The 144,179-nt window shown below is 40.6% G+C and overlaps 3 protein-coding genes across 7 annotated transcripts; 1 reads left to right on the forward strand and 2 right to left on the reverse strand.

The window, feature by feature from the left end:
- Positions 1 to 207: 207 nt before the first annotated feature.
- On the reverse strand, positions 208 to 26,741 carry LOC120541499 (ceroid-lipofuscinosis neuronal protein 6-like). Of its 4 annotated transcripts, none has more exons than XM_039773199.1 (8): positions 26,544 to 26,741; positions 6,106 to 6,382; positions 5,277 to 5,391; positions 3,253 to 3,351; positions 2,755 to 2,943; positions 2,614 to 2,669; positions 2,140 to 2,262; positions 208 to 2,052 (listed from the first exon to the last, which is right to left on the reverse strand). In XM_039773199.1, the coding sequence occupies exons 2-8, from the start codon at positions 6,165 to 6,167 to the stop codon at positions 1,782 to 1,784; spliced, it is 915 nt and encodes a 304-aa protein (XP_039629133.1). In that variant the 5' UTR covers positions 6,168 to 6,382; positions 26,544 to 26,741; the 3' UTR covers positions 208 to 1,781. The 4 variants fall into 4 exon arrangements, with proteins under 4 accessions (XP_039629133.1, XP_039629134.1, XP_039629131.1 ...); XM_039773200.1 differs by having other exon boundaries at positions 3,280 to 3,351; positions 5,277 to 5,394; XM_039773197.1 differs by having other exon boundaries at positions 5,277 to 5,394; positions 26,544 to 26,740.
- A 100-nt stretch (positions 26,742 to 26,841) lies between these two features.
- Positions 26,842 to 35,772, forward strand: fem1b (fem-1 homolog b). The gene is made up of 2 exons (XM_039773196.1): positions 26,842 to 27,308; positions 32,881 to 35,772. The coding sequence occupies exons 1-2, from the start codon at positions 27,061 to 27,063 to the stop codon at positions 34,514 to 34,516; spliced, it is 1,884 nt and encodes a 627-aa protein (XP_039629130.1). The 5' UTR covers positions 26,842 to 27,060; the 3' UTR covers positions 34,517 to 35,772.
- Positions 35,773 to 41,670: 5,898 nt separating this feature from the next.
- LOC120541500 (integrin alpha-11-like) lies at positions 41,671 to 112,147 on the reverse strand. 2 transcript variants are annotated; one of them, XM_039773202.1, is made up of 30 exons: positions 111,958 to 112,147; positions 107,109 to 107,220; positions 80,134 to 80,243; positions 75,996 to 76,087; positions 75,301 to 75,415; positions 74,326 to 74,453; positions 73,219 to 73,367; positions 72,411 to 72,555; positions 71,678 to 71,843; positions 69,034 to 69,104; positions 64,932 to 65,076; positions 64,298 to 64,446; positions 62,973 to 63,116; positions 62,656 to 62,856; positions 57,737 to 57,867; positions 57,444 to 57,610; positions 57,079 to 57,221; positions 50,089 to 50,199; positions 49,757 to 49,842; positions 49,215 to 49,419; positions 48,909 to 49,007; positions 48,684 to 48,760; positions 48,481 to 48,570; positions 48,221 to 48,311; positions 48,003 to 48,116; positions 44,025 to 44,108; positions 43,629 to 43,739; positions 43,048 to 43,143; positions 42,548 to 42,661; positions 41,671 to 42,277 (listed from the first exon to the last, which is right to left on the reverse strand). In XM_039773202.1, the coding sequence occupies exons 1-30, from the start codon at positions 112,007 to 112,009 to the stop codon at positions 42,194 to 42,196; spliced, it is 3,582 nt and encodes a 1,193-aa protein (XP_039629136.1). In that variant the 5' UTR covers positions 112,010 to 112,147; the 3' UTR covers positions 41,671 to 42,193. The 2 variants fall into 2 exon arrangements, 1 of the variants encoding a protein (XP_039629136.1); XR_005636013.1 differs by having other exon boundaries at positions 42,187 to 42,277; positions 42,370 to 42,661; positions 111,958 to 112,123.
- Between the last annotated feature and the right edge of the window lie 32,032 nt (positions 112,148 to 144,179).

The raw sequence follows: 144,179 nt of genomic DNA on the forward strand, positions 1-144,179 counted from the left end.
ACCTACATCCCCAAGATGTGATACTTAAACTGGAATGTTGTTAGTGACTGTGATTGCATAGCTGAACATGTCCTGCCTGTGACGGCTCGCCACCCTGCCCATGCTTGTTTCCAATGTTGTGCCCAGTGCTGCCAGGATAGTCTCTGGCTTTGCATGGCCATGTAGTTGGACTTGGTAGATGGACAGACAGACAGTACCCACAGGACAAAAGGATGGAATAAAAATAATCCTTTATAACAATACTGCAATAAAAGAATAAAAACTGATACAGTGCATAGATTCATAAAGAAACAAAAATGGTATGAGGACAGAGCATGTGCATAATGAAATTATTTATCAATTTACATTAATAAAAGGGTCAGTTAAATAAACAAACAACAGTAAGCACTTGAGACACAAGATCAAAATATTGCATATTACTTACATACAATCTGGAACAGAAAAGTGTAAAGATGAAGAAAGAGGACTGGTGGCTTTGTAGAAGTGTTAGCTATTAACTAAAAGACCTCTTCAGATTGTCACGAGCCCTTCACTGAGGCAGTTCCACTTCATCTCTCTTTTAAGATATGATTGTCTTGAAATTAAAATGAAATGTGATAACCAGATAAAAAGCTGCACAATTCCATTCTCTTAGACAACACTGCTTGTACAACCTTCAAAGTAAAAGAGAGATTCCAATAGCATGTGATTAGAATCTCCTGCTTTGGCTGCCGAGTGTCATTTTTATCTCAACATCCACCGTCTAATCTTGATATTAAAAATTAACAAGGATTCTAAACTCTGGGCAGGTATCAGGGCCAAGGAATACAATTAGGCCCACCTAAAAATAATGGGAGAATATTTTATTGGCTAAAAGATAAGAAGGATACAAGGCACTAAAGTATTTCTTAGGGACTCACCATAGCAGACAAAGAAGACGCTGGTTATCATTCTTCTCGTATGGTAGCATCAGGACACTATTTTGGCACACAGGCTCCATCCATTCTTTCTCTCATCATTAGGGCCCTCACTTGCGGAGATGGAGGATTAGAGTGAATTCTACCAACCAGTACGTGGCAGGATAATCGACCCTCTACAGGTCATGGGACAGCAGTGACTTCTAGCATCTTACTCTTTTCATCCCCATTACAGATATAGCACAGCATGGGCACCAATACCCTTTCAGACTGCCGATGCTGTTAGTATTCTGGTGAATGAGTGTTTTTGTTTTTGGAGTACACTTTAAATCTCATTTAGGGTATCCAGTCTCCTCTGGAAGCATGAGATATGACATAACTGGAGTCATATGAAGGTTAATGGGAATGAAAGAAGTCATTCAGCAGTACTGAAACCATTCCAGGAGGAATGTCATGAAACTCAGAACACACACACACACAAATGATCACTCTGATAAAATTCCTGAGTGTTGCCAGCCAAAGCACAGGAAGAAAAAGGGAGAGTGGTACATACGTGACAGGATTTACACCACTAAATTGCTCCAGGGGCTGCAGACAGCAGATTGTTGGTTTATTTTAAAGATTTCCTCCTTAAAATGCTTATGACAAAAATACATGATTACTTTTACCAAGGATAGTGAGAATTGTTTCAAAAATGACTAAACAGATGTGTGTGAATCGCAAATGCTTCTCTCCAGAACTGTGCCACTTACTGTAGTTCAAGTACCAAATTTAACATCTCCTCCCATATTCCACCTGCACATCAGACTACAGACTGACACTTCTTTTCTTACAGGCACGTATCCAGCAAGACAGGAATATTTTTGTATCTCTCTCTCTGTGAAGCTACATCCTGCCCTTTATGTGCAAAGTGAAAAAAGCCCACGGCTCAGGGACATAGATCACACCGGGGTACTTCTTTCGTAAAACTTTGTCATTCCATAAACAGATGACCCACACAGCAATGAGAGCCAGAGTGATGGCAAAGGTGCTGAGTAGAAAAAGACCATTGCTATCCAGGACAAAGCCTTTACGCTTCTGATGCATTACTGTTGCCATCATGGCAAAGAACGTGAAAATGTACAGGATGAAAATCTGGCCCTCAGTTACCAGGTACCTATAAAAGAATGACAAAAGCAGCATTAGAGAAGTCGTGTTGCCATTGAGAGATTAACCGGCCTATGACAAAACCCAAATTCCTCACCAGTAGTACAGGCCACTGGGGCCAACAAGCAGCCAGGCAGACAGGGGCATCTTCCTCTCTTCCTTTAGGTGTGTGAAACATCCAGTGAAATAGAGAAAGAAGATCAAAAAAAAGGGGATATACCTACAAACGGAAAGTTCACAAGTGACACTTAATGTCAACACAACAAATCATCCCAAAGTTCCAACTAGTATGAGAAATGGGGTTTGAGATCTTAAGAGAAGAGGAACAGGGAAAGATACCCCCAATTCAAGATCTATAGAAATGAGGGCGAGAATTACTATGATTCTGTTCACAGCCGGGCCTCAACCCCAGAGCTACAATACACTGACATTCCCCAAGGACTCTGTAGGTTATATATGGTGGCGAGACAATCCAGCTGTAAGAGGCCCAAAGAAATTTCACTCAATTACCATTATTGAAGGAAGCACAAACTGCCAATTTCTGATTGTGACTTTAACCAGCAGTACTCACCACATAGAGTGTCCAAGGCATTCATCATAGTAGTAAAGCAATTCAAAAGAGTCAATCTACAAGACGAAAATAGAAACCAATCATTCCAAATGAAACTTCACGTTATCTCAAGCCACCTAGTTTCTTTGCAAGCTTGCTTACCAGGGTTGCAGGTTTTAGATCTTTGATAATGGGGTTTTCTCTAACACTGAGGTGCAGTTGATAGCCACTGAGGATCAGGCGGTGATTGACTGAGTCACCGACCAAATGAATACTGGCTCCCATCACAAATGTGATAATGCAGACGTATACAGCGGAACGAGGCAACGTCTTAGGTGATCTTTCAATAAGCTGCAGATATCAGAGGCCAATGACAAAGGAACAAAAGTAAGCTAACAAACAACGGAAAGCAAATAAAGATACAAAACACATTTTGAGCAGAATAACCATATAGTAATGTAACCAAAAAAGTTACAAAGTAGAAATAGAGGGGATGCGATTTCATACTGCTATATAGTCCAGTGTGGCACTGATTTTTGCCAAGGCAAGCAGGCAAAGATAAAGCAGTGTAAAAGGATACAACAGAGTAACCTGCTTAAAGAATGCAGACAGAAAATGAATAGCTGACCACCTGTAGCAGACCAACCCCTAGAAACCAACCTTAAGAAGAAGAAAAGGAGTAATCACATTGTAGGCCATATGAAAATAATCACCAGCACTCGGCTTGTTTAGTGGGAACCACTCCAGGGGGAGGATAATCTGTAAGAAAAAAAAGTAAATGGTCATTTTGAATGATTACATCTTCCCTTCCCTCCTTACACCTTCCAGAAGTTTTTGTTAAGCTTTAGTTTTTGTTTTTCGCCACTCTAATTTCAAACTACATCATGTGACAGGCCTCCATTCCAAATACTGTATACTATATATACAGTATATCCTATATATATATATATATATATATATATATATATATATATATATATATATATATATATATATATATATATATATATATATATATATACACACACACACACACACACAGTATATATATCAATCAGAATGTTTGTGTGGTCCCTATACAATCCTACAGCCTTGACCAATCTGGACTAAATTTTGAATAGTTGGACCATATGAACAAGACAGACCTTTTTGGAACACAAAATCTTGACCCTGAGGATCCCAATGTCTTGATTTTTTTACCCCTGCCTGCTATAGCTGGCACACCAGTGCCACCTGCTTGCTTAAAGCGAGTGAAACATTTGAACAGATCCAGAGCCTAAAATTTCTTACCCTGCCAATGCCATGTGCTGCTACTGTAATATAAAAAGGAGTATTTTGCACTTTTGCAGGGGGTGTTGGGTGAGGCTTGATCATGAATGGAAGTGCAGCACAACAAAAAGGAGAATCAAAGGGTTGTTTGTTTAACTGTTACTTTGTCGGCTTTTATTCATAATTTAAGCAGTACGAACTGCTCACCTTGAACTAAGAGGACAAGTCAGACATGAGTGTTTATGATTACAACCCAGCAAGAAGTTGCTGCAATTCTGGAATCCAATTGGACCAAAAAGAACAAATTCTCAACTCATAAGAGCAAAGACATTGAAAGAGAGTCAGTGTGGATGACAGATGGGCCACCTAGCAATAACAGGGTCACCTTTATAAAAGCCACATAAACATTTGCTTTCTTTCCTTAACCCATTCCACAAATATATATGGGCAACATCGGGTACTCCAGCTACAATTACAATCAAAGAGTTACTCTTGATTTCAGGTAAACTTATTAAAATATGTCAGTAACTTTCAACATGCATGGTTCTGCTCACATAACCTACTTATTCTACTTTTAGGGTCATAGGAAACTAAATCTTATTCAGGGAGCATCAAGCACAAGGCAGAGACCAATTCTAGATGATGGTATTTTTTTTTTAATTTACAGATGATGCTTCCATTTTCTTAGTTATTGTTTTTATCTATAGTTTGAGAACACTCATAATTCTGATATAATTTAGGGAGCAAAGAGCTGAGCAGACATGCTTACAAGCAACTAAGACTGCTAAAGCATATCAGCTTCTTCAGTGTCATTTTCACCCCTGTGCAGCAGTTAAATAACCAAAAAAGTAAACAGAAACAAGGCTACAACACTTTACCATGCAATCATTGTTGTGTATAAAGAACAAGAATATTCACTACATTTCTATAAAAGTGAAAAATCCTGTTGAGGATTTCAAAATTTACAAAATAAAGGTAGAAGGTGGGAAAGAACATAACAAATTAGCACATAAAAACCTACCACAACCAGGGCTCTGCCAGGAATGAGTCTGAAAACCACTGGCTTACTCCATGAACACATTAGTTTTGCCTTGTGCTATATACAGTATTTGTACCTTGTATGTTTAGATATTTTATAAAGTGTAAAGTTTAGGGAGCAGTGGTTTGAATAGTGTATAAACAGTTATTGTTATATATTGCTTTTTTAAACAGAATCCCAGCAGCACATCTCATAATATATCAAGTCTTATTTTATATTGCACTCTACACACTCAAGGCTATGCACAAACTGTCGCACTGTTCTCTTAACTTCCGGGCTCAGGCAGGATAGAAGACTTGTTCAGAGTCGCACAGTGCATGTGCAGTGAAATCCCTGGCACAATCCTTAAACATGACATTGAACCGATAAGACTCACCATCACAATTGGACGACCAAAATCCAGGACCCAGTTCTGGAGAGTGAAATAGAACCAGAGATCCAAATGGAACTGAGGTTTCTTGCTTGAAGACTCCGATTCAAAGGAGCTGTGCCTGCTAAGAGATGAAAGCAGTTTGCATGGAGGGTTGTTTGACAAGACTATACCTTGAAGACTAAATGGTGGAAACATCTGAACATTGCAGTTGCATCCTTCTCTAGGAGTATTCGTGTGCTTGTGCATGTCTAGTCTGCACTGCTGTTTTTCTAGAAGCATATGCATGTGTCTACAGGTTAAATTTCCTTTCTGGAATATACATGAACTTGAATATGCACTTAGTCTACATTAATTAATTTTTGCAGGAATATATATGCAAGAATATGCACTTGCATATGTGTGTGTGTGAGAGAGACACGAGACAGAGACAGAGATAAAGGCTGCTCCTAGACTGCAATATGCTTCTGCATCTCAGCTCAGGTTACCAACTAAGAACTGCTGGAGTGTCAGAAGCTCTAATTATTGGAGGCAGAAGGCGGGCGTCAAATGGGCACCTTGCTTCTCTGGTGTGTAATCTGAAGAGTATTGATATTATTACAGTGCTCTTGTGATTGCTGTAGATAAGGGGTGTTTAATTTCAACAGAATTGAAGCACGGTGCCCTTTCCCCTGCCCGTTTCACATTGTAACATTAAAAACGTTTCTATTTTAAGCTCTAAACACTCATTCCAGGAATCTCACAAACACAGAAGAACAACATACAAATCCTACTTTTATCATGTAACTATAGTTTACATTTCTAATGAAGGCAATATGACAAGAGAATGACATACCTTGGATGCAGAAGTGGGGGCTGGAGGCCAGGTCCATGGCGTTTTCGGAGAGGAGCATGCATCTCAAAGTGTTGGTCCTCCGCTGTGCAGACCCTCCCTCCTCACACACTAGTGCTAACCAAGCACATGTGGAACGTTTCCTTCTCAGGCTATAGACATTCAGCTGCACGATACAGAATGCTCCGACTGAGGACTTCTATGCTTACAGAGAATCACAGTGTGGAGGGTGGCAGCTCAGTTTAGCTGGCTTTCTTCTTTGCTGTCCAGGCTCACAGTGCTGTTGAAACAGAAGAGCAGTGTGCTTTTAAAGAAAGTCCACGGTGATATGTGATCTTCTGTCTTTTTAGCACTAAAGATCTCAGGTGGGAAGTGGAAGCAGCGGCACGCAGCTGTTGGGTAAGCCTTTGTCTCAGGGCACACATATGAAAATTCAACCTAGTTTCTAGGATTATCTAAGGATTTATCTTGAGAAAAGATGCAAATCACACATGGTACACAACAAAATCAAATGTGATTATTTTTGTTTTATTTCCAAACATCAAATAAGTTCTCTTTTGAAACGTGCACGTGTGTGAGAAGCAAATGGCATTCTTGTTAAAGAGCTTTCTTTTTTCAAGGGCGAACAAGCAGAAAACCTGCAGCTTTACTTCTTATTGACATTTTCTGCCTTAAAGAACCACTTCAGCGGTTAATGAGTTCATAAAAAAAATAAAAAATATTACAGCTCCACCACATATCATAAAAAGGCCAAGGACAGCATGGGGGGGGTGTCAGATAAGACAAGGTCACATTTAGCAACTTATGAAAGTGGCACCCATTGATTCTATTGGAATGAATAACTGGAGAATACCACAAATGGGAACACACTGAGACACTGAGGGAGGAATACGGTGTAATAAAAGCCTAACAAATAAAATCACTCCAGGATCAACAAAGCTTCAGTGTTCTGTTGTAAGTCAGCCACTTTCTAACCCGCTTTGTCTTGAACAGGGCCACAATGTTCAGGGGGCAGGATGGAGCCCATCCCAGCTAGAATAGGGTACAAGGCAGGAACAAACCCTGGACAGGGCTCCAGTCCATCGAAGGGCAAACACAAACATGGGCCAATTTAGTATTGCCAATTCACCTGATGTTTGTGATTTTTTGTTTTTTATTTATTTTCTTATTTCATGAGGACAATTTGGACATATGGAGAGACAACTGGTATTGAAGAAGAAAGGCATTACAAAGAATTTTGTTTTATAGAAATTAGGAAGAATCACATAACATGGATAAGTGGCCTATCCCTGCCCCTGCACAGCTTTTGGCAGAAAGGCTTCAGAAAACAATAAAATAAAAGGAATTCCTGATCGACACCAAAAGGATATTCAACCAATTAGAAAAACGTAGTCATGAAAGAAAGAAAAAAAAAAAAAAAAAAAACTATAAAAATTTGTTCTTTTCAGGCTGCCGTACATCCAACAACTTACTAACCTTCCACAATGGCTTTGTACTCCTAATTCCAAACATATTCCTACCAGGGATCATTTGCATAGGTGCTTCACAGTCATTAAATGTACAAAAGTATTATGTTGAGCCTCTTTAGCCTCGACATGTTTATGCCTTAATATATTTTATTTGAATGAATACTGTACCCCAACCCAAGGGTGGTTTCTGCCTTATGCCAAATGCTGCTACCTGCATCAACCCTGCATTTGAACTAAAGAGGTCTGAAATGGATGGAGGGACCTTTTGTACCAGGAACTTTATTAGGTCAATCAGCGCTGCACTAAACACAGAACCCATGACACATTCATTGTCACAAGCATTTTACTGCCGGGAGAACGTCACACAAACACAATGGTGACATACAGGGTTACAATATAAAGTCTTGTGGGTCCAAGTCATATACAGCTATTGCTTTTAGACACGGAGTAGGAGCCTATGGCTCAAACAGGCAGACACCAATTAGACAGAGAAAACCCCTAGTGAAATGGGGGTACACTCATAAAGCAATTACAAGAAAACTGGGTCCTGCACTCAGTGTGTTTATGGCCGCTTTAATAATCTGGTTTTTCACATGACCCCAAATTCGAAAATGCCATGTAAACCATTAGTCCGATTAGAGAAAATGGACTATTGGTCTCCAGGAAACCAGGTTAACATCCATAAATTTCTTCCATGACTAAACCAGTTATATAACAACGCAAACCCATAACCGGGATACAGTTACGGATTTTGTAGATTGCACACAGGCTTTCAGAAGCCACAGGTAAAGCCTCCACAAGATATATTTCTTGAGGCAGGTGTTCAAGGGATACCGTTATGTCAGAGCCTGGTTAAAATAATCTGTCTCCATATTTCAGAAGTCCCTAAATGTATGTTGATGAACAGAACATACTGTGCTAAACTTAGCAGTAGGGTAACATTGAAAGTAATGCATGTTATGTAATCCAATTAGTTTTTAAAGTAACAAGTAACCTAATGCAATACTTATCTTATTGAAGTAAAAACAGTTGTGTTATTAATATAGCACTATCACTGGGTGCAAGGTAAGAAACAAATGTACCAGTATGGCACTACTTTGCAGATCTCAATTGCAGTCAAGCAGAAAAGCGTGTGCTGTGTGCAATCTGGTAACAGAAACACTTTAATGAAGTGTCAGTTTAGCTTTCCTCCAGCGATTTGCTTCACATATTCTGAAGCAGTGTGATCAGGTGAAACAGCGGCCAGTGTTCATAATGTAAATAATTGGTAGCTCGGTTTGAGGATGTAAAGAGAGGATGGAGATTATTTACTTCAGATGATAAGAAGGACTAAACATATTCATAAAACACAACTATCACAGGTTTCATGCTTGTTTGTGAATTCACAGCGGCCAAGAATGACATTTAACTTTTTTTTTTTTCACAGTGTAGCCTCCTTAGCGTTTGTTTACTTCAGGAATAAGCCAAAAGTGTTCATTTATATTTTCCAATAAGAAAAAATGTTGTTGTGTGTAATAGATATTACATATTACAGGAAACCTAAAGCCTCATGGGAGTCAACATTTAAATTAAAGACAGGTCTCTTGGCCAATGAATGAGGGGAAAAGCTGGTCTTCAATTCAAAAAGTCCTTCCCATGAGGCATTAGGTTTCCTATTCATGTGTGCACTGATAATTCCACAAATAAGTATTTAATAATATTTTAGACAAACGAATGCATTTTGCACATTTTGAGCATACAACTAGGAAAAAAAAAACACATGTAGATCAAGCAACTTAAGTAACTCAAGATTTTTTCTTCCCCATTTTTCCATTGACTTGTTTCACATCATTTGCTTTAGTACAACCCTGGTCACTATTGCCTTCTATTATGTTATAAAACTTCTTCATGAAAACACAACATTGCAATTTTTTTGGCCACAACTACAAAGTACATGGGGTAAATAACATATACAAAAGTTTATATTATTTTTAGATGGAGATTAATTAAAAACAAAATCTTCAGAAAATGTCAAGAACTTCAATGGAGAGTGACCACCACCTGAATTCCAAATAGCTACAACCTGCATACGAAGCAGACTTCCATGGGAGCAACGGATTTAAGTTAAAAATGAATTCACCATGGTGTACCAATACCACACATCTTGATAATATAGAATGCCAAGAATCCATCCATTTCACATCTTGCGTATCTAATTTAGGATGATGGGGGTCCACTGCCTATCTTGGAAATAATGGGTGTATAGCAGGAAGTGACCTTGGATGGGCTGCCAGTCATCAAAGGACACATTTACTCATACTGGCTCAGTTTAAAATCACCGATTAAGCTAATACATGGGTGGACAGCAGGTCCCAAGAAGAACCTAAATAGAAAAATGTGCCAAGTCTTAACAGACAATGAGAAAGTGGGATTTGACTCTGCACATCAGATCCATCAGTCAATCTTTATTTTATATACTGTATACCTATTCTTAGAATGCACCATCAAGAGACACTTTAGATAGAAAGCAAGAATACATTTCAAAAGACAGGAAATCCAAGACCTGACAAACTGTCAATACAAACTCTGTGAAGCCGCAGTAATCAAGAATACAGCATTGTGCCACTCTTGGCTGAATGCATCAAACAGTTTAAGACAATTCTACAAAGCACATTCTGGTTATTACCTACAATCTAACTATTACATGAAAACAGATCTTCCTATGTTAATTTGGAAAAAACAGCACTTACCTTAAGAGTCTAACCTCCTTGGCACAATTCTACTTTCAATTACTAGTGGCAAGTATTTCATTAATAATAAACTAGATAGGCAGTGTGATATAGTGTCAAGATCATTGGATATTAAACCCTAAAGTTTCCAATTAAATCCTCATGTCTGGCTCACTGTGTGACGTTCAGAAGTCACTGTAGATCGAGGTCTCCAACCTTTTTTCCCCTGAGAGCTACTTTTACAAAATGAAAATGGCCAAGAGCTACTCATGTTTTCTAATGTTTATTCTCATAGCTTATTTGAACCCAAACAAACTGAATAAGCTTGTTTTGCCTGAACATTTACAAAATGTTGGTGTCCACAACTCACATTTTACATTAAAACATCACAAAAAATATTTAGTTCACCTGCAAGTGCATTTTGTATGTCTGTATGCATTTTCTAGTGTATCTCACACTATTAAATTAAAGCAGGAATGCTGTCAAAACAAAACAATGCAATTAAAAACACACAGATATTACCGATTCATTTGTCATTTTTTACATGTCACTGTTTGACTTCCCAAGAGTATTCACATGTCCAGTTGCTGGTGTGATGTGTTTTTTAGTTAGTCAGGCGACTGGCACTGCATGGAGTCAACAAGAGAGGTGTATAGTGGAGTGTAGCCACTTAGGTTCATTTTTATGGAGTCATTTAAATGTTCATCTGTCAGTCTTGTTCTGAACTTTGATTTCATGACATTCATGTCAGAAAAGGCCGACTCACATAGGTATGTAGACCCCAAACAAAGCAGACATTTTTGGAGCTGCCTGGTTAAGATTATTATAGTTATCTGGCTTAACTAAGCTCCAGAAATGCTGAGAATGCTGTTGAGACTTTCACTGCACATTATTTTGAAGGTTTACTAATATACTAGCCGAAGCCCACCGGTGTAAGTATAGGAACAGAAAACGGTGAGAAAGGAATTCAGTATAACAAAAGCTTAGGAAACCACGGTCGCAGTATAAGGAGCGAAACCAATGCCAATGGTCAAGAGAGTACCTTCCTGTAGCAGGCTACGGAAAACATAGACATATATAGATAGACACCGCATTCACTGTGTTGTCCATTCGACACGATAAGTCAGCGCGTACGCACTATTGCAAGTGGTAAAAGTGGCATTTAAACGAATACAGGTAAACGTGGAAACCGGGTTTTCTGATGAAAAAACAATAACTTTTTAAACAGTATCGTTTACATACAACAGATTTTGGCGAATCGTTGACATGCAATTATTTATATCCATTTATACACTAAATGCATGCGTATCCCATGGTCTTAGAGTTGGTGAGCAGGGCTCTGTGAGTTGGCGGGCGTGGCTCTCTGTCTTGCGTGCGGTGTAAAGTCAACGTGGCTCAGAAGCGCATGTGGACTTTTGCACAGACGAAAGCGACTGAGGCTGTGTTTGGTGAGTTGTTGCATGCCTCGAGAGCGACGCTGGACTCGGGAGGACAGTTACAGTTGGTGTACGTGGCTCTGCTGTGCGTATCCCATGACGCGGTAGAGAGTTAGAGTTGGCGGGCGGGGCTCTGTTGAGCATATCCCATGGTCTTGGAGTTGGCGGGCGGGGCTCTGTCTTGCTTGCGCTCTGTCTTGCGTGCCCTTAGTGAATTATATATATATAGATAACATATAAAATCCAATATCTATCTGTCTGTCTGTATGTCTGTCTGCTTTTCATGAGAGAACTACTTAACAGATTTAGATCGGGTTTTTTTCTATAATTTGCTTGAACATTCCAGTTGATTTTGCAACCGCTCTCATTTCGCTATGTATCGTAGTTTGCTTGCGGTACCGATTTATTTGCGTAAAACCGAGAAAAAGGTGGTGGGCCGAGGAGAGGGGCCTTCCTCACTCACTAACCAGCTTCGGGACGTGTTCCTTAACTCCGCTTAGCTAGCAAATGAGAGAACAATTGAATTCAACTTTGTTTGATATTTAAAATAAAGTGTTACTTATGTCTTGATGAGTTAGAGTCTGGATATTCTCTTAAGTGTATGCCACATTGAAAAGATAGATTGCAATTCAGAATGTGGATCATGATATGATTTTTTGGAAAGATCGCCCACCCCTAATTTGACTAATCAAGTTTTCAAATTTATGAAGGATTCATTAACCCTTTGGCGAGCTATTTGGAAAGGGGTTGCAAGCTACTGGTAGCTCATGAGCGACATGTTGGAAACCCCTGCTGTAGATGTATGTTTTATATATATTGTTACGTTTGGGTCACAGATTTGCACAGAAACACAGGAGGTTGTAGAAAACAGGAACTTTATTCAGACACTGCAAACAAATATTTGTCTCTTTTTTCAAAAGTGCTCCATGACAAGTCAGAGATGACAGTTCTGCCAGGAGCAGAAACTGTCAGGGAGAGAGAGAGAGAGAGAGAGAGAGAGAGAAGCAAAACAATCAATTCCAAAACTGACAGGTGCTGTACATGCTTTTAAGTATGCAGAGTACCGCGCGAGAGGTTTGTCACGTGACAGAGTGCAAATAAGGTAAGGAGCAATGTGAAGGTAGTCTGTCAATGTTTTCAGGGGTTTTCCCAGGAGCGTCTGTAATCTCTAGGGGTGCAATCAGCCCCCCAGCTCACAATATATATCATACCAGGGGGCTTTGCCCCTGCTTGCTTCGCTGGATTACCCAGAAATGTGCAAACTGATAGGGAGGATGTAAAAATGTAAAAATCCCAGGCACACAATGCCTAGGCTGGTATCTGAACTTAGGAATATGGAGCTGTAAGCCATGTGTGGAAGTGGAAAATGATGTTTTAAATGTAGAAAGAAAGAAAGACAATCTGTTTAGGGGGTTGAAATACAACACTGGCACCTCTTAATTCTAAACAATTAAATTTGACTTTTACTGATTATATACCAAACATGTGCTTCTCCCTTGTCGCTCATCTAACTTTTAGTCAACACATGTTAATAGTAAGGCATGCCTTGTCTATTTTTTGAATACTGCAGAATTAATTGAAGTTTCCTAATATGCTATAATATAAAAATTATTGTCCATTTATGTGCAGTACTTAATTGCCAGACTATTAAAATTTGTTTGCTTACTACTCAGCTACAAAAAAAATTGCCTGGAATGAAATAATAACTAGGAAGTATGGGCCTTTAACTCCAATTCTTAAATCATTACATTAGTGTCTTGTTAACTTTAGACCCGATTTAAAATCCCCTTTTAGCATTTAAAGTCATAAACTTCACCCTGTTATCTTACAGAATTATTAACATCTATACTCCAGAAAATACACTATAACCATAAAGTGCTCATGAGAAGTACTCACTCCGACCTAGTAGGGTCAAATACGTAGCATTAGCCCTCTTAAAAGGGAAATAAAATACAGTCTATGCATCATATTCATCACTTTTTAGGTTTAATATGTTTGCCATGTTAATGCACACTATATTAACAGCTTGGTGATATGAATTATTATATATGTGAGTCGTCATTTAGCTGATTTGGCTGTATTCCCTTACTTGATAAAGGGTGGCCCCAAGATATCTCATTATGTATATACAAATATTCCAAAATACAAAAATAATCGAAATCTTAAGTACTTCTGGTCCCGGGCATTTTGGATTACGGATACTGAACCTGTAGTAATGAACAGTGGCCATCTGTTACTAAGCCTTTTCGATTCTCTTTCTCTTCTCGGTGCTTTGCAGCGGTGCTTGCCATCACTGCAACTTTGCCCTGCTGAGCTTGGGACATCAGCGTGGATGGCAGACGTTAACTCCACTAAATGACAGATCTAATAGTAGGCCTTGGCTGTATTTCATCAAAATCATGAACATTAGCCATTTAATTATTTGAACAGATGTCCAAGTTTATTGTCATGTGTACAGAGTATTAGTAGGAGATTAAAGAACTTCATGTAAAAAATTGTCTAAACATATGTGCATATAATTTCTTTCACTGCCCCTCACTGTACATTGCCATGGAAAATATAAGCTTATATCTGATTTTTCAGTATTATTATGTATGTTTCCCAATGACTTTTACTGGGTCTTCAACCAATGCCTTATACTCAATAAAAGAAATAAAACAGTGAACAAATAGTACAAAAGTTTAATATTTAGTCTTTTTACTGCATTTATGAAAGTAAAGCAACATGCAACATCTGCATAAAAATGAATGCACCCTTTAGATTCAATAGCTGCTTATTTCAATGGTTCTCAAACTTTGTCTTGAAGACCCCCTATGGTTGCAAGTTTTTATTCCAACCAGTTTCACAATCTGTGGGTCATATTACTTTACCTCTGATTGATCTCATTTTATTAGAGTGTGTTTTTTTCTATTATACCAAATTCAGAAAAGCCCAGCAGTGATTTTTACAATTATAAGACATTTAAAAACATTTATATTTTTATAATAGGTTTAATATGCTTAACTCTGTTTTATTGTTTTCATATTAAACTTGCCCTTTTCTGTGTAGTTTGCTTCCTTAATTGTATCTTAATAACAACAACAAGCACAGCAGACACCTGAGTAACCAACACTGAATGCTGAAAGGCTGCCACCACTTTAGTAGTGAACCCCCTAATGTGTTTATTAGTAAATAAAGGATTCAATTTCCAGAATATTTGAAAAAGCAGAAGGACAATCATAATTATGATGAAAATCTTAAAAATCAAGCTAAAAATCTATACATTATCCATATAGATAAATAAATATAAACGATTGGTACATTCTAATAAACATTAACCAACTGCAATTTCTACATTGACTCCAAAACACAGAAAGTGGGAAGCAACACCTTGCTTAATTAGGCCAGGAGCCGAATTAAAAATTAATGTTGAATGGAACAAAAACCTGTAGACACATGGGGTTCCAAGGACTGACCCTGAGAACCACTGGCTTAAACCTACTTTTGTGACAGTAACTCTGACCAGATGCTTCATATGGTTATTGATCAGCCTCTCAATGAGCTGGGAAAGGTTTTTGGCCTACTCTTGCTTTAATTTTTTATTTTTTTTATTTTCTTGTGTTAAATCCTTCATGTCCCCTTTTTACGTCCTCGAACTGAGCCACCAATGATTTGTGGTATGAACACTGGCCACTGCGCCACCAAATCACACTGTTTCAACATACAGTATCCATAGCACAGAGCTGGATGAAAACTCGGCTGACACTTTATTAATGGGCTTCTGCTACCAGATTGCACGTAGCACATTCTTTTTTGCTTGGCTGTGCAACTGAGCCGTGCAAAGGAGCAGCATACCAGTAGATGTGCTTCTTGCCTTTACGCCAGTGCTGCTGGGATGATGATGATGATAATAACGCAGCTATTTTTAGTAAAATATAATAGTTATTAGGTTAGCATTACTTTAAAAAGTAAACTGGACTACGTAATGTGCATTGTTTTTAACACGTTACCCTAACACTGCTCCCAAGATTGTGCTGCTGAGTTTAGCACTACACGGTCAGCTCATCAACATAATATTTCAGAAATCACTATATTTAAGACAGATTTTTTTTCAGCTAGTAGAAGAAATAAATCAATCACCTGAGCACTTGCCTCAGGAAGTGTATCTTGTGGTCGCTTCTACAGAAGGCTGCTGAATAATACATAGCCCCGGACAGGGTGTAGGTAAAACAAAAAAGTAATAAATATTCAAGCGCACAATTTAATTAAAACATTCCCTAAATTTAGATAATGTGTGTATTTTTGATTAAACCTGGGAGATGGAATATCGAATACATGTACAGGCACAGAGTGCAACAGACATGTAGAGACAACAAAATCCTTAACTGTAACCTGGTTAAGGGTTTACATAGCCACAAAACTAGGCTACTCGCATAGAAACCTACATGTGTTAACCTGGTTTCTCTAATTGGAACAAGGGTTTATATGTAGGCGTGTGCGATATACATCGTTTACAATTATACCTTAACTGTTGTTTTAACGATGTGCGAGATTAAATTATTGAGTATGTAACTTGCTTTGCAAAAAAAAAAAAAACAAACAAACACAGAGTTCATTTGCTAATGCAACAGTATAGACCACTGCACGTGCGCAAAGCGAGTTGCGTAGGCGTGCAAGTCCAGCAAGCCACAAGTTAGCGTCGCTCGCTGCCTCAAAATGTATGAACAAACAGCGCCAGATGATAAAACAGCTTCGCCATCTACATCGTCAGAGTTAATTGCCAGACGTGGTTCATTCTCACTCGCATGGCAGTGGTTTGGTTTTGAAAAGACTGATGTTGCTCAAAAGATGGCAATCTGCAAACTATGTGGTAAATCGGTTGCCGTTAAAGACAGCTCGACAACTAACTTGTTTCACCATTTGCGAACTAACCACCACACAGAATACGAAGAATACGAAAAGCTTAAGGAGTCAACTGTCCAGCACAAGTCTAAAGTAACCAAGGTACAAGCACAAAAACACACTCAGCAAACTTTAGCAGACTCATTCTGCAAAAAAGTGCCTTACGACAAGAAAAGCAACAGATGGCGTGACATAAACACCGTCACCAATTACATCGCAAAAGAAATGGTGCCAATTCAAGTGGTTGAGAGAGATGGTTTTAAACAACTTTTGAATACTTTAGATCCAAGGTACACACTGCCTGGCTATTTCAGTCAAACAGCTCTGCCTAAGTTGTATGATTCGTGTCGCCTGATGCATAAACTGCAAAAGTTTTCATATTTCGCCACAATAACGGATTTATGGTCAAGCTGAACATCCGAGCCATACCTCTCCCTGATGGTGCATTTCATTGACGAAAACTGGCAACTGCAAAGCTTCTGTTTGCAAACATCCTACTTCCCAGAAGATCACACTGGCGACATCATTGCGCAAGGTCTGAAAGATGCGCTGGCATCATGGTCACTGCGAGAAGACCGCATGGTTTGCATGACAATAGACAGCGGGGCTAACGTTGTCAGTGCACTACGGATTAATAACTGGAAGAGGCTACCTTGTTTTGGGCATAGGCTTCATATTGCGATTGGTGAGTAATTTGGGGTTCCTCTATAAAATGCAGTTTAGGTTAAATTGACCTTATTTATTATGACGTTTAAAAATACAAAACTACCTGATAAGTAAAGCTGTAGATGACAAAAATATAATTCAATATAATTTCAAATAATACATTACATTATACAATAAAAATATAAGAATGTTGTAATGCAATTATTTTAAATAGTACACTTTGAATGTTATGTTAAATTTTATATTTAATGTTTTCCAGAGAGGAGCATGCGGGATCCAAGGACAGACAGAGCCATAGAAGTTTGCAAAAAGGTGGTCAGAGCTTTTTCCAGTAGCTGGAAAAAGAAGAAGGCACTTATTTTTTGATGAACAAGAGCAGCTCAAACTTCCAATGCATAAACTTATCACGGAGTCACCAACAAGATGGGGCTCAAGACAGCGCATGATAGAGAGATTTATTGAACAAGAAAAAGTCATTAGTCATGTTTTGACTGCAGACAAAAAGCACCGGCATCTTGTCCCAATATGGCAAGATGTTGATGTGCTGGAGGCAGTAAGTAAAGCACTAGGCCCTCTTCTGGAGTTCACAGATGCTCTTTCAGGTGAGCAACTTGTAACAGTTTCCTACGTAAAACCTGTACTGGCCTTATTCAACTCTGATGTCCTGGAGGTGAAGTCTGATGACACAGACCTAACCAAAAAGATCAAACAAGCCATTCTAGAGTATCTGAATTCCAAATACACAGAGGACTGTGTAGACAAGCTGTTGGGTTTGGCATCCACACTTGACCCACGGTTCAAAAATCGCTTTAATAATGATGACAGGATCGAAGCCATTACGATGGCAGCTGCGAGAGAACTTATGGCTGTGGCGACAGAGGAAGACAGCCCTACCTCAGGACCCTCAACTGCTTCAGCTGACCCGATGGCTGCAGAAACTGGATCAGGTGATGACACAAGGGTGGGAGCAAAAAGAAAAAAAAAAGTCTTTTGGCAGCTGTTTCAAAAAAGCACAGGAATTCAGAGAAGATGAGTCTCTGCCCACTGCCATTGAAAAAGAGATCAAGAGCTACTTAATGATACCCGAAGTGGACAGTGAGGTAAATCCACTTGAGTGGTGGAAAACACAAGAAGTAAATTTCCCCAGATTGGGGAAACTAGCAAAAAAGTACCTGTGCATTCCTGCCTCAAGCAGTGCTTTTGAGAGGACTTTCAGCACCGGAGGAAATGTTGTAACATGTATCCGTGCTGTTTTGAAGCCAGATGCTGTGGAAAGGCTGGTGTTCCTGTCACACAACTTGAAGTTTCTTCAGTAGAATTTTACAGTTCTCATAACTTTCTCAAAACTCATAACTTTGTGCAATATTGGACAAAGGAAGTTAGTAATTTCTTTAACAGTGTTAGTTTGTGAAAAACTTGTTTACACATGCTACTTCTGCAGTATTCAATGGATGTTTAGATGTTTACAGTATAGTACAGTATGTTAGATTTGTGTTCTTGCTTGCATGCCACACATGTTCAGTTCATGGCCTGTAATTGTGATGTTCAGGTATTTTATTCCCTGTACATTTATACCTTGTTTACATGAATAGTAGGTGCTCACATCTTAATAGTTTAGTTGGTCTCAGTGCAAATGTTTGTGTACATCCTGTAGGCCACTGTTCAGTTATGTACTATAATATATACTGTAATAGGTTGACTGGTGAATTTAATGTTTTCGTTTTATTTCATCTACCCCATCCATTATCGTAACTGCTTAATCCCAACTGGGGTTGTGGGGATAGGGGGGATGGGCAGAGCCAGTCCCGGGAACAACAGGCGCAGGCAGGAGCCAACCCTGGGCGGGCGCCAACACACCGCAGGTGCACACACTCACACAATTACAGGGTAAATTTAGACTCGCCAATCAGCCTACCCTACACACTTTTGGACTGTGGGAGGAAACCGGAGCCCCCGGCAAAAACCCACGCGAACACGGGGAGAGCGCATGAACTCCACACAGAAAGGACCCGGGTGTTTTACTTGAGTTTTAAATAAATACAGTAAATAAGACATGTTTTCCTTAACTGTTTCATTAAGCTACAATTAATTTTCTATTACCAAGACCAAGCTAGATAAGTCTTAATAAGACTTGCAAACACATTTAAATGATGCAGAATATCTTGGAATTATCATTATCGTCAAAGTTCCAGAAAATATCGAGATATTTTTTTTTTCCCCAATATCGCACAACCCTATTTACATGACATTTTAGAACCCAGCCTTTTGTGAGTAACTGGGTTATCTGAGCACATGTAAACAGACTGAATGTTATGCTATTATGAGAGGTACTTTAACTATACTACACTGAAAGTGAATACAGCACACTGAGCTTATGAATGGGAAGTGAATAACCTGTACGGAATGAAATTACACAAACATTGGGTCTCAAGTAACGTAAGCCAATAACTCAGAAATGTTTATCCGCCTCATATACTGCTATTACAAACAGGAACTGTGAGGTCATATAAGGCCACCACATACATGGGAGCTCTGTTAAATGAGGCTACCAGCCACCCCCATGAGCCTACTACATACAATACAAATGTCAATCCACCACATAAGTTTCTTATGTACAGGAACAGCTGTCTGTTTACAAATGGACTATTCCACAAGGCTACGACCATCACTTAGCAAATAGCACCAATATGGCTTCATTTTTTTTGTTTGCCTGTAAGCACACTGGTCGAGTTCTGTAACCTCTGAAACACATTCTTAGAGTTCAAAAATCTCATTTGACTCTTTTTCAAACATACTTTTTTAACAGTATTTTCTAAATCAAAGTCTTGTCTTCATTGCTTTTGAAATGAAAATGCTGTATAATGTTTGTCAGTTCTCACACGACTATAGGTTCATCTTGTTTCTGATTAATCTCCAGATACAATCCAAAACCTTATCGCTACAGTTAATGTAGCTATTTTAACACTAAAGGTGCTAATGGCAACTATACTTGTAATACTATATAATCATTTATGCAGTTGAAAAGACAGGCACCTAGAGGTGACATATACAGTAAATGTCTTTCAAAAGCAAAAGGAAGGGCTGCATACATACATGGGGTCCAAATAGCAGCAGGACATTACACAAAGACACATAAAGGTCTAGTTCTATAAAGCACTACATTCCAATATGATAGGGTGATCATATATCCCCTTTTACCAGGACATGTTTTCTTTTTGGGACCTAAAGAAAATGCAGCCAGTCATCATTTCTAAATAGCCTAAAATGTCTGGAATCTGATGATGCTTTCATGACATTTTCATTAAGCTGACCTGTGTTCTGTATGTATTTGCACTACTTTGACCCTTCTATACAAAGCAGAGTTGATCAATTGCTCCTACATGCAACGATTGGTCAAACTGACTATAGAGGAACTCTATGCATCAGACCATTTACTGAACCTGCTTAATCAAATTTTACAGTACCATGAAGGGCAACTAGATGATGTGTTGAGCTTGCACTCAGCATAATTTAGTACTAAATACTAAAATACTAGCAGAATTTCACTAAAAAAAGACTCAATCAGTGATAGGTAAAAAGGCAGATCACAAAAAACGATTATTTTCAGCTCCTGCTTTTTTTCTAAGCTTTACAGTAATTTAGTTGCACTGCTCCTTTACGCAAAGTGTTATGGTAGTTGTGCCAGTGTGCCTCTTTTTCCTTCTTCTTTTATTACAAACTTCCTGCTGTGTAAACAAAGGCCAGCGAGTAGAAGCTTATTATATCAGTGAATGAGAGGTGATCGGTATATTAATAAACAGAGAAGTGCAACTAGGCAAATGGCAAGAAAAGCTACTTTAATGAATTCGGACCTTTTTATTTGGTCCTTTTAATTTAAAGGACAATTCCTGAGTTTACACAGTGAGCTGGTTTAAAATTCAGCAGCTTACACTTTTAATTGGAAAAAGAAAAAATACAGATGAATTGGAATTGCTGCTTAGTAAACAACAGGCTTTTTTTAAAGATTTGTACTGCGCTTATTATTTGTTGCTATGTGTCTTATAGAATATGCTTTGGTAAGAAACAAGTACAGTACACCCCCAAAATTCGCGGGGATTACGTTTGTAGAGCACCCGCGAATTGTGAAAAACCGTGACTTTTGGATGTGGTTAAAAAATGCCTTTTAAATGCCTATTTTTATAGTTTCAACCCGAAATACAGTATGTCCCCAAAGCACTTTAATTTCGTTGCAAACTCAGCTTAATACATTACCCAAAAAATTACCCTAATACATTACCTAAAAACAGAATGTAAAGGTAAACCTGTCTACTGTACAGTACTGCTATGTCTCCCGCAGTGCTAGAATGTAAAATACCGATGTTACCGCTATACGTACTGTAATTCATGCAAGCGCATGTTCTTTGGTATGGGCTGTCATTTTCTTTGTTATAAGCAGAGTAAAAACATAATAATTTAATTTAGTTAAAATACAGTAAAATATACGGGTACTCACCAATGATGAATGATATTGATGATGATGATGATGACATGATGAAGTAGCTGTGCAGTACAATTCACAGGATTTAAAACTCATCGGGTGGCGTCTCTCCTTCAGGCGCTTCAGGAGTCGTCGTATCTTTCTACAGGTCTTCTTCTGGTGGGGTTTCGTGCTGGCTTTTCTTTATATGTTTCAGGAACATTGTGATAGGAAGTTGCTACATTGTCTCCTGTAACGAACTGCTGGTACAATTTCCGTGCTTTCTTACGGATGATGTTACCGTCCAAGGGGATTTCTTCCTGCACAGTGCCAAGGTAGGTTCCATCCTGACGATATTTTTATTCCTTACGGTCATTACCTTTTTGTCACTATCACAGAAACTTACAGATAATGGTACTCCAGATCACTGCTTTTTATGTAGCATATGGTATTTTCATTAATGCCATAGTGACGCGCTACTGCAGCATAACTTTTTAGTTCCCGGTGCAAATCCAGTAGTTCAACCTTCTCCTGGAGTGTTTTAAACTTCTTCTGGCACTTAGGCTCAGTTCCAGAAGCCTTAGAAGGTGCAGAGCGATTCGACGACATTGTGTGCGTTTAATGATAACAAAACAATAACAAAATGGAAAACACGAGGACACTCAGCTGGAGACGTGTCACAAAGCACCAGTCAATCATCAGCAAGGAGAAATGAACAATGCTCTCAGATTGGTTACTTTCACCATCCCAAACCGCGGTGGTAAACCCACTCACCAGAAGACGCATCACATGGTAGCAGTCAATCAGCAGCAAGGAGAAATGAATAACGTTCTTGGATTGGATACTTTCACCATCCCAACCCGCATTTCCCTTAGCGGTTGCTTCCTGTTCTCTCTACAGCACAGTATTGCCACTAAAAAAGCCATAAAAAATTGTGAAGGATATTTGCACTTTTCGCTAACAATTAATAGTTAGGTTCTAAGGAAAAAACGCGAACGACTTGAGTCTGCGAACCCTGAACCGCGACTTTGCGGGGGTCTACTGTACTACATAATTAAAATGTGAATCCATACTTTATAATTACACCTCAAGAATTAATGAAAACACCTTTTTTTTTTATTATTAAGCCTTGTTTCAGATAGGTACATTACAGAAAAAAACTAAACAATATGACAGCTTGTAATTATGAGAAGCATTTTCTTTAATGCCATATACATTTTAGAAAAATACTTTTGTACATATTTTCTTAGTTAAAGAATGTATTTTAAGGAAATTTTTATTTATTTTAGTATTTTATTGTCTCTGAAAAATAAGCCTACAGAATTTCATTTTGTTACTACAAATGAACAGTTAACACCTGTGGTCTATAGTTTAATTATTAAAAAACAATTTAATATAGGACATAAGACTTCTGTTTTTCTTGATATGCAGGAGATTACTATAAAAAAAATTTTAAAGTGATAAAGAACTAAAAAAAAATTAATTGGAATTGGCCAATCAAGTACTGAAAATGGTGATTAGTATAAACCTGATCAGAGCATCCCTAACTTATATGGAACCATTTCTAGCAATATGGAGTTGGCTAAATGGTCTCAACAAGCAGCACACCATGCCTCAATCAAGAAAAAAATCCAGAAAACCTGAGAAAGAAGGTTACTGAAATATATCACTTGGAAAAGCGTTACAAATCAATCTCCAAAACCCTAAGACTCTTGGCAAATAACCTTGAGATCCATCATCTCCAAATGGAGAAAACTTGCAACAGTGGTAAATCTGCAAGGGATGGCCAGCCTAACTACTTTAACAATGCATAGAAAACTCATCTGGGAAGTCACAGAAAAACCCAGATGTACATCTAAGGAACTGCAGGTGTCTTTCAGCTCAGTTAATGTCAGTGTTCATGATACCATCATTAAAGACCGTGAGCATAAATGGTATCCATGTCAGAGTTGTAAGGCAAAAACCACTGCCAAACAAGAGGAACATAAAGCTTACCTCTAACATTTGCCAAAAATACCTTGATGGCTCCCAAAACGTTTGTGATAACATTCTGTGGACTGATGAGTCAGAATTTGATTTTTTGGAAGGCATGGGGCCCATTTCATCTTCCTTAAAGCTAACACAGTTTTCCACAATTAAAATATCATGCCCACAGTCAAACATGGTGATGGTAGTACAATAGTGTGGGGAACTTTGCTGCTTCAGTGCCTGAGCGACTTAACATAATTGAAGGAAGCACAAATTCCTCTCTATACCAGAAAGTACTGAAGAAGAATATCTGGTCATCAGTCCGTGATCTAAAGCTCTAGAACAGCTGGGTAATGCAGCAAGGTAATGATCCAATGCACAAGAACATGCCCACCTCTGAATGGCTGGGACAAACACAAACTAAAGGCTTTGGCGTGGCCTAGTCAAAGTCCTGACTTGAACCCATTGAGATGTTGTGGTAGCACCTTAAATGGGCAGTTCCTAGTCGAAAACACTCCAATGTGACTGAATAAAAACAATTTAGTCGAAAAGAATGTGCCAAAATCTCTCCACAGCGTTGGCAAAGATTGGTCTCCTATTACCTGAAGTGTCTGAATGCACTGGTTGATGCTAAAGTAGGCACAACCAAGTATTAAGTTTAGGGGGGAAAATTACATTGTGTGGAAACTAGAGGGCACTGTCGCTCCTCAAACCTAACAGGACAGACAATGAAGACACAAGTTAAAAGCACAATGATGTGTTTTCTTGCGAGGAAACCCTTCACAATGCTTTCCACTACTATAGCCACAAGTAAGTAGGCACACCAATGATTCTCTCCATCTCTTTTTCTCCTCCACTCCTCCCAGCAAGCTATGACTCTGGTTCCCCGACTGTGTTTGAGGTAATTCTCAATTTATTTACTGATCAAAAAGATTTGTGTCACGAATAAGCAAAAGGTGTGGAAATCAGGATATAGCAAATACATTTTCATAACACTGTATTTGTCTTAGCAAAAAAAGTACTAGTGACTTAAAAGTGCTTATTTACTCTACAAAGTAAAAGGGAGTGGGCTCAGCAGCTATTTTGTGAGACCAGGTAAAAAACAGGATGCTGTAATTGCAGCTGATGTTGTCAGGCCTCAGTGAAAAGCCAAATGATGACAATGGCTTATGTATTGGATAAAGGGGGTAATCTCTGTTTGTTTCATAAAATTTCAAGGTTCTTTATTATACCTGATAAATTTCTGAAATAGGTGAGGATTTATCCTAGGTTAAGATTAATGCACCTGCCTTTATTTTATCCTCAAATGTTACAAATTTTGATGTGTTAAAAAATAGGACTTTATTTTTGTTATTTAATTTTTTTGCTGTTTTCGCCAATCCACCTAACCTGCATGTCTTTGGACTGTGGGAGGAAACCGGAGTACCCGGTGGAAACCCATGCAGACACGGGGAGAACATGCAAACTCCACGCAGGGAGGACCCGGGAAGCGAACCTGGGTCTCCCAACTGCGAGGCAGCAGCGCTACCACTGCGCCACTGTGCCGCCCGAAAGAGAAACAGCAAGCATGCAAATATTTTAAAAATTAGTAAGAAGTTGAACTTGATAGTTTTGTTTCACCCTACAACATGAGGGACCACGCAACATGCTAGGAAGGGGTCTGGTCCTGTAAAACAGGGAGTCATCGACAAGCAGAATCCAAGTAAAAGAAGTGACTAAGCCTAGACATGGGGTACACAATGCCTTCACACAGAAGAGCCCAGTCCAATGAGGTAACTGCACACAGACCAATGACATTGGTCATAAGCTATGCTGGGGGCCACAGCTGTGACCTTATTACAGTCAAACATGTGAGATCACTGCACACTAATCCAGGGGCACAGTACTGACAGACCATTTAATGTCAGCATGCTGTCATTTAAAGACACTACATTTGACATGGGATCCAATTCAGAACATACAGATTGGAAATACAATTAAATCACAGATTTCATCTGGCTTTCTACATGCAAAAGTGAGTCCTAAGTCTACGTGTTCTGTTAAACCAATTGCAAACCTCATAAGCATAAAACTTTTTTTTCTTCCCCTTCATCTTTTCCAATTTCTATGTGGGTTGATTTGCCTGCTCAACCTTCTCCCGAGTGAGACCCTTTTCTTTCAGATCTTCTTTTACTATATCCATCCACCTCCACTTCTGCTTCTCACTTCCATCACTCTTTTGCCCAAATATTTACTGTCTCTAACGACCACGTACAGTATCTACACCACTTCCACCTGCACTTTCTTTGATATCTCTCCGACCTTTTTTGCACCTCTTATTGTCTCATTTTTTATTCTGTTCTTCCTCTACAAATTCATCTCAATATTCTCACTCCTGACACATCCAGTTGCTTCTCCTGCGCTCCCTATACTGCCTATGTCTCAGGTGAAAAAAACCCATTACGGGTCTCACTACTGTCTTAAAAACATTACCTTTTAAATAGGCCTCAATTCTTCGATCACACAATACTCCTGACATTCGCTTCCATCTACACTCTGTTGGGGATGTAGGCATCCCAATTCCTAAATCAAAATCTAGACCCCAAGAGGTCAAACCAGCAGAATAAGGTACAGGTCCCGACCCCGGATAAACAGGGATGATTACTGTTATGAAGAGCAACTGACTGTAAAACTTTAGCCAAAATCTTAATGATGGAATCAATCCAGTCACTTTCGGAAAACGGAATGGATCGAAAACACGCGGCGGTGAAATGCAGACTTGTCTCTGTTTCGACAGACAATCCACTGTGGTGACTTTGACTCGTTCTTGCGGTATTTTTGGCGAACATATACATTCAGACTCAACAAAAGGACTCACGAAGCAGGGTCCCGCATCTCTCCACTCCGATGGTCTTCAGCAGTCCGTCCCTATAACTACGTTTTCCGTGTGCTCCAAACACACGCTTCCCCTCACATAATGATCTGGCTTTCCTTAAGCAAAAGATATGCACAATTTAGAATAGTATCTGCTCTTGTTTGGGGGGAAAAAGCAATGAAAGTAAACCCTCAGCAGACAAGGAGCGCGACTACCTACCACACATCCAAAAACGCTTCACTTTAAATCACATAAAAAGTAACTGACACACGGAATCCGGAACTATTCGAATCGGCTTATGTTCACGCCCGCGAGTACTGGCGGCGGACCTGGGAAGCATCCGGTTTGTGTATCCGCCTCAGAGAACCAGCGATCTTTTGGAATTGTTGCATTGTACCGGGGCTGCGTTATCGTCCGCTCGGGAACAACTCGGCAGTAGGGTCCAGGCAGACAGAGAGTGAACCCGTGGCCGTCATTACGCAGCCCGGGAACTGGCACCAGAGTGAATGGCCTGCCGGGAATGGAGGCGATGGCCGGCTACGTGTACAAGGCGGCGAGCGAAGGCCGCGTCCTGACGCTAGCTGCATTGCTGCTTAACTACGGAGAGACAGAGACCCGATACCTTCTCAGCTTTGTCAGCCAACACGGGGGCCAGCGCTCCACGCCGCTCATCATCGCGGCACGCAACGGACATGCGAAAGTCGTGCGTCTCTTACTGGAGCACTACCGGGTGGACACGGAGCAAACGGGAACGGTGCGCTTCGACGGGTAAGCGGGGTCATGTCACGGTTATTTGTGTCGTTGTGTTCTCGTCCCAAGTCATGTCACAGTTATCCCTTTGAGAGGTCTTAACGAGGCAACGATTGCATTTTTACATCTCGTCAAGTTCAGTATTTTGCTTCACGAAATAAAGAGAAGCGTTCAGAGTGAAACTGTTTCCACTGTACAAGCGAGAGTGTATGGCGACGTTGTAAGGACGAAAAGAGTCAATCGAATCGCCTAACATCATAAATCGGGGTGTACAGGTATTATCACTGTCAGTGGAGTCGCTATAAAGCGTAAAGATTTCTACGTGTGAACGTTCATGTCGTAGGAGTAGGATTGGTACACTGGATCAGTCAATTACCTGTAAAGAACAACAACAACATTTATTTCCGTAGCACATTCTCATACACCGAATTTGGCTCAGAATGCTTTGCAAGACGTCAAAGAAATAAGTTACAAGAAAAGAAAAACAAATTAAATTAGGCAAGAATAATAACGAATAAATAATAAAATGTAAATCGGCTCAGGCTTATGTAACATACATATATAATTAGTAGAAAAGTAGAGTCTAAAATTATAATATTGTGTTCCATGACTCTAAAGATGAGTCTGATGATAAAGTCAGATGGCCAAGAGGACAGTAGAACGGCAGGGAAAGGCATTTGATCAGAATGGCATTTTGTAATATACATTGCCAGTGGTATTGGGAGAGGATGACTTTGTGTGAACTATGACACATAGCCTGTGATTATCCCAACATGCTGTTTGATTTGATATATGTGTATGAGTTGTGCAAAACACCAAGGGAATTCAATACTCAGGTTCTTTGATCCAACATCCATGTTCAATGCGTGTGAAATTCCAGGGGGATGGGGAGTGCTGAGGGATTCACCACTCCAACTACTACTCCGTTTTTCTGGCTGCAATAATATTCATGGAATCTATGGTTTGAGCAAAACATTTTCACTTTTGCCCGCGGCAAGCAAAAAAGCTACAACTGGCACAGACTATCTGGCTTCTTAACCTACAATATCGTCTTAGGCCGGGTTTAAACTTCACGAGACGAGACGCATGCTCCAGCGGACGCTCCTGCTACGCAAGCGTTTTACTGATTATACTTACGTGTGTACTTTACGTAAATCTGGAGGAATCCACCATGTGGCAGTGCGAGATATTTTCACGGTGAGAATAGGTTCGGCTTCCCTGTGTTGCGAATTGCCTGGAACACCCATTAAATTCCGATGACACCTCACCGCAATATCTCTAAAAAATGGATGTTTAATGGTTAAATCCATCAATGCAGGGATGTGCCCATTCCAGCAAGCATTGGACACGAGGCAGAAACAATCCCTGGACGGGGCCTCAGCTTATCAAAAGGTGAATACAAGCACTCATATACACTAGCGTGATTTTAGTGTCACCAAATCCCCAAATATGCATATCTTTGGAAGGAAACCGGAACACCGTGTGGAAACCCTGCAGGAAAACTTGCAGATTCCAAGCAGGGAATACTAGCGATGTGACTCCCTGCGAGACAGCTGTGCTACCGCTCTACCACCGTGTCCCCCCCATGTGTGTAATTATTAACAGTATTCATTATTTAAACGAAAATAACGATTTATCTGTAAAATGTAACATACATATTTAAATGCATTTCATCATGAAAGTGATATCAAGTATACATCTAAAGATTCTAAATTTGCAGAGAGTTGGAATATCATACATTTAATGTGTTCTGTGCGGTGATCTATTGCTGCTTGCCGATGCTGTCAGGTCAGGAGGAAGCTCAAGAAGCTCATAGCGATTAAAAACTGGGATGACGTTTAAGACAGTATGCATTAATGATAAAGTAAACTACGAGGTTAAAGTAGACATTTCGAGATTAAAGCCGTTTTCACCATATACTTAATTTTTTTCTCTGTGGCTCAAATACAGCGCTGTGCATTATGTTGCTATTGTGAAGTTGCAAAAAAAAAAAAGATGGTATGTGAGACTTTTAAAATGTATCGTGTCATTACGATCGGGAATATACAATGCTTGAATATAAAAGCAACCATGAATGCATCTGTATGTCGGCATTTTGCTTCAACACATCGAACCATTCATCAAACATCGAAGCACGTACATTGATCCCATAGGATCCACATAGAGGCTTTCTGTCGCATGTAGATAGTAAACAGAGACTCTGATGTCACATTCCAACTTTTATCACACTGCGCCCCCGACTTTTTGCTGGTACTGCAACTCGTGCACGTGTTGTGTTAATTTCTGAGGACCTGCTCAGAGGACGTGTCAGATGAACGCTGGGAACACGTGGCAGCCATGATGCATAGGGGTTTTGAGCGTGAAGTATAAATGAGCCCTTAGCCACCTTGGCATTAACCCTGAGTGTGAGTCGGGCTTGGAATTCTATGTAATTACTGTTTAGTCTGAGTTTAACTTGGGGTGACATGTAATGATCAGCTTTGTTGTGTTATGCCCAAATAACTCTCGGGACAGTGTTCTGTTCCAGTCTATTGGATAAAATAACATAAGTTAACCCATCAATGTTCACAAGTTGTCAAGTGGGGCAGTGCCTTCAACCAAATCACAATGCTGTGTAAACAAAAAGTTGTAAAGCCAGAACCTAATAATCGGCCGAATGTATTTTTTTCTAGCTTTTCTTTAGTCGTTTATCTTGGTTGTTGATACATTTTCCACATTGGCTTTTGAGCACACTTTTTGTGCTATAGTGTCTTTTACTTGTTGATGGTTTAAGTTTTTTTTTCTGTATTACAGTGTCCTTTTGAAATCACTAGATGGTAGGTGGGTTGGCACATGCTCATGTTGACTGCATATGGTAATGTCATTCAAGAAAGTCCTTGCAGTCTCTCTCTAATAAGGCCACCTAACTAGCTGATTTTTGGGATAAATGATCTGCTATCATCTTATTAATTTTACCTTTCACTCTGTCAACTATGAAACCTTGGTACCACATCTGGTACTTTAAGAAAATTGTACTACTTTTACTTTCCTGTGAGGTAAGTTTTTTCAATATGAAAAAAGTATGCTATGTAGTATTAAGCACTTTGTATACATATATTTTCTTGTTAACATTGTGGTTTTCTGACATGTAGATACCTCTTATGAAAATTATTTTTCATTTATACTGTCTTTTCTAGTTTATTAGATTTTGACTCAATATTTGCCATTGAAATGTGTCACATAACTGTGTTGGTGGTACTTGTAATGCTACAGATATGAGGTTATAAATTTCCAATTAATTTTTCTATACCTAATCCATCTGTGGACACTCTACCTATTGATTCTCTTTAGTGTAAATAGCCTTTTATTCTAGTAGGTTCTAATGTTAGAATTCTTTTTTGGTTTTTGAATTTGTTTTGCCTTCAACTCCTCTAACATTTTGCCCTTTGAATGTGGTTGTCTGTTTAGTTTTTTTTTTTTTTTTAATCTCCTGGTTTTAACTCTGGTATTTCTAGCAATGAGTTTAATCAAGCATCTCCTGGTCTTATTCATTCTCGCAATACTCCTTATGTCTCTTAATACACCTGAGGAAGGAAGTACAAGGTACAATTGGATATCGCACAAGCTTTTCTGCGTGCACTTAGCCCACTTATCACTTAAATATTGTGAAGCAATATTTAGCATGCACTACAAAAATCAAGGCATCCTAATGGTCCAACCTCTAATACTTGAAGCTGAAATAGAAAAGAAGTGATAGGGCTACACAATTCTTACAAGTATCATTTTATACAGTATATCCTATTAGCATGGAGCAGTAACAGAGCAGTAAGACACTGCTGTGGCCTTCCTATTCAGCTTTCAACATCAGCAACTACTTCTTGTGTTCAGGTTATCCTCCAATATTCCAAAGATTTGTTGGTAAAGTTTGGTGATTATAAATGAAGCTCCCACCACTGTACATTACTTTTCCATTGATTTTCAGTCATTTCCTTCATTTATATAAGCTCAGCAGGTCAGGGGCCATTTCATAACATGCCAGTAACCCTCAACCATGTAGTTTGTTTTAGTCTATCTGGTCTGCAACTTATCCCAACAAAAAATAAGGGAAAGCTTCTGTGTGTGAGAGAGTTGGGAACCACTGAATTTTGAGCTATAAACAGTGCTTACAATGCAGGCAGAAGTAGAGGAGTAAAAGGGTGTTTTAGGCTGCAGAAGCTAAAGTCTGTATGGTTTGTCTGTCGGAAGTCTCGTGTTTGTCACAGCATGACTGAAGGGGGAAAAGCAAAAAGACAACTCGAGACTGTGGCTGAACTCTCCATACATTGAAAATGTCATACCACAACTAGTGCTTTAAGGCAGCGCATCAATTGATTTTTATGTGGTATACTTGCTATATTTTAGAACTTTGAAACTGTGCTCAGAGATCATTTGTATTCTTCTAATTTACTGTACGTCACTAGTTGTGTAATCTGACATCCTTAAGACAACAAGGCCCAGCAAGCTGTGGTCTCTAAGTTTGCCACTATTCGTTTAATGTTGCATAATATGCCACCGGCCTTGTCTCAGTGAGTGTGTGCTTGTGTGGGCCTTGTATCTAGTGCTTCATGGATAAACTCCAGCCTCCTGTAACCATGAGTTCAGAATGTTATATTCTGTTAACTTTCGCAGCTAGATTGCACAAATTTATGTGGTATGAGTTAAGAACTAGTGTGTTTTGCTTGCATAAAGCAAATGTGATAAATTTATTTGAATAACCCAACTCTGTTCACATCTCAAACCCTTCTCAAATAGAAGCTAAGCATCTTCCTTACAGTACAGATAATGCGATTCTACAGAAGTTTACTTTGCTACTCCAAAAATATGTTTGTGATATTTCACAAAGATATTGCCAGGTGCTGTCAGTGAGGAAAAGGTAAAGCAAACCTGTAGCAAGACCCTAAATTTTACCCCTTAACACATGCAGGATAAAATGCATTCCAAAGTCGTGAGTTGTCAGGTGATTGCAAGCGAAATGTGTGTTTAAAGTGCTGCTCACTGATCACTGCAGGGAATAGAACTTGCCAAATAATGCAGAAGTTATTGTGAAATAAAATAATACCATTTCTTTTGAGAGGCAGGAATAAGCTTGTATAAGAATCATGTCCCACCAAAATAGAAAGCAGCATTCTGGTGAAAACTGTAACCAAAGGAGCTCCATTGTATTTTTTATCATGCTGTCATTTTGAAGTATTTTGGTTTCCTGGCCTATAAACAACTTTTACTTTTAAGAGGCAAACTTCATCCTGTTAAAATTACATCAGCTTAGTTTTATGTTATTGAAAACGCATGCTATATACATAACTTCTTAAATTTGTTTTTTAAAAATATTAATAATGCAGTAGAGTTATATACTGGCTTCATGGGGTGATTTGCTCATTTAGAGGCTTTTGTGCTGAGCCGACTTGCTGCCTTGTCTGCTTGGGCAAAATCTTTTGAGAGATGGAGGGGATGCTGCTGGTGACACCAGGTCCTTCCAGTGTCAGCTGCTACACACTGTAGCTTATTTATGTATTTTTTTTATTGAACATGGTTGATTTTGCCCAGTGTAACTTTAGTATGTTTTCCTTTTCAGATATGTAATTGATGGAGCCACTGCTCTCTGGTGTGCAGCTGGGGCTGGACATTTTGAAGTTGTTCGCTTGCTGGTTAGCCATCACGCCAATGTGAACCACACCACAGTGACCAACTCTACACCCCTTAGAGCTGCTTGTTTTGATGGAAGGCTTGATATTGTCAAGTACTTGGTGGAGAATCACGCTAACATTGGCATCGCCAATAAGTATGACAACACATGCCTTATGATTGCAGCCTACAAAGGCCATACTGATGTGGTGAAATACCTGCTGGAGCAGAATGCAGACCCCAATGCAAAAGCCCACTGTGGTGCCACTGCTCTACATTTTGCAGCAGAGGCTGGCCACTTGGAAATAGTGAAAGAACTTGTAAAATGGAAGGCTGCCATGGTGGTCAATGGCCATGGAATGACTCCACTGAAGGTGGCAGCAGAGAGTTGTAAAGCCGATGTGGTGGAACTCCTCCTTTCCCATGTTGACTGCGATCGCAGGAGCAGAGTTGAAGCCTTAGAACTGCTGGGTGCCTCTTTTGCCAACGACAGAGAAAATTATGACATCTTAAAGACATATCATTACTTGTACTTGGCAATGTTGGAGAGATACAGGGACAGTACTAACATCATAGATAAGGATGTCCTGCCTCCCATTGAAGCCTACGGTGGCCGTACAGAGTGCCGGACACCCAGGGAACTGGAGGCTATTCGACACGACAGGGACGCCCTTCACATGGAGGGGCTTATTGTTCGGGAGCGCATTTTGGGGTCAGACAATATTGATGTTTCTCATCCTATTATTTATCGGGGGGCAGTTTATGCAGATAACATGGAGTTTGAGCAATGCATCAAACTGTGGCTGCATGCTTTGCAGTTACGGCAGAAAGGAAACAGAAATACGCACAAGGATCTGCTTCGTTTTGCTCAGGTTTTTTCACAGATGATTCACCTGAAGGAGCCAGTCAAGGCCAGGGATATTGAGAATGTGCTGCAGTGTAGCGTTTTGGAGATCGAAAGGGGCATGGCACGCATCAAAAGTGCTCCAGATGCTGAACTGCATTCAGCCATGGAAAATTATGAAGCCAATGTCTTTACCTTTCTCTATCTTGTTTGCATCTCCACCAAAACACAGTGCACTGACGAGGAACGAAGTCGGATTAACAAGCAGATCTACAAGTTGATCCAATTGGATCCACGCTCCCGAGAGGGATCCACACTGCTTCACCTCGCCATTAACGCCAACACCCCAGTAGATGATTTTCACACAAATGATGTATGCAGCTTCCCTAATGCCATGGTCACAAAACTGCTCATTGACTGCGGTGCTCAGGTCAATGCTGTGGACAATGAGGGCAACAGTCCTCTCCACGTCATTGTGCAATACAACCGGCCCATCAGCGACTTCCTCACCCTGCACGCCATTATCATTAGTCTGGTAGAGGCTGGTGCCCATACAGACATGACCAATAAGCAAAGGAAGACGCCTCTGGACAAAAGCACTACCGGAGTGGCCGAGATCCTCCTGAAGACACACATGAAGATGAGTCTCAAGTGCCTGGCGGCCCGAGCAGTGCGCTTGTACAGAATCAACTACCAGAACCAGATCCCCCAAACGCTGGAAGAATTCGTAGAATTTCATTAGTTGACTTCACATGGCTAAAAACTCGAGCAGCAGAGGAACTTTTAACTTTGGATGAAAGTGTTTTACTTTCCAAAAATTTGCACACCAGGTGGAGATAAACCAAAAAAGACATTTTTACTTTCACAAAATAAGTCATATGTGATGTCTGCAGCCTCTCCTCCGAGGTTTTGGGCAAGTCTGTGAGTGCTTGTTTGTTTGAATGTAACGATTTATTTTGCTTGTATCTACTGAGGTGCGCCCCTTTTCCAGGAGACCCCAGCATTCAGCTGCAGTTTGTTTTTAGTTAATAATGGTGACCTGTCCATGCATCAGGAGGTGCCAGCCCTTTATCTGAGCTACATCCAGCAGGCTTTGGAGGTCTTGCACACTGGAGCCTCACTGCGATTAAAGCTGCTGAGTTTGGCAATGGCTGTACTGTAAATACTAACCACAGATGGTTCAATAAACAGATTCTTCCAGGTCTAGGGCCACTGCCAGACCTGACGCCCACTCTCCAGCCTACTTGATGTCATTGCTGGCACTGTGGACATTTGGAAAGTTCTGCTTTGCAGCAGTTGGATGGCAGTGGTGATAGGGTAGGTGGGGGTGGCGGGTGGTTAGAAAAGGAGTTGGTTAGGTTTGGGAATAAACTGGGTGGCAGACATTGTTCATACTGTTAGATGTGCCATTGGTAAGGTGCTGCTGCTCCTATACACCCTTTGCTGTCTGTTGCTGGAGATGCTACAGCACATTTTCCTCATAAAAAATAAATTTTGGTAAAGGTTTACTTAAAGTGAGGGTTTCCATTCCGCTGCCTTGACTGGGTGCTGAAGTTATCATGTAACCTATTGTGTCTCATTTATGTTTACAAATTTTAATCCACTTTTTCAAACGCTTTTAGCAGTTCTTACCCAGGATACTTTTTTAGACATTACTAATTCTAAATAATTTGGGGCTTGAGGCTCAGATGTACAGAAGAGCTATTTTTATAAGTTTTGTAAAAGTTTATTTTTATGTTATGAAGAAAGAGAGGTGGATAAGCTGGCTGCTAAATTGGGCTGCATGTTGGGGCTGGAGAACACAGGTGGCCAGTGTGACAAGAGTGAGCTGGGTGACGCAGATGGTGAGGCAGCTGGTGAGCTCATGTCTTTTATGGCGCCTGGGGAGACCGAGGGAGCAGTTTTCTGGTGTAATGTCACTTTATATTAAATAGGGATGTAAATGATTTGTCAGTTTAATTGATTGTCGGCCATGAGCGTCTGTCACCATAAAATCAAGAAACAGAAAATCATATTTTTGTGTCCTTTTTTTAACATTATGATTAGTGGACCATCAAATGTTATTACACTGACTTGTGTGGGTTTGATAGATGATCTAATAAGTTAAGGTGCAGTGTGGGACTGATCCTAAATTCACTATGGCTACCACTGGAAAACCCTGGAATGAGAATTAATGATTGAGAGTTAAATCTGTCTGATGCCTCCTCACTTGTGTCCATGACATGTCCAAAGCATGCTGAAGAAACAGTGCTTTTTCTTTTAGGTGTGGTTGTGTATTAGAAGATGGACCATCTGTGCCGAACCAGTGGACCTTCTTATACACATTTAAAAAATATTGCCAAGCAATCCATACCTTGGATGCTAATAATTGTCTACTCATTGATTAAAATAAAGTAGCAGGAGTTTGGATTGTCCATGTGCAGCTGAAGAGGCAAAGCTCCGCTTGGACTTTTCACAATACTGGAACAACAAAAGTATTCAAGTTGGTTCATTTTATGAATTCTTTTAGTTTGAGTGAAACACCAATTATAAAGCAAATCATATATTTAATCTGAAGCATTAACAGCTTTATCCATCCATCCAGCCAGCTATTCATATTTTTATACTTATTAAGCCTGTCTTAGCAGTGTTGGGTTCAAAGCAGGAATAAACACTGGATTGGAAGCCCTTCCTTCTTTTTGCACGCACGCTCATGTTCATGTACATAAGGTCAGTTTAAACTTGTTTGTTAAAAGAGAAATTTGGTGTTAGTCAGGTAATTTTTTCACATTTGTGGTATATATTAATCTGCCACTTGAAATTGTTTTAAAGTAAAGTTTATTTTTTAAATGTTAAAAGTACTTCATTTGTTCTTGCAGTTTACAGTGGGGCTGATTAGACTTCAAACATGATTAAAGTCTTGAATTTAACAAATATATCCATTTTTCAAGCTAAGAATGTTAATCAGATATTATTTTGAGATGGCATAAGTATTATAAATCGGTGTATCAGTGTCACATTAGACAGATATAATCAAAGTAAACAAACTGTTTATGAGATTCGTACTTTTTAAAGAAAACTGGCTCTGCACCTCATCTTGCCGATTTTTCTCTTCCCTCTGCAGCATTCTGTGAAAGACAAGAAGCAAGAGCACCTGACACACACACACCACTGGACAATCCCATTCACGCTCACCTTGAATCCCCATTTCAAATGATCTGAGTTTGCATTGGAACACTCTGCCAAGTCTGGGAGAACATGCAGACCTCACATGGGCAACGACTGGGCATTAAATTCAAACCCATGACACTAATCGATCCATGAAGCAGCAGCACCACTAACGATTGTTGTACCTTCCCACCCTATGTAAAAGCTTCTCATCTATACAGTATTCGGTTTGTTAGTAAACAACATTTCCTTTGTTAATATTAATATTCTACGGCTGGATATCTCGGCCTGCCTAACTTGCAGCTGCAGTGAAATGACTCACCTGAAATATGTTTGGCCTCAATACTATTCAATCTGGAAGGCATTTTCCTCTTTGGCTGCAAGTAGTTGTCCATGGAGAAATCAACACTGTAAATGGGTCTGCTTTCAGTAGGTCTTCCATTCGAGTGTTCACATCCAACCTATGCACTATTAGCTGTAATTTTAAGGTATTGTGACCATAAGGAAATCAATGGAAACTTTAAATGCCTCGTTTTTTAAGTTTTTGTTTACAACCTGGATATGTGAATTTTTGAACTATGCACTCAAATGAAAACATTTTCTAAACTGCATCAGACACGTGTTTGATTTCATGCTGGCCAGTTTCCTTATTTATGTCTAAATTGCTGGTGGCTGTGAGCAGACGAACAAACAGGAAATGTATCCCTACCTCAAGAGAACTAGTTCCATGAATATGTGATAAAACAATTATTTCTAGTTTCCTTTCCTGAGCACAAGGATGCCTCTTAAACACAGAAGGCATGTTTTTTTAAATAAACACCTTTGCTGCTTCAAAGTTAACATAATCAGCAAGTTTTAAGGCTTTTTCATTCACCTATAGACCCCTGTATACTAAAGCTCCATTGTAAGCTTCAAGAATAGACAAAAGTATTTTTACGGTTAACAAAAAATGCTCCACTTTAGAACACAATTTTATGTGGCAAATTATTAAAAACTGCGATTGTGAAGAAATAACTTTGACTTTAGAAATACCAAATTTATCCTGTAAGCCAGTACACATCTCTTAATTAAATAATGTAAAATAAAATGACGAGCAAAGCTGAAGGTTGTCTGTTCATCCCTGCCACATTTGTGCCAGTCTTTCTGTGTGGTGGGAGAGGATGATGACGACCCTCCACATTGTGTTTCATTCCTGCAGGAACTGGTTGAATAGAAACTGTAAAGATGATGAAGCAGTGATTGCGTTTAAAAATGGCGCTAGAATTCCACTTTCGTAGCTAAAAACATCAAACCTCCTTACTGTGAAAACCCAATACAAAAGAGGAATCTGGTGGTTAATTGTTACTCACTGTTATATTTTACGCAGTAATAAACGGCTGTCATTTACATCCCTATTGTTAAACTATGTGCGAGTGTGCAACAGGCATTTTTTTATGTATCTTTTTTGTTTAGTATTTTATTCTGATGTAAATCAATAAAACAACATACCAGATTTTTTTAAATAAATATAATTTTAACAAAGGTCTTCAGAAGTTGGTGATTTTGCTGAGCTTCGTTAGTCTAGTTACAGCAATTTTGAGGATTGAAGTTAGGAGATACCTCAGGTATGCACTCGGGGGTCTCATGACAGTGTGAGGGGCAGTCCAGGGTTTGGTGAATCTCGGTGACAGTGCTCCATATTTAACCAGCATATCAATCACAATGCACTTGCTCGACTGAAATATGAATTAGTCTGAGTGAGACACGGATTGTTACGACACCACAGGCCAAATGAAGCCCTTGGGCGGTTTGTCTAAAGCAAGGGTGTCAAACTTGTGTCTGGAGGGCTATAGAGGATGCAAGGTTTTATTCTAGCAACTTTCTCCACCTTTAACCAATTACTAATGGTAGTGAAATATACTGTATTGTCTTGATTTTAATGTTTTCAATTCTTTAACAATCAGCCAAAAAGTAATGAATTGCAATGTGAGCCTAAAGATGACTGGGCTAATCTCAAATTCATTTGCAGCAGTGTCTTTCATAAACTATTTGTCTCAATAAGATATCTGAAAAAAAAAACAAAAAGGGTCGGAGAAATACTGATCTGCTCTGGTCGACAATATATTTGAATGGTGGTGTCAGAAAAATGGAAATTAGTGCTCATGTTTATCAAGTATCTCAGAATATACTACTAGGAAATGCACTAAACATCTTAACAGGATAAGAATTTGTCTCAGAGTAGGACATGAGAAGGAGTCATAAGGCATCCTACACCCGCTCCAAGCGAGGAGTAGGAGGACACGTTAAAGAATGAATAATGCCATGGTTTTATGGCACCCCTTGTAGTTTTCTAAAACTTGTGCTTCACCACAAAGATAATAATCGGAGATGAAGAAGGAAAACATGATAAGGTAGGATGCTGTGCTAACTTAATTGTATGTAATTGTTTACGTTTCGCAGCATCGTCTTATCTTATCATACAGTATAATACGCTACCGTGGCTGTCTGTCTGTCTGCCCAGGATTTTAAATCACCTGTAGCGCACAAACCGTTTGACCTATTGACCTGAAATTTGGTACACATATACAACGTGACCTCTACTGTCTGCTTTCGGGTGATGATTTTTATTACTTTTTTATTTTTATTTTGTTTTATTTTATTGTAGTATCAACTCTCGACCAGCAGGGCGGTTATGCAGCACATGTGTACAGGTGCCGTTCTCATCCCTACCAAGTTCGCCATCGCTTCCCCTACCTCTTCATATCTTAAGACTTCAATCTGCCTCAAGAATGATTTAAGTGCCAGCTTACGTGAAAAGTTAAGGAAAACATACTAATTGCAACATAAAAAATAACTTAAATCAGTTTTAACACAAAAAGATGCCAACGAAAGAAGAGAAGAAGCGGGCCACTAGGGTAGAGAAAAGAAGATCTGCTCAGGAAGCAGCAAGCACATCAACCTCTGAGCAAATGAATGCTAAACGTACAGAGAAAAGAGTATGAAAACTATAAGTCAAGTGTATTCACTGCACGTTATTGCATAGTCCGCCGTTACTGGTGTATAATAAAATACTAAAGGTCTGTGTGTGTGTGTCCCTACAAGCAATCTGATTGGTCAGCCTAGCTTTGGTGATGCTCTCAATAGAGGAAGTGCAAGTGTGAGAAACGTAAGAAGTAGTAAAGGCATAGTAGGCATGCTGAGAATCACCTTCGAAGTTGGGAAGTATACAAGTGGCCCGGGGATGGGAAAGACGAGAAATGACAGGAACATGCACGAGAGTGGAAGCACCGGTCAAGAGAGGTTCAGACCCGCAAGGAAAGCTGCTGAAGGTGATTTTTAAATTCTATTACGTATTGGCTGGTAACATAACTAATGAACACTATTGTAACAAACACTGAGGTTGAAAGACCGAGGCATGCACTCTGAATGAGACTTAAGCCCGATAAATAGAACATTTATTTAATAATACATGATCCACAGCCACACTTTTAGAAGAAACACCATTCTGCTTTTAGGGCCATGCGAAGTGATTTGTAAAGTAACAGCGGAATAGCGGTAACTATTCCAGTGTCCCCAGCCATCTTCAGAGTTGTGTGTCGTGCCTTCCTCCATGATCGCCTCTTGTCTTCTGTGAGGCTCTATTTATCCAATGCCCCGGGAGTCTCCGTCTGCCTTCTTTAGTTTGTAGGGTACATCGCGAATGCTCCAGGGCTTCATGGAATGCAGAGCTCCGTGTACCTGTGTGACATTTTGCTGTCAATCACCCATCCTGCCTCACTTATCTTCAGGGTAACGTTGGCTATGCAGTACAGTTTGCATTCATGACCACCGGTGTGTGGATAGTGTGTTATTGCTTGTGATTCACATATGCATGCTCATCCACACTTGCGGCAGTGATCTTTATGGGCATGCCTATGTACATGAATGTAGCTTAGTTTCATGTTACCTCACATGGAATGGCAGATGAATCTTATAAACCTCACATATTGTAAAGGCGTTCAAAGTTTGGTGCAATATTTTAAAAAATGCTTGGTTGTGACATACCCAAATCATTGCTATTGCAGAGCTCACAAGCCCCCCTAAATCTAGGTGAAGTCAAGGGTAGTTTCCTAAATTAAAAAAAAAACTGATAAAAAGCTTTTATTTCTGCACTTAACAGTAGGGCCTAATTTGCATGACCCTGAGATTTTTGACCCAGTTAGGATTGTTTTCCTAATCTGAGATGCTTGATAAATATGGGCACAGTTTTGGAAAATTCTGGAGTGGCAGAATGAGAACAATGACAAGCCATTGAATTAAATAATGGGTTTCTTTAAGAGCTAAATAGGAAATCATTTGGAATGAAAATGGTGATCGTCAAATACTGTTTGAGAACCTTGAGTTAGACCTGATGGCTTACTTTGTATCTATTTACAAGAAGAAGATCAATTTTCTAAAAAAAACAGGCAGTCGTGATTATGGCACATGCATTCTGTTAAATTAGCAGCAGTAACTCTTTACTAATGAAGAACGTGGCTGCAATGAAGACCTGCAGCCACTGTGGCCCTCAAGGATCCGAGTTTGACAGATCTGTGCAAAGACAATGATTGGCCGACAGGAATGTTCTCCAATCACAACAGTCCCACAAACCCCTCCTGTGTTTCAAAGTGTCTGTGGTGTTACTTACTGACACAGAGTGTGTTCTTCGCTTGGCCGCTACACAGCCACGTGTCTCAGAAGTACATATACTGGGGTTGGTGTTGCTGCATCAGGTAACAAAGCACGCAGATATTTAGTGCACATTAGTTTATTTCCAACTCTCCATTCTGTTACTGACCACTTAGTGACCAGTACTGTTTTCCTGTGCACACTGGTTAATTGTAAACTTTCATTTATACAGTGATCTAGTTCAATCATTGTGGGTGGCTACACAGCCACACTGCCCAGTTTCAAGACATTCGACCTCCTTGCTCTCTGAGTTTTAATGCTTCATCACTTTCCATTACTAGTCAGGTAACTATCTGGAAAAAATCAGCTACTTTGCAGTTTTTCTTCCTCAACTTTCAAGTTGCAAAAGTCCTGATACTTTGATTAAAAATAAAGGGAACAGAGGGCAGTAAAGATGTCCGTTGGACTCCTGCAGTTGTGATACTTGTTCTCCAGGTGGCAGCAGAACTGCACAAAAGTGCCAGGAGTCACCTGTTCTTGAGATGACATCTGTTCTGCCATGGTCATGGCTGCAAAATAAATATTGTAAACAGTCCCGCACCAGCTCTCCTTCACAGGCATGGTGCCAGTGACCAAAGAGTGGCCGTTAGCTTTCCTCCACTACTTTCCCATTTGGCTCTGCTTCCTCCTCTTCTTTTTTCTTGTGACGAGTACTTTGGAAAAAGCCAAGCTGTGGAAAAGAACACAGTGATTAGAAATCTAACCAAGCAGGCATGATGGTATTAACAGACCCCCAAATATATTGACTTTAGTTCCCTCCACCTGAGTCAACTAGAGGGACGTGCCCAGCATGCTCTCCCCCCAAATGTTCCATGTACTTCTCCTGCTGTTCTTTTGTCAATGGCCAAGAAGAAGAAAAAAGCTATTTATATCCCTTCAGCCCTTCCCTGGTGCCTGTCCACTACCCCAAAATCTTCAAGAACCTTCTGCAGATCCAGACCTTCCACAAAGCGAGAATCAGCAGAGCCAGCAGTAGCAGACCACCCAGTGTACTCCCCAATATGATCCAGAAAGGAATTCTATAGTCTTCCTCTTTTGTGATTAGGAGAATGACCTGAAAAAAAAAACAAGAGTGGTCAGTGAGATTATGCATCTAACAACTGCAACTGTACTCTTGAGTTCCGGGAAGAACAAAACTTTGAAAAGGCTACATTAGAATTGGTGGTCACCAACAGGGTATTCATGGTTTCAAATCTCAAAAGTGGTCATGACCTACCCGGCACTGATCTAATTCGGTGGGCTCCCCAAAGAGCCTCTTTGCAAGCTGCTGTGCAGTATGCCCACAGTGGCAGCTCAGGGGCTGAAGGTGCAGCATTTGCTAACACTCACAGCGAAAGGCAGCTAAGAAAGTCACCATCGTCTAGTGACCAGCAGGTGGCAGCACACTGCCTCTCTCAGTCCTTGTAAACTTCGTCTGTGTAAATTAGAGGAGGCACTTACATTGCGTGCGAGACGCTCATCTCTTAGGAAGAAAGGACTGGATCCATCCAGCATGAGTCTTGCTGTTGTGACAAGTGCCAGTGATTTGAATCGGACCTGTTGACAACAAACAAGAGAGGGTCTGTAAGAAAAGAGCCAGATAGCCTGCTAAAGCAGCCATATGAAAACTAGAAGAACCCGTTTAACAGCACGATGGTACAGCGGTTAGCTCTGCAGCCTTACAGAGCTTGATGAAATGCCACACCCGGCTGATGTCTCTGTGAGTCCGCATGTTCTCTACACGTCAGCACGGCTGTCACTCCAGCCTCTCAGATATCCCCCCACATTTCCCCAAAGATGTGCAGGTTAGTGTAACTGGTGATTCTAAACCTGTCCACTTTCTTTTCCCCACCTTGCACCCTGTGCTGCATGGGACAGGCACGTAATACTATATTTCTACTTTATGTTTGAATCACAGTAACTCACGGGGGCATGTCTGATTGTGGCACCGCAAAGGCTACCCAGTAATGCCTCGCGCGGGGTGCCACTTTCCAAATGTAGTGTGCGTATGTGGGTGTGCACGTCTGTCCTCTCATACTCACCGATTTCAGAGTATCTATCCTTAAGATTCCTCGTACGAGAACGGTTAATTCCTCATTGGGATGAAGACTCAGTGAACATTTCACCGTGGTTGTGCCAGAGTTGCTGTAATTCTGGTAGAAGAAGAAGAAAAGATATGATGTCCGCAAAGTGTTGAATATATTAAACCGTGGACAAGCGATTCCTCACTGTAGCTTTGGGAAAGTACAAGAAACTGCCGCTAGTGGTGCTCATAACGTGACAGGACCCTTTATGCTAACAATATCTGCTTAATGTATGCAGTTCTTTGACCGCAGAAACAAAGCCCAAACAATAAAACTTGACTGCACTTCGTTGGTCCTGTGACCCCGTCTCCCTTACTGGTTGCCCCACTTCAGTTTGAGGACACCAAGAATTACCAGTTGTGTGTAGTGCGACAGGTCCTCTGACAAAATACGGTTGTTCTTCACACTGGTAGGGGCTGTGCAAAGTCCACCTTCTGTCTGGAAAGATCAAAGCAGAAGCGTCAGAACAAGGCGACCCCGAACCTCCACACCCTCACACCACGACCTGAACAACAACAGTTAATTATGCAGCACCTTTACATAGAAACATTCAGTTCAAGCTGTTGCATGAGAAGTTAAAAGAAAACATTACACTTAGAAATAAAATAACATTTACATTGTCTATATAAAGTATTTACCCCCTTGGAGGTTTTCAGCTGTTATTGTTATAAAACATTGAATCACAATGGATTTAATTTGGCTTTTTTGACACAAAATAAAGACTCTTTAATTTCAAAAGGTAGCAGGCAGTCTTCTGGCTGCTTGTTGTCAAACTTGCATCTCATTTTTTGTATGTGTGTTTTATTCATCTATCAATATTATTATAATTTACAACTATATTAATACTTCATGACCATGTTTGATTTTCTCTGTCATTTCTATAGTATTGTATTATATATTTGGTATATACAGTGCCTATAACAAGAAATCACCCACTTGGAAGTTTTCTCACCTTATCCTTAAACAGAATGTGGACTGAGGTTGGCTTTTTTGACAACAGAAAAAGATTCTTTAATATCAAGATGAAAGCAGATCTCTGCAGATTGGTCTAAATTAATTACATATAGTATCTAAAACACAAAATCATTCATTACGTAAGTATTCACAGCTTTAAGTCAGTGTTTAGTAGGCGCTCCTCTGGCAGCCATGACAGCCTCAAGTCTGTGCACTGGTCTCTGTCAGCTTTGCACATCTCCACTGTGCCATTATTCCCTGTTCTTCTTTCCTAAACTGCTCAGACTCTGTCAGGTTGCATGGAGATCGCAAGTGATCAGCCTTTTATAATAAATTGGATTGAGATGTACTGTAGAGTCAGTGTTATTTTGGCTTTATGCTTACTAGAGTTGTTCACTTACTGCAAAACAAATCTCCTCCCAAGGCACAGGTTTCTTGCAGACTGCATCAGGTTTTACCCCAGGATTTTCCCACATTTTGCTGCATTCATTTTCCCCTCTCATGTCTTCCATGTTCTGCTACAGAAATGTATCCCCGCAGCATGCTTCACTGTGGGGATGGTATAGTTGTGATAATGTGCACATGGTGTCAAGTCGAATTGCCAAAAAGCTACATTTTGCTCTCATCAGGTCACGGAACCTTCCAGCTGACTTCACAGTCTCCCATATGCCTTCTGTTGAGATACCATGAGCATTTTTTAACAGTGGCTTTCTCTTTGCCATGCTATCCCACAAAGCTGTGACTGGTGAAGCACACAGGTAACTATTGTTGTCCACACAGTCTCCTCAATCTCCCCCACTGTAGCTTTTCACTCCTTTCAGAGTTCTCATTGGTGGTCTCTTGGTGGTCTCCCTCACCAGTCGTCTCTCCTTGTAAGATCACTCGGTTTTTCTGGACGGCCTGCTCTAGGCAGATTTCCAACTGTGCCATACTCTTTTATAATTGATTTAGCTGGATTCCAAGGGATATTCAGTGACTCGGATATTTTTTTTTCTCCATCTCCTGACTTGTGCTTTTCAATCACCTTTGGCAGAGTTGCTCTGTGTGTTCCTTTGTCTTAATTGTGTACTTTAGACCACCATGCTGACTCACCACAAGATGGACCTTCCAGATCAGGTGGTCTCCAGTGAACTAATTCTGTGACTTCTAAAACCATTTGGCTGCACCAGTGATGATTTTTCTTTTTCTGTTGATCAGTGTCAGAAAAGCCAAATGACAGTATATACTCACATATAGTCAGGTCTTGAAACCTGAAAAATCGATCATAAAATCAGAACCTGACTTATATGCCTGTTCAAAATTACAACACTTATTTTTTTTTTTTACATCTTCTTGCCTCCTCCAATCTCGCAACAGTTTCTCAGACACATCCAGTTTTGTTAGAGCAGCACAGTTACCAATTTCTTTTGCCACTTCAACAAGTTTTAATTTAAAACCAGCTTCATATTTTCTTCTGATCTAACGCTTCATCGTACATAAGGGATGCTCCTACGATAAAGGTGTATGAGGATGTGAGATACAAAAAACACAAAACAGTGCAAATATCACTTTGGAATAGTTTGGGTATTACTGTGTGGTCATGTAGGCATAATACATAGAAGTAAAGGCAGTGTGCTCCGTGGATACTCTCTCAGGTGGGCGTTAGCCTATCATAATCTCTTGGATCAATAGCGTGAGTTTTCCACATTCGACTTATACGACTGACGTAAAATACTGGAAATTATATGGTAAACTTAAACGGAGAGTATATACAGTAAATCCATTGTGATAACAATAAAATAGAAAGGGTCCTACTCCATTGACCACCTGAGCAAAGCTGAAAATTGTTCCAGGGGTACAATGGCTGAGCCTGCTCTCTGACCTCCAAAGCTCATGTGAAAAGGCAATTTCCCCTTGGAGATTAATACAATGCACCAAATACCAAAATGTGAAAATGTCTACAGTGGTAAAAACTTTTTATAGGCACTGTAGATACATAAATTACAAAAATAATTACTAATAAATAGAATCTTGCACAATACAGATACATAAGTAAAATAATTGGTAAAGTCCTTCAGCATGAACTATTGCAACTTAATTCATGTCGAGCTGATCAACAGGCAATGATATTCATTTGTGTGTGAATGCCAGTTTATGGGATTTGCTGTATTATAGCTGATGACAGGTTGAAGATACCAAACAATTTTAATTTTATTTATGTTTTGGCAGACTTGCTTGCAAAAGTGTACTGGAATGAACCCCACCAGCAGTTCATGAACATGTGCCAAATGTGCAGCAGTTGGTAACTGAGCCCAGATGAATACTTTAAAGGTACAGTACTTCTTTCAAGGTTTGTGAGCCCCCTTGTAGTTTTCAGTGCTATAATTTTACTATGAAAGTTCCTTTTCATCAGAGCAGAGCAGAGTTACTTTTCTCAGTAGCTAACCTAGGGACTACTTCAGCTCGGGTCAATCCCGGTCAAAGAAAAACTGTGTGGACCTGCATGTTCTCCCTGTGTCTGCAAAGGTTTGTATGTAACATAACTGATGATCCTAATATGGCTGAGTAGTGAGTGTGTCATGTGATGACTGTTGTCCTGTCTAATTTTGATTTCTCCTTTCTATCTAATGCTGTCAAAATCATCTCTTTCTCCCAGCAATGTCTGCATTAGCTTATTCTGATTCAACAAATTATATTTTCTTATGAGCTAATTATTGTGGGAGTGGATATTGAGGTGTTGCAGTTTGTTGGTGTGCAAATCATTTTGTGTATCCTCTATTACACATGGTTCTGGTCAGCATTACTTAAGATAAGAATTTGTATTAGAGTATGTGTCACAGCACCTGGGGACTGAGCCACAACTGGAAAGTATTGTGAATGAATGGACATGATGCAGTTCTGTTTATTTAAACAGCATAAGAAAGTGTGACAATGCAAGCAGAGATGTGCTGTAAACCTTAGCTTGTGGTGCAGATACCTCGGTGGGAACTCCTAAAGGGCTGTAGGCTATGTGTGAACAATTTCTAATTATAAGGACAGCCCCTAGCTTTCCAAAATTCCAGACAGGCAAAAAGAAACTGAACAATATGCAGTGGGCACAAACATATAAGAGGGATATCAGAGAAATCTGCTGGCTGTGTGGGAGTGCTGAGCCCACTTGTCCACTAGCCACCCTAATCTCTGAATTCTCATGCTCCATTCATTCATTTTGAAACAGCAGTCGCCCTGAAATCTCTGACTGAAGGAACAAGTGGCCTCAGTCTTAATAAAAGGAGCCATGATTTTATATTTCTCTGTAATTTCAGGCCACCTCTGTCCTTCCCTAACCACTCCTTTGGTGGGTGCAGCATCACAGAATTTGTGGACCAATTTTGGACAATGAAACCTAATCTCACCTACCTGCCCAATGGAGTGTCCCTCCAGGAGAAGTAACTGGTTTCCACTTTTTGTTACTTCTGGAATTTCAATGCTCAGCTGCATGTTGTCCACGGGGAAAAACGCAAGATTCTGGATCTATGAAGGAAAATTTGAACACCCTCTAAGTAAACGTGAAAGGTCAAATATTTATAGCGGTCTATCATAAGTCGCCACTGCTGTCCTGCATCCTTTCACTGTACCTGGAAAGTGTAGTTGAAAGAGGGGCCAATGCTGTCGTACTTCTCCACCGTGTGGTTAATTTTAATCTCATAGTGGGTAAGGCTTGAATCCCTGCGTGGAAATATAAGAAGTGATGATGCTGGGATAGACTGTCAGTCAGTGGGGTGCAAGGAATCTATACTGGACTCCTTCTCAGACATTCCACATGCAACATCCATTATAGGGAGAGTAACAGGAAAGTTGAGAGTATTTTGTGTTTCTTAATGCCCCATCACAGTACCTTGTGAACAGGAGATCTGTCTCATACTTAAGTTGGTAAAAGATAATGTTAGAATTGTCATCCATGGTCAACACATCTTCTTCACCATCACTAAAGAAAACAAGATAAGAGTTTTAGGTTCCTGTTGCTACTTGTGAGTCTGCAGATCTTGAGCTTCCATTGACAGTGATAAGGGTCCCACGTGAAAAACACTGAACAGTCACCTGCTGGCTGAGATATTGATGTATACATGGTCCAGAAAGATGGTTCTGCTGAACTCAAATTCCAGTCGGAATGCAACCTGCAAAGAAAGAGTCATAACACTGAGCTCTTGTTGGATATCAACGTCACAGCTCGACCTCACTCCATTACACAGCCCTGCTTCAGGACAGGGTTGGGTACCATTAGCATGCCCACAGTTCATGTAACATACACTGGCTGACTCTCACCTGTGCTTGGGACCTCAGGAAGGGTTGGCTGACATTGCAGATTAAACCCAGGCTCACATTCATGTTAGATACACATTCAATTTTGATATCTGTGTATCCCTGAAATGGAAGGAAATGTTATAGAGAACGCTCCTCTGAACCTCAGTCACCAAATGCTCTCCATGCATTGAAAAATCAGCAGGGTGAACATGCACAGCTGAAAATGAGGAACTTCAGAGACTCTTGGATCGCAGTAATCTGCAGCTCCTTTTAGTTTGTCCTCAATCTGGACAACTGTGCTGAACATTATGACCACATGAGGGATACCTTAATTGTTAGGCCTGTGAAGAGCAGGTTCCTGGAGAAGGAGATGTCCAGCTGGGTGTTGTACGCATTCTCTCCTCTGTTCTCCAGTACGCTATCCACAGTTATCTTTCGTTTTGGACTCTCAATTACGTGATCTGACTCAGGTGACACAGCTTGACGACTGCAGGGGTTTCCCCAGTTTTGGAAGACAGAATGGCAGTATGTCCTTTAAGGAAAATAAATATGGGGTAGATATTCATCTGTACATCTATCCAATTTCTAACTTGCTTGTCCAGTTAAGGGATATGAGGAGCTGGTGCTTATTCATAAACAATACAGTATTTTTGAGCCAAGATGATGTATAGGTATATTCCTAACATTCGCTGTCCTCTGGTAGATCAGCTGTTCGTAAAGCTGTGAGGCAGGGACACGCTGAACAGGCCATTCTATGGATGAACCTATGTCATCTACAGGTCTTCCTTGCTGAAGATAGTATACTGACCACATGACCTTCTGAAGAACCCTTCCATTGGCCAGAGCAAACACAGAACATGGACACTCACCTTCCATCCAGGATATCCGTTCTGCTCTGCAGGACCAGGTCAGGGATGCAGTGCTCCTCTCCATCACACCCATTCCAGAACGGAAGCTGAAGAGGCAAAAAGGAGCCAGTATGGGAAGAGAAATGCAAAAGGCGACTGACCATTGGCCAATCAATAACAGCCTAATTTTTGTTACCCTAACTGGACTCATACATTTCTATATAAATGGACCAACACAACTGGAATGTGGTCCTGATTGTAGCTCCTGATAACTTAGAGTACCAGAGTTGTTCTCTAATGGCACTAGTATCATTTAAAAAAAAGAATGACATGGAGCCTAAAGCTTTGCATACCGATGCTTTCAGCGTTGTGGGCCAGTCATCATCCAGCGCTGGTCCATCATCAGGAAACAGCATTGCAAACTCCACTGTAAATAAAATCGGCCGCAGGTAGTCTGTTGTGTCCTATAGGGCAAGGAAACAAAGTTGGACATATGGTGACTTTCAAAGAAAAAAGTGGTTGCTTCTCACCTCACAACCATCTTCTGAGTTTTGCTTTTCTGAAATCTCACTGCTGTGAGCCACCCTGTGTCTTACTCTCTCTGAACTAAACTTCTCATTTTTTGGCTTTGAAGAGATGTTTCATCTTCTAGTTGAGCCATCAGTGCTAAATTTACGGCAATAATCAGCTACTAACATGAGCATCTGGATTTGCTGAATATTGAATTTAGTTGGCTAAATTAGAACAAGACAGATTTGTGGTCACACAGGTGAGCCTTTTACACTAAGCTGGCAGAATCGTGATTAAGGAAACTAACATTTACTTTGATACACCGGCGAACAAGAGGTTTATAAAGGATGTCAACAATGAGATGTCAGAAAAGATCTTAAGTTTAGGTGGTCACTGTCAAGCAACAGGGAATACTGGACAACCACAAGGGAATTTTCCAGAACCATTGCAATGCTAAAAACATTGTAAACTGCATCACTAATTTACGAGTGATTCTCAAAACCCTTCTTAACTAAAGAAGTATGTTAAATCGTTCATAACCGACATGCTTCCGAATCCACTTATTAAAAGTGTTTCTTAAACTGACTGCCTCTTGTGCTTACTCTGGTGACAGACACAGAATAGATTAAATTCATGTCATGACATTACTCTGAACATCTGGAATTCTAGCATTTACACTTAATTTGTTATTTTCAAGACAAAATACATTAATGCATTAGTAGGCTTATATTTTACAGATAAATTGTTAATTTAACTGAAATAATTTAAACTAATAATAATTACTTAGCTCTGGTTTCCTCCCACAGTCCAAAGACATGCAGGTTAGGTGCATTGGCGATTCTAAATTGTCCCTAGTGTGTGCTTGGTGTGTGGGTGTGTGTGTGCGTGCCCTGCGGTGGGCTGGCGCCCTTCCCGGGGTTTGTTTCCTGCCTTGTGCCCTGTGTTGGCTGGGATTGGCTCCAGCAGACCCCCCTGACCCTGTAGTTAGGATATAGCGGGTTGGATAATGGATGGATAATAGATGGTTGGATGGATAATTACTCAATTATAAGTTAACAATATGTCAGTGCTCCTTAAATATTTTAAAAATCTGTGTTCCAAGGCGGCAGCTTGCCATACTTTGACAGAGATGGAGACATTTTCTATGTTTTAATTGGTGATGGGGAGAAGAATGAATAAACAAAAGGGGACTGTTGTGTTTGTGAAAAGAAAATACAATTAAGAAATCCTACCTATGAAAATAGCAGCTGAATTTTGTGTTGGTGTCTCGGATTACCAGCTCACAAACCCAACACTACCACTTTATTAAAATTAATTCAATGACTACCCAATTACAGTATGCTTACAGCTTCTTGGGGCCTAGTTACATGTACCTTAATGGTTGTCTGAAGTGAACGTACATGTGATTTTGCAATCATAAAGAACTTTTTACAGATATTTATAGCAAAGTGGCTGGGGAATACCCATAATGCTTTAATCTGAACCAATTTGACAGTGTGCCAAAAGGCAATAAAGTTAGAAAATGTGAAAAATCTAGATGAACACAAGCCATGGAGCCCATCAAAGCTCGCCAGTCCTATTCATTTATTTCTTCCAAAATAACATAATTTCAAGATTCCTAAAGTATTACTGTCTACCAAACTAGCCTATTCCATGTGTGCATAATTCTCTGTGTAAAGAAAAATTTCTTAATGATTGTGTGACATTTACTCCTAACAAGTTTCCATCTGTGTCCCCATGTTCTTGATGAATTCATTTTAAAAGGACAGTCTTGACTAACTTTATTAATTCCCTTCATAATTTTAAAGACTTCAATTATGTCACATTTTAATCTCCTGAATCTTGTGGCCCTGGAATCAGCCTAGTCGCTCTTCTCTAGACTTTTTCCTAGCACTTCCATGTCCTTTTTTCAGCCTGGAGACCAAAATGGCGCAGAGTACTCCAGATGAGGCCTCACCAGTGTGTTATAAAGCTTGAGCTGAACCTCCTTGGACTTGTACTCCACACATCAGGGTGCTATATAACCCCACATTCTGTTGGGCTTCTTAATGGCTTCTGAACATTGTCTGGAAGGTGACAGTGATGAGACCACTCTGGCCAGTTGGCCAATTTAGTGGTGGTGATAGTGGACATCTCTTGTGTATATACCTGTTGTTGCATGTACCTAACTCTCAGACAGCGGCCAAAGAACAAAACAACACAGCTGATCAGCAAACCCACAGCCCAATGGAACACAAAGTATAGGCATAAAGGCAACGCTCTATGGAAAATACACTTTTGCTGGCTTCATAAATTGCTGGGTGGCATCAGATTTTCACCATGGCTGTGCTCTGCTAACATTACAGTGTGTGCTATTCCACAACAAATGCTGTTAGAGCAGATGTGACAATCCCTTATGAAGAAGAGTAAGGGGAGATGGAGGTTGGAAATGTCAAAATTCCTTAAAATACAGCAGGGAGTATATATCAGGTTGGTGTGCAGGTTAGAGAGATCATCATCACTGTCTCTTTCCCATAGTTATTTTGTTTTGTTCACCCATTTCTAATTAAGAGACTTTGTTTGCATGTTATGACGCAAGAGTTATTTCATACATATTTGAAAAATAAACAGTGCACATGTCTGAGGGAATATGGGAATTTTTAAATACATACTGAAATGTATGTGCTCATCTTTATTTAGGGATTCTAGAAAAATAATAGATTAGCTAAATTACTGTAAATTGGGTCTTGAAACCTGAAAAATTGATCACAAAGTCAGACCCCAATTTATACGGCCGTTCAAAAATGCAACACTTAATTTTTTTTTCTTTTACATCTTGCCTCATCCAATCTCACACCAGTTTCTCAGACACATCAATTATTGTTGCAGTAGAGTAGTTACCAATTTCTTTCGCCACTTCAACAACTTTTAATTCAAAATCAGCTTCATATGTTCTTCTGATCAAACACTTCATCGTAGATAAGGGATGCTCTTACGATAAAGGTGTGTGAGGGTGTGAGATACAAAAAATCACAGAACAGTGCAAATGTCACTTCGGAATAGTTCAGGGATTACCGTGTGGTCACGTAGGCACAATGCATAGAAAAAAAGGCAATGTGCTCAGTGATTACTCACTCAGGTGGGCATCAGCATATCATTATCTCTTGGACCAATAGCGTGAGTTTTCCACATTCGGCTTATACGAACGACGTTATAAAATACTGGAAATTATACGTTAAAATGAAGCAATGACTTATCCATGGGAGAACTTAAACGCGAGTATACTGTATACGGTAAATACAAACTGTTATCAGGCTGTTCAGGTGGTGTCAAGCGTGTCTGAAAGATCATAAAGGTAAGTTGTCATTTGCAGGCCTGTTCTCCACACAGTCGTATCGCACCTTTGTTTTTTTCTTGCTGCCATAAAGGCTTAATAAACAACAGCAGCTTGTAGTCATCTGAAAGAAGAACAAGTTCTCCTTTAGAAAAGTGGGGGTTTATATTAAGGCAGGTATCTGCCCTTTCTTTTGCTTCTCACTTGAAAACAATATGTGTCTGGTTTTGTTTTTTTTAACACTTTTGTCTTACTTTTTCATTAAATTATGATGTTATGTTTACTTCATACAGTATTATGTTTATTTTATCCCACTAAGTCACAGATGTCGAACTCCAGGGGCCTCATGTATAAACGGTGCGTATGCACAGAAACGTTGCGTAAGAACTTTTCCACGTTCAAATCGCGATATATAAAACCTACACTTGGCGTAAATCCACACACTTTTCCACGGTACCTCATGGCTTGTCGTACACAAGTTCTCCGCTCAGTTTTGCAGACTGGCGGCACCCAGCGTCAAAGCAGTGCTACTGTTCTTGTGTGGTTACACCTTATTTTCCTAATGCGGCTTTATAAATACACCGAAACTAACCGCATATTGTTTATTAGTGTAATGCATCTGATTGTAATTAACTCGTAACAATATAATGGTCCAGGGAACAGCCATAGTATTCCAAATACCATAACTGCTTTAGCGTTGTTACTCTCACTTCTTCTTCTTCTTTCAGCTCCTCTTGTTAGGAGTTGCCACAGCGGATCATCTTTTTCAATATTTCTCTCACTGCACCACTCAGAGTATTTATATCACTGTATCTGAGTGTGAATCACAGCAGCAGCTGATCGGAAAGGGAATTATCGGTATACAGCTTCAAGGACACGCTGTCTCAGCCACTGCAAAATGTTTTAAAGCCTTTCCTGTACGGACCTCGCGGTTCAGAAACAGAAACGATATCATTTATAAGGTGAAATTCAGCAAAATATGTTTATTAAATTATACAGATAAAACTTTAACTTCATTTAAATAATCTATATTCTTCACTGGGTGTGTCATTAAGGATAGAATAATTAAACATGTACTATGAAGATATTTCAATGTTCTTTAAGCGTTTTGAAGAATCGGCGCTAAGCTTACAGATGGCTTAACGTCTATTACAGAGATGATTGTATGGCGATCCGATCGGTTACTTGGGGAAAGAAAAGCACTGACTGCAGTGACGGCTACGCCAATATATATTGAATATAAAACAGAAAGAGAAATAACAACACAGCTAAAAACACAGCGACAAATTTCGGCAAAAGTTAAATGCTTGTGTCATGAGCACGAGGCGGCTATGCAGTGTCCGCAATGGACGTAGCCATCCACTGTGCATAAGCTACCTTACTGACGGGCGGGCGAAGGAGCCACCGATTCTTCCTCTGCCCAGTGCCACCACAAGCCTAGAGCCGCCCCTGATTGTACTGCTGCAATAAATTATTTCATCGAAGTGAAACACATGTTTAATAACGTGCTTTAACTCCCATCATCATGAAAATGACATCACGTATACATCTCAGTATTTTAGTTATTCAGAGAGCTGTAATATCACGAATGTAATGGATTCTGTGTCCAGTTGGAGGAAGAGAGCCGGTTTAAAAAGCAAGTAGTGATTCACACACATAGAGCACATAGAAGATCAAATACAAAACAAAGCATTTAACGTGCTACTTTAATTACGATGTGATTTAAGAAACTGGTTAATTAAACGATTTTAAGATGAAGTTTATGATGTTCTACTTTAATGACAAAATAAACTACGTGATTAAAGTGGAAATGTCGAGATTGAAGTTGACATTTCGTGCTTTTTCCTCACTGTGTGCCTTTTTTCTCTGTACCCTAATAAGCTTTCATATGACACTCAGACAGTGGGCTACAACTCGGCGACTTTGATACGTGACTTCTTTTTTATTTCCGGCACTGTGCGATTTGTGAATGTGAGCTTTCAAGTTTCTCCAACACGCTATGTCACTCGATCAACTTCCTTTTGTTGATTATACCACGGTTTATTTGAACAAATAGTATGTTTTTCATTTGCCTCCACTTGGTATTATCTGAAATTCTTATATTTTCCCCAGTGCTTTTCCCATTGTCTTTTCACAGAAGGCTGTGCTTAAGAGCGATTTATATTGATTTGCATATTCAAAGAGGCGTAATTCTGGGAGGATTTGGGGCGTTACATAATGCGCGTGCACGAGCGTTAGTTTTCATGCTGATTGGGATTTATGTAGCGGAAGAACGTGGAAGTTGGAGTACGCACAGATTCCTGCATCTGGATTTTTCTGTGCGTAAACACATTTCGGCTTTTGTGCTTACGCCATGTTATAGTGCGAGTTCTACGCACGGCATTATACATGAGGCCCCAGGCCTGGAGGGCCGCAGTGGCTGCAGGTTTTCATTGTTACCCTTTTCCTAATCAGTGACCAGTTTTCACTGCTGATTAACTCCTTTTCCATTTCATTTCATTCCCTGTTTTTAAGGATTCAGTCCTCTGAATTAATTCTTTTCATAATTAAATGTTAGCCAAACAGAAATGAGACATGAAATGAGCTGACAGATGAACAGCTAAACTGGGGCTTCAAACTCCATTCAATTTCACTCCAACCAGTTTCTTAATGAGAAGACAATTCTTGCTGTTAATTAAACCCGTTATTTAATTCCACAGCCTGTTTTTGCTCTCTTTCTGCCACAACAGGCATTTCCAAAACTTTCGATTTTTCTCTTTTTTCTAAGAACAATGTCAAAATGTTTTGGTAACCTGAGACCTTCACCCTTCTTTATTTCCACATATTGTGTGATGGGCACAGGTTAGCTTGTCGTGTGTCAACTCGTTTTGCATCACATTATTGTTTGGCTGCTAACTAAGGAAAAAGAAACAAAGGGGCCTGAGTCAAGTTAATTAAAATTAAGGCAAAGGTTAGAATGAAAACCTGCAGCCACTGCGGCCCTCCAGGACCGGAGTTCGACACCCCTGCAGTAAGTTGTGATACTTTTTGTAGATGGAGTAAATTGGCAGTTTACGAGTCCTTTATGGAAACAAAAAGAATAGAAAAAGTTGTTCGTATAGTATGTTATGTACATGCATTGCGTTTTTGGGAAATACACCCCAGATATCCTATTCCAACTCTGCATTTTTCATTCAAGTCCAAGGTCTCACTGTCTCTAAACTGCAATTACTCATGAAATGTTGTGTTCCACTTTAATTTGCACCTCTTCCTCAAAACCTGACCTTTCACTCTCACTGAAGTTAAATGTATATCTTCTTGAATTCCTTCAACTCCCTCTTAGTTGTTGCCTGTATCTCTCTTACAGTCTCAGAATTAAACTCCCGAGGGCCTGTCTCTCTCCTTCTCTCACCAGCCTTATATTCACACTCCCCCTATCTGTATGTCACATCAGCTGCTTGCTGTCATGAATACTGTTGTATTTGTGCATGTGAGATACCATTGTAACCGCTGCATGTACATTATTTTGTCTGTTACTCACCAATACATGGAAGTAGACATGCTCACACGTATCCATGTTGGGCGGCACAGTGATGTTCCGGTAGAAAAGCTTATCATTAATGTCATCGAGGATTGCTCTTGGCATGAATTTGCGCTCATCTATGGAGGTACTATATTTCAGAGCTGTGGGCATAAATGGAGAAGGAGCAGAGTAATCATTCCCAGTAACCAGACTGTGGCCTTTCCACATTCACTTCATGGAGTGTGCATACCTATAGCATTCTGAGTCAGACTGCCTCAACACAGGGTGTTAAGTCACTGTATGTCTGCCCCATCCTTTGCATTAGAAACCTTACATCATTTACAGTGGGACAGCCACTCAACAAATGGACATGTGGAACTCACCCACTTCCTGCACCTGAGTGAGCGGAGCTTTGGCTGTCACATTGAAACAAACTATTGCTGCCATACAGGTGGCTTCTTTGCCATTCCGCTTGCAGTCTTTGTTGAACATGTTCACCTTGGATGGTTCAAAGCGGATGCTGGTATGTATGTGGACAATGCTGCGAGACCTGAGTAAACACAGACATCAGAGACACTCATATTGACATTCTGTCAACCTCCTGCTTACAATTGGTGTGGAAGCAGCCTAACCCTTCTCCATAATCCCTCCATCCAAGCATCCTCAGAAGGCTTACCAAAGAATAACTGCAGCACCCAAGGAACCCACAGCCAGATCCACCAACCCATCTTCATTAAGGTCCAGCTTCCCATGGACACTTCGTCCAAAATACATGAGCATGGGTGAGAGCTCAGCAGCACCTATCCTCTGGGAGAAGAATGCATGTTATTTGGAGGGTCACAAATCTAATTAGCCAGTGTCTGTCATTATAATTTAACTGTTTCATAAATTATAAATTCTGACTTTTAGAATTTAATAGGTCATGTTAAGAAAATAAGAAAAGAACAGAACATAAAAGAACACATGATAAGAAGAGCCCACAATGCACTGGCATCCCATCTAGCACTGGCTCCTGGCTTGTGCTCAATGCCAGTACCATCACCCCATGACTCAAATTGGATTAAACTGAATTGAGACCAAACTGAGATTAAATTGAGACCATCATGTTATTATGAAAGGATCTCTATATGGTGCCTTTCACAGCACACACAGGATCATACATATTAACTTAATAAAACAAAACACAGCTGGGTTCTTCTACATCTAACATTTAAAGCTGAATGTGTGTGTGTGTGTTTGTGTGTACACGTCTGGTAAGCAAACCCACACTGCTGAACTTATCTCCAAATTTCACACAGATGCCCCATTTGTATAAGGGAAGACCGTAGGCTGTGTTTTATTCTAAAACGTATTCGGTTGCCAGACCCCGAGAACCACTGCTAGTAAATTAATACGGGTGGGGGAAATAAAAATCATTTCTCAGATGCATCGCAATTCCCTCTTGAACAATTCTGAATTGAAGTACGAAACGCCATAATCAAACTTTTATAGGGGATTATGAATACAATTGAAAATAGGCATAGTACAAAACATCAAAAAAATGGTACAATATGATAAATGGAATAATACATCCTCACAGCAATAGACCTCAGAATAGAAGACTAAAAATTACATACATATAAATAAATGAGCAAATAAACAAAAATACATATACATTTTGGAAAAAAAATCAGAAAAACATTGCAGACATGTGCACCAGGGTAACACCCTCCCAGCTCAACACAGGCATGCAATACCCCATTGAGGCGAGAGGGGACGCTGTTGTTACAGCCTTGTCTTTTTTCTCCTCCTCTGCAGAAGTGAGAAGCCGTCTCTTGAGGGAAAAAAAGCCCCTTCCAGCAGCAGGGCTATAAAGGTCCATTTGGACCTGGACTTGGTGGGAAGACGGAACTCCCTGTGACATCTGCTCTCAAGAGCCAAAACATTTATCTCGGCACCAAGAAGGCTGCTTATTTTGTTTCTATTTTGTGCCCTTGGGCACTGGTTTTTGAGTTGTATAATGGTGAATTAAAATTGGCAACCCCATTGCACCCCAATACTTTTTGGACTCTACTCACAATTATTCACCTGTCTACAACATTTAAAAAGACCTTCAAATGCAACAAAGCACATAGAGCAGGCATTATAAACACTAAAACGTATAACTAAATACACATGTACAGTACATCCAGATGTAACACACTTCACATAACACAGCTCACTTAAATACAAGTCAACCAGAGCAAGCCTAGCAACTGACTCGGGCTCACAGCTCCTCTTTCATTAGGCAACAGTTGACCAAATTAAAAATGTGGAAATTCACTCAGGACTGAGTTTCCATACTGAGATGGTGAGAAACAAACATAAGTGCCCTGAGCTGTGAGAACCAATGTGACTGATGATGAAACTCCTCATTTTACAGTGCCGGAGTGCTGCATGCAGGTCAGGGTGTCCTCTCAATGCAGCCTCTAGTAACCTGCCACCGCATGGGGACTCAAAGCACATTTTAATGTGTACAGTGGTGTGAAAAACTATCTGCCCCCTTCCTGATTTCTTATTCTTTTGCATGTTTGTCACACAAAATGTTTCTGATCATCAAACACATTTGGTGGAGTCGTGAACACTGACCTTAATTGAGGCAAGTGAGGCCTGCAGTTCTTTAGACGTTGTCCTGGGGTGTTTTGTGACCTCTCGGATGAGTCGTCTCTGCGCTCTTGGGGTAATTTTGGTCAGTCGGCCACTCCTGGGAAGGTTCACCACTGTTCCATGTTTTTGCCATTTGTGGATAATGGCTCTCACTGTGGTTCGCTGGAGTCCCAAAGCTTTAGAAATGGCTTTATAACCTTTACCAGACTGATAGATCTCAATTACTTCTGTTCTCATTTGTTCCTGAATTTCTTTGGATTTTGGCATGATGTCTAGCTTTTGAGGTGCTTTTGGTCTACTTCTCTGTGTCAGGCAGCTCCTATTTAAGTGATTTCTTGATTGAAACAGGTGTGGCAGTAATCAGGCCTGGGGGTGGCTACGGAAATTGAACTCAGGTGTGATACACCACAGTTAGGTGATTTTTTAACAAGGGGGCAATTACTTTTTCACACAGGGCCATGTAGGTTTGGATTTTTTTTCTCCCTAAATAATAAAAACCATCATTTAAAAACTACATTTTGTGTTTACTTGTGTTATATTTGACTAATGGTTAAATGTGTTTGATGATCAGAAACATTTTGTGTGACAAACATGCAAAAGAATAAGAAATCAGGAAGGGGGCAAATAGTTTTTTTATATGCGTTTGGACTAAATTGTAGTCAAACTGTATACAATCCGCGTAGAAAATGTGTGACCGTGTCAGGTATAAAAACGGAGGCAAAATGTTTTAAAGCAGGCCCTTATCCGCAAGTGTTTCACTCTGCAATTATTTTTTTAATTAACTATGTCTCCTAAAGTGCTCAAAATCCACAAGAAAGGTTCAGCAAAGCACAGTAGCATTAAGACACCTTTATTTAATGCAGTTCAGGACAAGCTGAAATACAAGTTAATTTAAACAAAAAAATGATACAATTCAACTACAAATTTATTTTTTGTTGACTCTATATAGTGCTGGACAAACAAAGGAAAGTGCCAGTTGGTATTTTTATTTGGTGCTGTATTGTGTCAATAAAAATATAATGGAGTTAAACTTAACGTATTATTTTTCACGAAGAAGAATAATGATTTTGTTTTAAAAGAAACAAATGGTCACAAAGTAAGAAAAAAATGTACAATGTAAAGTGAGATGTATCCAGATGCACTGAGGGTTGCTTTATAGTTGCATTGTGACCCCTTGAATATTGAGGTGCCTACTGATTCCAGGTCAGGTCAGGTCGGTGGCATGCACCACACGACTAAACAGGTCGGGATCCTGGTTTGCGTCCCCTCAGGCAGACATGCGGTTCAGTCCTAAAATCCAGAAATGATCCTCTACTTCCAACAGCCAGGTGTTAATTGGGCATCCCCTTGGCCTGGTCCAGCCACTCTGGTCCTCAACAATGATGAGGAGAATCACCCTCGGGGAATCGCGCCACATGGCCGTAGTGCCGTAACTGACGCTCCCTCACAATGCAGGTAATGTGCCTCATTTGGGAATCCATGAGCAACTGCTAATTCGACACAATGTCAAACCAGCTGTACCCAAGGATCCTTCGAAGAGACACAGCACCAAAGGAGTCCAGTCTTCATCTCATTTCATTGGATAGCGTCCATGTCTCACAACCATAGAGCAAGACAGGAAGCACCAAGACTTGGCCCTTCGTCCTTTTGCATAGATATTGGGAGCGCCACACACACCTTTCCAGCAACCTCATGACCTGCCATGCTCTCCCAATCTGTTTAGAGTCACCAGAGACTGAATGTCACTGCCGAGGTAAGTAAAGCTCTCGACAAGGTCGACACTCTCTCCGCAAACAGACACACTGCTGATAGCTATGCCCTGGATCTTGGTTTTTATCCAGGATATTCGCAAGCCCAGACACTCAGTGCCTCCATTGACTCACAGCATCGTTGGCAAAGTCAAGATCACTAAATCTCTTTTCACCAACAGATGCCCCAAAGCCACTGGACCCCACGACCTTGCCCAACATCCAGTCCATGCAAGCATTGAACAGAGTAGGAGCAAAAACACACCCCTAAAGAACCCCAGAATCAACTGGGAAAAACGCAGAGGTCCTGCCTCCACTCTGCACAGCACTCACAGTATCAGTGTACAGGCCGGCCATGATGTCCAGCAACCTCGAGGGGATCCCGTGACCCCTCACGATGTCCCACTGGGCAGCTCAATCAAGTGAGTCGAAAGCTTTATGAAAATCGATAAAGGCTGCAAAGAAACTCTGCCGATATTCGCGTTTGCGCTCTATGAGAACCCTCAGTGCCAGGATGCGGCTTAAGGCAGTCTTCTTAGGCATAAAATCAGACTGCTCTAGTTGCTGGTAGGTCGGCAAGTGATCATGGATCCTATTTAGGACGACCCTAGTAAGGACCGTACCCGGTACAGAGAGCAGTGTTATCCCCCTGTAGTTGCCACTTCTGTAGTTGCTACTGTTTCCCACCCCTTTAAATAAATGTCTGTAATAATTGTTATCAACAAAAAAACCTTCATATGGCATCTTTCACAGTGCACTGGGCTAAAATGTTGCAGATACTGAACTGAATGTGAGAACTGTCCATTTAGAAACACCATTGCCACAAGCAGCACGGCAGGAACCAAAGTGGAATGGACAGTCCTTTGTGGGGCTCAATCACACGTGCACACAATCCCAATCTTTTAATCTAAAATGCACATCTCCAGGATGTTAGAGGGAAGCCCAATAGGACACAGTGAGAAATGCATACTCTTCACAGAAATTGGCCATGCAGGGGTTCAAACACAGCTCCCTGAAGCATTGAAGCTAAACACTATGTGATTTTAGCCATAATGTACACAAAGTAAATAAACAAAGTCACGTTCTGGCCACTATTCTTGTTTGATTGGTATAATGCACTGTGGTGGTGCTGGCAGTGAAAAGCACTAAATACAATAAACATTAATGGGTGATTTCACCGTGGCTCTTTCTTCATCTTTGACAGTAATGAAAAGGGGATCACCTGCTTATAGGGAGTAAGGATCCGCTTTTTGTGCCCATGGAATAGATAAATAGCTCCCCGGTGCTCATCTTCCAGCGGTGCCCCAATCACTACATCATTGTAGCCGTCAGCATTGAGGTCAGGGATTGGAGATATGGATGACCCAAACCTCGTGTTCTGAGAGTGTTCCATTTCCAGAGCACCATCTATTTCAAACTGAGCCTGTTGGGAGATGGGAAAGGCAACAAGCGGTTAAACTGAGCCAGCCTGACCTAGATGAGGGTGACATGTCAGCAGTTGCTCCACAGGTGTTGACCTGTCATGTGGATCATACTCACAAGCTCGGTCACTCTGTAGACGTACACTTTCCCTCTCTCCCAGCCCTGACTTAGGTACATGGGAGCACCCACGAGCAGCACGTCAGTCAATCCGTCATTATCCACATCGACTGCTCCAATCTCACTGCCATAATATGAGCCAATCTAAACACACAGAGTAAACAAGACATTAACCAGCAGCTGGGCCAAACGTCAGCTATTCTGAGAGGCCAAGGCATGACCCTGTTTCAAAGGACTTGGCACAATATGCAAGTGACCCCCAACCCCTTCCCTCAGGCCACTTTGTGTTTTGTGTTGAGCAGATCAGTCCTGATTTACCCTTTTTGCTCAAGACAACTTAATGAGTAACACACAAGGCTGTCTAGACTGTCATGTGCGAGACATGTGTGAGCAGGATCTTTGCCGGAACATATGGGCAGTTACAGTAAGGGACACTTCTGCACTGCCTTTATCTGCTCACCCACTGCCGAAAGTTATGCCCGACCAAAAGACCTGTTGAGGTTTGTAGGGGGGGGGATCAGAGAGTAATAAGCTTGCACCAGTGACAATAAGAAATTTAAAGCAAAAAATCTGAAAACACATAAATGCCATAAACAGGGATTCATCAATACAATACAATACAATACAATTGATTTTTGTATATCCCAAATTCACAGAACAAGTGCCCCAATGGGCTTTAACAAGCCCTGCCTTTTGACAGCCCCCCAGCTTTGACTCTCTAAGAAGACATGGAAAAACTCCCAAAAAACCTTTTAGGGAAAAAAAATGGAAGAAACCTTGGGAAAGGCAATTCAAAGAGAGACCCCTTTCCAGGTAGGTTGGGTATGCAGTGGGTGTCAAAAGGGGGGTAAAATACAATACAACATACAGAACAGAACACAAATAATCCTCAATACAATGTAATAGTGCAATAGAAATATTACAAGTACAGAGCAGAATTAAACAGGAGATAATATTATATAGTATGATTTGGATTTGTTCATCACTGAGTTAGCGTCATGTTCAGCAGTGGCTAGGGACATGAGAGAGCAGTGGCACAGTTACCTGAGGCCACACATGCAGCAAAATCCCAAATAGGATGCAGTGCAGCAAAATATAGGTGTGGATAGTTGCGGGTGCACCAGTAAAGAAGGATCATACCTGAAGGGAAACTCTGGCAAGGGTGAGTCAAAGCAAGTTGAAGTTTATCAGCAAAGAAAAGAAGGCTACGATAAGGAGACATCTTGCAATGTAGCAGGAGATGCAGATAAGCAGAATGGAAACTGAGAAACTTTGTGGCACGATTGACAACTCTTAAATTTAGCCGCCCCTTCCCCTTAACACACCTGGAAACCCTTGAGAGAGTGAAGGATGGTCAGGCTTCCATTGTTCCTCAGTGTGAAGATGATCACTTTGCCAGTATGGTTGAAGCGTGGGGCTCCTGCCACAAACAGCCTGCTCCCTCTCGCTGAGACGACAGACGTCACTGTGTAACCTGTGAAAGGAAGAAAGGTGACAGTAAGGCCTGGCTGGATGATAGCAGTGGTCGGGGTGGGTATGGGTGGTGGGGGGTTCTCACTGACTAAAAGGTAATAAAAAAATCTCTACTGCATATTTCCAGATCCTCAGTCAGTATCCAACCCCTCGCTCCCTGCTCTGACTCACCATTCCTCATTGTCCCCAATTCCCAAAAAGCACCTTAACTTTTATCCACAAAAAATTCCTCAGCTAAAAAAAGATTAAAACCAGATTTTCCCCTCAACCTCTCAAGTTTTGATATATCTTTTCAAGAGATGTCATCCGTTAAAAGGAAATCCCCAGGTATTTCTAACCATCTTACCCTTTTGACAGAAATTCCACTGATCCGTAAATCAATTTCAAAAAGACACTATTTACAGTATATATTATATTTGTATTATAAGCTTTGCATACACAATCTGTTTTTCCTGTCCAGGCATTTTAAGTAGAGCTTACACTCACCTAGATAAGCCCCATGATTCTTCAGCTCTTCAGGAAATTCATGCCGGTAGGAAACTTTGGGAGGGACAACCTTTCCATGACCGGTTTCTTTCAGGATGGCCCCATTCCAGTCGTATGCTCCGACAGCTCCGAGCAGAATCCCATCCTTGGATACACCAAAAGAATAAATTAAACAACAAACACCAAATTGACAGAGCAAACATCCACTGCGGGAGAAATGTTTAAATTTACTGGAAACACAGGCATTGCAAAATGTCTTTGGAAGGTTAGTTGGCTCAGGGACATTCAATGAGTGTGCACCCTGGAATCTGAAGTACACAGAAACTTCTGAAGAGGCGTCGCTGGGGTGATATTGGTAGCTGATCATTTTAAAAGACTTTATCGAGTAGTTATCATTCAAGATGATGAGACGTTGGTCAAGTGTGCACTACAGGTCAGTGGTAAGGTTTGAACTAGGTGACCCCTGTGTTTCAGCTCAGAAGCACAAAGCCAGCACCTTCACTGATGGACACAAACCATTGGAAGGACTTGTCTAAGGATCATATGGATTAATGAGGAAATGATTTTTTTATCTAAAATCACCCTGGTTTAAATTCCTTTTCTACTGAGCCCAATGTCTTCTTGTAAGAGGAGAAGGATGTAAAATGATTTTTCTTTTTTTTGGATGCTAAGAGAAAAACATTGTTAGGTTTTAGTTCTTAAATGGATCCTTCCAGTGAACTTAGGAACTGGCTCTTCTCATACTCTTTACTCTTTATTAGTATATGCTAAAATGTCTCCTGGCTAGCACTGACTTCCCAGTTACCCCAAAGGCTGAGGGACAACTCTAATAAAGGATAAACTAGGGTTCAACACCTAAAAGATGCAAGACTGCCTCATTCATGTTAAGAACCCACTGATTCCAAACACTTCCTATACTGTACATATAGCAGATCAGGAAACAAGACAAGAACCAGTCCTGGACGGGATGCCGGTTTATCACAGAGCACACTCACACAGAGAAAATCTAGAACTGGCAATTAGAGTAGCACAAATCTTTGGCATGTAGGAGGAAACATGTGAGTACTTCAAGAAAATGAGCACTTCACACAGACATTGACTGGCCTGGGACTTCAATTCACTCACTTGGAACCGTAACAGAGTAGTATGCACTAACTATGCTAAGCATTATTTCAAATATTCATGGTATTTATCATGCATTTAGTGTCTGACACTAATAGCCCAGTTAAGACTTTGGGGCTGGATGGTTTATTTTGAACATTTCAGCAAGCTTGCCCATTTATCACTGCAACAAAATGTAATTAACATACATACCAGTCAAAATGTTTGGGCACACATAGACATTTTCATTTTTTTTGACAGAAATTGATACTTTTTTTCCATGAGGTCATTAAATTGAATTAAAAATACAGCCAATACATTACTAGTGTTGCTAATGGCTATTACTGCTTCAAATGACTAGTTTTAATTTATTATTCACATGTATAATAGCAAGCCATCCCTTCAGTGTCATCTCCCATGGCTTATCCTTAATTAGTCATTTTAAATGTTGTTTATTTGAGAAACCTTTATAGCTGCATTAGCACCACTGAAATCTGCCATTCTGGTCACTTTGGCTGTGAAATACTGGCATTCCTAAAGTTTAGTTTTGGGTACAAAAATGGCTGAAATGAAACAGCTTCCTCAAGAAACATATCAGTCTGTTGTTTTTTTCAGAAGAATGGAGACTTTTCCATGCAACAGATGGCCAAAAATGGAAGATTTCAAACAAAGTTGCCTGTTACTGTATTGAGAGAAGAGGGTAACAGAAAAAAAGACTACTCCATAATGCTGACCATAACACTCTTTTCCAATTATCTTCTGTTCCAGTGTCTGTGTTCCTTTGACCATTTCAGCCTTTTCTTTTTATTTGGAATTTTCAGATATGGCTTTTCCTTTGAAACTCTGCCACTTTAGACTAACATCCCAGAATCGTTTTTTCTCAGTAGTGGACAACACTGGTACGTAGCGTGTATGTAAAGAAGAAGCCAACTGAGGGCATGTAAGGCATCTATTTCTCAAAATACAAACTCTGTTGTCCTTCTTCTTTTTCTATACTGGTTAGATTGATTATGTCCTAATCTCTCAAGACAGTAACAAGCACTGTTGTATGAAATCTTCAGTTTCTTGGCAATGTGGAATAACCTTCATTCTGCAAAAAAACAAAAAACAAAAAACAGAGATGTTTCTCCAGAAAGCTGTTTCATTTTGGAAATTTTTGAACCCAGAATTGAAGTAAACAGAACCGCAGGTTTCAGTGGTGCAGATGCAAATATAAAGATTTCTCTAATAATAAATCAGCATACAAACCTGGCTACTTAATGCTAAGTAAAGAGAGTTGTCCATTAGGACATTGACGGAATGGCTGTTGAAAAATAGGGCTTTGCAGTTATGTGTGAATAAAAATTAAAAATGAGTCATTTTAAGCAGCAACAGCCATTAGTAACTCTAGCAATGGCTGGGTTTTATTTTTAATCCCATTTAATGGCATATTGACAAAAAGGGTATCAATTTCTATCAAAAACATAAAAATATCTGGGTGTGCCCAGTGTTTTACTGGTACCATATGTATGATTATAAGGTAAAAATCGCAGGATGAATCCACCAAGAACAATGACATCCGTCCTTCCATCCTGTCAATCTCATTTATTCCAGGCCAGGGCTGCAGGTTGCTGGAGCTGATCCTGACAACAGTCGACAAGTATGGAAAAGTGCCAGTCAATGCAATGAACGGCAAGTTAGGCTAACTTGAGACCCCCAAATGACTGATTTAACGAGATAGGGCGCCGAGTGAAGCCTCATCGGACTCTCGCCGTTGATTCACTCGTTTTGTAAATTTCGTTCTGACTCTTTGAACCGGCGGTCTGGGACTGGCACCGGGACATGTGTCACGGCTCACACGTCCGTGCCTACCTTGCCTAATGCACCCCCCTACCATTTACATAACACTGTATATTTAATGCCAGACTTGATACGTTCCTGTTAATTACTTGCAGACAATCGCCTTAAAGTGGGATGCATGCAAGACGTCAACGGAGCCCCATAAAAGCGTCACGAAGGCAAAGCTGTGCTCCGTTAATTGCTGACTGTTATTCAGAAAAGAAAAAAAAAACGGATTAGCATTTCCCCACCGCAGTCGGGCTACGATTTTCCGATGCGCAGCTTCGCTTTTTCACTTTCTTGGCTCTAAAAAGTAAAACTAAAGAGATTCTTGTCGTGCCGACTAACCGCAGCAGAGGCCGCTTTCTCTCGGAGAGGTGCCCAGGGGACGCAGGCACACAGGCGGCTTGACGGAGACTACCTCCAAGAACGCCAGTCCCTCCCTCCCAGTTCAGAACCTGCACCACTGGACACTGCTTGCCCTGCGGCTCCTTGACAGTTGGCGCTCCGGGCCACGCCCACTGCCCGTTAAAGTGACGTAGCGGCTAGTCTACGTCACTGGAGCCGAGACGCTCCTGTCAGTCAGGGGTTCAGGCAGATGGACGGTCCGCGGCGCCCTGTCCAAATAGGCAAATACCTCCCTTTTCAACCTTGGTACTGATGCTGCCTTCACGACTTGGTAAAATCGAGTTTCCGATTTAAAACTGGAAAATAAAAATCGCAAGCTTGGTGAAACATCTGAAGACCCTAAGGCTACTTGCTGACTTATGGTCTGATGTAAATCAACAACAAGCCCAGCCTGGCTGTTAAATCTTGAATCCCTGTACAGTGTCATTTGAGATCCAACATAAACTACTGTCGAATATTAAGTTGAAGGGGAGCAGCACAGTGTAGTTCTTAAGTAACTGCATGATTGAAACTATCATGGTAAACCACAGATTACAGTAGTATGTGCAAATAGAACGTGTCTGCAGAAGCATTCTAAACCGGATATAATGAGAAAAAACTAATTACTGCAAGCGAAAGCAATAATTCACAAGCAACATTCATTTTGCTGTTCTGTGTGGTCTTTGCAAGCTCAAATCTTTACTCCAAGCTGTCAAAATGCTATCATGACATGAATGCACCACCAGATCACACTGGTAAACACAGAGGCACATCTAGTGTAGACATGCATACTTACCTCCACAACGTGTGACGAAAACCCGGCCTGAGACATCTCTAAGCCAAAGGAGGTCTCATTCTTGTTAGTTCCTGCAAAATAACGTTTATTTTCAACATAGACGGAAGCAAAGTAGGTACTTCAGCAGATAAAGAAACTCAAGAGCAGGACAGTGCGCTTTAGAAAGGGGGCTTCTGACCATTTTATATCTAAGGATCACTGTTCCACCTATGTGTAAGTTGTGGACCACCAGTTTATATATTATTATTAGTTTTTATTCAATAGAATATGCCTATATTCAGTAAAACAAGTTGTTAATTAGCTGCTAGATGACAAGAAAATTGTAAGGTAATTTTAATGAAAAATAAATGTGAAACGTATTGGTTACATTCATATTAATTACATACAGTACATATTGGTTAAAAACTACACATTGATACAATCCAATGTTTAGAATCACAAATTATTATATGGGAGTCTTGTGCTTGCATTTTGCTCACTAGGTTTTGGCTTCACAGAAGTTGGTTCTCCTTGCAAATGGCTTTTGTGTTTTGTTTTCATAGCAGAAAATTCAGTTTCACACATGTAGGTTGAGTGAAAAGGAAAAAGTACTTTAAGTTCAATTAATTCAAAAGTTCAAATAATTGAACCTGCTTACTCATGCTCCTAAACTCTCTTCCTCTCTCTTACTCATTTGAAACAGATGGGCTGTTCCTTTTTCTAATAAATCCCATTTTCTAACTTTAGCTTGACTCCCTCTCATAATATAATATAATATAATATAATGCAAAACTTCTTTGCACCTCTGTTGGAGATTTTTACTGTAATATTGAACATTGATTGAGGCACTGCCCAGTTTTCCATGGCCACTGAAAACGGAATTGAGCGTACAACCCTGCCACCAAGGCCACACTTCTGCATGGGCTAACATGGACATGATGTATGTTAACTATTTGTTCATTTTCAATGAAATATCCCTGAGGCTAAACTGGCAGATCCAGTCCTTTTTAACTCCTTTCCTGCTGTCCCTGTGATATTTCATCCACCACATCCATCCACAATTCATAGTTGCATGCGTCCGGTCACTCTTGAGTTTACACGACTCCAGTGAACTGCAGGTAGTGATGAAGGGTGGCTGTTGGACATCATTGAGACAGCAGCAGTGCTGAAAAAAACTGACTGTTGGAACAAAGAGTGTCCCTACATAATCGTGTGGTGAATCATCACAAACATGTCCACAAACTAATTTGGGTTGCAAGAAACACTGCCATAAGCCACAAGGCCATTTATTGCATATAATTTATGATCGCTAAAACTGTTGGAGGGATCAGAGCAAAATGAAACAACTTACTACCAAATTAATAACCCACTAGTAATGCGCTTTGGACCACATTGTGGGCCACAAGTTTGGACCCACTGTGTTAGCAGACCCTGAAACACATTAAGTTCTTCAATAGATATTGAAACACATCAGGCACTGAACTACAGAAATAATTTGAGTCGACATGGAAGTACTTCTAGCAGTCCAACAGAAGGTTCTATAGTGCAAATCAGTGCTTTGTACTCAGATCTACATAAATCCTCCTGAATTAATCCAATTCAACACTTCCATTTACATCCCTGGCTTCTGAGTTGAAATAACTGGTGGCACAGTGATGAGCAGAGAAAGTTGTGGACAAAACAGGAGAGTTCTATATCATGCTATAATTAAATGTTTCATGAGGACATGGTACAGAATACAAGCAAAGTTATAATGACGTAGCATATGCTACTTGCAAGTGATTTCATGTGGATTTATACAATGCTGTTACATGATCCTGGCACTGTTGCTTCATTTTTATATAAAAAGACATAGCAGCACTTGAGAAAGTCCAGAGCAGAGCGATCAGACGGATTCCAGGACTGAGAGGTACAAGCTGTTTTTGAGAGAGTTGGACATTTTTAAATTAAGCAAACAGAATTGTCATGGCTGAATTGTTTAAAATTAAGAAGGCGTGTAGTATGATGGATCAGTAGAAATATATATAAAATAAATTCTTCAACATGAACACAGCAGCATAGATGGAAATTTGCATAAATATTAGGCAGTTTTATTTTTTTTCTTCATCAACCATAGACCACAAGTACTGTGGTAGGTATCAGTATCTTGGAGACCTTCTAAATTCAATTTGAGTCATTGTGGAGAGATTAGATGAATGGGATTGACAAAGTTTGTTTCATTGAATGTTTTGTTCTGTTAAAATTGTTCGACTGTTCTAATGCTTTGTATATTTTTATAACCCCCTCTAATATTTTTGGAGAAAAGAGGGGGTATCTTTGGAATAACAGTAGATGGATGAGATCATTTCTGATGGATTGCCTATTCAGATCTTTAAGACAGGAATAATCTTGGATTTAATTTGATCCCAGTTAACCACTTACTGTCTAATCGCTAGTCCAACTGTAATAATTAACTAGAAAGTCATTATAAGAGATACTGACAGAAAAAGTCACTTTATTCCATATTTCTAGAGTGGCCATATATCTGTCTCTCTAGCCATCCTCCCCATTTATGAGGTCACTCAGACCAGCACGTTTTATTTCTTATGCCTCCCTATTGCTTCATCAATGCCTACAATGCAATGCTAACTGGCATCTATCATAGAGGAGTCAGAAGGCGTGTTACCTTCTAGGCTGAATATTCTCTCTCCCAGGGCATCCACGATGTCCTTCAAAGCTGATTCGTCTGTCACGTTGAAGAAGTGCTTCTCATCCGGATCGCTAGCGATGAACTTAATCTCCTTTAGAAATGCCTCTGGATTGATGCCTCTTCTGTTATAGTAGCCGAGGACCTGCCATTAGTAAGTTTCATGTCAAATGGCACGTGTGGTTAGCAATGTATCACAATAAGCACCCAAACTGAGCTGAGCTAATGAATGATCAGAAATTTGTCTTTGAAACATCTTTAAAAGTTTTAGTCTGTTATCTGGTCTGTGCTGCCTACAATAGCCTGACTGTGTGCTCCATAACAAATCTCTGCCACCTCTTAAACTGCGTTGACCCAGTGTGTGGCCAATCAGACATACTCCTTGGCTCTCAAATTGTGCAGACCCATTGAGTGGTCTGTGATGTGTATTTGTTGCTTCTTGAAGTGCATTGACCCAGTGAGTAAATGTCTCAGACTGAACTGGTCCAGTGTCTGGGCAAACTGGTAGGATGTGACATGGGTACTGACCCAGTTAGTGGTCAGCAAATGAATGGTGTACTGCAGTGCAGCTTCTCTAGATATAACTGTCATTTTAACCAGCTCTTCTATGGCGTGTTTATTCTTACAGAATGTAAGGTGGCGTTCTGATCTGGCATTCAGGCACCCCTGTATGTGTGTCAGGAACTGCATAAGGCTGGTAGAAATCAATTACCGCAATGGCGTAGCGGGTGATATCATCTTTTTCACTGTCCTCGATGACCTTCTGGAGATCAGGGCTATCGTGTGACTCCCCATCAGTGATCACTATCATTACCTTCTTGGATCCTCTACGGCCACCACGTTTAAAAGCTTCAGATCTGTGAATCAGGGAGACAAGATTGATTATTAAAACCAAAACTGTGGCTCTAGAGTAGATGGTAATGTGTCATTAAGTAAACTTAAGTTCAGTTGCCTTGGTCAGCAATTTTCTTCTGTAATGTATTTGTCAAGGCCTCAAAAGCTGGTTATGGAAGAGCCACTACACTGGTTACTTTCATCTTGTTTTTTGTAAAGTCTGAGAACTCTCCCAATGTCTTGGTGTTTATCTGCTTTCCCTTCCAGATCCTTATAGACATCCAAGTTAGATAGGGATGCTGAGGTGAGGGTATATGCTCTGTAAATGACTAGCCCCCCACTCTGATCTTAATTTCTTCCTTATACACTTTTGACCACTTAAAACTCTTGATTGGAATATACTGGTTCAGAAAAAAAGGATGGATGGATGGATAAATGAGGGTGTATATGTGTGCATATGTGTCCTGTGCTTCCTACCTTATTCTCCATGCTTGTGGCATAGACTGTGGCTCCATGCTACCGAACCTGAGGACCACCAACCCCCCCCACTGACCCCCAAGGGCTAAGTGTGTTACCAAAATAGATGGATGATTTTCATAATGGACATACATTTCAATTTTTATTAATATGTGTGTCTCCCAGACATTTCATCTTTCATTTTGCTTTTCTCAGAGGGGTCATCTTACCTGGCAATCTCAATGCCGAATGCTGTCCTGGTTTCAGCTCCACCCCTCTGTTCAATGTGTCTGGCTGCCTGCACCACCTCATCCACTGTCTTGTAGTCATTGAGATTAAACTCGTGGACAACTTCTTCTCCGTACTGTACCACGCCCACCTGAGGCCAAAAACAACCAATCTTCAGACACCCACAACATGGGTCAGTCCTGCAGATCCACTCTGGATTGTGCCAATGACTCACACTCAGCTCCATGCTTTTGGAGTGACCTGGGCCCTCTGACTTTCTTACAGGTCTCAAACCTACACACACTCCATAATTATAACTACTTCAGTTTCCTCATGCAGCAGAATAGCAAATGGTAGTTTAGTGTTTACTGAATTATATTTTCCATTTTAAAAATGTTATATTTAGGGCAGCATTGGTGGCACTGTACAGTATTAGTACTGCAACCCTACTGCTATAGGAGATTGGATTCAATTCCATGGCCTGGTCACTGTTCTGTGGAGTTGGCATGTTCTTCTGTTATCTGAGTAGGCTTTGTATAAGCTGAGGGATCTGCTTCCTGGCTTTGAGCGATGATGATGTGACACTGTCTTTAGTGACTACCTACTTGTTTCCCATGGTTCAAACAAAGAATATTTGGGCAAACTATGATGTAATTGCTCCCCTCAACATGCACCCCCATCCCTTCTATCTTAGCTCCTTTATACACCAATGCCCTGCTGGAAGCTGGCATTCATTTTGTACTCCGATCCTGAAAAGGACAGAACTCCTTCTTGTGTTATAGTCTGTGAAGCCAGTTATTTGAGGACTACAGTCGTTTGCCTTGTTTTTCATGTTTGTTTTTGTTTTTTATCCCCTCAATTAAATTGAACTTTGAACTTGGTGCCCCAACACCCTAATGCATTCATTTCTTTTGTTTTAGAGCAGGTACTCTTATTTTCCAATTCCTGTCAGTTTTCCACACAAGACAGCTCTCCAGCCATGTTTTTATGATAAATCTCATTCTTGTATAGATAGACCCATTACATCCCATCCCATTACTGTGGAATTAACTCTTCCCATGATGCCTCTTCCCATGTTCTTAAACAGTTACTTTTGGACTGGTACCTGCCTGTATCTGTCCAGGGCCAATGTAAAACTTCTGCAAGATGTTGATGAGGAAATTTTGGACTTCGTACCAGGGGTAAATAGAATTGGAGCCATCCAGAACAATAACAATGTCCATGTAGGTTTCACATCCTGTGAAGATAGAGTAGCACACTTTAGGATTTGAAGGTTTGCCTGAATTGTTGAAGGGGGCACTTTGGATAAAAGAAGAGAATGGGTTCTGAAAGTGAGAGGGAATAGAGTTGGGACTAAACAAAGAAATGGGAGAAGGTTTTGACTTCCTAATAGTCTAATTTGAGTGACCCAAAAAAGATCATGGAAATTGTTGTGTTAATCTGTACAACTTGGAACAAGGCATGCGATTCAAGAGAAGACTGGGGAAATGAGGGTCAAAAATGGGTAAGGTCACCATGGTCCTAAAGAAATGTATGGAAAATTCATACTCCTGAAAGAAATATTTGGAGAACTGTGGTAATATAGTGAAGCTGTGTCAGACCTTGGTCCGAAAGAGGTGTTGGTACTTAATGTTTCTCCACTGAGAAGACACTATTGAACAAGATCTTAAAAAGAATCCATAATATAATATTATGGAATCGATTGGCCTGATTGGCTAGCTATTAAGATGTTCGGTCCTAAGTAGTAACTAGGACAAGATTTAGTCTCCCAAAAATACAGGGACTGGACTTTGTTTTAAAGAATAGCTGAGATTACATAAAGACTTCATGGAAATTCAGCAGGTGAGACACCAAGGTTGGATTTGTATGTGAAGGAGGCTAGGGGTCCTAAATTGAAGCCATGATCAGACATATCTCCCTATGGAATCTATCCAGTTCTTCATGCCCTATTCTGTGTCACTAGAATGGCTCTCTTCTGAGAGCTCTTTATGAAGGTCTGTCAACCATACTTGTCAGCTGTGTCACACCTCCATATGAGCTTCATGGATTGGATTCACAAGACCTGAGGCTGAGATCACACCTACTCTGAAATGCAGGAGCAATTGTTCTGGAGAACTTGAAGCTGGCGTTGACTCTGGAGCAGATGCCCGTGCTGTAGTAGGAGCTGCCACATTCGTGAGACCAGAGTGGGCCACAGGTCTGGAATGAGATGAGAGACATGGATGAGTCTGAACCCTATATGCCCAAACTCTGTTAGAATGTACTTTACTGAGGCCATTTTTGATGAAAGAAGCCAAGGCTATCTGGCAGTTGACTCTCTTTTGGCCATCAAATCTTTTCATCAGAAAATCAGAAACAAAGAATTAACTTGGACTTTCTGACCCAGTTATGACAAACAAGTGACCATAGGCAAAGGCTCAGGTGAATATTTATGATCTACTCATTGGCTGAAGAATAAGGCCTGTCAGTGAGAGTCAGGAGCCACTCATTTAGGTTATTCAGAGTCAGCAGACTCAATGCTCAATCACATTTAATGAAGAACACTGGTCACTCAGGGTCAGCAATACTGTACATTTCACAGACATCTTAATAAAGCACTGGTCACACAGCATCAGACTTGAGTCACAGAATTTTCAAAAGAAGTAGACTGGCCACTAAAAGAAGGACAGTATGGTCAATAGTGACAAGTAATGCCAACATGAAAGCTCACTGGTTTGGTTTACCCAGTTGCTTTTGGGGTGACCATCTTATTCTACTCTGAAGTGTCCATTGTAGTTACCACAAAGCTATTGTCTTTGGGGTTGCTGGTGAGGGTCATTCCTAGACGCATTTTGTCCTTACGCTCCGATACATTGGTCAGTGATATCCTCCCTTGAGAAAAAAAGGGAAAACAAAAAAAAAAAAAACAACAATTAGAATCAAAATGTTACTCCTGGAGTAATCCACCCACTTATGAAGCCAGGCTAGTCAGCAGTTTTTGAGGGACCTCTTGCACAGTATATAAGCTGCATAATACAACTCAGTCTGGTCAATGCTGATGCATCATGGGATGAAGTTAAGTTTGAAACTTGAATAAAAACTTGTCAAAGCTTGAACAGTTGTGTTTAAGTTGAGTGTGAACTTGTGTACTTGCTTATGCATGTTAGCCCATATTTGTGTGATTGCATAGCTGTGAGGGCGTCGCATATGTGCTCTGCTTTATGGATTTAAATTGCCATCATTTATGGGTACTTGTGGGTTAGCATACGTAAAGTATGTGATGGGTACAACCCTATAGTGTACACATGTGTGTGAGGCTCCTTCTGTTTCAATATGTGTATTCTAACATTTTGTAAATTCAAATATGTGTGCATGCAATTTTTACTTCAATTAATGTGCCTATGCATGAATTCTTATGCAGCATAACAAAATATTCCAAAAACAGTTGAATCCATTCAGGAATGCAGGGATGCCAGTGTGGCATAGGGTGTGACGCAGGAGCCAGCTGTGGGCAGAGCTCAGCCCATCACAGAGTATACTCAAGCATACACCATCCATACTCATATGTGGGAAATCATGGCTGAAAATCAGTCTAGCCTTCATGTGTTTGAAATGTGGAAGAAAAAGCTGGACTTGTTCAGAGAAAAACCAGGAGCAAAATGTGGAAACTCCACTCAGATGGCAAACATATGCTGCATTCGAACCCAGGAGGGTGGAGGTGTGAGGAATCAGTGCTGATTGAAACTGCATGTATATGGTGGGTGTACAACTAAACTTATTATGGATATGACCTCATGTGTGATTGAAAGTCAGCATATGAATCTGTTCTCAGGTTAATGTGGTCTATTTAGGAATGCACATCCATGTTTTCTTAAGTGTGTGTGTTCTTGCATGTGCTTAGTCATGTGTGCATGTACTTTTGAGGGTGCTTGTAAAATGGTGTTCTCATTTGTGTGTGTGTGTGCATGTGTCAGCGTTTAGTTTATGTAGAAATGCATTTTTTAGTGCAGTAATTCGTAACCATTTTTGAATCATGGACCCCTTTAAGAATCTGATGAAAGCTATGAGCCCCCTTCCCCAGAAACATACTGTACATACTGTACATACTGTAAACAAAACTTTGCAAGCAATGAATATAATGTGCTTTATTTATCGAGATTTGATTGTTTCATACATAAACTGTATGACATACACAAAGTATTATTAAGCTTTAAAGTAAAGAATCTAAACAAAAACACTCCTTTTTATGTAAAAAGTAATGACCACTCATTATAATTACGAAATACAATCCTTGTGCAAATTAAAACAGATCTACTACTACTAAGTTTATGACCACCATTACTACTACTACTACTACATCAACAAATACCAGACTGTACAGTGAAAGTGAATGTTAATTTTTATCTGACCCTCCTGGACCCCCTGTAACCCTTCCATGGACTCCCTAGGGGTCCACAGACCTCAGGTTAAGACCCCGTTTAGTGTCTTTTTTCAAATTTGTGCATGTGTGGACTGATACGAGTGTGTTGGTGAATGTATGTTCCTGTACATATGCCTGTATTTTCCATGGAGTTAGGTGTGTACATCTATGTATTGCTAGGGTGCTGCCGCCAGACCACTGCAGTGGTTTTTTATTATCTTAACTGACATATTTTTATTAAAATTCACAGAGCATCTAAGCCTTTTGCTGTAAAAGTAACCAGGAATGGCAAGCAAGACAGAAATCCATGGAAAATGGCTGAGGGTGGTGAGCCCACTTACTGACACCCTGACAATTCAAGTACAGTAATTACAGTAAACAAGCTGACACATATTTGCTATAGCAAAGTCAGTGACAGGGAATTTAATTTGGCAAAGCTCATACCAATGTGACATACACTCACTGAGCAAATTCTTAGGACCACTATGCTAATGCTGGGTAGGGCCTCCTTTTGCTTTCTAAACAGCCCCAGTTCTTCATGGCATTTATTCCACAAGGTGTTGCAAACATTCCTTTCAGATTCTAGTCCACATTGACATATTGCAGCCCACAACTTCTGTGAATGTGTTAGCTGCACATTCATACTGTGAATCTCCTGTTCTACCACACCCCAGAGGTGTTCTTTTGGATTCAGATCTGATGGCTAAGAAGGCCAATTAAGGACACTGAACTCATTGTCAGGTTCATGAAGCCAGCTTGAGATGGCCTTTTCTTAGTGACATGGTGCATTATCATGCTAGAAGAAGCACTTTAGAAAATAGGTAAACTGTGGCCATGAAGGAATGCACATGATCAGCAGCACAACTCAAATTAGCTGTGGCATTCAAGAGATGGTTGATTGGTACTAACTGGCCCAAAGTGTGTCAAGGCAACACCAGTACACCACCAACGCCAACCTGGGCTGTTGACACAAGGCAGATTGGGGGCATGGTTTCATGTTGTTGTCGCCAAATTCTGTCCATACCATCTTTGTGCCTCAGCAGAAATTGAGATCCATCAGATTAGGACACATTTACGCAGCCTTCAACATTCTAGTTTTGGAGAGTCTGTGCCCATAGCAGTCTCAGTTTTCTGTTTTTGACTGACAGTAGTAGAACCCAACGTGATCTTCTGTTATTTTAGTTTGACGTGTTGTGCATTCTCAGATGCTTTTCTGCTCCCCACATTTATACGGAGTGAGTATCTGAGTTACCGGAACCTTTCTGTCAGCTCGAACAAGTGCGGCCATTCTCCTCTGAACTCTCTCATCTACAAAGCATTTCATTCTGCAGAACTGTCACTCACTAGATGGTTTTGTTTTTCGCACTATTCTGAGTAAACTGTAGAGACTGTTCTTCATGAAAATCCACAGAGATGAGCAGTTACAAAAATACTCAATAATTATGCCACAGCTAAAATGACTGAGATGACATTTTTTCCCCATTCTTATGTTTGATATCAACATTAACTGAAACTGCTGACCTGCGTCTACCTGATTTGATGTATCGCACCACCATCATATGATTGGCTGTACAGGTGTCCCTAATAATTTGCTCACTGAGTATAAGTACACAGATACAACAATAATCCTCATTCCCATACCGGCCACAAACAATCAGTTTAACATAAATTCAGAGGTACATAGTTTGAATTTTTATGCTGCAAAATGGACAGCCCATTAAATAATTTATCAACACTATCACCACCGACTGGAAGGAACAGGCTGTCCTTATATTCTCACGTGGGTACACACATGTTCTAGATCAAGGGTGTCCAACTCTGTTCCTGGTGGGCTGCAGTGGCTGCAGGTTTTCATTCTAATCATCTTCTTAATTAGTGAGCTGTTTTTGCTGCTAATTAACTTGTCTTGCCTTAGTTTTAATTAATATGTTTCTTTTTCCTTAATGAGGAGCCAAACAATAATGAGACACAAAACAAGCCGCTACATGACTTGCTAACCTGAAAATAAATAAAGGTGAAGGTCTCAGTCATGTTGGTCTGCTCAGGTCACCAAAACATCTTGAAGGTGGTCTTAGAAAAAACTGAAAATCAACAGTCTGCTGTGGCAGAATGAGAGCAGCAACAAGTCATGATATTTAATAGCGACTTTAATTAACAGCAAGAATTGGCTTCTTATTAAGAAACTGGTTGGAGTGAAATTGGCTGGAGTTTGACTTTTCAATTTAACTGGTCATCTGTTGACTCGTTTCACATCTCATTTCCGTTTGGCTGCCATTTAATGATGAAACAAATCAATTCAGAGGACCGAATCCTTAAAAACAGGGCTACTAAAATGAAGGGAAATGGAGTTAATTAACAATGAAAACTGCTTGCTGATTAGGAAAAGGGTTAGAATGAAAACCTGCGGCCACTGCGGCCCATCAGGACCAGAGTTGGACACCTCTATTCTAGATGTTCATGCAGAAGTCTGGGCCTTTACTTTAGTAATTGTGTTGGTGTGCCCATCTGTTGCCCTTACCCAGGTTAAGTCTGGAGCAGCTGTTGTTGCCTTTGTTACTCAGTGGACATCTGTGGATATCTCCAGTTCGCTGGTATCCTGTGGTTTCGTAGGGAGCCCCAACCAATAACCTATAAAAAAAAAAACAAGAAAAAGTTAAAGGTGCCAAACTTAAGAGCAGACTTGTGGTCAAACTGGCAGCATAAGTGGTGGAGGAGGAAGAGGACAGGCATTTCGGCAGGGAAAGGGGATGGTTTCGTACATGGACAGGAGGCCAGAGAGGAATGACAGATAGACTGGCCAGCTTGACAAGAAAATAACTTTGTACCCAGAAAGTATAAATTAATGGACAGACCAGCGATAGCTGCGAATCGGAAGCAGTTTCATCCTCCATACTCAAGGTGGCAGTGAACCTCATATGGCAGCTCATTTCAGACACCTGTAGGGATGCTTGAGACTTGGAGTGTGGAAGGGCAACCCAGTTAGGGTTCTTGGGTGCCGATAGATGGCACTTTTGGGGGAGGAAGACATGGCGTGGCACCAGAAGCATTCCCAGGTCTGGCTTAAAAATGAGCTTGCTGCCTTACATCGATAACTCAAATTGGTTATTTGTGTATTTACAACTAGTTTTGGAAAGGTGTTTCAGAAAAGGTGCTTCTGGATAAATAAAGATTTCTTATTTTATCTTAAAAGTGTGCTGGGCATTACTGTGTCTTGGGTTTGGGGCTCAATGGCGCCCCCTACTGGTTACAGTGGATAGTTCAATAAAACACGCTGTCCACCTCTCAGGACCTGAAATTAGCAGTGCTTGGTGGAACTCATAGGGTGTATGTCGACTCACTAAAGCGCAGCCTACAAAACGCCTACACAAGCTGAGGAAGGGTGGTGACCATCCTTATCAAGAAGTAGAAGTGCACATCATGCCGTCCACTGCCCTGCCCACCAGACAACTCTAAAAGAGCCACTCTCAAAATGGATATCTGTTTTACACAACTGGGCAAAGAAAGCAGATACTGCACTAGCTGAAACACGCAGGAAATGTAACGTCTCAGGAGCATAAAATAACTCAAGTATTTCCTTTCTGATATTCTTGTCATCATTCATTTTTGTGGCTACCAAACAACATATTTGAAACGATTCCCAATTTCCTCTTTGCTTTTAATACCAAAACATCCACAGGTTTAATCCAAGCAAAGCTGTAGTGATTTTCTCTTCACATTTCAAAAGTCCCCACCTTGACTGGTGAAGAGTGTAGAAAGTACAAACATACACTTGTGGTCTCTTTGACTAATACACCGCTACTGTGGACGCTTTTGAGTTTTAAGGAGTGTCTGCTGAACTGATCATAAGAAGAGAGCTTATCCAGTAGCACTCAGCTGGGAATAATGGAGAGCTGGAAGGACAAAGGGAGGCCCAGCCGATACATTGGGTGTTGCCCTGCCTCACAGCTCCAGACAGAAGACAGCAGCCCCGACAGCATTAGCCACTCCGCACATCACTGCCGTCACCACCGACTCTCAGATAATAAAAAGCAGCTGTTTGTAAGTGGCAGCAGCTGTTTGACAGTGGGGGTGGAGTGGGCGTCTTAGTCCTAAAGACACAAATAAGCGGAGATGAGTTTCCTACTGTCTACCACCAGAGCTGTCCTTTTGAGCACCTCACCTGACCATTGGGCGGTATAAATGCACTATTAACGTAACCGACTCATTACATAAGTTTGGATGGAGCCCTAATGTCATTAGCTCAGGGGTCCACAGCTCAGCCGTCAGTTTAGACACATTCTAAGAATCTCTATAAACACATTGTCATCATCACAATTTCAGGATACAAGCGTCAGCACATGGTCCACTCCCAGCACGACGGCACTCAGCACAAACACGCTCTGCCATCACGGACTTTGGACACCAATATTAATACTGTCTCAACATCATCAGCACATCATACCATAGCAAACACACCATGCACATCATCTGTTCAAGACATCAGTATTGATGCTGTCCAAGGATCAGTTGTTGAGGTTCTGATTCTAGAATCGGCTGCTCAGAATATCAATATAAGCATAGTCGCCAGTGAAAAATGGTTTGGCCACTCGCCGCCCTTGAGCCTTCTATAAAAAAAGCACTTGGCACACCTGCTCATGGCTGCCACTACAGCTTTGGCTCTGTTTTTAGTGCTCAGTGGGTGAGCACTTTTGCTCAAAACCCCTCTGGCTTACCAAAGAAGGCTGCGCAGTGCCCTGAGGCACACATGGCAGGACTCCTCTGGGCTCCAGCTCCTGTTATTTTAGAGTCTGATCGGTTTAGCAGACAACCAGTGAAGTAACAAAAATAACAACATGAGGTCATGAGTGGGCTTCAAAGCAAATCACATCCCTTGGCATTTCTCAGCAAGTAGCAAGCTGACTTATGTGTGACGATTTCTCACACAGAGGGGGGAGCTTGGCGTAGACAACCTAATGGAAACTCTTTGTAAAGCCTTGTGGATTTGTACTAATTTGTCTCTTTCTCCCTCACACCCTGATCTCTCTGGATGTGCGAAGATCTTTCACTTATCCTGACCTCATGAAAAGGTGCCAGCTTCTTCATCTCTGGGACTTTGTATGACGTGTCTGGTTCTCTCTCACTGCCACACTATCGATTTGAGGATATCTCTTTCTTGTCTCTTTCTCTCTTTCTCCCGGTATGTGAGAATCTGCAAACAATTGTTCCTTATTTAGAATCTCTCTCTCAAATTCATCCAATAACATTTGCCCAGTTCTCTTTTGTTGGAGGTCTGGTGGGATGACCCAACTTCCCTCACTTGATTTACATTCAATGAATTTTCCAAGACAAAATCAACACTGCCAAAGTTTTAAATTCCACCACTCCTGCCAGCGAGATGTTGCTGTTCTCCTCCAGACTAAGATCTCCACAGCCTCTGGCAGGTAGTGGCCTTTCACTCCCACTTCTCTGGGTCTCCTTTAATATTGAGGACTACCCTAAAGTCTGGAACCCGTAGTCCACACTGCATCCCACCCTCTAATAGACCGTTTTTTTAACTGTGGTCGTGGAGGGCCGCAGTGGCTGGAAGTTGTTATTCCAGCCTAATTTCTAAATCAGAAGCCACTTATTTCTGCTGAAACACTAATTGCTCAAGTGACATTTGTGTGCTTTACATAACAAGACTGTTATGATTTGCAGCCCTTCTTACCAGCATAACCTTATCTATTTAGGCACTCTTGGAGATAAACTTCTCCTTGCTCCATGTTGGAAGACCCCTGGGCCTGTCATTAATGATAACTGGGTATATAAGTTTTCTAGTAAAATATAGTTAAAGTTATATAAAGTTTTCAAGTTACAAATGGAGTTAAGTTCATGTCAAATTAACAAAGCATCCAGGAAAATAACTGAGAGCTTGTCTGCTTCTGTTCAGTTCTTTAAAATTCTGGATGTCTGCTGCTCATTAATGCTACTGTTAGTTCAGCGTTTCTCGACTCAGGATAGGGTGGGTGTTTGAGTGGAGGGAGTGGGGGTGTATGGATTGAATTATAAATGTACAATTCTTTATTTACTATGTTGGAAATATTTAATAAATAATTAAAAATAGATTTCCAGCCTTTAATTTCTTCTTTTAGTCTTAAACTGCTCCGTTCTCTGATTGTAATAGTTTCTTGTTTTCTTAACTAACTGTCAATTAAAAATGAGAGGCACATGACAAGTAAACCAGCACCTCGCCATTTAATGTGGCTCCATGTTTACCTACTGTGAGGGATGGCTGGCAGTCTTACCCAGCTGGGACACCCATAAGATGGAAGGACCGGGGAGAGAGCGTGCACAGGGCATTATGTCCCCTGGAGCACTAGATGCCCGTCCTCCTGGGCTACAGTGGTGGCTCGGATTCCCACAGGGCAGGATGGGACAGCATGAGTTCTTCGAATCAGTTTTATGGGTGCCGCCAGGGGGTGCTGCAAGGACTGAGGAGCTCTATTTCATGGAGGTTCCATCTCACCCAGAAGTGCTTTTGGACCTCATGAATGAAAAACCGGAAGTACTCCTGGGTGAAAGATAAAAGGAGCTGCCTGCCTCAGATGGATGAGCCAGAGTTGGGTGGAAGATGGACAAAGCTTGCATGAAGGAGTGGAGGAGGCAATGACCAAGAGAGAGAAAGGAAAGCAAAGAGCTTTGCCTATGCTTGTGCTTTATTGTACTTGTGGCTGTGGTGGTGGGAAATAATTGATAAGGAGGAGTTTCCCACAATAAAAGTCTCTTTTGTGCCTTTGAACTCGTGTCCGTTCCTGCTTGTGTTGGGCAGGGGGAGCTGGAGCTGGAGCTGGAGTGCTCCCTGGTGTCCACACTATGTGTGGCCATCATTGTTGTGATTGCTCAGGTAGCACAAAATAACAAAAGGGTGAGGCCTCCAAAATAGCCCACAAAACAAATCTCACACCAAGGCAAGCCTGACCCCAGGAAAACAGGCCTTAAGGCCTGACTAGTCCTCAGAAGAGAGGTCAGGCTTTTAAGTTAAAAAAAATAGGAAAAAGAGTCTCAAACTCCCACCAAGAGGAGAACTGTGAAATCTCTGGCTGGAACAAAGACAATGCCATAAATAACCTTTATAAAAGAGGAAGTTTGTTAACAGTACATCAAAAGGCACTCCAAAGTAAACAATATTCCAAAAGAACTGTCCATAAGAGAATCTAACATTTAGAGCAAAAAGGTCAAAAGCTAACAAACTTTAAAAAAGAGCAAAAAAGAGAAAAGCATTTAAAATCACCACCAAACACCAGAGCACATTCAAATGAACTGCACTGGGCTTCAAATCCCAGCGACCTTATAGAACTGGGGGCGGTCCGTTCATTGTGATGGACAGGTGGCCCCACCCACAAAATACAGGGAAGATGAGAGAATCATAACACACACAGAGACATTAAACAATAAGCAAACAGAATTAAATAACAGGTAATGCCGAATTAAACAGATAATATGCACATGAACACAGCAATGTTATAAAAAGAAACACTTCAAATATGAGCCAGGAGAGGAATCCTGGCTTGAACGTAACAATTATAAACTATCTGTTTTAATAACATATTTGGAAAGAAATGGAAAAACAAAAAGAGAAGGACAGCCCGGGCACAGCCTGAAGAGGCAACGTGGGTCCCCCTTCCCATGGGCTTACCACCTATGGGAGGGGCCAAGGAGGTAGAGTGCAGTGTGAGTTGGGTGGTGGCCGAAGGTGGGCACCTTGGCGATCTGATCCTCGGCTACAGAAGCTGGCTCTTGGGACATGGAATGTCACCTCTCTGAAGGGGAAGGAGCCTGAGCTAGTGCGCGAGGTCAAGAGGTTTTGGGTAGATATAGTAACCAATGCTCTCTGCTCTGTCCATCACGAAGAAGAAGAACAAAAGCCAAACACGTGCAAGCCAACAGTATTCCTTAATAAATCCTTAGAAACTTGGATTTGAATGTAGAAACTACATGAGTGTTGCAAGTCCATTTTTTTACCATTTTATGTGTATATTACAACTAACCCCATTTAGCTCCGTCCAGGATGTTGGAACAAAACAATGCCAGATCACCAGACCACCAAATACACAAGTATACCATGAATCATGGATTTAATTTACAAAGCAGAATATTTAAGGATTAATGAATGAGTGTCACTTTGAATTTCCTGCTAAGAAAAGCAGTATTCTCAGTCTTGGACCCCCTTCTTTCATTATGTGAACTAGAAGAACACTATTTTCATCTCATGTGCAGTTCTCTATCTATCTATCTATCTATCTATCTATCTATCTATCTATCTATCTATCTATCTATCTATCTATCTTTAGATACTTTATTTATTAGATATACTGTATTAGTGAACCCGAAGGACTAAATGGTCATATTTCATTTGTGTTTTATCAGATTTGTCGTGATGTGGTCCTGTGACACCGTCTAGCTCTTTACTTACAATTTGAATTTATCCATTTAATACCGGAGCCATGTTGTTCAATATTATTTTTCTCTGATTTGCTACTATGTGCAGTAATGGAGAATGACTGCATCCTTGTCGAACAATAAACACCTCTGTGCCCGATGTAGTGCCAGTCTCCATTAGTGGCACACTTTAGAAGTCAGTTGGGAATAACTCCATTTCCACAGCTTTCTATGCTGCCCATGATATGTTAGAGAAAATTTTGTTATTATAAAAGCAAAGAAACGTCAATGAAGTTAGAATGTTATATTCTTTTGCAGCAATGGCCATTAGTGCCATTACTGAGGCAGCATCTGCGGATGTGCTTATAGAAATACAAAGCTATTGCTTCAATCACCTTGATCTACACAGGCAACAGAGAATTAAAAGATAGCCATAAAAAGATTAATAAGGAGATTCTTTTCTTCTGTTCTCAGCCATTCACTGAGGATAACCTTTCAATACCTGAATCAATTGATTCTTCTCTGTTCCAATGAAATCCACACTCATCACACAACAAGCATTAACAGCCACTCTGCCCTCCAAGAAGTAATGCTCGACATCAAGCTTCAATATTTTGCCACTGAAATGTTTTATGGCAGTCTGGGGGCAATGTTATACCCTTTTGCTACCTCTGCACCATGTCATTAATAGTAAGGTGTCACTCCTGCTCAAAACTGACATTGCTATCACTATTTCACCATTGAAGCAGAAAGAAAATTTCCAGTGGTTCCCCTCACTAATGGGCACAAATGGCAAATTATTTAAAAAGGTTTTCACAATAACATTGTCTGAAGTCATTCATTAGCACACCCTGACTAGCCACATTATTTTTACCTCAAGTAACCTTGGATAATCATCCTATGCTACAGTATATCCTCACCACTACACTTTTGTTTAAAAACATGCACGTTAGTATCCGTTTTCCCCTTTGCTACACAGCACCTCTTCTTTTTAACCCATGAAAACAGAGACTATTGAAAACACTCTCCAGTGCCATATACTTCTGAAAATGCCGGCTCTAGCTTGCATTGTGGATGTGTGAAAATGTAGAGTTTTGAAAACGCAGACTCTTCTTGCATTCTGATTGGGTCATGCTTATTATGTAACCCTTCCCTGATTGGATAGTGCTCATTAAAGTGCTTTATTCCTTGATTGGTCACTTTTCGGGGAAGAAAACAATATCTAACTTAGTGGACATAGAAGATCTGCTTTCCATGGCGCTTGTTGTGTTGCTTAACTGTATACATCTAAATTGCATTTTATACAGACTGAATGCTGCACACTTACTCAAAAGGGCAAATAATTTACAAGTCACTACAGTTTGTGATAAATTCTGGGTGCCAAGAAAATACAACACACCATTACACAACCAGAACCAGCCTGAACTGCTGACGCAAAGCAGGATGGATCTATGCTTTCATGTTGTAGATGCCAAATTGTGATGCTACCATTTGTATGTCGAAATTTGAAATTGAGACTCGTCAGACCAGGTAACATTTTTTCATTCTTGAATTGACCAATTGTGGTGAGCCCTTGTGAATTTTAGTCTCAGTTGCCTGTTCTTAGCTGACAAGAGTGGCACCCAGTGTGGTCTCCCTTTGCTGTAGCCCATCAGCTTCAAGGTTCGATGTGTTGTGCAATCAGAGATGCTCCTCTGAACATCTTGGCTGTAACAAGTAATTGTTTTGAGTTACCATTGCCTTTCTATCCGCTCAAACCAGTCTGGCCATTCTTCTCTGACCTCGGGCATCAACAGGGCATTTTTGCACTGAAAATTACCGCTAACAGGATACTTTCCCTTTTTCGGACCATTCTCTGTAAACCCCAGAGATGTTTGTGCATGAAATTCCCAGTAGATCAGCAGCTTCTGAAATATTCAGACAAGCCTGTCTGGCACCAACAACTGTGTGTAATAAATGTATAAGTTTAATATGTCACTGTGCTCTGTGCAAATATATTTTATAAATTTGTCTTTCTCTACTCATGTGCACAGTTGACACAGAGCCAGATTTAGCACACAGGAGTTCGCCATATAATAACTGCTAGGCAAGCATTTTAAGATAATATAAGTTAGGGGCAACTGCGAAATGGGCAGTCAGACTGATGACCATTGTATACTATTTCTGTGTGTCAAACTCAGCATGACATTAGATCCTCTCTTTGCCTTGTTTGGAATGGCATGATTCACCCAAATGGGGGCCTGCACATGGAGAAAGACTATAAAGCCTTGGAACATTGCCCGGCACACCTTTGAAGCCGACAGACGGATGGGAGATAATGTCATCTGATCCTGAAAATCCTTCCAACACAGCAACGAAAATGGCAAACTCTACACATCGGGCTCCCACTCCTGAAGTAAGTTCTTGCTATGGCTTCCTTCGTCTGTTTGGAGCGTAAGCCGTCATTAAAGAAAGCCAAGTTATTTCTCCTATGTGATTTCTTACCGCCTTATCACTAAGGGAGGAGTATCGCCTTTTAATATCATATCTATATAGATTCGGGTTAAGTAACACGTCACAATTACAAAAGAACTCATTCCAACAAGGGAGCTAATGCCCCCTGCTGGATACAATGTGCCATGTTCAAAGTCACTTCAATTCACTTTCTTCCCCATTCTGATGCTCTGTTTGAACTTCAACAGGTTGTCTTGACAATGTCTACATGCCTAAATGCATTGAGTTGCTGCCATGTGATTAGCTGATTAGATATTGTGTTAATAAGCAGTACCTAATAAAGTGACCGGTGAGTGTACTAGATGTTAACAATTTGTCTTCTGACTCTAACTCTATCACACTTCTTATCCTCACTGATAAAGCAGCTTTTGACCATTAAGTAAACCTTATCTCAGGATGTTTTATGAATATAATAGCAACACCATATTCTTCTCCCCTTGCTGTTATTTTGACAACTGCTAATAACTGTGCCCCATCTCCAAGGGGTTGCCCATTATTGCCCCATTTTTATACATCCCTTCACATTAAAGTCTTGCCATGATTTGTGTCCTCTAGGATACAGTATAACAAATCTTCTGGATTCACTACATGTCATTTTATACATCATTTTAGGAGAACCCCCATTAAATATTCCTACTATGATGAGTCTATTTAATCAATCTGAAACTTTATCTGCATTCTAAATCAATCGGTCCATGGCATTGCTCCATCCTCTGAATTCCCAGTGTAACTCTGCCAGCTTTCCTCTTCATATCCATGTTGCTCCCATTTTCCAATACCTAATGTACATACTGATGTATTATGTATCTCAAAACTTAATTGCATCTGCTAATAACCTGAGGTGAAGTTCACTCTGCTCTCACCAGTGGAACTAACGCCCTAACCCTCTCTTCAGGCTCACGTTGAAGCTCTCGGGATGAGCACATCATTGCTCTCTCATTCTTTTCATGATTCCCCCCTCTCATTAGTGGACTGGGGTCAAAGTTACGATCAGTGAAAGTGTGTGAGACAGAAAGACACTTCGGTTAAAGCATATCACACTTACACACTCCGGAATGGACCGTCGCTATATGAATATGCTGCCTGCACTCTGTTAGGATGTGACTTAAAAAATGCAAACATCTCCACATAGTGAAATGAGATTCCTTTTCTCATTTGTAGCCAATGTTATGCAGATTTGACAAAAGACAGAATGTTGGGAGAGATTCATTAATCAGTGATAATGTTTTTCATGTGTGGTATTTATTTTAAATTAAATTCAATTATTGGGACCTAAAATCTAACTTTCACCTCCCTCACACCATCTTCTTTTTTTTAAATGAAAGCTCTATTTTGTCATAATTCATTTGAGCCGCTCAAGTTGCTTAATCATGCACAGCGTTTGTTCTGTGTCTTTACTTTGAATTACAATAATGTTATTTTATAGGTGCTCCCATTTTATATATCGCTTTGCATGGTGATGGAAATGTTCTTGCTGGCAACTGGTTGTTATGTCACATGATCGACGTGGATGTTAGCATCAATACCTATAAAAGATGGTGGCCTACTAGTTTCTGTGCCCAAACCAGGCTTCTGAATTTCCAGGAGAAGGCTATCAGGTTTCCAACTTTAGCTTTGGTTTTTCAACTGCATCTCCCATTACTACTGTGGTCTTTTTTGTACCTTTCTGTCCTCTTTGTATTTCAACTTCATGCTTGACTTTTGACTACTCGAATGCATTTTTCCTTATCCCTCTCTGTCCTCTTTCTTTTCATTTCCCAGTCCATAATTCTTCTCAGCCATTTTGGTGTCTGGTTCTGTATTATGTGCACAATGCAGTCAGACTTACACTGAAAGCTGCCCTCTCACACCTCCTTCAATACTGTATGCCCTTTAACAGCACGCTCAGAACAATAGCGATCTTTTAAAACACATTAACAACTCCATCCACCCACCCATTTGCCAAATCACATTTACTTCTTATGTGTTATGAATAATTTCATGTTTTTGTGGCTGAGGGATGAAGCTGTGGACAGAAGATGGAAATGAAATTGTTTATGACAGATGAAGACTCATCACCATTTAGGGCATTCTGAACACCATCTTATCCTTAACATTCGTTTCATATAAATGACCTGAACATGCAATCCATTTATTCTTGTTTCTGTTTTTAAAGCAACAAGGAAGACTGACAGTGACAGACACTTCCAGATGCTGTTGCCAGAGATGTTTTTTTTCCAGGTGCCGTGTTTCTCCTAACACAATCCAAAGAAATACAGCACACGCCAGACTAAACTGGTGACTTTGTGTTGGCAGGCATGGCGGAGTGTGGGTGTGTGAGTAAGCATGTCCTGCAGTGGACTGGCACCTCAGCTTGGGCTGCCTCTTACCTTGCTTGCGGACTGCCAAGATCAGCTCTGGCACGATGGTTGGTCATGCAAGTTAGAATCTCACTGTGATGTTAATATTACAGTTCTACCACTACTTCTACATTCAGAGCTGTCCTCTTGGATTCTTAAACTTAATTATGCAATCAGTACAGTCCTCTAGCTCCCTGAAACTTCCTTAAACACTCCAACACTGTCCTTCTACCTATTATAGTCACTATTTTATTCCAATCTGCCCTCTCACTCCTCTTTATATACCCTTTTGCATTCACAGCTCTACTTTCACACTCTTCAGTTCCATAATTAAACACTCTCCTCTTGCCAGCTACCACATGTAAACCTGTAATCTCACAACTCCTCATACATCCCTCTTTAACATTTAAATCCGTAATCTCACACCTCCTTATACCTCACCCTTTGAATGGTAAACCTGTAATCTCACATTTCCTTATACAATCAGTCTTCAACATTTAAACCTGCAATATCACACTTCCTTATACACTCACTTTTTATCTCACACCTCTTTGGACACTCTTTTACATTTGACCTTCACTCTTACAGAACGTTTTCCATTCAATGCTATTCTCTTGAACCCTTTGAGCTCCCTGTGCCATGTAAGCTGTCTTCTTGCCCCCACATATTGACCTTTTAATGTTCCTCTTGCTCAATTTTAACCCCCCCCCCATTCCTGTCCCATTTCATTCATTTATTCCCAACTATGTAAATTGTCTCACTTCTGGTAAACAATTCACCAAAATATGTGTTGCTTCTTTAAACCTCTTATTTTCACTATGCCCGCTTTCAGATCGTATGCAGACTTTATCTTAACTCTCATCAGTAGAGCCACACAAATTGGGATAAATATCAGACATTTTTCACCAAGTTTGCTCTCAAAGGACCACTGGAACATTCCTGCATATCCTTCAGGTTCTTTGATTTTAACACAATGTGTGCCAGTTTCTGTGTACACTTGTGAGTCTCTGGATTCTTTCATACCCTCATATTTTATGTCGTTTTGACATCTCTTGTCTATTTGCTTCATCATACCGGGAACACAATGAGCTTCTAATGCCTTCCAAGTGGAAAGACCCCAGAGCACAGACACTCCATCACTGGCAAATCTTTTTTTGTAACTCAATCTGTCTGGAGGTCTCTGCGGCCAGGACAAGCAACTCCATTTATACTCTCAGAAAGCTTCAGAGAAAGGCAGACCACTTGATGTCATGTCTTTTCAATCGGTGGCTTAGTGAAAAAAGACTTGAACAGGAAAAGAAAATTCTTTTAAGTCTTCAATAATTCAGATTTGTCTTCTAATTTATGTTTCATTGTTTTTTTATAGTCTTCTTCTGGTGCTTACTCCTACCCTCTTTATGTGTGTAGTAAGTCTCTATAAATAAAAAATTGAATATATTAACAAACTTGGGGTCTGAGAATAAAAAATTGGAATGGGGGCAACCGTCCAGTAGCATCAGTCCACTGTGAGTGGACCTGCCCTCGCCTGGTGCACATTGTATTGTCTAGAGACACTCCCTGGCATGTCACGACCAACTGCTGACTGGCAAAACACTACCATAGCATAACAGTCAACGTAGCTCGGAGGTACATGACATTAACCTGACCTGCACTGCATGTGGCCTCTACGACAGACGAACATAAATGACGCCATTTTTTCCGTGTCGTCGCGTCCGAGTTGGTGGGCGTGGCCCTGCGAGTTGTCGTCGTATCCAATAGTCTTGGAGTTGGTGGGCGTGGCTCCTTCATGTGTGCGCCATAGGTGTCTCACTTGGCGGCTTAGTGAATCCACGCCCCTTCCGGCGTGCTTTTCATGGTTGTCTTGCCTTAGTGAATTATATATATAGATTGGGCCATCATAGCTGGTAGACAAGTCCAGTGGAGCAGCAAGATCTGCTTATATTTTATTTTTCTGTTGTTAATTTGCAGTTTTCATTCCTTCTTTTTTTGTTTGATTTCAGGCTGTACAATTGAATATGCCTCTTACTATTCCCTTGTTTTGTTCCAGTTTGGGGTGCAGGTGGCATTGCTCCAATCTTAATGTTACAGTGCCTATGACAAGAATTCACCTCTTGGAAGTTTTCACATCCATCCATCCATTTTCCAACCTGCTGAATCCAAACACAGGGTCATGGGGGTCTGCTGGAGCCAATCCCAGCCAACACAGGGCACAAGGCAGGAACCAATCCCGGGCAGGGTGCCAACCCACCACAGAAGTTTTCACATTTTATTGTTATATAACATTAAATTACAATGGCTTTTTTGACACTGATCAACAGAAAACGTTTCTTAACGTCAAGGTGTAAGCAGATCTCTGCAAAAATGGTCCAAATTAATTACAAATATAAAATGCAAAATAATTGATCACATAAGTATTTCCCACTTTAATATGACACCCCTAAATCCTCACTGGTGCAGCTAATTGGTTTTACTTCAATGGAGATCACCTATCTGGAGCTTTACATTAATTGTTTTTTTAATGTTCAGCATCTGAAAGCATCAGAAAGGTCCAACTTATAGTGAGTCACACAATGAAGACACAAGAACATTCAGAGCAACTCTGCAAAAAGGTGAGTGAAAAACATGAGTTAGGGGATGGAGACAAGAAAATCTCCAAGTCGCTGAAGAAATAGGAAGTGTATGGGACAGCTGGAAATCTGCATAGAGTAGGCCATCCTCAAGCACTGATTGATTGTGTAAGAAGAAGATTAGTAAAGGAAGCCACCAAGAGTAACTCTGAAGGAGTTACAAGCTAGAGAGGAACAGATTGGGGAGACTGTGAAGACAACAGTTGACCGGCTGCTTTACTGGCTATAGCTTTATAGGTGTGTGACAATGAGAAGGTCACAACATCTCGAATAGAGTTTGGTAGAAGGCACATGAGAGATTTCCAAAGTTAGCTGGAAGAAGGCTCCATGGTCTGATGAGACCAGAATCGAGTGTTTTGTCCAACAGACTACTGTAAACACCAAGTTTGGTGTAAGTGAGACACTGTACCTGATCAAAAGCACACTATCGCCACAAGGAAGCATGCCAATGGAAGCATCATACTTTGGCGATGCTTGTCTGCAAAAGGCCCTGAAAGGCTTGTAAAGGTTAACTGCATACTTAAAAGCAACAATGCATGTCTTAAAAGCAACAATGGACTTGTCCTGGAGCAGTCTTAGAGTCAGAACAGATCTCAATGTAACTGTCAATTTGTGGCTGGACTTTACAAAGAACAACTGGGGAAAAATGACAGTGTCCAGATGTGCAAAATCGATAGACAGTGAAAGAGACCTGTGCATACAGACTCAAGGCTGTCATGGCTGCCAATGGTGCATCTACTAAATATTGATCTGAAGAGGGTGAATCAATTCTTTAATATTTGTAATTCATTTTAATTGTAATTAATTGTAGCTAATGCAAGAGTGAAAGGTAAGGTCTATAAAAAGGTAGTGAGACCAGCTATGTTGTATGGTTTGGAGATGGTGGCAATGAAAAAAATAGAGGAGGCAGAGCTGGGAATGGCAGAGTTGAAGATGTTATGACTTTCACTCTGAGTCAAGAGGGCCGACAGGATTAGAAATGAGTGCATTGGAGGGACAACACAGGTAGGACAGTTTGGTGACCAAGTGAGAGAACCTAGATTGAGATGGTTGTGGCATGTGCAGAGGAGAGATGACGGGGACATCAGGAAAAGAATGTTGAGGATGGAACCTTCAGACAAAGAGAAGAGAAAGGCCAAAGAGGAGGTTTATGGATGTGGTGAGGGTGAAAATGATGTAAAAGACAGATGAGCCACTGGGCCGACCCCTAAATGGGAGCATTCAAAAGAAAAAGAAGAAAATTTGTAATTAATTTAGACTAATTTGCAAAAGATCTGCTGACACTGTGATATTAAAGAGACTGGTGTTGATCAAGTAAATTAAATTAAATAAAGCTAAATTACATCGACTATGATTCAACGTTGTATAATAACAAAATGTTAAAACTTCCAAAAGGTGAATACTTTTTATAGGCCCAGTATGTATATAATAAACTTCTATAGAAATGAAAAACAAATATTGCCTTGAAGTAATAATATGCTATAGCTGTAAATAATAATAATAATAATAATAATAATAATAACACTGATTGATGAATACAGTAAACCTTATTAAAAACTGACAAGCAGCTAATCTCACTCACACGTACACTGTCGCTGCATCCTTCCACCTCTTTGTCCTTTCCTTTCGTCTCCTCAGGTGGTTGCAGACTTAAATATGTGGCTTCCCACTTCTGGTCTCCAGATTCTCAGACTTGGCAAGGGACATGAATTGGGTCATCTATTTTTTAGTATAGGAATGTTTTCCCCTCTGTTGAGTTTTGGCCCGAGTCGACTGCTCAATTTACTTTTTTTAGGATTTCTCTCATCCTGCCATACGCCAGGCTGTTGTCTCTTACTCAATGCACATGGGAAGCCTTTTGCTTTCAGACAGAAGCCAGATTGAATACTTCAGCTTTAGTTATTGTTCACCCTGCAACTCATCCTTTCTTCATTATTGAAAACAGTTTGTCCAATAGCCCAGCAGCATGCAGAAATGATTCATATTAGCTACACTTTAAAAAGTCTCACTGCACCCATTCCAAGATGAAGAAAGCGCACACTGCCAAAAGCCACAGCCATGAATCAGACTAGGAACAGATTGGGAAGGCGGTCTGATCTTGAGAAAGACCTGCACCAGCAAGGACTGTCAGGCTCCCCACTGCTGCTCAGAGTGGAAATAAGAAGAAAGCAGTGACTGGCAGTGATTCATCCTCACACAAGGGATACAAACTGATTTGTTCATCCAGGTCATTGGGTTAACCACCATGCTGCTGTTGTGACTCACACAAGTTCAACACAGTCTACTTCACACTGCCACTCTACTGGCTTTACTGCCCTTTCCTAAACTAACATGACCCAAGTCCTGTCCACGTTATTCAGTCATTAACCCTGCCTGCTGGTGATAAAGAAGTCTTTAAGACCTGTCACAGAGTTTGGTTTTCTCTTTTCAAACAGCACTGGGCCTGAGGTAAGAATGGACCCTTGATGGAGGGCTAGTCCAATGGTGGACACGTGACACTCACACACTTACTCATGAGGAACTACTTTAGAGTCAGCAGCTACTCTAACTACATGTCTTTCAGGAAACTGGTAAACAGCAAGAGAATATCAGAAACACAAACCTAGCTGGGATGTTGTGTTAAACCATCAGGATGAAGGACAGTGAGCTTAATGGCAATACCATTATTTTCCTTGCAGCCAAAAATGTTCAATGCCAGAATAAATTGGTGAAAAGAAGTGATGAGTACTGCCAACTCACAGCCATTCATCCATCCATCCATCCATTATCTAACCCACTATATCCTAACTAAAGGGTCACAGGGGTCTGCTAGAGCCAATCCCAGCCAACACAGGGCGTAAGGCAGGAAATAAACCTTAGGCAGGGCGCCAGCCCAGCACAGTCACGACCATTCATACAGATGAAAATTAGAACCTGATTTGTTTTTGACAAAGTACACATCTATTCTGGAGATTTGTCTACATTTTTCTTTATTAAGCTTCCTGAAAGGGCTGAAATATTTTTTGAAGTAACCACAATGATATCACCCAGAATTACCTTGGGGTGAGAGATGTGTAGTATCATCAGCATCATTGGTTGTTTTCTGGTGTATAAGACCTCAGCTTCTGACAATTAGACTTCAATATTTTATGAGTGTATTAATTAGTTTGGGCTAGAATCCTGGCTAACAAACTGCCCTCGTACTCTGACAAGTGCATGTCTCATTTGCCAGTCCTTTCACTTAAATATCATTATTGTCTACTTTGAGTCAATACAGAGACAAGATGTTCCACACTGCAACCTGGATGGGTCACCTCAAATTGGGACCTGAGTAGTACCGTGCAGTGGGCGATGCCTCAATACCACACCAGTTCTGATCCCCAACAGGCCTGACCACCTTTGGTTGTCCAATGGTTTTGACTTTTCCAGGCATGAAGCTCCTGAGAGCTTTCCCCCATCCCCTTCATAATACAAGCAGCCTTCCTATGGGTAGCTGCAGCAGAGCTACTCCTGTAGAGGCCAGAAAGGAGTCCTGTTTGCCGTTTCGGAGCTGCGTGAAGTTTTTTGACTGTGACTGGAGTGCCAATCCTGCCACTAACCCCCAAGATTTCCCTGCAAATTGGAGGGCTGTTTGCAAGGCTGGATGCAGTTTAACGTCACACTGAGGACCTTCATCAGGGGTGTGTTCTTGTCCTACTCTGTTTAGTGCTTGCATGGATTGGGTGTTGGGCAAGGTCAAGGGGTCCAGCAGCTGTGGGGCATCTGTTGGTGAAGAAAGATTCACTGATCTTGACTTTGCTGACGATGCTGTGATCTTTGCGGAGTCAAAGCAGGCTCTGATCAGGGCTCTCCAAGAAGCTGATTGAGGAGTTTGAGTGTCTGGGCATGTGAGTGTTCTGGATAAAAACCAAGATCCATGCCTTTAATGACCTCTTGGGCACAGCCATCAGCGGTATGTCTGTCTGCAGAGAGATTGTTGACCTCATTGAGAGGTTTACTTACCTCAGTAGTGACATTCATGTATCTGGTGACTCTTCCTATGAAATCTGTAGACGGATTGGTAGAGCAAGAGGATGAAAGTTTAAGTCTTTAGAGTCCTCGTGCTTCCTGTTTTGCTATATGGTTGTGAGACCTGGACATTATCCAGTGACCTGAGATGAAGACTGGACTCCTTTGGTGCTGTGTCTCTTCGGAGAATCCTTGGGTACCGCTGCTTTGACTTTGTGTTGAATGAGCGGTTGCTCATGGAGTCCCGAATGAGGCACATTACCTGCATTGTGAGGGAGCGTCAGTTACAGCACTACGGCCATGTGGCGCAATTCCCCCGAGGATTATCTGGCTCGCAGGATCCTCATTGTTGAAGACCTGAGTGGCTGTATCAGGCCAAGGGGACACCCATGTAACACCAGGCTGCAGTTGATAAATGGTTATTTCTGGTGGGGGGGACTGGAGAATGTGTTTGCCTGGGGGGTTGGATGCTGCAATCAGCATACTGAGCTGTTTCGTCGTGTGGTGGTTGCAGCAACGTGCTGTACTAATGCATGCTCCCCAACCTAACCTGACATAAACTGAGTCAGTATAGGAAGAGCATGACATGGAGAACAAAGGAACTTTGGAAATAGAAGAATCAGAACCATAAACTATGAAGTTTATAAGATTTGAGTCTTGAGTGTACTGCCACACAAAAGTAACTGACTGATAGAATGACAAGACTGAAACAAGAAATGGACAAGACAAAATCAGAATTGAAGGGGCTAGCAAGGGCTGTTAGCAAACCCAAAGAGAATCTAAAAACTAATACCAAGTCACATACAAAACCAAAAAACCAAAAATGAGACGATGGGCAATAATTCCTGCTCCTTTCAATTTTCCACACACACAAACTACCACCATAAATGTTTTTATCGTTGTGAATCCAATCTTAGACTACCAGGAAAGGTGTGATGTTAACCTCCACAATATCATGAACGTGATGCCATGTGCAGAAACATCTGGTTTTCACATGATAATAAAAGAAGCTGGCAACAAACACAAATCCCGACCAAAGGTCAGTGTCCACTGACAAAAATAAGTAAGAAAATGTAAGTATGGCATAACACTCAGGTATGTTCATAAGCTTGATTGACTGGATTAAGAATTGGTGTATTTTTTCATTTTCTAGTCACTTCATCAAAGAGTTTGTTATCGTGATTTTGTACATTGTTATAGCAATGGGTCATTTTAAAAAATTATGATAATAAAATATAATTACGTGTATTAGTACTGTATAAAAATATATTTTAATACCATTTTACAATATCATGTGGCTGAAATTGCTTTTATAAACAATAGGTTCTTACTTAAGTGATGAGAAGATTCCTGTGCTCTAGAGTTTAAACTTCTTAAACATATAATTTTTCAAAGTATCTGATGGAAATTTAGAATTTGTGTTGAAGTCTCAAGCTAAAATTGTTGACTGCGTCTGAACATGATAGATAGCAGACCATTCTGGAGCTTCTAAATTTTGATGTCAGAGAAATATTGAATCATTATAATCTTTAGACAGTGCAGCAATGAGGTTGTTTTTAACGTAACAGAAATACTGATCACGCATTTAGTCACTGTAGCATACAATGTCACTGAGTCATCTTTCATACCTTTCAACATAATTTAAGTTGCTTTCATTTTTAACTTTTATGGACATGTCACTTATGCATTTTGATTTACAGAGCAGGAAAAGTGAGCTACTGTGACTGAAGTTTACGTGAGATGGCGTGCAGCTACAGAGACGACTGCACAATGGGGCAGAAGTGGAAAAATGACTGTTCGTATACAGTGAGACCTACCACTGCATTCTGGTACAGTAAGAGATGCTGATGAATAAATAAGTAATATCATCACCACTATATTGAATAAATAAAGAACAACCTTATTAGTGAACTAACTAACTAAATAAATAAATACACATCTAATATCATACCAACTTTATATGGTAATACTCAGTCATGCCTCCCTGCCTACATTTGACTCTGCCTCATCCCATGTCCTCCGAAAAGTTGTACTTTAGTGTGCACAACTATAGGTGTTTCACTGTTTTGGCATCAGGAGTGGTGGTCAAACGAGTAAAAGAAAAAAAATATTATTTAAATATTTTAAAAATATACATTTGGAAGTAACTGCTGTCAACATAAAACTGAAACAGTAAACTAATTTGCAGTTAAGGAGGCACAGAATGTTAAAACAGAGGAGTTCACAAATTCATCAATGCTTCTCAATGGGACATTTTGTAATTTCAGAAGTACGTACAACATGCTGTATTTACGATATTTCAATGAAAACTGAACTGTCCTGACTCATTTTGTTTAAGAACAAGAGCACCAAGTGTCAACAAAATCAGTTCACTGGGAGCAAGACAGACAAACTGACACAGCAACCACAGTAGGTGCTTTTTGCATTATAGATAGATTGTTTTTTTACAAAAGCTCTTTAAATAAATAAATACATAATTATATGAATAACTAGAAAGAAAAATTAAAAAATAAGAAACCTTCTGACTTGGTAGTCACAGTGAAGCGTTTTACAGGCTTATTGCTGTTGGTGTAAACACACCTAAGAAATGGTGGCATGCCATAATGTAAAATATTTTTAGGTTATTCAATATAACTTTAAATTCTCAAAACTATTGAATAAATAATTTCTCTATAATGAAAAGCCCCAAAATGGGAGAAAAAGCTAGAGGACAGGTAGAACCAACCCAGAAAACAATTGAAAGTGTAACCACAAAACAAGACATTTGTCAGAAGCAAAACAGGAAAAAAACATTAGATGCAAGATAAGCACAGAACTCAAAGGGCTACAGTAGTGTCTTCAGAGAGGCTCTTGACCCATCCTAAGGGTCCATTTACCACGTGGTGCCTTGTTTGTCCAAATCTGAAGGGCACAGATGGATTTTTCTTTTTTAAATGGCTTGATGATTTCAGGGGTGTTACAAAAGTTTTCTTAGCCAGGCTGGACTAATCAATACTAAATTCATGAAAAACATGAAACCACAATCAAAAGCAGAATACCTGAGTCCTGAAACAAACAGGAAATCAAAAAAGAAACCCTGCACACAAGTGAAATTGCTCAAGACGCTGATCTTCGTGCATTGATGAGTCAAACAGGTACTGAACACACAGCTCACACTATTTAAAGACCAGGATCTCATGACATCACACATACAGGTGTGCTCTACTTCTTTTACCCTTTCTTGTACAGCACTTTGGTTCAATTTTGGATGTTGTAAATGTGCTTTAAAAATAAAGTATGACTTGACTTGATGTTAAACTAGGTGAGGGGATTGTGAAGGATGAAACATAATGGAAGTGAATGTAAAGCATTACATATAGGAAATAGAAATGTTAGATGTCAATACACGATAAGAGATTTGACACTTGAAGGTAAACCCTATGAAAAGGACCTAGGAGTCCTAGTGGACTTGTTACTGTCTACATCCAGACAATGCACAGAAGCAATCAATAAGGCTAACTGGATATTCGGTTATATAGCATAATGTACGTAATCAAGAGAGGTTAAGTCTAAGCATTCTAATGCACTAGTGAAACCTCACCTGGAGTGTTGTGTGCAGCTTTGTTCTCCATATTACAAAAAGATGTATCAGTTGTCACGTGTGTGTGCTTAGGGGACAGATTAAGGGCTCTGGTAAAGGCAAAACCTGCTACTCCTGGGGTTGGCACTGTGTAATAATGTATCTCTTCTTCCTCACTCTGTAGACAGGAAGCTTGATGGCTTTACTACCACTTATATCTCTTCCAGTGTCCATCCACCTTGACCTGTTTCTTCAAAGTCGAGAAAATCCACCATCTTAGATCAGTTCTGTCCTGAACTCATGTCTGAAAAGATTATTCCACAATTGTTGTGTGTTTTCATTCCATCAGTAATACAGGATTATAAGGGTGGTATCCCAACACTTTGTAAGACTGTTGAGTAGAATGGCCTGTTCTTGTATGAATTACTCTAATGTTCAAATACAGAGCCTGAAAAGCCACTAAGATGTGATGGATTATACCAATGCACTTCTCTGAATACAGAAGAACATCTGAAAAAATGAACATCATGCAAAAACCATTAACTGTCAATCACTAATCATGGAGAAAGAACAAATTATGACATGTACAACCAGTAGGTCTTTGGTAATGGAGGAACACCAAAAGCAGAAAATAGTTTAGATAAGCTTGAGACACTGAATGACCACAAAACCAGAAGAGTGTCAGAAGGTGAACCAGAAACCATACCACATGCACTTCAAAACAAGTCATCCACCAGAAGCTAAGCATGTTCAGGCCAGGCCAGTACTTAGATGGGAGACCATTTAGAAAAAGTTTAGGTTGCTGCTGGAAGAGATGTTGGTGAAGCCAGCAGGGAGTGCTTATCCTGTGATCTGAATGTGAATCCCAATGCCCCAGTGCATTGATGAGGACACTGTGCTGTAAAAATGGCCCTGTCCTTTGGATGAGACATAAAATTGAGGTCTTGACTCTCTAAAGATCCCTGGGCATATTTCATAAAAAGTGAGGGTTTATCCCAATATCCAGGCTAAATTGTCCTCCATTGCCTAGTCATTATGCCCTCCCTAATCATCCCCTATCTCTAATTGGCTAACCCCTCACCCCTTCACCCCTTCACCACCTAATGAGTGGGGAACATACTGGTGCAAGATGGCTGCAATTGCATCGTCCAGGTGAATGCTACCCATTAGTGGTGGTTGAAGTGGTTTCCCTCTCACTATGTAAAGCACTCTGAGGAGTGAGAAAAGTCAGTCAGTCAGTCATCGTCCAACCCGCTGTATCCTAACACAGGGTCATGGGGGTCTGCTAGAGCCAATCCCAGCCAACACAGGGCGCAAGGCAGGAACAAATCCCCAGGCAGGGTGCCAGCCCACTGCAGTGGAGTGAGAAAAGTGCTATATAAATGTAAATAATTATTATTAGAAGAATTTTAGAAAAAACCCAAAACTGGAGGAGGTGCAGAGATGGGCTTCAGAGTGAAGTTTTATTTATTAAGAGGGTCAGTTCACTAAATGGATAATAACATTTTTGATTATTTACCACCTATAATACCTCTATACTGTTTTGCAAAAAGACATTGTCAAGGGCTTGTTTTGGTCTTAATAACTTTTACAATGCATCAATAAAGCAGTTACTTATCACTATATAATGTGAAATACTAAAATAACTTCACTTTGAGGATTAAGTGGGTGATAATATGTCTCACAATATAGTATACTTCATTATATGATTTATGAGTCCCTAACAAATGCTTATTAAGACCAAATGAAGTTCTCATGTTCACAGTTATTTTTCCAGAGTATCAAATACTCTTTATATGCCACACTCCACAGAGATGAATAGCCATTTGATGGATGCTTTGTATGTGTTGAAGAAGCCATTGTTAAGATCTTATTACATAAAAGTATATGACTAATAGATTTTAGGCATTACCTAATATAAAGATTACATAAAAGTATGTGACTAATAGATTTTAGGCATTACCTAATCTAAAGTGTTACCAATAGTTAGTGCAAGTATCCTTGGGGCAGGATGGGAATTCTGGTTACTTAAGAAGACAAGCAAAAGACTTATACCTAAAGATTTTAAACAACCAATGAGAAAGGCCAAGGATGAACTCTTGCTCAATTCAATGCGACATGCAGCTGGTCACTGTTGCACAACAGAGTATGCTGTAAGACCAAATCATGGGACACAGAACCATTCGAGGAACTCCAGAGGCAGAAAAGCTGAAGAATCTTCAATGGGGAAGAAACTCGGGGACAATATGTCATGACTGATTGCATGCTGGAAATGGTGGCATACGACAGACAGAGGAAGGGAGTAACAGAAATGAAGTCCAAACTAGGTGAATAGAGAATCCTACAAGTTCTAGCATGAGTAGGCTACCCAGTTAGTGATGAGTTTATTCTAAAAGGTTATGCTGGTAAACATGAGTGCTTCAGATAGAGAAAGAGGTAATGGAGGAATGGATGGCAGGTAGCCAGAAGAACCATCTGCTGTCTGACCCCTTAACTGATTAGGGAATCAGTGGTGCACCTGGTTAAGAAGACCCAATTGGTGTCCCAGACCATGGAAGTGATTCCAGGATGTAACCCAGGCCTTGGTTTTATAGGCCACACAATATCATTGCTCTGGAGAGATGGGAGTCGGTAGATGAGTGGAGTCAAAGGCACAGAAAGAATGGAGAGATTAGAAAAAGGAGATAAGCTGAGTGTCGATGGTCTTTTGGAAAGAGTTTAGTGGGCCAAGCTTTCTGGGAAACTTCTCCAGGGGAGCAACAGTATTTTCTTTGATTTAATTTTCAAATTGTTTATAAACCACATTCATTTCTCCTTGTTTAATTTAAAATCCACTATTTTTTGTCCTGGCTTAGGGTGCATTTAGAGTAGCATCAAAATGTGTTTATTTATTTATTGTTTCATTTTTTTTGCAGCTTATTCTCAATGCTTATTACGGCACATAATCAAAAGAGGAACCGCAGATACAGAGAAGCTGAAGATAAGAAGGGATATGAAATGTTAGTATCAGGGTGAGAAGATATGAATAAGAAGTAAGGATTGTAAGTCCCAGAATTGCTTTCTATATATGTTAACAGATGTTTCTATTTTTCTATACTTTGAGCTCTGGACAGGCAAAGTAACTTCCTTAGATGGCCAGTGAGCCATCACCATTGAACCTCCAGGCCAAATGCTTCATTCACTAACTAGTCCAATGGTTCTCAATCTGTGAGGTGGGCCCCCTTAGGGGGGCGTGAAGACGTGAAAAAAAGAAAACAAGAATCGAAAATATGAAAAATACATCTATTGAAACCAAAACAAATGAACTTAAACTACATTCTGATACTAGAAAAATAAATATAGAGTTAGATAAATATCAATAAAAAGGTACATGCATCGAAATATGCATCTATGATATATCATTAATTAAAAAAGAACAACTTGGTATTAATGGGCTCCTTTCAAAAAAACGTTAGGGGGCGTGATTAAAACTGTTATGAAAACTCAGGTCGCAAATATTTAAAGGTTGAGAAATGCTGAACTAGTCCATGCTGTCTATTTGCCTTTCACCTGCCTCTCTTTAATGATCTATTGGAAAGAAGTGACATTTCAGAGCATATGTCTTGTGGTTCTGTGGTTTGGATCTTCAGTTAAGTTTCGACTTTTGAGATCTAATTTAGCAATGTCATGTGGGGGGTAGTGGTGCATGAAGCTTAGGCCAGAATCAGCCTACTTATAGAACTTGGATGTGGTCATCTATCCCTCACACTCAGAGCCTAAAATCATGACTTCCAGATGTTTTGACCTTTTCCAGAGTGTGGGCATAGAATACGCTACATATGACTAAACTATTAGTGATGGAGGAACGCATTTCCATTCAAAACCTCAGGCCTGATGCACATTCACACCCAGCACAGCCAGCCTAATACGTACACGTGCCATGTTGTCACCTAATAAACTGGTAACTTTCATACAGCGCCATCCACTGGATGACTTTTAACCACTAGCAGGACTCATATGAAGTCAAAGCAATGCTGGTTGGATGTACGCACATACACACACACACACGCACACACACACGCACACACAAACATCTGCAGCTCAGTGCATGAGACGATCACAGCTGAAAGTTTCCAGCAGCAGCTTGTAATTCATCCTTAACCACGGACCCAAAAGTGGCTTCTTTCCATTTTTTTTGTCTCCCTGACCTCATATCTGAAAGCAGGGGTGGAGCCAAGAAAACGGGGGTGGGGTGGGGTGGGGGGTTGCACAGTGGAGGAATGCCAGTGGCAACTTTTTTTGGACTGTCAGGAGAAATAATAAAGTAAAAGCTGCTTCATCTGGCTCACTTGCTCTTTTTCGTCACCGTGTTGAATTTCAGGAGCAAAAAACTGCCATGGAAATGAAGACAAAACATTAGAGAAGAAAAATCTTCCGGCTGCTGAAATACTGAGGAGCTCAAGGGAGTCCTGGCCGGCGGGCAGGAAAGCTTAAATTGACCCCCAAACCTTTACTGTGAAATCAAATTCCACATTTTTGCTCCTCTGTATTCCACCCCCCTAATGAACGGTATGGTGGTGTCTGTAACGGCACCAATTCTTGGCATTGCGCAGTATTTACCATAAAATGGCACTTAACCTTAAAGTAGAAAAGGAATTTTAGGGCAGAGCACAGTCAGACAGGCTCTAGTGGGTCAGTCTATACTGCTGAGGTGCAGTTTACTTAATTTTATTTCCATTTCTTCACTTTCTCACTCCACAGTTAGGAGACCGTATGGCATCCTAACTATGAAGTGGCCTCACTTTATGGGGTACAGACAAAACTAATAACTCATATAATAAGCAGGTTTGATTTAGTGAACATACTTCAGCTTGATTAGTAGTGGCCAGGCATACAGCATAAGAATTGGTCAACATTATTTGCAACTGATGTTAAACATATGTGAGGAAGCTGCACAGAAGAATAACAACCACAAAGCCAAAAGACAAAGTGAATGTCCTTACTGCTGAGGGACAGTTAGATATCATGTGTTACATAGTTTTTCTAGAGACTGAAGCCCTGTATGCCATGCTTGTCAAAATAGAATCTGCTGTATATTGAAGGTGAACCTCAAAGAAAAAAAAATGGGATGGTCCTCCTCTATGATTAGGTCAAGCTAAGATGGTGGCTGACTTGAATAAAGTCCTACTTAGGCTCTATCTTACTATACTGAGACATACTCTTTAATTTACCCTCCTATAAGTGGAGGGGAGGCATTTGTACATCCCCTAGGGTAACCTAAGGTGTCAGGGTCACCAAACGTAATCTAATTAAATGGTCTTCCATCCTTTGGCACTCTCAGGCTCTATTGCCCATCCATACCTTTAGAACATCCTATGGAGATATCATTAGATAAGGGGTTTTCATGGCTCACCTTTTGAATCAAGCAGGGGGACACAGTTAGCAGCCAACCTCCTTTACTCAAATACAGTGCCTACACTCCCTGAAGATCCCTCATTTCCTCTCTTTCTGTAAATTTTGGTGGCACATCATAGGTTAATCACCCTTTAGGATCACCTAACCCAAGCCATTAACTTGATGTGTATCTCCTTGGCACTATAAATTTACTCTCCAAATTCTTCCTACCAGCCATGGCACATTGACTCACACACCTAGATTATTGACATGTCTGATATTATGACACCACCCAATTGCATTTGCGCCACTTTTTAACGCCTCCCTGAGACAGCACTGTTCCATCATACTGAATTTCTCTGTCATGTTGCTACCTCTGCAACTCCTTTGCACAAATCTGTACCCCCCCGTATGTCACTGTCTCTTTGGTTTCTACTTCATCTATGAAACACGGCATTGCACATCTTTACTTTTACTGTTCCATGAAACCACAGGTTCAACAGCTTCTCACCCCTCAGTCAGGCCTGTGGGTTCATCTGTCACCCTTTTGCCCACATATATATACCTTCCAGTTTTTCTCAATAGGTATCAGCCAGCCTATTGAAACTAATCAAAGACAGCAAGCACTTTGCAGCTGTCTGGCATCACTGAGGTTCATCCATACAAGCGTACTAACATTATCTGCACCTCTGGTGCCAACACGGCCACACTTTCTTACCACTGCTGGCCGCCGGCTTCATGCTGCTGCACTGTGTAGCCAAACTGAGATTCTCGAGATCCCTGGATGATGCGAGGCTGCTTGGTGTCAATATTAAAGGCCTTGGTCCCCTCTGCAAATAAAAAGAAGCAAAATGTCATTGATGTAATGCCTTACCTTGTGGTTTTGAACCTCATGCTCTAGTGTTATGGCTGACTCACAGAACAGAACAGTTTCAAGGTGAATCACAGAAGCCGTTTGTGTCCTTCCTTGATCTTCACTTCTCATACTCACTCTTAGACATCCTCATCCTAACCTCAAACACTCTATTCACTCTCATGTCTTCACTTTTAGCAATATAGTCATGGGCTAAATTACTGAGCTACCTAAGAAAACAAGGTGGAGTCACAGAGATCACCTAATAGGAACCCACTGAACCTACAGAACCCATTAAACAAAAGGTGCACTCAGAATGAGCAGTCATATAAAGTAGAGGTTGAAAGAACTGAGAGCATGAAAATGAACTCATAGGGAGCACCAATTAAGCATCTAGTGAATTCAAAATGAGAGTTCATTGGCACTGGGACAGACACTCTATGATCATCCAATGAGCACAAACTCGAGAAATATCGACTTTAGAGTGACAACTGAAGAAAGGTACCTAATGGCCTAGAAGAATCAAATGAGTACATGGATTAACATGGAAAACAAGTCAAGGCCTGTTGCCGTCTTAGATTGCATTCACTTGTCGTGAAAACCTCAAAAAGAGAACCCAGTGGTCACCAGTTGAACTCACATGGACAAATAATAACTGAATAGAAAACTCAAAGCCTTTAATAAACAAATGGGAGCACCTCCTGGACCAACAAAGAGCATCCATTGTGTGCTTTTTGAATATAGAGTGCGCAACCAATGAGCACCAAGAAAACTTACTTGAGGTTGACACTCAATGCACAGCTGGTTAGTTCACTCAATGAGCACCAAGACCATTCACAACACCCAATAAGCAACTAGTCGGTTCACCTAATGAAAAACTGGAACACTCACAACACCCAATAAGCAACAGGTCGGTTCACCTAATGAGAAACAAGAACACGCACAGCACCCAATAAGCAATAGGTCAGTTCACCCAAAGTGAACCAATTGAACTAACTGTCAGTCAGTCAGTCATCATCCAACCCGCTATATCCTAACAACTAACTGGGAACTCCCAATAAGCAAGTGATTGGTTCATCCAAAGATGACTGATTGAATTAACAGGGACCTTCCGAGTAAACACTTATTGGATAAATGCTGAGCACCAAATAAGCACATAGTCAATTCACAGGGTAAACCAAAAAAGTACATGGTGATGCACTGTGACCACAAAATGAGACCCAGTTGACTTAACTGACCCCATTGAACACTTATATTCCCCACAGTGGACATTAAGTACAAACCCAGTGACCTCACAAGAAGTACCCAATGCTCACTTACGCTTTCACAACCACAGAGTGCACTCAATCACTACCTGGAAACTCAAAATGAAAACCCAAGAATTACCTTAAAGGCTAAGAGTGAGCACTCAATAAGCATTTAGTTAACTCAAAGTGAGCAACCAATAAAGACCCAGTACCCTGATATTGGTCACCCCATCAATGCCTAGGTGAGTATCCAGTGAGCACTTGTAGGAGGGATTGTGTACACAAGGTGGAAATGAATGAATAAATGAACAGCACAATGAAAGCCTGGGACATTAAGAGACTAACAAGAAGTACTATGTGAGGAAAGACAGGAAGAAGAATCTCTCTTTGAGCTGCAGCTCTCATTTAATGAAATACAAAATGCTAATTGGAACTACCAGAAATTCCATCAGGATCTCTGACTGGTCAGTCTCAGCTTTTAAGGAAACAAACTGTGAGGCAGGTCCAAGGACATATTTATGTGTGTCTGAGTACCATTTTCATTTAGAGAAAGTCCCCTTGTGCCAAATAGTGAAGGGTGTGATGTGTAGGGGGCCTGCAGTTGAGATACAGCTAATCCTAAATCCTCAAAGTCATTCTCTCATTCCAAATGTAATGTTTGTGCCCCATGGCTCGTTCCCTCATTAAATGAAAGGTACTGTATGTATTTTAACTTTCAGGTATTGTTGGGTTATTTTATGGTGTCTTTCTACCTGATTTCCATCTGCACCCTCCACTCCTCCCTCCAATGGGACTGCAGTCCAAATTACTAATTTCACTCACATGGGATGAACAAAAGAGCTGAGATGGGCATCAGAGAGAGGCAACTGGCAGGGGTGTTCAACTTCAGGTAAGATGTGGCCTGGGAACACAGAGATGCTTCCCTTCTTATGTAGTTGACTCTCATTGTCTCTAGATTATCCAGAATCCCTACAAGCAGTTTACATTGCCAGGAGAATCCAGGATTTCTAAGTGATTTCTAAGTGGGCGCTCTCCCTCTGAGAGTGGTCCTATCTCACTCTTGTACTGCAGTCGGACTTTTCTCAGCAGGTGAAGAAAGACAGAGACAGGCACTTCAGTCTAGGGGTCCACTGAAGGTCAGGGCTCAGCAGCCCTTTCGTTCTTGAATTAACTGAGGGAGCATTGTTGGTGGGCAGCTGGGTGAAGAGCTGCTGTATTACATTGTGGCTGCCCACTTTCTAAAAGTAGCAGTAGAAAAATATTTCTGCACACACATATTTACAGTCATGCATATACAGGTTTATACACTAACATACTTAACATATTTTTACAAGGCTCAGGCACTTGCCCTGGATGTTCAAGCTCATACAGAGTGACACATAATACATACTCATGTTTGTGCGGAGTGAATGAGCAGTGTGTACATGAATGTGTGAATATGTGTGTAACTACATTTGATCATGTAGGTGTTTGCAGGACGGTCATATGTGTGATTGTGAGAGATGTATAAGTAGGCATGTGTCTGCACAAGGTTAGCAAGCGTACATTTGTGAGTATGATTACGTCTGTATGTGAGATATGTACCAGACAGAGAGTCTGCCTATGACCTCAGACATGCGCACGGTATGTTTCAGGATGGCGTTGCCCATAAGTGTTTGTACATTTGCAAATGTGCTTGTGAATGTGTGTGAAAGGGGCCAGTACGTCTAGTTGAGTGAGAATACTTGCACCTTCATGTCAACACTTGCAACGTAAGCATGTGTGTGAGGGAAATGTCCCATCTTTATGAGTATGTGTATATGTGAACGTGCACCAGTATACACGTGGTTCGATCAGGACATGCTAGTAGGTTAGTATGAGCAGAGGGCATTAGTTCTGGTCCTGTGTCAGGACTCCGTATCGCTTGACACACAGTGACAGGGTCACACAGGGCTCTCTTTGATGCCGACTGCTTTCATCCCGACTACCCACTAGTACAAGCTTTATCGCAAGCCAGTGTTTGCCAGCTAGATGCAGATGAGTCACTCTTTGATGAATTGGGGCTTCATTAGTTTGAGTGAAATGTCTGCGCAAGTAATCCAGTGCAGAGCGCCAGCCATGGGTTTTACTGCACAAGAGGTTTCAATTAAATGCGACAGAGCCGTCCTGTTTACCCGGATCCCTCGGCCCAGTGCTGTGAGCCAGACGGCTGTCTCAGCTGCACGCGTTTCACTGCCTAAGAAAACAAACGTACGGCTGCCAGGGTAGTTCTGACACCCAGGGCTTGCGAGCTGCTCACGTTTCAGTAGCTTCATCCAAGGATTCATTTAAAGGCATGCTTTGAGCTGGACCTGCAGGAGCCATGAGCCTCACCACTACGCTCATATTCTCCATCCAGGTGCTTCAACCAGCACTTTCATTCAGGAATTTCACACAGAAAAAACAACTACGTGCTTAAGTACGTCACAGTAGATATCCATCACTCAGCTTCTACTAGATGTTTGATCCTTTAACAGTTTGACCATGGAGGTTCTAACTGACAGTTTAAACAGAGGCTTCTGCCACAACCCAGGAGCTTCTCATACAGTCAGCATGACTGTCAGGAGAAGCATCCAGTTTATTTAGACAAGAGTTTCAACTTGTAGATCCAAGCAGGAGCTGCAATGAGAAGGTTAAGCCAAAGGTTTCAGGCAGTCTTCAGTCAGAGGAGTCAACCTGCTCTTTCAAACAGATTGTTCTTTTAGGAACTTGATTAAGGAGATTCGCACTGGCAAAAATGTCATGTCAGTCAGCCTTGGGAATCCAACATTTGGGCATCTAGTCTTAAAATTCAACAAGAAGCATCCACTTGGGCCCACCTTGAGTTGCTATAAGAAAGTGGTTGTCCCCAGAGTTTCTGTCACCATTTTGTGACACATACATAAATAAACACAAAAAGTCACAACCACATATCACACTATGAGCCCTGAGTATTTTATGAGTAAATTATTGCTGTTATGCTTACCCTTAGCATGCCCCTTTCGGGTGCCAACTAAGATCTTTCAGAGCATCTGGTATTTTAGCTGAGTCCTTATTGAAGATCCTGCTATGGTGTCCTTTGTAGTGATTTTTGTGGCAAGTCCTTTGGTTTCCATATTTCAGGGTGACACTCCAAATGGCTCAATGGGTCCTCTCTTGACATTTTAGGAAATCCAACAGGTACCAGTTGTGAAGCTCATTTTGTGTTCTTTTTCAGATTCCCCCTCACACTTTCCCACTTGATTTAAATTTAAACCAAAGTGTGGACATTTCCCACTGACCATCACTGATACTTGCTTTGCATCTCAGCTGTCCTGTTCTGAATGGCAAAGAGGATTTATCCACTGAAGGATTAGCACAGTGAACCAGTTTAAACTCCAGATGCCACCAACACCATGTTTGCTCCATCTGAGCCCAAGTGTCCACCTGCGGTATATCATACCCACCCACCATGCAGAATAAAGACTCACCTGGAAAAAGACCAGAGGCACAGAGCAGAAAGATGGTCTTGAAGAAGTCCATGTCAGCGCTGTCCTGCTCTCTTTCAAACTGCTCTCGCTCCTTCACAGGACTTGAAAAGCTCTCTGCGCCGGGAGGAAGTAGGAGGGCTTGCTGAAATCCTGGAGGCAGGCTCCATCGGCAGGCAGCACTCTTCTCTGCACTCTAGCATGAGAGGCATTACACTGCTCTCCAGGAAAGCATGCTCGTCCAGGTCCAGCAGACTCCATTTACCCCCAGCACACCAGTGACAGAGGTGCAGGTGAGATGCTGAAATGCGCTTTGACAGGGAATTGCTTTTCTTTCAAGCGCTGCCATCTGTCATTAATGGCTAATTTCATTTAACTAGTTCCAGTTGAGCACAGCACACCGCTATTAGTCTTAGTCAACAAATCGCAATGAAGAAGACAGTTAAACAACTGGAATGCAGAAAAACCTCAGACAGAGCTCCAGATAAAAATATAAATACTCAAGCAGAACACTGCAGAATTACTCACAAATAAGCCACAATGTCTCATACCTACACAACCAAGAATCAAGGATACTACTTAAGAATACTGCATAAAAACACAAATATGCACAAAACATAACCCAATCATCAGAGTGCCTCATAATTACACAAATCGTAAATGAGACACTGCATAATTACCCAAATACAATACTTAATCAACACAGAATTTCTCAGATAGTCAGCCAGAATGCACCACTTCCACAAATTCTCTGCTCTTGTGTCTATAAGAACACAAATATTCAGCCCATACAGCTACTCGGCCAGCATAGTATACACCATAATTATTCAACTGCTCAGACAGAGCGGCACATTCTCTAATTATATAAATAGAAAACCAAAACATCTCATAATTGCAAAAGAACTCAGGCAGAGCACTTCAATATCACACAAATACTCTGCCAGAATAGCATATTCTGACCCACTATTTATATTATATAAATGCAACTCAAACTTGAACATCCTATAATTACACAAATGCACATGTACAGCAGTATATGCTGTAATTACATACATACAGAAACATAACACTTCACAAAAGTAATCATACAAAACACTTAATAACTAAACAACTCTTTACTGGGGTAGCGTATAATTAGACAAATACTCATCCAAAGCAGAATATGATTGCAAAAGTATTCAAGCACGATAACATATACTGTAATAAAAAACTAACAGTGCAAATACTTACGCAGAACACTGCCAAACTGCTTAAATACCCCTAGATTAGCATATACTGGGCATTTTGAGAAAGAAATCGCATTAAGCACTTTATAATGTCAGTAACAACATATATTCACACAAATTCTCAACTAAAGCAGAATTTCATTACAGAAATACTCAGGCGCAGAAACACAAAATGAAACATCTTGTAGCTAAACAATACTCAGGCAGAGCATTTGTTTGTCAAAAGTATTCAAACAGGACAACATATGCTACATTTACATAAATACAGAGCCAAAATCACACAAAGCTCTTTATAACTAATCAACGTCTCAGTACCATTAGTAGAAATTATACAGCTAGCCAGCCAAAGTTACAAATAAGTACATAACTATTGTAAATAAAGAGAGGAACAAGGATTCAACAGGTCAGAGGCCTCTTCAATGACCCCATTTAATTTAATGAACATAAATAAATGGCCTCTGTGTTGGTTCTGAGGCCACCTGGACCTGGCTAAGCCACTGGAGCTCTGTCTCCATCCGTTGGAGGTCCAAAAATGTATGACAACTCCTATGGGTGGCTGACATTTATGAGAATTCTCCTGGAAAGTTGGAGCAACCAGAGCAGGGTGATAGTTAGGTCATGTGTCATCTTGGGTGTTGGAGGTGTGTCAGACCTTTCATTGGATGTCTTCTTGGACCTGCAGAGTTAAGAGACAAGACATGTGCTCAGGTGTAGCATCACATACCTTAGAAGAGCCATGAAAGTGATCCACAGGCTCTGTTTCCCCTCAGAACTGCAGATGGAAAGAAAGACAAAGTTAGCAATAGTGCCCCCTCTCATCCAGGGGTGAAATCACTTACCTTGCTGGAGCCGTGAAGGTGACCCCTAAGCATACGTGCATGACACTATACAGGTAGAGCATTTAATAATTATACAAATACTCAAGCAGATCAGCATATTTTGCATTCAAACAAGTACAAAACAAAAACATCATATAAATATACAAATGCAGAGTACATTTCATAATTACACAAGTACTTAGCCAGACAGGAATGTTCTGCAATTAAATAAATGAAAAAACAAAATCTTTGGTGGATCATACTGTAATTACACAAATACTCAATTATATTTATAATTATTAATATGAATTATTATTTATATATTAAATATTAATTATATTAATAGCTAATACACATCCGCTGTGGAGACCCCTAGTGGAAGCAGCCGAAAGAAGAAGAAGATTCAAACAGAACATTTCATAATTTCTAAATACTCAGAGTAGTGCATGGTCTCATTACACAATTACACATTTGCTAATCCACCTTAATAAAAGGATAAGTGTCTGTGCATCTGTCTATGGGTCCATCCAGTTGCTATGTCTTTCTCATTCCAAAAGATTGCACATCACAAATATTTTTAGTAACAAAATGCATTGCATTTTTCATTCTAACAGGCGGCGCATCACCAAAATGTACACTGCTTTTACAAATCCCATACCAAATGGCATAACACAGAGATATATTCATTGCATTTTTCATTCCAACAGATAGTTCATCACAAACATTAACGCTGCTTTTATGAATCCCATACCAAATAGTATAACACAGAGACAAATGCATTGCACGGTGAGGTACAAACATTAACACTGAGTTTACATTGATTACTTAGACTTCACCCCACCTAAGCACAGCTAGTTATGTAAATACTTAGACAGTACACAACTATTCTGTCAGTGCAGGGTGTTCTGGAATTACACACATATAGAATCAGCACACTGCAAAATTAAACTCATGAAGAACTCTGCAATTGAAAAACATCAGAGCAGGGTGAGTATATAATTATATTAACAGCCTACAACAACAACATGCAATTACACAAAAGCTCAGATGTCTTCATAATTACATAAATTTTCATCCAGAGCTGTGTATGTGCTATTGGTTCCCAAAAGCACATCACAACTGCACTAACACTCACAGTGGCTCTATAAGTACTCAGCCAGAATCAGAACTGAAGCAGCACATAAATCCATGAATAGTGGAGTGCAGCATATACTGGCCATGCTGGATCAAACAACAGTGATTCCAATTCAGGCTGAAACATTGTGAAGTGGCATTAAATAATTACAAACACACACATAATAATATGAATTCTCAGCCAGAGCATCTGACAACAACACTAATACTACAGTGGACCACCAATGATTTAAAAAAATGTCATCAAAGGCAGCATGTAATTACACAGAAGTTTGGTTCAAAATGATAAAATTAAAAAATGCAAAGACAGGGAACCTCAAATTAGGCAAATTCTTATCCTATGCACTTATAATTACACAAATGTTATGCCAGAAGAGCAAATAATAACTTAACATTTACTCAAAGCAACAGAGAACTACACAAATCCATAACTAAAGCACTTCAGAAGGGGTCAAGCCATCAAGCAAAGCACAAATACCCTGCACTAATTATACATTTTATTTTTATGAATGGGTAGTACAGCAGTAGCGTTGCTACCTCGCTACAAGAGCCTGAAGGTTCTTGTCTCAGGTTGTCCCTGCATGGAGTTTGTATGTTCCACCTGTGTCTGTGTGGGTTTCACCCGGGTGCTCTGGCGTCCTCCTACAGTCCAAAATCATGCAGGTTCGATGCATTGGTGAAAATGGATTAGCCCGAGTGCACTGTATATGTCTGTGTGTTCATCCTGTGATGTACCGATGCCCTCTCCAGGGATTGCCCCTGTCTTGTGCCCTGTGCTTGGTAGGATAGGCTCCAACTTGCCTGCATTCCTACTCAAGATATAGCAGGTTAGGAAAATGGATGGATTTTTATATACTGAATATATTCTCAGGTAGAATGTGGCACCCAATATCCTGTAAAAGTGATATATAATTTCCCAAAACCACAGCCAGAACATCATATAATGACAACAATACTTGGTCAGGCCTGTGTGTTACTACACAATTAATCTTTCAGAGCATTACCTACTTTAATGAAAGAAACAGGAAACCTGCACATCACTTAACTGCACAACCCTAGCATGTTGCTGTAAGGTCCATCTGAGCTTGGAAAAGCATATACAACATTTTTACCTACTCCATGTCCTTACGTACCCACTGAGCACATCTCCAAGTAATGTACAGCCCAGTCCTCCTTCTGCTCACTTTTCTGACTCTTATTTTCATGTTAACACCACTCAGCTCCTCTCGTCCACCTGTCTGACAGAGCAGCCTGAGTCAGCAACATTAAATTTAAAGGCACATCAATAGCAGGGCATTTCTAGCTCTGCTGACAAAAAATCCCCCTTGCTGGTCAGAATTGCTCATTTCTGCCCTACAAAGGCCCCCGGTTTGTTTATTTATTTGTCTTAAATAAAGGAAATTCCACCACAATTGTGCATGGCCACTGTCTTATCTTTCAGTCTGTTTCCTCATTTGTTTTCACTCTCAAAAAACTAACATGATCACAAATCATTATGTTCATCTGGTGGCCTGACCAGAAAAAGTGATAGCAAAGATGAAGTTCAATTTGTGCATGTCCATCAGCAAAACTATCAGTATGGAATGATCCATACACCACTTTCAATGTAATTTCACTTTATTAAACATTTCACAATATAATACAACCGATTGTGCTGTACAATAATATAAAATCAAGTACAATACCTTGGATAAAATGTTGTAGTGGTCTGCAGAACTTGGAGGGATCCCAGGAAATAGTTCTTGGAGCCTTTCAATGTTATGATAATCAAAAAAAAGTGCATGATGGTGCCACTTAAACTAGAACAAATCAGACTTGCTGGCCTCATATAAACTAATATTAACTAGCCTCTTCCTTAGTGTGCTCGTATTGAACAGGTCAGTTCAGAAGCTCCATCCTTCTGAAAGTTCAGGTCCAACTAAGACTCCACCTTCCGGGTACACCTGCAGTTATAGGGCCCTGACCAGAAGGGGAGGGGCCTTCTCTGGGTGTTGGAGGCATGTCAGATGCTTTCATTGGGTGTCTTCTGGGAGCTGCAGAGTTAAGAGACAAGACAGGTGCTCAGGTGTAGCATCACATACCTTAGAAGAGCGATGAAAGTGATCCACAGGCTCCCGTGTGTGACAATGTATTATATACACAAATAAATGTAGAATTCAATGAGCAGGAAAGAGAATCAAGTGAACAACGTAAATAATATTTAATGTGAAACTAACCACATTGGTTGAAATAAAGTAAACAAGATAGACAGATTGATGCAGGGGTGGCTTCATGTCTGTGTCTGTGTTAACTTTTGCAAATCTGTTGTGCGTGTGTGTGTTCATTTCTTTCTTTTATCATCAAGCATATCCTCTGTAGGGCAAACAAGCTGTCAGTTACCTTCACTTGTGTGTGCTTCTGTGCATGCATATATGTCCTATATATATACAGTATATAAACCTTCTTCTGTGGTGGGTTGGCACCCTGCCCAGGATTGGTTCCTGCCTTGTGCCCTGTATTGGCTGGGATTGGCTCCAGCGGACCCCCGTGACCCTGTATTCGGATTCAGCGGGTTAGGAAATGGATGGATGGATGGATAAACCTTATTGTGGACTAAATGGAGCAACCTGTAAAAATCCTGGTTAAATTAAACTCAGTTTCTATAGTTATCACTGGACATCAGTCAAACTGTGTTTGAAGAATATGGAGATAAGCACTGGACCAAACTGCACCAAAAACAAGTAGCCTGAAGTCCATAGCAAGACAAATACTATGCAACTAGTAGGGAGAAGATATGTCAATTATTTAGACGTTATCGTTGTACAAAGGTCTTGATTATGGTGAATATCTCAGAACTTCATATTCTAAAATGTTTTGTTTTTGCTGAGACGTAGTAGACAAAATTATAATTTTAAGAATTTAAAAACAATTTCAATTTTCCTTCCATACAGGCACACATACAGACACCATGCTAAAATCATTTTGAACATCATAGAATCAGAATATAAACTCAACTCTATAGTGCATTTGTGACCACATCACCAGACTTCCATTTAAATGGAAGTAAAATGCAAGAGAACATTCACATCTTTGCATCTACAGGGACTGTGACAAGGGCTCTCATAGATTCGAAATACAGCTTCAGAGCTGCCTGGCTCAGAGCTCAATGAGTTTTTTTAGTAGCAAAGAAAATGCAATATTTGCCAAGAATCCCACATGTTCACTGCACTCCCTTCCTCCTAATGGTTCAAAGTCTTAATATTTACAGCACTGTAGAACCCTGTTAATTCAGACCCTGGTGGCCTGGACTTTCAACTAATCTGGAGTGGATTTTCTGTCATGGGAAAAAGTCTAACGTTTGAGAAAAAATATATGGAAGGAATTGTAAAAATAACTGATGTACGAGTGGTCTTCTGCAAATTGTATGATGAACTGTATATTTACCAGAGTGAGCTCTCCAAGCTAAGTTTAAATTAATGACATCATTTTAAACAAGAAGAACAGAGATAAAAGGACTACAACTAGTTCATGAATACTAACTGCCCGTTGCACTGGGTGCGAGTGAATGTGGTGGTGTGGCCTTGCATGAGATCAGTGATGATGGGGGATACGTTCTTTATATCAAATCGGCAGTACGATTTTCTGTGCTGTGGTCTGTTGGGCTGGTAACATCACTTCAAGAGAGGTCCACCGAAGCAACAAGCTCATTAAGAGGGCAGGCTAAATTATGGGATTCCCTGGAGGTAGTAACAAAGGAGAGAATGAAGACAACACTGAGTGCCATTATGAACAATGCTGCACATCCTCTCTGTGACACACTAGCATTGAGAACTTTCAGCCAAGAGACTAATTTTTCCCTGGGAAAAAATAAAGTTCTCCCTGTGTGACATGCATTTTTGTTGTTGACATCTATTGATTTAATCTGTATCATAAGAGTGTAATTTGCTACACGATATCTTCTTCTTCTTCTTCTTTCAGCTGCTCCTGTTAGGGGTCGCCAAAGTGGATCATCTTCTTCCAAATCTTTCTGTCCTCTGCATCTTGTTCTGTTACACCCATCACCTGTATGTCCTCACTCACCACATCCATAAACCTTTGCTTAGGCCTTCCTCTTTTCCTCTTCCCTGGCAGCTCTGTCCTTACCATCCTTCAACCAATATTTCCAGTATCTCTCCTCTGTACATGTCCAAACCAACGCAATCTCGCCTCTCTGACTTTGTCTCCCAACCGTCCAACTTGAGCTGACCCTCTAATGTACTTGTTTCTAATCCTGTCCGTCTTTGTCACACCCAGTGCAAATCTTAGCATCTTTAACTCTGCCACCTCCAGCTCTGTCTCCTGCTTTCTGGTCAGTGCCACCGTCTCCAACATATATAAAATAGCTAGTCTCACTACCATCCTGTAGACCTTCCCTTTCACTCTTGCTAATACCCGTCTGTCACAAATTACTCCTGACACTCTTCTCCACCCATTCCACCCTGCCAGCACTCTCTTTTTCACCTCTCTTTGACAATCCCCATTACTTTGTACTGTTGATCCCAAGTATTTAAACACATCCACCTTTGCCAACTCTACGCCCTGCATCCTCACCCTTCCACTGACCTTCCTCTCATTCACATACATATCTTGTTCCTACTGACCTTCATTCCTCTCCTCTCTAGAGCATATCTCCACTTCTCCAGGGTCTCCTCAACCTGCTCCCTACTATCGCTACAAATCACAGTGTCATCAGCAAACATCATAGTCCACGGAAACTCCTGTCTAATCTCGTCTGTCAACCTGTCCATCACCATTGCAAATACGAAAAGGCTCAGAGCCGATCCCTGATGTAATCTTACCTCGAATGCATCCGTCACTCCTACCTCAGACCTCAGCACTGTCACACTTCTATCGTACATATCCTGTACAACTCTTACATACTTCTCTGCCACTCCCGAATTTCTCATACAATACCACAACTCCTCTTGAGGCACCTTGTCATATGCTTTCTCCAGGTCCACAAAGACGCAATGCAATATGGTCCATAAATTGACTAAAAATGAGAGTTTTTTGGGTCTAAACAGCCAAAAAATAGTGGATCATCTCAAAGAGTTCAATGTCTTGCATAACTAGACATCAAGATGATATTTATGATGTTTCATATGTGAGGGTTTTCTTGTAATGGTGAGTCAGGAGGTGCTAGATAAAAAAAACTGAAGGGATTTCAAAGCGGTCAGCAGCAATTGTTATGAACACAATATAAATAAAATAAAAAAGTAAATAACCAAATAAAGGAATGGTGTAAAAATGATGTTAAGAGCATCTAGAATCTGACCGTTTCTAAATACAGTCAGTGGTATAAGGAGAATTAAATGGGCCAAAAATACACACATTTCATGTGAAATGACAACTAGCAATGAGATATGTCAAGCACATACGCTGCATAAAAGGTCAATATAGTCAAAAATTAAGTTTAGGTGTTTTCAGACACATCTGTACATACATAACACTTTAACTGACGCCTCACATTTCTGCAGACTAATGGCAATCCAATTTGTATTTAATTGTGTGAAGACTACAAAAACCAGAGCCACTGCAAAAGGTGGGATAACACTAGTGCCGTACCCTACAAAGTAAAAGTATCTTCTAATTCCAGTGTGCCAGTTTCATATCCCTGCCTCCTTCCCTCCTCCTCCATTTGAGGTCTGTGTGCGCAGGCACCAAGGCTTATTAGCTGACATGCTGGCTTATAAACCACAAGGTTGCTGGTTCAGTTTCTGCCTCTGATTGACCCTGAGTGCCTCATTTAATGCACTGTGCTCCAATTATTAAAAATACATATGTTTGTAATATTGTCATAGTTTTATATTGCCTTGAGATGGTGCTCATTTTTGAAAGGTGTAGTATAAAATATACTCCGCTATAATGTCATATACATGTGTCTGTGTGTGCCGAATTCACTGACATTTGCTTTACTGGATCCAGTCCATACTGAAACATATGCTGGGCAAGTGGATGGCCTGCTGCCGTGGCTGTAATGGAGTCCTTAGCCATCCAAGCTCAGACAGCTTTATTAATGCCAGACCTAGAGAGTCCCAAAATGATGGGTCTTCTGCTGCCGAGGTTTGTTTTTCTTCTCAGCCAGGATCCCAGAAGACGCTTGTTAATTTTTCCACAAGATGAGAACAAAGAGAAGAGCAATGAGCTATGTGAGGAATGCCACGGGACCCGTGGACAAGAAGGCCTGTACTCCCTCGAGCTCTGCCATCACTTGGAGATTTACAGACATTTTTCAACAATCTGCACAGAGGCTCTTAAGAAAATTGCGACAGGGTCGATGAGGCAGAGATTTACTCCCATCTTCAATTTCAGAGGCCCCCTTGTCTTACAAAGTGACTGCTAAATCAAAAGGTCATTTTACAGTACAGATTGATTTAATTACGAGGAATCCACTTAGCTGAAATCAGGAGAAAGCACCTTGAGACCCCCTCGCTGGCCTACCGGTGTCCTGACCTTCTCCTGACTAAGTAGCTCAGACCTCCACTCTAACTCTTAACTGGGAGAGCAAAACATTCACCCATTACATTAGGGAAAGCCACACTTCTGTTGTCACAGGGGAACCCTTAAACTACCCAGGACTGCCCGAAATTTTGTCCTGTTTCAATCTCTAACCCTTTCCTGACCCCTTCCACTTTTGAAATTTAACCGAAAAGTATAGAATAACAAATTTTATGACTGACTAGGCTGACCCGCCTTTTAAGGCGACCGACTTTTAAGTTGACCGCTTCTTAAGGCAATTCAATATGATATTTTATACAAACGCATTAATTTGGTTATATTGCATTTGAGCGGTATTACTTTAATACTTGTAGTTTCTGTTATTTTTGTGATGAAATTTAAACGTTTTTCTATATTGAGGTCGCCCTTTTGAACGCCCGTGATATTTACTACGCGGTGAGGCATTTGTACTCCATCAACATTAATTATTTCCAGAGACATAATTTTGTCTATTTTTTTAGCGCATCGCGCACAAAAACAAGGGAATGATGGGGGCACCAGAACTCTGCTCACATCATGTCGCTTCGTACCGCAAGCTGCAAGTCGAAAGTACCACTACGCTTTCCACTCACGAGACGGAAGGACAATCCCGACCGCTTTTATATAGTAAGAAAGAAGAAGAAGATATTGCACAGTCTGGAGTAGAAAATCATCTTTTACCTGGAAAAACGAAACTACAAATCCCATCGTGCATTGCAAAATGAACAGGACGTGTGTGAAACTCTGCACCTGCGTAGCACTCACGGGACAGAAGGACAATCCCGACCGCTTTTATATAGAAGGATAGATAGATAGATAATGGAGGTCCTCATTCTGAATGGGAACCTAAGAGCACTCACCCTCTTCATTCAGGAAACAGAAGACAGGTACCCGTCATAGCACGGTACCACCACGTTTCACTTTTCTAATTCATTAAACATTCGTAATTGAAGATTGAATCAAGATCCATGTAGATGAAATAATCCAGACACATCCTGATGGGAAAATCCATACAGCACCTATAAAAAATAATCACTCCCTTGGAAGTTTTCACAATTTATTGCCATACAACATTGAATTTCGCTCTTATGATTTTAATTAACAGAATAAAGACTCATCAATGTAAAATTAAAATGAACAGATTCCTGTTAAGTGGTTTGAATTAATTACAAATATAAAGCACAAAATAATTGATCGAATGAGTATTCACCCTGATTTATCACTGGTGCAGCCAATTGGTTTCAGAAGTCAAATCATTAGCTGATGACAGGGAACCCATCACACACCCTTAGAGGGTTAACTAAGCCACCTTTCCTGTTTAGGGTAACCCTTCCAATCTCTTTGTATGACGACTCTTACTTTTCTGCTAGAGTATTCTTTTTCTCAAAGTGCCAGATGTGGTCCTCAAATGGGAATACACATCTGGGGACAACTTGTTAAAAAGTTTATAGTGAATAGTGCCTCAGCCCACAGGGCTTCTTCTTAAACCATCCATTATCCAACCCACTATATCCTAACTACAGGGTTACTGGAACCAATTCCAGCCAACATAGGGTGCAAGGCAGGAAACAAACCCTGGGCGTACACCCACAATAGGGACAATTTAGAATCGCCAATGCACCTAACCTGCATGTCTATGGAAGGAAACCCACACAGACACGGGGAGAACATGCAAACTCCACGCAGGGAGACCCTGGGAAGTGAACCCGGGTCTCCTAACTGTGAGGCAGCAGCACTACCACTGCACCACCGTGACACCAGTTCTTAAAACACCCACCTACAATTCCTCCAGTTCATAGCAAATAAAATGGCACAAAAGACTTGACAACAAAAGAAAAGAAAAGAAAAAGTGAAACCTGTTGTTAGCCTTTCAGGAGCTCAGTCGTACAAGGTGACTGAAGTTTAATGATTAATTTGTATATAGTTATGAAGGCGACAGAAGAGACAGATGGACTCACACATGTAGCTGCTTGGCTTCATACATTTGAAAAGTGCTTCTGTCTGCAATTCTGACTATTCTGATTATTTTGACTCTTTTGGCATAACAACAGGAAGAAGAGTTTAGATAAATGTGATCAATGCATTACAATGGTGCTGCTATATTATGGTCGGGGTTGATTACATTTGCAATTAGACAGTAATGTTAACTTACTTTAGTTACTTGTTTAGACGTGCAGTCAGAAAGTGGATGCTGTGCCGCCTTATTTGTGCTCCTACTGCTGTTGTTTACTGATCTGAGTGTTTCGAGTACTGAAATCTGCATTTCCTGTGGCTCTTCATTATTAACTCTCTTATTTGACAAAGAGTAAACACATTGTTTCATATTTTGCAATTCATATTTCACAAACATAGCTGCTAATTCTTTCAATCTTGCATTAACTCTGATGCTGTCATCATTAATGAACAACAAGGAGCTCATACAGCGTCTGTGACACCACATTGTTCACTTTTACAACCTGTCCATTGATGTCTTTGAATGCCAATGTATAACCTGATTTTATAGAAAATCTTTTCTTTTGCAACAGTTTATGTTTATTTTTAATACATGCAATGCACTCTTCACACACCCGACACGCATTTATATGTTTAATAAGTTTTTTTAGTTGACGTTTCAGTTGTAGACAGTTTATCATAATCAGAAGCTTGCTCTCTGTCAGATCAAATTAACAAGAGCACTTCTGATCTTTGCAGTTTAAAATCACAACCCCCTACTTTGTGTGCCGCCTTCACAAGGCATTGGTTTGCATTCGAAATGTGACACTCTGTGAGGCGGCTAATTGTTCCCACCCAGTTTTAAGCAAAATTCACTCACAGCTGTCTCCAGAAATATATATTATATGTCTGGCTCAGCAAGACTAGAGTAACCCAGAACCTGATTTCATAATGTCAGCCTAGATTTCTTCATGTTCTTACAGAGTCCCCTAGAACCTCAACCTCAGACAGTGACACTTATTTTCAGTCTGTTTTAAAAAATGATCTTCCTCCTTATTAGTTATTATTGTTTATTTAGGAGATACCTTTATCTAAGGAGACTTACAAAGTAAATATGAATACATTATTAGAAAGTCCCAAGAGCCAGTTTCTGTAGCTGAGGATCAGACCGTCTCTGCCTTTGGTCACCACCCAACTCACACTGCACCCAACCTTCTTGGCCCCTCCCATAGGTGGTGAGCCCATGGGAAGGAGGACCCACGTTACCTCTTCGGGCTGTGCCCAGCCGAGCCCCATGGGTGCAGGTCCGGCCACCAGGCGCTCGCCATCAAGCCCCACCTCCAGGCCTGGCTCCAGAGGGGGGCCCCGGTGAACCGCGTCCGCGCAAGGGAAAACGTCGTCCAAAGTTTTCGCTCATCATTGGAGGTTTGTTGAACCGCTCTTTGTCTCATTCCTCACCTAGGACCAGTTTGTCTTGGGTGGCCCTACCAGGGGCATAAAGCCCCGGACAACATAGCTCCTAGGATCATTGGGACACGCAAACCCCTCCACCACGATAAGGTGACGGTTCAAGGAGGGGATACAAGCGGCTGAAATGAGTTTCCTCTGCAGGGTGTCTGGGCTTTCCCTTAAAGATAGGGTGAGAAGCTCAGTCATCCGGGAGCGGCTCAGAGTAGAGCCGCTGCTCCTCCGCATCGAGAGGAGTCAGATGAGGTGGCTCGGGCATCTGATCAGGATGCCTCCTGGACGCCTCCCTGGTGAGATGTTCCAGGCACGTCCAACTGGGAGGAGGCCCTGGGGAAGACCCAGAACACGCTAGAGGGGCTATGTTTCCTGGCTGGCCTTGGAACACCTTGGGATTCTCCCGGAAGAGCTGGAAGAAGTGGCCTGGGAGAGGGAAGTCTGGTCCTCTCTGCTCAAGCTGCTGCCCCCGCGACCCGACCCCGGATAAGCGGAAGAGGATGGATATTAGAATGTGCAAGTATTAAAAGCAATGGAGAACAGGATAAAAAATGAGTAAGAGGGAGTAGCACTGCTACCTCCACAATTATACCTGCATCTAGAGTAAGACACCAATAAGTACCCTAAACTATTTGTCAACAAATACCTAAAAATGAGTAAACTGAATGCAGTTCAGATAGAAAATGGGAGATCATTCCATGGATTTGAAGAAAGAATGGAAAAGCAGTGTCCAATGTTGGCATGTCTGGCAAGTGGAGGGATTGTCAGCAGACTTACAGAGGCAGAACGGAGACTTTTAAAGGGGACACATGAAGAGCTAAAGATGAGAGATATAGAGGAGCACAACCATTTACAGAACCATAGGTCAAGAACTGGAACCTTGCAGCAACTGGAAGCCAGTAAAGCGACCAAAGCAGAAGAATAACAGAAGTGAAATAAGGATCAGAGAATACCAGTTGAGGAGATGAATTCTCGAGATGTGACAACAATAGAAGAAGACGGTGCTAAGAGAGAGCTGCAGTAATCCAGCTAAATGAGAACCATTGCCTAAACAAGGATTTGTGTCACGTAATTAGTGAAGAAGGGTTGAATCATCTGAATATTATGATGAAAGCAACAACAGGATTGTGTTACTGAAGAAATATATTCAATGAATGAAAATGAGGAGCCCAGAGTAACACCAAGATTCCTTACTGTGACTGATGGTGAAAGGGTAACATGTTCAAGGACAATGCCTGGAGACAAACTTGATGAAAGAGAATCAGAAGCCAAACATAAGATTTTTGACTTTGAAACTTTAAGGTGATGATCATTCATCCATGATGAGATGGCAGAGAGACATCTGGAGAACTGTGCTGAAACCTAGAAATTGTAAGAGAGAAATCAGTAGAAGATTTGTGCATCATTAGCACAGAGGCGGATGGAGAAGTCTTTAGAAGAAATAACTTTGCCTAAAGACCGAACGTAGAGAAAAAAGAGAAGTGGACCCAACACTAATCCTTGAGGCTCACCCGTGGAGAGTTTCCGTGGAGAAGACAAGGAGTTAGACCAGGAGACATAAAATGATTGGTTAGGCAGGCAGGAGTTGATCCAGTCTGAAGCAGAACGGCTGATTCCAAGCTTACTGAGGGAAAAGATAAGGAAGGAGTGGTTAATGGTATTGAAATCTGATGAAGGGTCAAGAAGAACAAGAAGAGAGAGAAGCAACTCAAGCAGACCTAAGAGCATCTGTGGCAGAAATCAGTACAGTCTCGGCAGAGTGACCCTTGTGGAGTAGAAATTGAAGAGCATCTAAATGATTGATATCAGAGAGATAAGCAGAGAGATGTTTGTAGATTATTCATTCTACTTTGGAATGGAAGATGCGAGTGGGGATGGCAATTCTCAATGACAGATGGGTTGAGGGAGGGTTTCTTGAGAACAGAACTCCCACTAGAGTTCTTGAAATCAGTAGACATAATGCCAGTGACTTCTTTCAAGTAACCTCTGTCTTTTGGAAAATGTGACCGAGGTAGCCATCCTCTGTCATTATCTCCCACTCTGACACAAACATCTGTCCTTGCAGGGTCCCTACCTGTATCTTGACAGGGTAACTATATTTTGAGTAAGAGCACCTAAAAATGACCTGTAGCCTCCACCCCTCTATTTAACCAATAACTAAGAGCCCCAGGCTGATACCCTGACACTTGGTTAAATAATATTTGAATCAACAAATTCAAATCAAATCAATCAGAGGGAGAGGATGAAAGAGTAAGAAATATAGGAAGCTAGAGGACAGAATCATGAAGTGCACAGCTTTAATACCACATACAGTATATGGGCACATTTAGTGGTGGCAGCCATTCAGACAATGTTATTCTTACGTCTTTAAATGTAATAAGTTTATTTTAACTGCCATTCCAACATCCATGTGATGAACTCAACTTTACACTAACTCTAACATTCAAGTATTTTTCTTTTTTAATTCCCACTTTTAGACATGAAAACTCCCATTGCAATGATCAGACATTCTAGTACAAGTTTACTAGAAATGAGGGTAAAGAAAGCTTGATTTATTAAGAATCGAGCAACAAAAATATTAAAAACGATATCTGATGGTGAAGTCAGGAAAAAAGTATAATGGATGTGACTCCTCTTTGACATGATGTGACAAACTTCACACACTAGAATTTGGGTATCTTCTGCCATTCTTTTTTGTTGATCATCTCTGGCTTTGTCAGGCTGAATGGAGAACATCAGCAGACAGCTATTTTAAGGTCTCTCCAAAGATGTTCAATTGGTTTCAAGTCTAAGCTTTAGCTGGGCCACTCAAGAACATTCACAGAGTCGACCCTTACACAATCCTGTGTTGTCTTTGCTTTGTACTTTGTGTCACTGTCCTGTTCAAAGGTGAACTTTTGGCCTAATCTGAAGTCCACAGCACTCTGGTACAGCTTTCTTTCGATCCTGACTCATCTTCCAGTTCCTGGCACTGAAGAACTATCCCACAGCATGATGCTGCCCCCACCATGCTTCACCACTGGCATGGTATTAAACAGGTAATGAGCTGTACTGGGTTTCCTCAAGACCTGATATTTAGAATTGAGGTCAAAAATGTAATCTTGTTTCTTACCATTCAAAAGTCCTTTTGCTTTTTTGCAAACTCTAAATGGCACTCTGCCATACTGTAAATCCAAGATCAGGGGCGTGTTGAAGTGGTGGCTGTTCTTTTTTACGTTTCTCACATCTTCACACAGCTCCTCTGGAGCTCAGTCAGAGTGACCAATATGTTCTTGGTCACCTCTCTTACAATGGCCTTTCTCCCATAATTACTCAGATCTGCAAGGTGGCCAGCTCACGGAAGAGTTGTGGATGTTCCAAACGTATTACATTTAAGAATTGTGTGTCCACAGTGCCTTTGGGGATATTCAGTGCTGCAGAAATTTCATGTAGCCTTGCCCAGATCTGTGACTTGACTCAATCCAGTCTCTGAGCTCTGCAGGCAATTCCTTTGACCTCATGGCTTGTTTTTTGCTCAACTGTGGGACCTTCTATAGTCAAGTGTGTTCCTTATTTCTGATTTGACTCCAGGGGTTGAAACTTCTCAATGATGATTAATAGAATGGGGTGTACCTGAGCCAAAATTTCAAGTGTCATAGCAAAGGATCTGAATATTTGCGTCAATGTGATATTTCAGTATTTTTGTTTAAAATAAATTTGCAGAACTATCTAAAATCCTGTTTTCACGTTGTCATTCTCAGTTATTGAGTGTTCCTTCATGTGCAAAAAATGAATTTAAATGATGTTAGCACAAGGTTGCAATTTGGCAAAATGTGAAACAGTGAAGGGGTCTGAATACATTCTTAAGGCCCTGAATGCATGGACTAATGCCCTGTCTTGGGATGTTTCCTGCCTCATAGCCAGTGCTGCTGGGATAAGCTTGGCCTTTTGAATCATTAACTGCTAACAAGCAAAACAAAAAAAAAATGGTAAGAAAGAAGCCAAGGGTTTGATGAGAAAACAACAAGGAAGAACCCAACATCTGCTGGAAGAAAACATATCAGAAAAGTGAAGAGTTCAGTGGGAACTAAACAGAGGCTTTGTCATTCAGGCATCAATTACTGATCTTTTGGCAGAATTAATATTTTTATTTTGCAGTCTGTGAAGTGCGGTAGTTCCTGGAAGAGTAGATGTTTTTAAAGGCTGCACAACTGGAAGAAGGGAATGATGGGATTGCTCCGAGTCCTTACAAAGACTTATGAGTGTTTGTGCGTCTTAATATGCAGATGGATGGTAAAAACACAAAAAACATTAGAAACGTTTTTAGATACTTCCATTAGTAAGAGCTGCTGGACACCACAAGAATCTCAGCTTTTATGCAGAGATAATGCGGCCAGAAGTTTTATGAAAGTGGAGAAAAGAATAAATTTCATTTATAAATTATGTGGTGAGTTGCTTATCTTATTGAAAGCAAATATTAATGCTATGAATAAGAATCGACTGCCAAAACAAGGCAGCTGCAAAAAGTAAAAATTACACAAATCTTTCTTACACAAAAGTCAACATCTCCAAAATGAACTCGTATTCGTTTCGTGTCTGTTGATCTTTAGACAGAAGACGAGAATCTACTGCAGACAGGGTTATCAAGTATGACGGAATTCACCGGACTCTATACACGCTTAGTTGGTAGTCCGTACGTGTCCTCACTGTGTTTGTACCACTTAGCATGTAATGGGGTGCACAATAGCAAGAACAAAGAGGTGAATTTGAAAGTGACACAGCCCAACAAGACCCTTAAAGAGAAGGTCTTGCCAAGAAAATGGTAGGACCATAAGTCACATGCTTATAAAGAAAGCTCCAGAATTAATGGAAATAAATGAGAAAGTTGAGCTTAATAGAAATCCCCCAGTGTAACATCAATAAGACCTGTTACATTATTTAAAGCTCCCCTGCTGCCTATTACAGGAGAGGGGCTACCTACCTCTTTGAGGGAGAGCTGGGGTTCTGCACAACAGGATCACCACAGGCAGGCAGGGGAAATTAACGGGACGGCTACAGAAGGTCCAAACAGCATTTCTTAAAAGTCTAAAAAGCTCCTTCTAGACAGATCTCAGTGATCCTGGAAGTGGGAGGACAGGGGCTGGAGCTCAACCGGTGGTGTGAGAGACCAGAAAGTCATCTAGAGAGACAAATCGTGAGTGAGATGAAGACTAAATGGTAGAACTTACCGGACTAGCTAAAGAGGGAATTAATTGTCCTGTATGGATCAGCACAGGGTGTCTGGAAGACATTTTTGTGATTTTGAGTTTGTGCAATTGTTTTTTCCATCAAATGAAATATTTTATCTTCATGATGATGAAATCATTTTGATACCATCTTGCGACTCTTGTTTATTACGGATGCTAACATTTTGTGCTATGTGGCCATCTAGTTTTCTGTAACGGCACCTGATATTATAGGTAGTATCTTACCCCAGGATCAAGAGTCTTTTTATTTATTTCTTTTATTGTCTTTTGAATATTCTTTTGCACTTTATGTTGTTGCTTTTTCCTTTTCTGCATTTTATTGTTCTTTAATGAATATTTTGCATGTAGATTGTTGTGTAGTAATTAAGTATTACAAGCTGGTCCAAAACACTAGAATGTGGAACTCCCGCAGGACAAGAAAAGGTTCAGGAAACTTCAATTCTAGTGCTGTGATAACCCACCTCTTCCTCTCATGCATTGATCAAAATCCCTTCCTTCAATTCAAAAGTGTGATCCTGTGTGAAGGGGCTTCCTATTTATGAACTACTTTCATTCCACAAAGTTATTTCTTTAATAATATTTGCAAAATACGTTCATTTTTCATGATGTGAGCATAGGACTGGATGACTTGATGTGTGCATTATGCAGAGTTGCCAGATCCTGGAAATATTTCCAGCCAAATGACACTCCTGCTTCCTCCCACAGTCCAAAGACATGCAGGTTAGGTGCATTGACGATTCTAAATTGTCCCTAGTGTGTGCTTGGTGCGTGTGCCCTGCCCAGGGTTTGATTCCTGCCTTGCGCCCTGTGTTGGCTGGGATTGGCTCCAGCAGACCCCCGTGACCCTGTAGTTAGGATATAGCGGGTTGGATAATGGATGGATGGATGAAATGGAAAACAAACACTGGCAAGGTAATGAACTCTGGCTGTAACACATTTTATTATTAAAAGACACCTTTTTTATAGCTTTGATCTCCTTCTTCTTTTTTATATTCAAAAATGTCCTTAGAGCATCCAGTGTCTTCAGAATTTTATCCTACAGACTTCCACATCATGGCCTCACCTAAAGAGATAGTTTCCCAAAGGACAATTTCCTGTTTGTATGTCACTTTGGTAGTGGCACAGTTGTTGGTGATGCTGTCTTAAAGCTTCAAATCCCAGCTGAGGCATCTGTCTGTGCGGAGTTGGCACATTTTGTCTGTGTTTTATTCCACATATTTTGTGACACTGATGAACTGGGTAGAGATGAAGGATAGATAGATAGATAGATAGATAGATAGATAGATAGATAGATAGATAGATAGATAGATAGATAGATAGATAGATAGATACTTTATTAATCCCCAAGGGGAAATTCACATACTCCAGCAGCAGCATACTGATAAAAACAATATTAATTAAAAAAAATGCAGTGCAAGTTAAAAAAATGCAAGGTGGAGAGTGCAAGGCACGTATAACAGACAATAACTTTGTATAATGTTAACGTTTACCGCCCAGGGTGGAATTGAAGAGTCGCATAGTGTGGGGGATGAACGATCTCCTCAGTCTGTCAGTGGAGCAGGACAGTGATAGCAGTCTGTCATTAAAGCTGCTCCTCTGTCTGATGATCCTGTTCAGTGGATGCAGTGGATTTTCCATTATTGACAGGAGCCTGCTCAGTGCCCGTCGCTCTGCCACAGATGTCAAACTGTCCAGATCCATGCCTACAATACAACCTGCCTTCCTCACCAGTTTGTCCAGGCGTGAGCCGTCCTTCTTCTTTATGCTGCCTCCCCAGCACACCCCCGCGTAGAAGAGGGTGCTCGCCACAACCATCTGATAGAACATCTACAGCATCTTATTGCAGATGTTGAAGGACGCCAGTCTTCTAAGAAAGTATAGTTGGCTCTGACCTCTCTTGCACAGAGCATTAGTATTGGCAGTCCAGTCCAGTTTATCATGCAGCTGTACTTCCAGATATTTAAAGGCCTGCACAGTCACCTCTGATAATCACAGGGTCCAGGATGGGCCTGGGTCTCCTAAAATCCACCACCAGCTCCTTGGTTTTGCTGGTGTTCAGTTGGTTTGAGTCGCACCATTTAACAAAGTCCTTGATTAGGTTACTATACTCTTCCTCCTGCCCACTCTTGATAAAGCCCACAATAGCATGGATAAGATGGATGGATGGATTTATTCATGTTGACTTCACGATCTTTATTCTCCTCCTTGACCTCTGATCTGCTTAACTTAGCTGACCTCAGAGTAGAAGTCTCAATGTGAAGAAATGGAGCCTAAGCAGCTGATGGGAGAAGATGATGGAGTCATCACTATTCATCCATGAAGCCTAACTGCCTTGAAGACTCACTGATGTACTTCAGAATATTCCCAACTTAATCAAAGGGAAACACGTTGGAGACATATTCACTGCTTCTTTATCATTTTCCCAAATGCATTCCTGAATACACTTAGCCTCTCGCTTGACTCCCTCCTACTGTACTGTTGGCTCATTTTTCTGCCCAGTTTGCAATAATTTTTTCCAGTTTCCTTTCAGCATTTCTAAATTGTTCTTTGAATTGTTTTGGGAAGCTTTTCAGTAAAAGCAGACTTTTATCAATAAGGCTTTTATACAGATTTTTTCCTTTCATTTTCTTACTGTTGTTAATTTCTAATGTGGAATTACTTAGTGTTTTATGAGTGTATTTTTTTTTTAGTCTACCCCTTTGTCCTCAGAAGTCCCCTCACCCATTCATCCCACTCCTTTAATGAAAGCCCTGCTGCATCTGTTCACATTCTGCTTCCCCGGAGTTCTATTTTTTAGTTGAAGGCAGATCAGGTTCATGGGATCGTTTCCAAAGTGTTGAAATCACTACACTTTTTTTGTCCTGCCAGTTCTGAGTCGTGGAATTTGGACAGATGCTTAAACAAAATATTTGCTTCCTGCAGCTCCGTGCTGAAAGTGCTGAAGGCTGAGATGCTGCACTTGAATGCCTGGCCTGCCGCTGTGCCATTCCCGGCCCGCTTTCATTAACTGGACTGTACATTTGGCCTTGACACCCAGCAGACGCATAGACAATCTGTCATCATAACTGAGCAAATTAGATGATCTCAATGGGCGTGTAAGCAGGTGAGTGTGCAAATGACTGTATGCAGCTTTAGAAAAGGGGTCAATTAGATATGTTCTTCTTTTGAACCATCGGCTAAACAAATTGTCAGGATTATCAACGTTTTTCAACAGAGTGTTGAACTCTAGGCTTCACATAAGACAAGAACTCTGGAAAAATATGCAAATGTTTAGCAAAAACTAGGAACAAGTAATATTATCTATTAGAATGCTTGTTTAACCTCCGATAAACTAACTAGTGTGCATATGCTTAGAGTGGGGGCCGGGTGGTCTTTTGCCCTTGGAACCCCTGCAGATTTAATTTTTTTCCAGCTTAACTGGAGTTTTATTTGTTTTTTCTGTCCTCCTGGCCATTCAACCTTACCTTTATCTTTGTTACATACTGTACTGTTGTTGCAAGAAGATGTGAAGTGGGGCGTCTTGGGAACTTTGTTGTTTAACTTGTATCTCATAATTAGCTTGAACAAACTTCATGTTTACAGGTAGAAAGACCAAGGGAAATTCACAGTCATCTGATTTTTGACTGATGTCACCTACTAAAAATATCCATCAAACCATAGCCATTAAGGATCCAATACAGGCTTTGAGGAGGCAGATGTCATACAGAGTATGAGAATGCAGTGATGGTAGGAAAGAGAGAGAGAGATGGCGTACGCAGTTCTGAGCTACACCAAAATATCATAATGTCAGAGGACACTGTGAAGATTCAGCTCGGACACAAACAGGCACCGAGACAAAATGTCCCAAAACACACGCTTTTATTGCTGTCTCCTGCACGCGGCACCAAACAATGCACAAATCAGCACAAATACAGTTAGGTCCATAAATATTTGGACAGAGGCAACTTCTTTGAATTTGAAGGTGAATTTCCCCTTGGGATTAATAAAGTATCTATCTATCTATCTATCTATCTATCTATCTATCTATCTATCTATCTATCTATCTATCTATCTATCTATCTATCTATCTATCTATCTATCTTTCTAATTTTGGTTCTGTACATTACCACAATGAATTTTAAGTGAAACAACTCAGATGCAGTTGAAGTGCAGACTTTCAGCTTTAATTCAGTGAGTTGAACAAAACGATTGCATAAAAATGTGAGGCAACTCAAGCATTTTCTTAACACAATCCCTTCATTTGAGGGGCTCAAAAGTAATTCAACAAATGAAATAACTGGAAATCAAATGTTCATTTCTAATACTTGGTTGAAAACCAAGCTAGCAATGTCAGCCTGAAGTCTTGAACTCATGGACATCACCAGTTTTTAATGCTCTGCCAGGCCTTTACTGCAGCGGCTTTCAGTTGCTGTTTGTTTGTGGGCCTTTCTGTCCGAAGTTTAGTCTTCAACAAGTGAAATGCATGCTCAAGTGGGTTAAGATCAGGTGACTGACGTGGCCATTCAAGAATTCTCCACTTCTTTGATTTAATAAACTCCTGGGTTGCTTTAGCTGTATGTTTTGGGTCATTGTCCATCTGTATCATGAAACGCCGCCCAATCAATTTCACTGCGTTTAGCTGGATTTGAGCAGACAGTATGTCTCTGAACACCTCAGAATTCATTCGGCTGCTTCTGTCCTGTGTCACATCATCAATAAACACTAGTGTCCCAGTGCCACTGGCAGCCATGCACACCCAAGGCATCACACTGCCTCCACCGTGTTTTACAGATGATGTGGTTTGCTTTGGATAATGAGCTGTTCCACGCCTTCTCTATACTTTTTTCTTGCCATCATTCTGGTAGAGGTTGATCTTGGTTTCATCTGTCCAAAGAATGTTTTTCCAGAACTGTGCTGGCTTTTTTAGATGTTCTTTAGCGAAGTCCAATCTAGCCTTTCTATTCTTGAGGCTTATGAGTGGCTTGCACCTTGCAGTGCACCCTCTGTATTTACTTTCATGCAGTCTTCTCTTTATGGTAGACTTGGATATCTTTACGTCTACCCCCTGGAGAGTTTTGTTCACTTGGTTGGCTGTTGTGAAGGAGTCTCACCATGGAAATGATTCTGCGATCATCCACCACCGTTGTCTTCTGTGGATGTCCAGGTCTTTTTGCGTTGCTGAGTTCACCAGTGCTTGCTTTCTTTCTCAGGATGTACCAAACTGTAGATTTTGCCACTCATAATATTGTAGCAATTTCTCGGATGGGTTTTTTCTATTTTCGCAGCTTAAGGATGGATTCTTTCATCTGCATGGAGAGCTCCTTTGACCGCATGTTGTCTGTTCACAGCAAAATCTTCCACATGCAAGCACCACACCTCAAATCAACTCCCGGCCTTTTATCTGCTTAATTGATAAGACATAACGACAGACTTGAACACACCTGCCCATGAAATAGCCTTTGAGTCAATTGTCCAATTACTTTTGAGCCCCTGAAATGAATGGACTGTGTTAAAAAATGCTTTAGTTGCCTCACATTTTTATGCAATTGTTTTGTTCAACCCACTAAATTAAAGCTGAAAGTCTGCACTTCAACTGCATCTGAGTTGTTTCATTTAAAATTCATTGTGGTAATGTACAGAACCAAAATTAGAAAAAAAGTTGTCTCTGTCCAAATATTTATGGACCTAACTGTAGCTCACATTCCTCTTTACTTTCTTTTCTTCTCTCTTTCTTATTCTTCTGCCACCTCCACTCCTCTCTTGCAAACTCTGTCCTCTGCCTCCTGACTCCGGCTCCTTGAATGGATTGAGATGGCCCCTTTTATGTTGCACCCGGATGTGCTTCAGGTGCACCCTGATGAATTTCCTGCAGCACTTCCTCATGTGGTGGAAGTGTTGCAGTCCATGGCTCCAGAATGATCCGAGCACCCCCTGGCTGTGGCCATAAGCCCCAGCAGGGTTGAGCCTCCAAGCTCCATTCCCGTGCCCCTGATGCAATCCAGGGAGGCTGCCCTCTTGCATATCGGGAAAGACAATGCTGTTCTCTCTTGTCCTTCCGTTCTCCAGCCATCCCAAGGGTCCCAGCCGTCTGCCTCAACACCTAGAATATTAAACTGTTCCCCAATGAAGGCGAGGGCAAAAAGGCTGCATAATGGAAGCACATACTTTACAAAAACTCCTTAGCTGGATTACAAAGAATGGACTCTTTAATTGACATGGTCATCTGTCTCTCGGTTATACTGAGGCAAAGCTGGCTTCACAGGCACTGATCTGAATCATTCAAATTGTATATTTTCTTCAGATTTTGACTTCTAGTATTTGATGCCTGGTTTCTCTGCAAATAAACTTAAACAATGATTACATTAAAGTCTGAATATTCTAAAACTGAAACTTGCCTGTCTTAATGATATCCTCCGTCCTGAATGATGAATGTGATTCCTTTTTTTTTGTTTAGCTCCTTCAAAGGTAATGATCAAGAAACCAAAGGAGAACCTCCTCGTATTTGTTACAGTAATCGTGCAGCACTTTCAGGGGTAACAATGAAGGAGCCAAAGGATATAGGCATCCCTCTGGTCCCTGCTCAGGTATTATAGCTGAGGTTGCCAGCCTTGGCCATATTGCTAATGTGTTTGATTCGAGCAGCCTTTTCAATGGTACTAACAGTTCTGGTAGTGGAACTCCACGCCTGTACATCCCAGTAGGAGTGTAGCTTTTGAGGAGGCTATTGGCCTTTTCTGAGGTCGTTTGAGCAGAAGTGCAGGAATCCCAACAGGAGTGTGGCTTGTGTGCGGTGTGATTCCTGACTCTTAAGGTGTTGAATCTGAGGTAGTCAGCCATTTCTGTCTGTGATGGGAGTGAGAAATGAGTGAATATCAAATAGATAAGTATAGCGTGGTGTATATGCAAATCAAGGCTAATAATTTAGACATTTCCTTTATTCACTTGTCCATCAATGTAAAAAGAACTTTAGAGGTTAAAGTATCTTTCATGGACAATTTTACATGATAAAATACTGTGTATATAAGATATACTGAACCATGCTGCACTGCTCACTCTCTCAGTGGTAAGAGTGTTGTGCCAGATGATTCAGATATCAACACAACTCCGATATTTCGACATTGATATTTGCACACTCTCCTCCTTCATTACATTTTCTAACTACCAGAGAGTTTTTTTCCTGCATTTTTAATACAGACTAAACTTTCGAGTTATCATTTCTCACTCAAACAGCCATAATCAAGATCAATATTATCTCTTGTCTTAATTTCTTTAATTCAGTTATTCCTCTATCTCGCCCTCACCCTCCCTCTACATACTATTGGTTTGGAGTCTCAGTGTTAATTTATTTGGAATTGAGGAAATCTCTTCCTAAGGCATGTCTCTTGTTAGCTCCAAGGATAAGGCTGGTATGGCACATCTAGATCTGGACCTTTACCACTGAGCCTTGGTTCTTCAGCATATTAGTATCTGATTTTCTTATATCTCTTGTTTGCTCTGACTAACAGTAGAATTATCCTTTGCTTCATCAAATTCATTCATTTACTTCTTCACAAAATAAAATCTCAGGTCATATAAAATTTCTGCTAGGCTCTATTTCATCCTATACTATCCAGATATTTCAAAGCTGAAAGAAAGCTGGGTGTTTCCTGTAACTGGCATTGCCTCATTTTAATTTTTAACTATGATGCCCTGTAGATTTCCTCTGTGGTCCACCAGAGAGATTTCTGGGCTTGGCGATTTGTTCCCTGATGGTTCAGAGTAGTGCACATTTCCGAGAAATCTCCTTTTCATATACAGTGCCTACAAAAAGTATTCATCCTCTTAGAAGTTTTCACAATTTATTATCATACAACAATTAAATCCTAATTTTTTTAATCCAAAAAAGACTCTTTAATGTCAATGTGAAAACAGATCACTGCAAAGTGATCTAAATTAATTACAGATATGCACATTTTCCTAAATAGCTTTGGCTTTATGCTTGGAGTTGTTATCTTGTTGGAAAGCAAATCTTTTTCCAAGTTGTAGGTTTTTTAAGGACAACATCAGGATTTCCTCCAGGATTTTCCCATATTTTGCTGAATTCATTTTACCCTAGCAAGTCTTCCAGGGCCTGCTGCAGAGAAACATCCCTACAGCATGATGCTGCCACCACCATGCTCCATGCTGGGTGACAGTGTGTTTTTGACAATGTACACCAAACATGGTGTTTAGTCTGATAGCCAAGACACTTAATTTTGGAATTACCAGACCATTTAACCTTCTTCCAGATGACTTCAGAGTCTGCACCGTCTGGCGACTCTAGCTGAGTCTATCTGAAATGTCATGCGTATTTTTTAAAAATAGCTTTGTCTTTGCTACTATCCCTTTGAGCTGTAACTGATTAAGCACTAGGGCAACAGTTGTTGTCTACAGTCTATCCAGCATTAGACCTTGTAGCTTGTAACTCCTTCAGAGTTATCAGAGGACTCTTGTTGGCCTCCCTCACTAATCATCTTCTTCTAGCATGATCACTCAGTGTTTGTGGATGGTCTGCTCAAGATAGATTCCCAACTGTGCCATACTCTTAATGGCTAATATACCTGGAATCCAATAGATATTCAGTGACTTGGATATTTTCTTGTCTCCATCCCCTGACTTGTTCTTTTCAGTCACCTTTTCGTGGAGTATCGTTAAATCAGGCCAATGTGGTAGTGACCATCACTGCATTTTTCCCAGTACAACACTTTGACAATAAGAGTGGTCAGTTTGACAAGTCTCAATCTTCAAACAAGGCAGTCATGGAGCCCAGATGAGAATACACAACTTTTCTTTATTTAAACAGATAAAGGTCCAAGTCCATAAAGTGTGCAATCAATTAAATAATTCATTTGCTTTTATGCTTTTCCATTACCATTACCTCATTTAATACATCACGTTATCTGACTCTTAATATGTATAATATGCAGAACTTTATTATTCCATCCAATCAACTAGTGTCACCAGTATTTTCTGACTCCTGTTGACTCTCCCATTTATCTGAATGTTGGCTTTTTGATAGGGGATTATACGGGATTGTTCTATTAATCTTCATGACTCTTCATTGGAGGGGTGTTAGAACTTTCCTATTAGTTGTCCTCATTTTCGAGAGGGGTGCTTGTTACTCTTTTACATTATTCTAACCCTGGAAAATCAAGTTGCTGGTCTCTATAAGGTGAGGCAGACCTCAGCGCTCTCAAGCTTTAAGCTACATTTAGTTAACATTTGAGTTACATTCAGTCCTTTTCCTTATGTTTTAATAATTCACTGTTGCAACTTCATTCAAGTGTATACTGTTATAGTCTTATATATTAACTAAAAATTCCAGTGGATCTGCTTGGCGTTTTCTTTTCTCTTCATTGTGTAGGGTAGGCCGCCATACTGACTCAAAACAAGTTGGCCCTTCTAAATAAGGTGTGTTTAAACTACAATCAAGTGAAACTCCAGACAGGTGATCTCCATTGAACTAATGATGGCACTTCGAAAACCAGTTGGCTGCACCACTGGGGATTTAGGGGTGTGATATTAAAGGAGGTGAAAACATATCAGATCAAGTATTTTGTGTTTTATATTTAGAATTTATTTTGACCTCTCTTTTTACTTTTACATTAAAAACTCTTTTCCTGCTGATTATTGTTAAAAACAGAAATTAAATAAACTGTGATTTCATGTTATATAACAATTAAATGTGAAAACTTCCAAGGTTTGGGGAGGAGGTACATTTTATAGGTGTTGAAATATTCCTTCCTTTTCCTTTTTTCTCTGTTTACGGCTTTGGGAAGCTTTGCATGCTCATAGTGTCACTTCTACCGGCTTGTTTCCTTTCCCTGTTGGCAAAAGTCTGCTTTCACATCTTTATAGCTCTCTCTCTAATTAGCATAGTGAACTTCCATCATCAGACGATAGTAGTCCACAACCAATCATACTTCTGGGACACAATTTCCAAGAATGTTTAGTTATGCTCTCGAAACTCCTATCACCAATTTAGTCAATTTCAGTTTGTAAACTGATTACTTTCGTCCCGTCAGAGATGCTTTGCAATGATCTTGTCTTCTGATCCTCCATATCAGTATTATTGTTTGCAAAGCTGTATTAATACCCTCCCAGGCTCCTGGATGACTTAGCTCTTTAACAGAGACTTTTAACAATGCAGCACACGGTATCTGGGTCATTTAAAGCAGCACTACATTTCTCACTCTTGACTTCATGCAGTGGGGTCTCCCTTGGACTTTATGACTCAAAAATATCTGATCAGCTCATCGAGCTTCCCCCTTGATCACTTTGATTTTGACTGATACTTGAACATTTCATTGGGTGGAGTGGTGTCATCATTAAAAAGGCTCCTTGCTGTCACGGGCCCTGGGCACACGCCTAGAATGCCCTGATAGTAGATATGCCCCTGATTGTTTGGAAGTTTCAGCTATGTTTTTTGCCCATGTTTTGGAGTTGTAATCTTTTTTGGCCTCTCAAATCTTATTCAGTCTAATCTTCCTGTCTCTCTCATGTGTTCCTCTTCTTAGACACATCAAATGTTTTTCCTACTTCCTTTGAAAAAAAATCTTCCCTGCTTTATAATGTGCCTGCAAAATTATTACTAGCTTGCAAATGGAAATTCTTAGAGGAGCTTACTCTTGGCCATTGGCGTAGCAAGCCTTTGTGGCCTGTTCATTTGGAGCTGTCTTCTGCTAGAATTAATGATGTCTGCGTAAAGACTCTCAGCGTATGACTATGGTGTATAATTGATACACTGAAACGAGACCAAGGGACCTGCTTAATCACTGTCTTTGATTGTAAATCCCTTTTTTGGAAATTCCAGAACATATTGGATGGATGGGATGAGTACACTTATGAAAATTGGGGGTTTAGTCTATAATCCCTTATTAGTTACATCTCAGTGAGGCCTCACCCTCTTTTTTGGATTCTTGTTGTTTAAATAAAATTCAAAAAGCAATCACAGTTCAGCTAAATGATCAATTCTAAATTGCAGGAGTAGTATTGCATAGTATTGTATTGTAGTGCAGAGGGTGCAGACCTATAAATACTTGGGAGTGCAGCTGGATGATCAATTGGACTAGACTGCCAATACTGATGCTCTGTGTAAGAAAGGTCAGAGCCGACTGTACTTCCTTAGAAGGTTGCCGTCCTTCAACATCTGCAGTAAGATGCTGTAGATGTTCTACCAGACGGTTGTGGCGAGTGCCCTCTTCTACGCGGTGGTGTGCTGGGGAGGCAGCATAAAGATGAAAGACGCCTCACGCCTGGACAAACTGGTGAGGAAGGCAGGCTCTATTGTAGGAATGAAGCTGGACAGTTTAACATCTGTGGCAGAGCGACAGGCACTAAGCAAGCTCCTTGACAATCCTGTCAAGAGAATCCACTGCATCTACTGAACAGTGTCATCTCCAGGCAGAGGAGCAGCTTCAGCGACAGACTGCTGTCACCGTCCTGCTCCACTGACAGACTGAGGAGATCGTTCATCCCCACACTATGCGACTCTTCCATTCTAAATGCTAACATAATTCAAAGTTATTGTCTGTTTTTACATGCATTTTTGTTACTCTTTAATTTAATATTGTTTTTGTATCAGTATAATGCTGCTGGATTATGTGAATTTCCCCTTTGGATTAATAAAGTATCTATCTATCTATCTATCTATCTATCTATCTATCTATCTATCTATCTATCTATCTATCTATCTATCTATCTATCTATCTATCTATCTATCTATCTATCTATCTATCTATCTATCTATTGTTACATGAATGATGAATTTTTACTTGCATGTCTGACTAACATGCAACACATGCCCACTCTTGAGCTCCATGATAAACAAGCATGCATCATAATTGATAACATCAAGTTATTTAATCCAAAACACAGATTGCCCCCGTGTGACAGTGCATGTTGGTGAGTGTGAGTGGGCCTTGCAATGGACTACTGAGGGTTGTTTCCTGCCTTGTGCCAGATGCTCCAGGGATAGGCTCTGAATTGAATTAAGAGGGGTTGAGAATATGACGTTATTTGTTAATTATAGGTGGTTATCTAATCCAGTTTAAGAAAAGGACAAGTGCTTGTGTGTGCCTATGTGTCCATCTGGTTACTTGAGTTAGAAAGAAATATTTAAAAATAGGCTAAAAGTAAGAGAAGGGCAAAAAAATTCAAAGCTAATAAAAATACCAAGTAAGGATCTAAAAATTGGTCTCATTGGCCTATTTTGTTCCCTGACGTTATACACCGGCATCAGCAGCATGGTAGCGACTCTCTGCTCGGGCCACATAAATGAGGTTTATAGCTGTAATACTAATGCCAGATAACTTTGCATTGTGGGTAACTGAAGAATGAAAATAACGATAAATTGATGTAAATGTCGGATAACAAAAGCCCCAACATGACTAGGCTAGAGTCGCTAAACCAGGCCAATGTGGTCGGGACTACTGCTGCATTTTTCGACAATAAGTGTGGTCAGTTTGACAAATCGCACTGAAATGAAGTGACTAAAATGGACGGCTCTATCTGAAGAGGGAAAGGCTACCATGAGGAAAAGGGATCAGGTGCATATCATTATACCAGACCACGTGGATAATCTATGTATCAAATAAAAAACGTGAAGTCCACATTGATTACTTAGACTTCAACCCATCCTAGACAGGTAGCACAGTTAATAAAAATATAAAACCATAAGCAGAAAATTGTTTATTTTGCTTAGCACAACCCACATGATGTTTATATAATCATGAAGAACTTTAGTACAGTATGTGGCAGAAGGAATATGATATGTGAACCAACAGCACATTGTATCATCTACTGAGATGAAACCGTCTTTTTATTATTTTTAAACTTTCCCAACCATTTTTGATTATCAATCTCCACTCAGTTGTTGAGTTCCCAACCAGGTCTGAGTGCCAATGTGTGAAAGTCTATGAACGTTGTTAATATAATGGGTGTAGGATATTTTTATTTAGGACAGCACGATGTATTAAGTCAGTCCAAGAGAAGGGTGTTTGTGGAGGAGCGTATAGCAGTGAAGTTTCTTGTATCAGCAGTTCCTGGTTTAAGTTGGGCTCTGATGGATGTTTAATCTTTTTGGGTTTTTTTTGTGACCTCTGTCCCATTGTGTATTCATTTCCTCTCCACAGTTAGGCTGGTTTTGGATGTGAGCAGGACCAACATCCACCACGTGATGATTAGTACTCATCAATGTGAGTGAGCAGCTCTGCGTGTGTGTGTGACCACACATGCCAGCCCAAACAAATGGCCCTCTGCACGCTTCAGCTTTCTCAGAATAGTCAGATACTTGACATTTTTCGTGACCGAGTTGCCATGACGATACTTCTTGTCAATGACTCATCCAGTTCTCAGCCAGATGTGCAGACGGCGTTCCAGGGAAATGTGGGCCAAGTTAGTGAAAGGCAAAGTGACAAAAAACACTTGTCGAGTGCCACGTCTGCCTGGCTGCTCCATGAGCACAGAGCTGTGCATGGCTGCCCCATGTGCCATGAAAGGGTCCAGCACCTCAGGTCAGATCTGACATGGCTCATTTCCTGGCAGTGGAAATTTGAGACAACACAGATTCACAATTCAAAGCTTAGAGATCGTAGAAAAAGGAATCAAGGTCTCTGAGCCCTTGAAGGGTTTCCGGGATCTCCTGACCAAATATTTATCTCATGTACAGCCATAGGGCAGAAGGGCAACAAGAATATCCAAATGTGTTAAACATGTGTGTATGTGTGAGATGAACAGATGGAAAGCCCAGAGAGTAAGGAGGAGACCTGGGGAGAGGACCATTGAGGAGCTGAGCACACTGAAACTGAGGATCTGTTCTTCCAGTGGCCAACCCCACTTTTCTTGCTTAGCATTACTTGCTGGTGACAATGACTAAGCTTTTTGGCTCATTGTATTAATGTTTAAACATGATCTTGACACTTTTCAGCATCTCCTGC

The sequence above is a fragment of the Polypterus senegalus genome, chromosome 12 (genome assembly GCF_016835505.1).
Source record: "Polypterus senegalus isolate Bchr_013 chromosome 12, ASM1683550v1, whole genome shotgun sequence".
NCBI lineage: Eukaryota > Metazoa > Chordata > Cladistia > Polypteriformes > Polypteridae > Polypterus > Polypterus senegalus.

What these genes read in the sequence shown, in the direction of transcription:
- fem1b (XM_039773196.1), top strand. Translation starts at nt 27,061, where the DNA reads ATGGAGGCGATGGCCGGCTACGTGTACAAGGCGGCGAGCGAAGGCCGC. An exon ending in GGAACGGTGCGCTTCGACGG is followed by an intron (nt 27,309 to 32,880) that starts GTAAGCGGGGTC and finishes TTTCCTTTTCAG; the next exon opens with ATATGTAATTGATGGAGCCA.
- LOC120541499 (XM_039773197.1), bottom strand. Translation starts at nt 6,167, where the DNA reads ATGCATGCTCCTCTCCGAAAACGCCATGGACCTGGCCTCCAGCCCCCA. An exon ending in TTGGTCGTCCAATTGTGATG is followed by an intron (nt 3,352 to 5,276) that starts GTGAGTCTTATC and finishes TTTTTCTTACAG; the next exon opens with ATTATCCTCCCCCTGGAGTG. An exon ending in TGCCTTGGACACTCTATGTG is followed by an intron (nt 2,263 to 2,613) that starts GTGAGTACTGCT and finishes TTCCGTTTGTAG; the next exon opens with GTATATCCCCTTTTTTTTGA.
- LOC120541500 (XM_039773202.1), bottom strand. Translation starts at nt 112,009, where the DNA reads ATGGACTTCTTCAAGACCATCTTTCTGCTCTGTGCCTCTGGTCTTTTT. An exon ending in GAAGCCGGCGGCCAGCAGTG is followed by an intron (nt 80,244 to 107,108) that starts GTAAGAAAGTGT and finishes TTTTTTTTATAG; the next exon opens with GTTATTGGTTGGGGCTCCCT. An exon ending in TCCTTACTCCCTATAAGCAG is followed by an intron (nt 57,868 to 62,655) that starts GTGATCCCCTTT and finishes TTCTTCTCCCAG; the next exon opens with AGGATAGGTGCTGCTGAGCT.